Source organism: Podarcis liolepis, assembly GCF_965112155.1.
Source record: "Podarcis liolepis genome assembly, chromosome: 5".
NCBI classification, from domain to species: Eukaryota; Metazoa; Chordata; class Lepidosauria; order Squamata; family Lacertidae; genus Podarcis; species Podarcis liolepis.
Window position 1 is genome coordinate 21,879,928 of NC_139556.1, and position 144,179 is coordinate 22,024,106.

The 144,179-nt window shown below is 44.1% G+C and overlaps 4 long non-coding RNA genes across 6 annotated transcripts; 2 read left to right on the forward strand and 2 right to left on the reverse strand.

The window, feature by feature from the left end:
• The first annotated feature begins 18,268 nt into the window (after positions 1-18,268).
• On the forward strand, positions 18,269-64,421 carry LOC310706654. Its single transcript, XR_014526011.1, has 5 exons — positions 18,269-18,509; positions 18,546-18,944; positions 19,073-19,261; positions 36,583-36,707; positions 64,259-64,421. It is a non-coding gene; the product is annotated as an uncharacterized lncRNA (long non-coding RNA).
• Positions 38,036-50,563, reverse strand: LOC310706655. 2 transcript variants are annotated; one of them, XR_014526012.1, is made up of 4 exons: positions 50,383-50,563; positions 48,098-48,165; positions 46,964-47,036; positions 38,036-38,150 (listed from the first exon to the last, which is right to left on the reverse strand). It is a non-coding gene; the product is annotated as an uncharacterized lncRNA (long non-coding RNA). The 2 variants fall into 2 exon arrangements; XR_014526013.1 differs by lacking the exon at positions 38,036-38,150 and having other exon boundaries at positions 46,467-47,036.
• Positions 55,391-60,100, forward strand: LOC310706720. 2 transcript variants are annotated; one of them, XR_014526111.1, is made up of 2 exons: positions 55,391-55,844; positions 59,922-60,100. It is a non-coding gene; the product is annotated as an uncharacterized lncRNA (long non-coding RNA). The 2 variants fall into 2 exon arrangements; XR_014526112.1 differs by lacking the exon at positions 55,391-55,844 and adding an exon at positions 58,908-59,263.
• LOC310706675 lies at positions 61,898-87,078 on the reverse strand. The gene is made up of 4 exons (XR_014526047.1): positions 87,000-87,078; positions 84,618-84,675; positions 81,036-81,153; positions 61,898-63,995 (listed from the first exon to the last, which is right to left on the reverse strand). It is a non-coding gene; the product is annotated as an uncharacterized lncRNA (long non-coding RNA).
• Between the last annotated feature and the right edge of the window lie 57,101 nt (positions 87,079-144,179).

The following is a 144,179-nucleotide window of genomic DNA, read 5'->3' on the forward strand; positions in this document are numbered from 1 at the left end:
CTCCTCACAAGTCCAAAGCAAAGCCAACATGCTTGCTCCTTTAGAGGTAAACAGGGCTCAAGCCTGTGTGTCAGAAACAGTGCTAAAGAATGCAATCGGAGAGCAGCCTTTATGCAAAATATACCATATTTTTCCGTGTATAGGACTATATTTTCCCCTAAATTTTTGAAGTTTAAAATAAGAGGTTGTCTTATACATGGATAGTGCATAGTGCATTTTCTTAATTTTGGGTTCCCCAAAATAGGGGGTGTCTTATACACGGGGGTGTCTTATATACAAAAAAATGTGGTAATTTGAAAATACCACAGTGCATGCCTAAGACATTTTGCTGCCTGCAAAATGGCAGTGACCCACACCCATGCACACCCACAAGCTAGATCCAATCTTTTTGGAGTGCTGCATCTTTCAGACACAAATTCATACCTCCACCTCTTACTTCCATAGTTTCTCCTTACTGCATGACAGACCAGGCCCTGAAACACACACGGGCAAAGCTGTATGAAAACGGGTCAGGCCATTCCCTGCTTGCATCCTTCTTCTAAAAGAAAATGTTCCTTCTCACAATAGCATCTTGGGACTGGCCTCAGCTTGGCTTCTGTTAATTCGATACCTCAGCTCCTCCATTTCATTTGGCATGGTCCATCACCCAGCTGGACTATTCACTTGACTGGCACAGTCCCTGATCCTGTGGATAATCTTGTTGGTTTTGGCAGAATTCAGGTTTCTTGTTCCTGTTGTCACGATCTTTTCTCATGCCATAGAAAATGCCCCATTGTACATTTTTGGACAGACTTTTTTCCATTTAAAATCACCTGCAGTTTTTATCATCTTTTTCAGTTTTGTGCAGTTCCACTTCGGCCTTAGAAAGTGTTTCTCTGGCATGCCGCCCCCTTCGGGATTGGCTCGGAGATGCAAAATATCTTGTTTTGAATGAGGGGTGCAGTTTTGAGCAACCAACTTCGGCCCTATGCATTCCTGCTCAGAAGTAGGCTACCCTGAGTTCAGTGGAACTTATTCCCAAGAAAGTGTGGATCACATATAGCAATCCTAAGTGGGGTGTGGAGGTTGCGAAGTGGTGGATGTGCCATCACTTCCAAAGTCCTGGTAGTTCCTTCCAGTCAGGGTGAAAGCATGAGAGAGAGAGAGAGAGATGTACCATTTTTTGGTGCGCTGCTTCTTCTTTTAATCCTCCCATTGGCTCCATTGGGGGGAAGGAGAGAGAGTTATCCCAACTCCAGACTGGTGTAGAGGGAGGCTCTGATCCTCAGGCTTCTCCAGCAAATAAAAGGGCCTTGGATCCAGTAAACGCAAGGTCTTCTTCCTCCTGGCCCTGCTCCACCAGCTACCACTGCTGAAAGAACTGCCAGTGTTACCTCTATGCCTGTGGGGAGCCTTCCATGCGTATATCAGGGGCCTTCATGCTGGACACTCAAAAAAGCTCTTCTCCGCTGGCAAAGAGGCACCTCTGTTCCTTCATAACCCCCTCCAGCTAGTGAATCTGGGAGTTAAGGTGTCAGGCTTCAGGGAACTGGCTTCCTCCCCCGTGGCAGTAAACAAAGGATCAAACAAAAGGAACGTCTTACCAGTTAGAATCTTTAATCATCACAGCAAGAGGCAAAAGAACAGGTCTGCCTAGAATGGTGGTGCTCCCAATTAAGGGTCACACACCCCTCCATCCCTATTAATCTATGTCACACCTACATCTTGTAATCTGAGCTTGGAGCCTCTGTGTTTTCTGTTCTGACACATTCTGAGCTCTCCGTGACTTTGGAGAAGGGGAGATGAATACTATCCAGAGACTGTGAATCTGTTAAGTCTCTCACTTCTAGTGTTTTTTATGATAGGTATTCCCCATCCAGTATTTCCCAGCTTCTGCCTTCTGAACTATGCCCCTCTGCAAACCACTGTTCCAAATCTATACTGTCCTGCTGCTCCCAGGAAAATTCGGGATCATGGAGAGGGGGTGACTCCCACGATTCTTCCTCAGTGCAGCCCTCCTCAGCACGGTCCCTGACATAAGGCTACACTGCAATCTATTACATGAATCCATGTACACACTATAATGGGCTAAAAAGATTCTCCCAAACAATTTGAGAGAGCAGGTTATGATTAAAAACAATAACAATACCAGTCTTTATTATTATTATTTTTAAAAGAAAGAACTGCAGATGATGAGCATCAACTTCAAAGAGGCATTATCCTTTCTCCTGCACACATCAGGAATGCCTCTTCAATGCAAAATATGTGTGGCTCAGTTAAACAGAAATAATGTTAAGTTACTTGCTTCGGAAACATTGTCCTTGTTTGTATGCAAATATACACATATTTGATCAACAGTGCTACATCGAAACAAAGCATTAAATACGAGTTCTGATTCACCCACTCAGAAAGCAAAGCTTAACTTCCGGGTCCTTCCAAGGTGTGACGCTTTTGCAGTGCAACCTCAAAGTCACACGTTTTCTGCTCGAAAAAGCTTAGCGATGATCAGTGTGGCAAAGTGAACTGCTATTGCCATGCTGACAAGAACCTATGTCACAAGATTTGACATATCCGTGGATCACAGAGCAAGATGGGTGAGTGTGGAAATGAGAGGGGGGAGGATAGCCCACCCATGCAAAATCTAATTTGGCTGCGGAACTAGCAACGTTATCATATGTTGTGCGCTAGAGCCAAGGATCCATTGCCCTGAATAGAAAAGTTGGGCTATGCAGGTGCCATCATCCCTGACCACTGGCTAGAATAGTTGGGGATGATGGGAACTGTATATGGGGTCCAAAGTTTGAAGAACACTTAGGTTCTAGCCCACTGTTTTCAATAACACCCAGCCACATTCTTCAAGAACAGCACAAGCAGGCTGTGAAGGCCGCAACCTTCCCCTGTTGTTTTATACAGGTATACTAGTCTGAAGATGCATAGATTTCATAAATATTCTTGTATACCTGTGGTTAACTCTCATAATTACAGCTGAACGTCTTAATGAAGAGCCAGTCAGAGTTTGCAGTCCAAGTAAACAGTCAAGAACAGCTGTCAACAAAGAATATTAAGATGGGAAGCCTCTTGGGCAACTCACATAATCAGGTTGTAGGCAGGCGCAGATGTCTGGCATTACTTTTTTATTGGATATTTCCTTCCTATCTAGATCTACATTAGACTGAATCAGATTGTGTTTACTGCATCTGTGATAATCATCTTGCTCTTCTTATCACCCAGGATACTTGACTTGGATCCACAAATCACGGAAGATAAAATGCAATGCACAGACAACTCTCCCCTGTCTCTGTGGAAACAACAAATACTGTATTTAAAATTATTAGCAGAGAGCCTGTTTCCATGATAGCATCACTTGAGATGGTTTTCTTAAAACCGATAAAACCTATTTCTAAATGTGGTTGATTTGTGGGCAGAGGGCAGAAACTGGAGGCTCATGCAGATGGTCTTTGCCCATGGTAGAGACGTCCAACCATGGATGGAAAATAGAATCATAGAATCATAGAGTTGGAATAGACCACAAGGGCCATCGAGTCCAACCCCCTGCCAAGCAGGAAACACTATCAGAGCACTCCTGACATATGGTTGTCAAACCTCTGCTTAAAATAACGTGTTGACCTCCCCTACTACAGGTCCAAAATTATCATTTGTCATGCCAGCGTTTGTGGGAGTTTGGGCAAATCATTCAGATCAGATCCCAGCCTCACAAAAGTGTTGCAGGGCTAGCAGGGCAGTGTGAGGAGCCAAATGTGCAGCACCCCCTGGAAAAAATGTACCAAGGGCCATTGTCCCAGCAGCCCCCCCCCACTACACCCCTGAGGGAGCAACTTCATTATGTGCCCATTTGAGAAAAAAACATATCAAGTAGACAGGAACTAACTTATAATCAACAAATCACAGAATATAAGGCCTATCAATAGTTATTAGCCATGATCTCAGATGGGACCCTCCACATTCATTCTTTTACCAATTGCATGTGTTTTTGTATAAATGTATTTTGTATTAATATGCTTTTATGATAGTGCATCTTTACTTATACCTAGTGCTATTATTATTATTATTATTATTATTATTATTATTATTATTATTAATATACCACCCATCTGACTGGGTTTCCCCAGCCTCTCTGGGTGGCTCCAAACAGAATAATAATAATAATAATAATAATAATAATAATAATAAAGCGATAGAACATCAAACATTAAAAACTTCCCTCAACAGAGCTGCCTTCAGATGTCTTCTAAGTCAGATAGTTGTTTATTTCTTTCACATCTGATGGAAGCGTGTTCCACAGGGCGGGCACCACTACTGAGAAAGCCCTTTGCCTGGTTCCCTGTAACCTCACTTCTCGCAGTTAGGGAACCGCCAGAAGGCCCTCGGAGGTGGACTATTTTTGTGATGGGACTCACCCTCATCTCTTTTTCCCCTCCTTTTTAAAGTACCAATGGCAGCCATTTCGTGCTGGCACCCACTGCTGATGTCAAGACCACAGTCTTAAAAGTACAGCAGTGCAACAGTAATTTAGTAACTTTGGAAATCTTATCAAACCATATTGGAAAAGCTGGCTCTTGGCATTGGCAGGATTGGCAGGAGGAGCAGCTGGTATGTTCTATGGTTAGGATAATATTCTCTTCCTAATTGTGCTGTTTTAAGTGTGCATTTTATATTTGACTTCCTCTAGCAATGTTTTATTTTGAAATCTTTTAAGATAATATTTTAGTTTGCTGTTAATTGTTTTGCTTTAAATGTATTTGGGTTTCCTCTTTAATGTTTACTTTTGGAGTGTTTCATTTTATGTTTTAATGTAGGTTGCAAACTGCTTTGAGATTTTTTCCTTAAAAATATAAAGCAGTAAGAAATGAAATTAAGAACAACAACAACAACAACAACAACAACAACAACAACAACAACAACAGTGACCGATCCATGACTGCTTTCCCATGTTGGGATTCACAACTTTTGTGAATGCATTTATTTAAGGATATATTTTTCCCTGCCTTTCTGGGACATGAGACCTCAAGGCAGCTCAAAATCAATAAGAATGTGTGTTATTGTTTTTTCAAAGTCGCCATAAATTATTAAGCTCAAACTAAAGCAGAATAAGCAGTTGCAAACAACAGAAATATAAAGCCACCCAAAATGCAAATAGGAAACAGATTACCTCTGATTAAAAAATGTGTTAATATTGAAAGTATAGGCAAAGAAGATGAATTTAGCCTTTTTTTTAAGAAGACAGTGGTGGAGAAGCTTGGGTACATGTGGAGCAAGGGAATTTTGCAGGTGGGACGCCACCAAAGAAAAGACCCCCTCTCTGGTCCACAAATATGGCTCACCTAGAATGATAAAAGCTGCCCTTCTTTACAGCTGAGCACATGATTCTTCCTTTCTCTGAGCCACCAGAGATTATTAAAATTTACTGCTGGTGAGTGAAGTGAACCGATATTACAGGAAAGAGGCCAAATGCAAAGCTCTAGGTGTCTCTATCCGGCCCTCAAGACTCTCTCCAGCCACACCCCTCTCTAGCTGTCTAGTTGGAACGTGTCCTTGAGCTGCGGTAATGCCTCTCATTTGCCTGGATGTAGAGAGATTTGTGTGTACAGAAACTCTTATTTGTGTGTCTGTCTGTGTGTGTCTGTCTGTCTGTGTGTGTGTGTGTGTGATTTGACGGTGAGGTAAAGGGACCCCTGACCGTTAGGTCCAGTCATGACCGATTCTGGGGTTGCGGCGCTCATCTCACTTTATTGGCCGAGGGAGCCGGCGTACAGCTTCTGGGTCATGTGGCCAGCATGACTAAGCCGCTTCTGGCGAACCAGAGCAGCGCACGGAAACGCCATTTACCTTCCCGCCGGAGCAGTACCTATTTATCTACTTGCACTTTGACGTGCTTTCGAACTGCTAGGTTGGCAGGAGCAGGGACCGAACAACGGGAGCTCACCCTGTCGCGGGGATTCGAACCACCGACCTTCTGATCAGCAAGTCCTAGGCTCTGTGGTTTAACCCACAGCACCACCCGTGTTCCTTTTGATTTGACGGTAGACTACAGCAAAAAAGAAAAAAAGAAAAAAGGCAAGATTTGCATTTGTTGCTCCACTCATTTTTTTGGCCCTGGCCACATCCACCACTGGGGTACACCCTCTCCACCCCAGCAGAGGTTGTCCATGAGGGAATGTCGCCCTCAGAAAGATTCCCCTGAGTAGAAAGTCCAGAAAAGTTTGCCTAAAGTGGGGCTTGGAGAATGGATCCTTCTTTCCATTGGGAATCCAAGGCCCAATTCACACATCATGCTCAAGTCAGGGTTGAGGTGATCAGTCGATTTGCAGTCCGTGTCAGTATCCGTGTGTGCACTTCCTTCCTAAGTATTATTTTAAAACCCACACCTCAAAGCATCCCAAATGCTTCAAGGACCTATTTTCTCACAAAATATAATCTCTAAACACATTTCCTCTCAGGGTCTACATTTCTAAACCAGTGTGATCCCAGGAAGGGGGTTATTATGCATTTTTATTATATGCATTTTGGCTCCTGCTATGATGAAACATCTGAGGAATTCCACAGCAGACCCAGAGAGTTTCACAAAAGCCAGCATAAGATGGTGTTGAAGGCAGAAACTGAAGACACCCTTCCCAGCTTTAACTCCTGCTCTTGATCCAGTTGTTGTTGTTGCTTAAAAGCCAAGGAAGGTCTAAAATGTGAACTCATGGCCTGCAATCAGAAGCCTCGATGTCCACTCCTCCAGATTTAAGTCTCCAAATAAGAGCCATCAGGATGATTTCTCCTTCTCAGTTGTCGGTTTCACCCTGGCAGCCTGCCTTTAAGACCTACCACTCCAGATGTGCAGCACTGACCCCACCTGTCTGTGATTATGTGCTTTAAAATGACTGCTTATGTATAGTCTGTGTTTCACTGTTTCCAAGCTATATGGGAAGTGATGCTTTCTCCAGTAATGGACACCATTCACAGCAGGAGATTTCTTGTTTTTTATTAGAAGCCCTGGGTTACGTCTATAAAGTGCTGAAAGCAGTAGTTAACCATTGCCTCAGCAGCCAGTTCTTCCCAAATGCAGAAAAATGTGCAGGTCAGCATTCTTTGCTCTCTGGGTTTCATCTCTCATGCGCATGGCAAGTGTCTCATTTGGAGCATGTGTGTGTGTGTGTGTGTGTGTGTGTGTGTGTGTGCGCGGCGCGTGAATGTCTGCTAGGGGGAACTGGTAGGGTGATATACAAATAGGAGGCAGCACACAGAGAAGGACCTCGGATTATGATCTCAGGGTCCAGGTAGGTTCATATGGGGAGAGGCAGTTCTTGAGGGACGGCGGTCCTCAGGCTTTTCCCAGGCTTTTTAGGTATTGCTCCTGTTGAAAGTTTTCATGCCATTTCAAATAATGGGATTATTGTTTCTTTTATCCTTGCATTTGCATTTACATTCTGCTAACTGCTCTGACTATGCAAAAGCATTGACTATGCAAAAGCCTTTGACTGTGTCCACCACAGCAAACTATGGCAAGTTCTTAAAGAAATGGGAGTGCCTGATCACCTCATCTGTCTGTGGGACAAGAAGCTACAGTTAGAACTGGATATGGAACAACTGATTGGTTCAAAATTGGGAAAGGAGTACGACAAGGCTGTATATTGTCTCCCTGCTTATTTAACTTATATGCAGAATTCATCGTGCGAAAGGCTAGGCTGGATGAATCCCATGCCAGAATTAAATTTGCCGGAAGAAATATCAGCAACCTCAGATATGCAGATGACACAACCTTGATGGCAGAAAGTGAGGTGGAATTAAAGAACCTTTTATTGAGGGTGAAAGAGAAGAGCACAAAATATGGTCTGCAGCTCAACATCAAAAAAACAAAGATCATGGCCACTGGTCCCATCACCTCCTGGCAAATAGAAGGGGAAGAAATGGAGGCAGTGAGAGATTTTACTTTCTTGGGCTCCATGATCACTGCAGATGGTGACAGCAGCCATGAAATTAAAAGATGCTTGCTTCTTGGGAGAAAAGCAATGACAAACCTAGACAGCATCTTAAAAAGTAGAGACATCACCTTGCCAACAAAGGTCCGTAAAGTAAAAGCTATGGTTTTCCCAGTAGTGATGTATGGAAGTGAGAGCTGGGCCATAAAGAAGGCTGATCGCCGAAGAATTGATGCTTTTGAATTATGGTGCTGGAGGAGACTCTTGAGAGTCCCATGGACTGCAAGAAGAACAAACCTATCCATTCTTAAGGAAATCAGCCCTGAGTGCTCACTGGAAGGACAGATCGTGAAGCTGAGGCTCTAATACTTTGGCCACCTCAAGAGAAGAGAAGACTCCCTGGAAAAGACCCTGATGTTGGGAAAGATGGAGGGCAGAAGAAAAAGGGGACGACAGAGGACGAGATGGTTGGACAGTGTTTTTCAAGCTACGAGCATGAGTTTGACCAAACTGCAGGAGGCAGTGGAAGACAGGAGTGCCTGGCGTGCTCTGGTCCATGGGGTCACGAAGAGTCGGACACAACTGAACGACTAAACAACAACAACAAACTGCTCTGAGCGTCTCCTTGTGGAGGAAAAAGTAGGATGAACGTTTTTGAAATAAATACAGTGGTACCTCGGTTTTTGAAAGTAATCTGTTCTGGAAGAATGAATTGTTTGAAAACCGAAAATTCAGTATGGAAGCCTCAAAACGGAAAACTCAAAACGGAAAACTCAATACAGAAGCCATGTTTCCTGTTCAACTTCCGAGACGCGTTCGAAAACCAAAGCATTTACTTCCGGGTTTACGGCGTTTGAAAATCGAAATGTTCGTCAATAGAGACATTCAAAAACTGAGGGACCACTGTACATGCATTCGAGGTACCCCCTCCATACTGTTGGGAAACTGCCAGGGAGATAGTGTCCATCATGAGCCCCCAAGCTGGAGTTCTGGACGTCCATCGGCCTCCCGTACTCATGCAGATCCAACAGTTAGAGGCACAAAGCCTTTGGAAATTCTTAGCCACATTCCTAGGCTGGTGCACCCTCTTTATCAGCAGAAACGCAGCCAAAAGCTTGCATCACAGAAGAGCAGAAGAGCATAATTTACAGACTTTATTTAGCGTTTAACAGAACAAAAGAAAACACGTCCATTCTGTCAGCGTGTCTGAGCCGACTGCAAAAACGAAAGGAATCAGCAAACACAAACATCCTGTGATCAGGACATGCGCAGACTCTGTTGCTTACCAAAGCCTGCTCCCTTTTAAGGTGGAACGGAAATATCCTAACATCCTCCCCCTTTCCGTGTAACCTGTTGAACCTGTGGTTCACTCAATTGCAACCTTTGTACATAAACCTTTAGTTGTTCTTTGTTAACAACCTTAGACAACAGATCAGCAGGAATTTCATTTCCTGCCATGTAGGACACCTGAATCAGTCCTTTCTGAATACACTCTCTTGCACGATGTAGCTTAATCTGCAAGTACTTGGTTCTCTGCTTGCAACTCTCCGAGTTCAGCAAAGCCAAACAAGATCTATTGTCTTGATACACTTGTATAGGACATTTCACAGAAACACCGATGTCCTTAAACAGTTGCACCAACCATTCACAATCCATGAGTGAAAATGACAGAGCATTGAGTTCTGCTTCACAGGAACTTAGGCTCACTGTTGTCTGCTTCTTGCACAACCAGTCAAACAGGCAGTGGTTGTACATGTAGCACACTCCAGAAGTGCTTGTACCATCCGTGGTGTCACTTCCAAAACTTGCATCTGCAAAGATTTCAAGACCTCCAGTCTTCTGACTGGTGAACCTCAGCCTGTAGTGCATAGTCCCTTTCAAATAGCGGGCTATGCGCTTCAGAGCTTTCCAATCCTGAACCGTAGGATTGTTGGCATGTCTGCTAAGCAGATTACAGCTTACAGCTATGTCAGGTCTTGAACATCTGGCAATGAAATTCAGCTTGCCTAGAATGCATCTGTATAGCGTTGTGTCAGAAAACGCTTCAGCAGTACTGTCTACCTGGTAACCTGTCACCATCGGTGTGTCTGCTGGGTTTGCATCAACCAAATTCAACCTGGTTAACACATCAGCAATTTTCTGTGTTTGGTGTACCAGAAAATTACCTGCTTGGTCCCTCTCCACCTGCAGAGAAAGATAGTTGGATACCTCACCAAGATCCTTCATGTCAAAGTGCTCCTTCAGCTGAGCTAGGGTGCTTTGATAAAAAGCCTGATTCTTCCAAAACATCAGAAGATCATCAACAAAACATAAACAATACAGTTTGTTTTGCCCCTCCTCCTTGACAAACACACATGGATCAGCTTTGCCCTGGTGAAAACCTAGAGAAAGCAATGTCTCAGTGAGTTTTGTGTTCCAACACCTGGCACTCTGCTTGAGACCATATAAGGATTTCCGCAGTTTACAGACCATTCCCTTCTGTATCTCCATCCCATCAGGTGGAAGCATGAACAGCTGTTCATTCAAAATCCCGTACAAAAAAGCTGTATTAATGTCGTGGTGGGAAACATGCAGTTTCTTCTCCGCAGCGATCTTGAGCATCAGCCGAATGCTCTCATATTTGACTGTGGGTGAGTAGGTCTCGTGGTAATCCTGTCCTGGTACCTGTGAAAAACCTCTGGCAACTAATCTGGCTTTGTGTCTGACTACCTTGCCATTCTGGTCTGTCTTGGCCTTGAAGACCCATTTGCTGCCAACCAGTCTCATTCCTGGGACTACCGGTACCAATTCCCAAGTTTGGTTCCTGTTCAAGGAATCAACTTCAGCCTTCATGGCATTAAGCCAAGGCTCAGCATCTTTAGAGGTTAACTCCTGAACCTCTTTGAAGCTTGAAGGTTCCCATACCTTCTCTGAGCTACTAAGAACAGCAGTTGCTGTCTTAGCAAACTCATCAGCATACCTCTTTGGAGGTCTGCCTTTGGTCGCCCTTTCAGATCTGCGTACTAGACGCAAGTCTTCTGGACTCATCTCCTCTTTCTTAGGAGAAAAGTGACCAATGGTGAACAGTGGTTCTTCCAGTTCATTGTCAGACGCATCAGATGGTCTGACTGAGGCCTTTGCGCTCTGGTAGTCTGCTGTGTCATCACTTTCACTGACATCAGCAGCCGCGCCGCCCACTGAACTGGAATCCGAACTCTGATCATCATCATCATCATCATCATCATCATCATCCTCATCCTCATCATCAGCAGCTTTCTCATCTATAGCTGCTTGCTTGACATCACCTTCATCCTCCTCTGGGTAACTCTGGAAAATTCCCACATTTTCCCCCCACTTAGGATTGTACTCAACACTCCTTGTGAACTTAATGGACTTAGAGTCAGTCATCCATACCCTGTATGCACCTTTTTCGTACCCCATGAACAAACCATGTGCCCCACGCTTCCCAAGCTTGTTGGTTTGTTGTGTGCGTACCCACATGTCCGAACCAAAAATTCTCATGTGTTTGGTGTTGGGTTTCTTGGCAAACATCTTCTCATAGGGGGTACAGCCAATGGGTGATGACAATCTGCGATTAAAGGAATAAACAAAATTCCCCAAAGCCTCCCCCCAAAACTTATCAGGGAGATTGGCATCATGCAACAAGGTTTTGATTCCTTGCAGCAATGTTTGATTTGCTCTCTCCGCAAGCCCATTCATCCATGGCGATCTGGGCGTTGACATGTCATGCTGGATTCCCTTCTCAGTCAGGAAAGCTTCAAACTGCTGAGAAGTAAACTCCCCGCCCCGATCAGTAAAAAAACAAGAAATACGTTTACCGTGCACATTTTCCAACCAAGCACAGAATTCCTTAAACTTTGGAAACGCTTGCGATTTCTGTTCGAGCAAATACACATGAATGTACCTGGAAAAAGAATCAATCAGAATCATGAAGTACCTTGCTCCTCCTATAGAGGGCGCAAGTGGACCAACCAGGTCCGCATGCACTAGCTGGTAGGGTTTGGAAGCCTGCCTGCTAGACTCCTTGCCTTTTGGCGCAACCTTCACCTTGTTCTCTGCACAGGATACACATTTCATGTGAAATTTACAGGGTTTGATGTTCAAACCTTCAACCACCTCTGGCATCTTGGCCAATGCCTTCCAAGAGAGGTGACAAAACCTTCGATGCGCATCGTGAATGCAACCTGCATGAAGAACTTTGTTAGTTTGTGCAACACAACAAGAATCAGCATTATTCACAACAACAGTGTCATCATAAGTTATATGGAACAAACCATCCATAAACTTTGCATGCAAATAGTCCTCTTTGCCTTTACTGATGACACAGACGCTCCTCTTGAAGGAAATCTGAAAACCACGCCCAGTAAGCTGTGGGACACTCAACAAGTTGCTTGCAGCGCCTGGAACATATAGTACACCGCTGATGGTTGTGTGCAAACTTGCAAGTTTCACAGTCCCTTCTCCTGCAATTTGCAACGTCCTTCCATCAGCCAGGTGGATCTCACCTTCCTGTGGCTTGAAGGAGATAAAGAGATGCCTGTCCTTGGAAATATGTCGATTCGCACCTGAATCCACAATAAATCTGCCTTTGGCTGTTGGAGCAGTCCTTACAGCAAGCAAACCCTTGTTTTCCAGCGGTTTGGGCTTTTGCAGCTTGCCCCCCTGCTGCTCCTGGCCAGCAGACTTGCCTTTAGCCTTTGGTGAAGCTGTGCCAGCAAGCAAAACCTTGCTTTCCACTGACGTGGGCTTTTGCAGCTCGCCCCCCTGCTTCTGGCCATCTGCAGACGTGCCTTTAGCCTTTGGTGAAGCTGTGCCAGCAAACAATGCTTTGTTTTTCTCTTGCGCGGGCTCTTCACCCTCCCTCTGCTCCTGGCCATCTGTAGGCATCTGTTTACCTTTGCCTTTCCGGCCTCTGCAAAGGCGATGGCCTTGGTTCTCACGAGAACCAGAGCTCTCAGCTGCCGACTCCTTGGCTCCCCCTGGAGGCTGGAATGCTGCCTGGGATGACGTGACGGTCAGCTCCCCCTGCAGCTTGCAACCGGTGCCCTCAGCATCCCTGGATTCACTCGCATTCTGGGAAACAGCTAGGACCTCCGATGCAGTCAAACTCTGGGCTGGGATTATTGGTTTGTGAGCTTTCAACAAAGCAGTCCACATTGCACGTGCAGTGGTGTTGCCAGCCAGCGTCTTAATTTCCTCAAGAGATACGGATAGGACTATTATGTCCATCGCTTTCGAATCAGCTGATTTCCATCTCTCTGTCAGAGGAACTGGGGGGGCTCCAGAAACAACATGCCACACCCCAAACTGACGCAGTAAACTCTCACACCATTTTGCCCAGGGTTCATAATTCTGCCCATGTAACTTAAGGGACTGAGCATCTCCAGAAGCTTGGAAAAACTCCATTTCCAGCTTTTGGCAGTAGCCGTGAGTCTATTCTAACTTGAAAGACTCCTTATCTTGGCAGCTCATTAATCACGAAGCCTTTTTGGCGCAGCTCCCAGGCCAATTAATCTGCCGGAGATCAAAGAAAAGCTTCCCTTCTTTCTTTCGCTTTTCCCACAACATACCTCAAACGCAGTCTGTTGCAGCTTTACTCTCCTGTAGGTGCCGTGAATCTGGGCCCGAAACCTTGTTGTTGGGAAACTGCCAGGGAGATAGTGTCCATCATGAGCCCCCAAGCTGGAGTTCTGGACGTCCATCGGCCTCCCGTACTCATGCAGATCCAACAGTTAGAGGCACAAAGCCTTTGGAAATTCTTAGCCACATTCCTAGGCTGGTGCACCCTCTTTATCAGCAGAAACGCAGCCAAAAGCTTGCATCACAGAAGAGCAGAAGAGCATAATTTACAGACTTTATTTAGCGTTTAACAGAACAAAAGAAAACACGTCCATTCTGTCAGCGTGTCTGAGCCGACTGCAAAAACGAAAGGAATCAGCAAACACAAACATCCTGTGATCAGGACATGCGCAGACTCTGTTGCTTACCAAAGCCTGCTCCCTTTTAAGGTGGAACGGAAATATCCTAACACATACACCTATGTATTAAGGCACAAGCTACCATGAGCCATGTGAAGCTTTTCAACAGAGTTTGTTCCTCTGATGGAGTTGATGGACACAGGAACTCTCCAAGGTTGTTGCTGTTTTGCCCTGCTGCCTGATAGTCGTTTAACTGGAAGGTACCAAGGACTTGAGCCTCGGACCCTATACCAGCAAAACATCTGCTCTGGTTCTGCATTGCAGTCACTCCCCTAGGGGTGGGTGAGCAGCAGGTCCTGCAGTCGGGCAGCATTTCATTTCCCCCTGCAAAAGTGAATTGCAGCCACCATTGGGTTCAATCATTGTTATATCAGTTGGGAGAGACTGAAAGTGCTTCATGGCTCAGTTGATTCTTCCTATCCATGTACAGCTTCTTGACCACTCGAATGAAATGGAATGTTGGGAACTTAAGCTGCAATCCTTACCCCATTTACAAACTCTCCAACATTTCTCTGATGAAATAGGGTTGTCCTACTCCACTATTATTATTATTATTATTATTATTATTATTATTATTATTATTTCTTGCCCATCTGGCCATGCATCTGCTGGGCAGCTTCCAACATATATAAAAGCATAATAAAACATTAAACATTTTTTTAAAAACCCTCCCTATACAGGGTTGCCTTCAGCTGTCTTCTAATGGTTGTATAGTTACTTATCTCCTTGGCTCAGGGGTCGCATAACTCCATACCCCTCAACATTTCTCTGATGAAAATAAGGACATCCTAAGTAAAAGCGGGACATCCCGGGATCAAATCAGAAACTGGGATGGCTTCTGCAAATCTGGGACTGTCCCTAGAAAATTGGGACACTGGAGGGTCTGCATTTACCTAGGAGCAAGTCCCATTAATTCAGTAAGACTTACTTTTTAGGAGACACAGGGGGAAGCTTGCTTTTAAAACATTTAATATAAATACTGCAAGAAGGTTGGTTTCAGTGATGCATTAAACTGAGAGCTGGCCCCACCAAGGAGTAAGCAAAGAGTTTCCTTATTGCATCAACATTCAGTCCGTGCTTAGAAGTGAGTCTCTCTGGTGAAGATTGGCACTCCATTATGTCAGAGATAGAAAACTCTGTATTTTGATTGTGTGTTTTTCTTGCTCCCCAAAAAGCAGTCATATCTGTTTTCAAAATGTTTTCTTTTCCCTCTTTGACCTGTTCCTGGCAGTCTACAACTTAGCGGCTAAAATGTACAATGCAGCATTCATTAGGCTTTCTCTTTAAGGGCTTACCTTTAGGTTTTCTCTTAACGTTTGATGAAATGGCAACATGGAGACAAATAAGACTGAGAGCAGTTGAAAGCAAAGGAAAAATGAGGTTCATTTCAGAGGGGTCTTTTGTTGTTGTTTTCCCCATGAGGCATTGGTTGAATTGGACCATATATATCAGTGTGAATAAGTTGCAACGGCTCTTGTTGCAGGGGTCCTTGTTCTGGCATTGGCCTGGCCTGGCCTGCATGCAGGCCCACAGCCCAGGTGGGGCTCACTAGCTTAGGGAGTAGGTGTGTGGTTCCTCAGCTGGAGTAGGTTCAGGTGAGGGTCAGATGCCTAGTCAAGCCCAGAAGCTGTAACAGGAAAGCCATCCTGGCCAGGCCTGGCGGTCAGGGTGCCGAGGGCTCATTTTGTGGGGTGCCATGAAATGTGGGGTTTTCACCGCCAAACATTTCAGGGGGGTTAATTGGACGACATGGGGTTTTAGCCAAAATCTTGACCCCTGCAGGTTAGGGCATAGAGGGCTTGTTTTCTGGGGCACCGTTAAATGTGCCGGGTTTTCAGCGAAATCTTGACCCTGCGGGTTATGGCGCCAGAGGCTCAAACGTTGCGGGGGTCTTTATTCTGGCATTTGGCTCTTCTTTAGAGCGAATTGGACGATGTCAGATTTTCGGCGACATCTTAACCCTACAGGTTAGGGCATCAAGTGCTCATTTTCTGCGGCACCGTTGGGTGTGGGGTTTTCATCACAAAACATTGCAGACAGGCTTCTGCAGGCATTTGCCGCCGCTTTGGAGCGAATAGGATGCAACAAGGTTTTTGGTGAAATCTTGCCCCCGCTGGTTTCTGTGCCAAGGTCTCAGTTTGTAGGGCACTGTGAAATGTGAGGTTTTCACTGCCAAACAGTGCAGGGGGCCTAGTGCCCACGTTTGGGCCCCTTTGGATTGAATGGGATGGTGTCAGGTTTTCGGCGAAATCTTGACATCGCAGGTTAGGGCACTGAAGAGTCATTTTCTGGGGCTTCGTGAAAATTGGGGTTTTCTTCACCAAATGTTGTAAAGGTCCTGGTTCTGCCATTTGGCACTGCCTTTGAGTGACTAGTGGTTTTTTGAAGGACAGGTGTCCCCACTGTTCTTGGTCAGCCTTTGCAATCAGAGAAAGTTCTAGGGAAAGAGGAAAAGAAAATACAGATTTTGACTTAATTCATTGTAAACACACCTGGAATGCACCCAGCTCTGTGTCTGAACACAGTCAGGATGTGCATAATCACATTGTCAATTTCATTTCATGAAAAAATAAATGTACCTCAAATTACACCATGGATTATTTGTGTAGGCCTCATATGCCCCCATAGCTGTAGTCTGAAGGAAAGCAGCAACAGCTTTGCCTAATTCTTGAAATAAGCAAAGCCGTTCATTAATTAGGCTGAACTCTTTAATAATTGCCAGCACAGTTTACATGAATCAAGGAAAAGAGTTGATGCTGAGACGTATGTGGCAATGATAACACATTTTCAAAGCCAGGAAAACATGCTGATGATGTTCACATTAAATAGCTCCCTACATGCAACTTGTGCGATCATCTCTAAATAACTTTGGAGTTCAAGATGGATTCCCACAGTGCAAAAGCTCTTTGTTGACATTTAAGTTCTGGTGGTGGGGTGAAGGGTGGAGATGTAGAAATCCAGATGCTCCAACATTTCTCTGATGAAAATAAATACATCCTATTCCATAATAATAATAACAATTTTATTATTTATACCCCGCCTATCTGACTGGGTTGCCCCGCCATTCTGGGCAGCTTCCAACATATATAAAAACATATAAAAACATCAAACACAAAAAAACTTCCCTATACAGGGTTGCCTTTGGGTGTTTTCTAAAGGTTGTATAGCTACTTATCTCCTTGTCTTGGAGGGTTTCATGACTCCATATCCTCCAAGATTTCTCTGATGTAAATAGGAACATCCTAAGGAAAAGCAGGATGTTCCAGGATCAAATCAGAAACAGAGATGGTTTCTTTAAATCCACAACTGTCTCTGGAAAATAGGCACACTTTGAGGGCCTGGAAATATCCTCCCAGTACCTGCATCACTGCAGCCAACCTGGAAAGGGTTGGGGCAGGGAAGTGGCCAGGTGAGTTCAGGGCTGCACAGGTGCCCCAAGCAGAGTCAGTCCAATAGTCCATGCAGCCCCAACTTCACTTCCACCTTGTCCCACCCAAGCCCTGTCCAAGAAAACTGCAGCAAGGCTGGTATCAGAAGGGCGGTGCTGTGTCTTTTTACCACTCAACACAAGCCACTGCTGTTTTCATCCCTTGACTTTCCAAGTCAGAACACTTGTTCTCTTACAGAAACCTGAGACAACCTGGGGAGGCCTGTATTGTAGAAGAGAGAAAGAAAGTGTGGAACTCTGTAGAACCAAAAGGAGCTGCCTTTGGTCTCTGGCTAGCTAAACAAATTTAGAGGATGAACATTAATTACTTGGCCAGTTAACCGGTTAAATGCATGTCAAAATACAACCTTTACAAAATCAAATGGCATCCTGCAAAACGTCCAATTAATCATGTATAAAGCTGTATGGATATTCTGCAGCCCTTTAGTCATTGATGGATGAAATGGTCAACGAATAGGTTAAAGCAAAAGAGTTATGGAATAACTGGGTTCTACCTAATATTCTCCACTTGAGATTTTTAGACAAACATAGTTATTTCAAGGCAGGTGGCAATATAGCCTTAAAAACACTTCCAATTTCCAATCCTCTCCCAGTAACATATTAACATATAACATATGCGGGAGGCAGTGGAAGAAAGGAGTGCCTGGCGTGCTCTGATCCATGGGGTCATGAAGAGTCGGACACAACTAAACGACTAAACAACAAAAAATGAGTTTGTGGGTACCACACTCCCCTAAATTCCTGGACCCAGTAGGGGTTAGAATTTAATCCACGCAAATGTTAATATATAAACCAGGCCAGTTTCCTGACCAGAAAATCTCCTGGAGTGATGAGCCAGTAGGAAGACAAAAGGAAAGGAAAGAGCCAATAGGAAAACATTTTCACAATTGCCCTACCAGTGCTGTAGCCTTATGAGGCTTTGCCCTCGGGTGGGAAAAATATTGTGCCTAGGAAAGGGAAGTGGGAGTCAACAGACACTCAAGGAATAGTTTCGGAGAAAAACGTTTTATTTCTACCATCCATGAACTGGTAGAAGGAGCAAGTGTGATAAGTCACAAAAAGCATGCACGAAGTTCACAGTCATGTGCACAAGCATATATACCCCTTTCCAGTTCCCTCCCGCTTTCTCCTCCCTCTGGAGTCCTGCCCATGAGTTCCTCTGAGCATGAACAGAAAGCTGTCTTAGGTTTATTGGACTCTTGGCGCCCTTCCCAGGAAAGGGCGAATGAGAAGCCGGGGGGGGGGGGTCGAGGAGCCCTGGTGGTTCAGCATGTCCAAGATGTTGCAACTGAATGAGATAAGATTCATTTCTCAGGCCTGCTATGAACAGAGCCTATTCATTAGCCTTTAAAAGGAACATTTTGCCTTTTGCCACAGCATCTTGTGAGAAAAGCAGAGAAGAGCAGAGAAAAGCTGTTTTGGATTTTTAGAAGACAAAAGGAGTTTTGGACAGTTTTGAGGCCTGGTTGATTATTGAAGCCTGGGGTGATTTCAGACAGGATTTGGGTATCTTTCCCTTCAGTGCCAAGAGAGCTAAAGTTCATTCTTATTTTACCCATACCACAGGAGGTGGAACTATGGCTTAGAGATGAGAGCCCTGCAGAACAACCCCAGGTTTGCTGTTATACCTATTTTGCTGGGGGAAGAGGGGTAGTCCGAGTACTATTATACATTTCAATGCTGAAATATACTCCACTATAGTTATCTGGTGTATTGATGGAGTGTTGCTGTTGTTGTTTTAGGGAAATGCAGTCTGGTTGGAAGGAGGGGTTGCTGTGGAAATGATTGTAACAGCAGCGGGATTCATTAAGGGCTGCAGAAGATGAAAGGTGTTGGGGAAAGAACTGAAGATTTCAATGGTTGATTGCCATGTATCATCTGGATACCAGGTCTACTTGTAGATGGGCTGCACATCTATTCACTGAAATAAGGTAAAGTACCCCTGGACAGTTAAGTCCAGTCAAAGGGAACTATAGGATTGCAGTGCTCATCGCGCTTTCAGGCTAAGGGAGCTGACGTTTGTCCGCTCCCTGGGTCATGTGAGCAGCAGGACTAAACCGCTTCTGGCACAACAAAACACCATGACGGAAGCCAGAGCACACGGAAAAGCTGTTTACCTTCCCGCCGCAGTGGTACCTATTTATCTACTCGCATTGATATGCTTTCAAACTGCTAGGTTGGCAGGAGCTGTGACAGAACAATGGGAGCTCACTCCATCATGGGGATTCTAACTGCCAACCTTCTGATCAGCAAACAACAGAGGGGGAGATCTGGATTACAAGTTTCTCGGAGGCCAGGTCAACCTAAGCCTCACCATCACCCAGCCTACCTGAAATAGTAGACCTATTCTCAGATGCTAGATATAAAAATATAAAAATATGCTCGCACAGTTGTTCATTTGGAGTATATTGGCTAAATTTGTATACCACCCTATACCTACAGGTCTTACTTAGGGGGGGGGATCTCATTTGGAAAAAAATATTGTATATGTGCACAGATGAAAGAAGGATAATAGAATCGTAGAATTGTTGAGTTGGAAGGAATCCGGAGGATCATCTAGTCCACCCCTCTGCAAAGTGAGAATATGCAGCTGTCTCATACAGGGATGAAACCTGCAACCTTGGCATTATCAGCACCACACTCTAACTAACTGAGCTATCCAGCAAGTATAGTAATCTTTGAAGTACACAAACAAATTGAACACTTTGCTCCTCTCTCCCAGCAGCAATCAATGACGTGGAGCAGCAGTCAGAAGCCACCCAGTGTAATGACATCACTTTGTGCGTTGCCATTTTCACCAGCGCTCCTGTGTTTCAGCATCACTTCTTGTCCTGCTCTTAACCCTTAAGAAGGCGAGCAGGTGGGAGAGGAGCCCGGCTCGTTTATTTCCCCCCTGCTGCTGCAAGACTGACTGCAGGATGGTTATCACGAGAAACAAGTTTTGCAAGTCACAGCACAGGCACAATATGGGCACGCCAGATGCCTTGGGATGATGGATTATAGATACAGACGAGCCGGCGCAAAAGCTTTTGCGTTACTCTCTGTGATCCCAAGTGACAACTCCACTTTCTAAACACACGAAACAGTTCGAAGTGGGCTAGCTGCGGAGGCTGCTTTGATGTCCTGCCATCACACTGAGCCGTGGAAAGCCTTGTTGTCTTCCGTAGCGAGCAGTTGAGGATATCAAAGAGAAGATGGGATGTTAAATTTTTATTGATGAATGTTTAATAGTCTGGGTTGTAAGCTGTCAGGAGTAATGCTGTAAAAGGATTCTGTGCGAATCTTGCTGTTTGCCATAGAGTGTCTGAAAGTGATTAGTCTTTTAAAGAGCCCGTTTCCACCCCCCACCCCCCAACAGCAGATGAAAAATAAATTTATTGTCATTATTAGAGGAAATGCAAATGGGCAATCAGGAGTTTGGCACACCTGTCTTTTTCTAGCGACTGGTGTTGTTAACGCTGTTTCCCCCCCAAAAAAATTATTTATTCCTAGAGCAGCTTTAGCATTTTCTGTACATAATGATGACACCATCTAGAGAGAGTTCAAAGCAATTCACATGTAACAAGGGCACAGTGAGGTAGGACACATTACTGTCTGCACTTGTAGATGGGGAGAGTAAGGTTAAGAGAGAGGGGCTGGTCTGTCACTAACCCTGCAACCAGGACCCCTAGGAAACATCGGGTCTCCCTTTCTGACATCCATGGCCTTTGCGCTACTGACCCTGGACTTTGTGCAGCGGAGGGCAGACTGGAGGCATGCCATGGGCAGACTTGGGAAATACGCAGGTCTGAAAACGCCATTGCCTTCCCAGTTCCCCAACAACACCCCTACCAAAACAATCCAGAAGGAAAACAATTCCTGCACTTAATGCAGTCAATTCCTCTTCCATAGGGAACGGTGGTGCCACAGAAGCATTGCTGTTCTGTAATCACGCAGTTCAAAGATGGAGTTAGCAAAAACACAATCTCCTTATGAGCCAGGCCTCGTGAGCATAGGAACTCATTCCCTGAGGTCTTCCTCCATGAAAATCAGTTGCCCAAAGTCCCCTGCTCCCTGCAGCCACCTAAGTCCCCTCCTCTCCAGGGCTTGTACCCAGTGGAAAAGGTATAAAGCCTTAAAGTGCTGAGGAATGGGGCAGATTATAGCCGTGTCTGATGCCAAAATTTGGCGCTCGCCCCATCGCCTCTTGGTTTCTACTCTATATCATAAGTGGGGTCCCTGAGGCTCCACGCCCAGTGCAACTGAACCGGTCATGCTCTCCTAAATCCACATCTGACCTGTTCATGGGAACAGCCAAACTGTGCCTGATGCCTCAGTGTGGAAAAGAAAACAAAGCATGGCCTCTCTTGAGATTTTTAATAAATATCAATGTACTGCATTATCTTTGATCCCTTTGTTGTTTAGTCATTTAGTCATGTCTGACTCTTCGTGACCCCATGGACCAGAGCACGCCAGGCACTCCTGTCTTCCACTGCCTCCTGCAGTTTGGTCAAACTCATGCTGGTAGCTTCGAGAACACTGTCCAACCATCTCGTCCTCTGTCATCCCCTTTTTCTTGTGCCCTCCATCTTTCCCAACATCAGGGTTTTTTCCAGGGAGTCTTCTCTTCTCATGAAGGGGCCAAAGTATTGGAGCCTCAGCTTCACGATCTGTCCTTCCAGTGAGCACTCAGGGCTGATTTCCTTAAGAATGGATAGGTTTGGTCTTTTCGCAGTCCATGGGACTCTCAAGAGTCTCCTCCAGCACCATAATCCAAAAGCATCAATTCTTCGGTGATCAGCCTTCTTTATGGTCCATCTCTCACTTCCATACATCACTACTGGGAAAACCATAGCTTTTACTTTACGGACCTTTGTTGTCAAGGTGATCCCTAGTGAGCATCTATAATAGCCCTCCTCCGGTGTTCAAAGTGAATAGAGGGGGGAGGGTGGTGCACACAAGCCCCTGTTTCATATCTTGTGTCCTGGGAGAAGGTCTGAAAGGGAATCCTTAGCACATTCAGCTAAACACCTTTAGAAACCTCCCTGCCATCAGGAGTCCTGACAAGGCATCCCTCTCCAGATATTCCCTCCTAGAGCTGGCACGCAAGGGGTCATGGGGACGGGTGGACTTGTCTTTCCCCATTTTTAGCCCCCATACATTCAGAGCGTCACCTGGATCAGGATTTATTTCTCAGGCAATCCAATTTTGACCTAACCCACTCCTCTTCCTAGTTCTTTCAGGGGGTGGGGAATAGAATCCATCAAGAAGGCTGGTCCTGAGCATCATCACTCACCACCCCTGCCAATCACCCGATGCTACTGTAATGTTAGGTGGCTCATCTTCAAATGAAAGAACAGGGAGCACACACACACACACACACACACACACACACAACTACAGTGGTACCTCGGGTTAAGTGCTTAATTCGTTCTGGAGGTCCGTTCTTAACCTGAAATGGTTCTTAACCTGAAGCACCACTTTAGCTAATGGGGCCTCTTGCTGCCACTGCGCTGCCAGAGCACGATTTCTGTTCTCATCCTGAAGCAAAGTTCTTAACCTGAAGCACTATTTATGGGTTAGCGGAGTCTGTAACCTGAAGCGTATGTAACCTGAGGCGTATGTAACCTGAGGTACCACTATTCCTTTGGAGGCATTGCATGACTGCTTTTGCAGGGGATCGTGGTACTTAACGTATTATGGTGAGTATTAATCATGCACCAAAACTCATAGTCGCAAATAAACATGGAAGTATAAGTGCATGGCACCACTGATGTAAATCACCCTGACTAGATTCCCAGGAAGCCAGAGATGGCCAGTAGCTGATGTCCAAAGATGACTTTGGTTTGGAGCTCTGCTGAACTTCAGAATCACATCCACTTACAGTAATCAAGGGGGAAAGAGGGCTTGCTGATTGCATTTGGAAAGGAAGCGGCTCAGCTGATGCTGCAGATTTTCCAGAGCACGTTCTACTCATTGAAAACATTTGAACCTTGAAATAGAAATATAGACCTCTTAATTAATTTCTCTGTTATTGTATAATGTGTAAAGAAAACTAATGCACAGATTTTTCCATTTTAATTACAAAAGGGGGGAAATGTGTGTGCAAGAGTGTAACGGGGAGAAGGGTGTGGACTGGGGCAACACAACATTGAATTTCAAAAGTAATTATGTAGGAGGGGAAGGTTTATTAGGCTTCAATAAGCCAGCATAGATGCAGATGGAATATATAATGGAGCGCCAGCTCTGAGTGCTGCTCTCATTAAGGCCACAGCAGAAGAACGGACACTCCAAACCCAAATGTTTTCGTAGCTTTATGCTTGGCCTCGAAATCCAAGTCTGTTGTGGCTGGGCAGCCTTTCGGCACTGAGAGCCACATGGCACTTTGCACAGTACGTAATGTTGTAGCAGCTGGAGTTGTAGGAATAAGAATATAGTACAGCAAAGCACATCAAGGAGTAGATTCTGTACCATTATTCTGTTGCGGACAGCAATCTTGGCACACACACATTCTAAACAAAGATAAGATGGCTAGGAAAGGGAAAGGGGTACAAAAGGCAGGGGAAGGAGAAAGAGAAACCAGATATTTAAGGGAGGGGAGCTCAGGCACTTGACCTTTTGCATTCACTATTAGAAAGAAGGATAGCGGGACAAAACCTCCCTCTAAATACCAGGTGCTGGAGGGTGGAGATGGTTGCCTTCATAGAGACTTTCAGGAAGCACCTTTTAGGTCACTTTTGGACACAGGGTACTGGACTAGATCAGCTTTTGTCAACCTTTGGATGTCTTAGACGGTAATTCCCATTGGCCCAAGCCAGCATGCCAATGCAAAATATGAGTGTTCTCTTAGGAGTGGCTTTTTGCTGCTGGTATAAAGACTTAAATGGGCATATTCATGTCAAAGCTTCCAAGCAAAAGGGGATTTGTTTGGCCTGTGCCAGTAACATTGCTGTAATTATTATTCAATATTAATAAATGACCGCAGCAAGTGGACCACTTGCTTTCAACAATTTAAATCTCGACTTTATCCATGCACAAGCGTCTGAGCAGGGCTGATGTAAATCTGAAAATCTCTTTTGAGCCCTTCAGCGCCTGCTCTTGGTTTGGAAGGAAGTATTTCCACAGCTTGAGATCAATCGATGAAAAGACCTACAGCGACAAAACGGATTGACAACTTGTGGGAAGTGCGTCCTTTGCATGGTTCAGGGTTGGCACTGGGGAACAGCAAGGTGCCACCTGGCAAAAATTCAACAGGTTAAGCCATTTCTAGCATGTAAATCAATAATGAGAAAAGCTTCAGCTGCTCACATTGTATGTGTCTTATTACATGTGTGTGTGGCCACTGGTTTATTTTGGGGGCCTCTACTCCATCTGCAAAAGGGGACAGACATTTGCATATGACAGAGAGCATATGCAATTTTTATGCAAACCAGTCTCTTTTGCAAGTGGGGTAGAGGGCCCACTGTAAATATAATGCCCTGGGCCAAGAAAATCATGTTGGCATCTCTCTCTTTCTCTCTCTCCCTCTCTCTCTCTCTCTGTGTGTGTGTCCATGTCTTTAATATATGTCTTTGTGATTGAATTGCAGGGTGGTCTACCTTTGGGTGTGTCTTGTTTCTGGGTGCATGTTTATGCCTGTGTATGCGTACTTACATACACACTCTCACTAACCCATATATATATATATATATATATATATATATATATATATATATATGAGATTTACTATTCTGGAAAAAAAATCTGGTGGATAATGCAGATGATTGAAGATGATGCCTCCCAGAAATATATTGTTCAGGCCTCCCTCATTTAAATTCAGCCTCTCATTCGCACTTGGTAATACACTCTGCCATATGAATTATGGATTCCTGTTTTTATCTCTCACACAACACATGAATGTTTGATAAAGATGGGCTCCAATATTATATTTGGTCAAAATGCTCCTCTGAAATGCAGTTTTAAAAAGAAAGAGAGAGAGAAAGAGAAGCTTTCCTAGTAATTATGCATGAATTTAACATAGGGAGGGGATTTCATTCCCCCCACCCCACCCCGAATGTTTCTGCTGCACAAGTGTAGGAGACTGTGAGCCTTGGCAGCCAATATTCCTTATTTATGCTCATCCTGGAAACAGCATGGGAGAGACTGCAGTATGTTTTCCACGCTGCCCTACAAATGCCTCAGCCTTACCTTATTGTTTTCAGAGGGAAGAGGCTGCCTTGACGTTCAATTATTCATAATGCCTTTGTGAAGCCAGTTAATTTCCACAAGGAGTCTGGAGTTGTGCCAGAGGAGATCTCATTCATTCATTCATTTGCTCCCTCTGGGCATCAGGATGGCTTAGATGAGGGCCCATGGTTACGGCTGCTATTACTAGCAAAAAGCCCAGGTGTGCAGGAAGGTGTGTGTAGCAGTTGTAGTAGGTGTGACTCCCCTTTGGGCCTGCAACATTCATTTCTTTGTCCCCATGCTGCCAAACCTATCCAGCATGTCAATTGTCTTCATCCCTTTCCTCCTCATAAGGGGTGTTCATTGCTGGACATGCAAGGAGGTCTGAGATTAGGGAAGGGGTTCTTGTAGTGGCTGCTGATGTAAGGTAAAGGTAAAGGACCCCTGGACGGTTAAGTCCAGTCAAAGGCAACTATGGGGTTGCAGCGCTCATCTCGCTTTCAGGCCGAGGGAGCCGGCATTTGTCCACAGACAGCTTTCTGGGTCATGTGGGCAGCAGGACTAAACCGCTTCTGGTGCAACAAAACACCGTGACGGAAGCCAGAGCACATGGAAAAGCTGTTTACCTTCCCACTGCAGTGGTACCTATTTATCTACTCACACTGATATGCTTTCAAACTGCTAGGCTGTGACAGAACAATGGGAGCTCACTCCATCATGGGGATTCTAACCGCCAACCTTCTGATTGGCAAGCCCAAGAGCCTCAGTGGTTTAGACCGCAGCGCCACCCACATCCCCATCTGATGTATTGATGACTCCCTAAATCAAGGGATAGTGGAGATATCCTGGTATCCTGTTCCTAGTGGGAAGGGGCTACATCATATTTGTAGTGCATGGAAAGTCTGCAAGGGTAGACCGGGTCATGTGATCATGCCTCACATGAATGACAGCAGCCCCAATGGAGGAGGGAAGTGGACACGAGAAGGGTTTCTCACCTATTTTGGTCTAGGAATAGGTGGATTGGTTTCACTGCAGTCCAAGTCAGTTCTGCATGTGTTCATTGTTAAGTCCATTGCATCCTGTTAGAAGGAGACACCACAGACAGAATAATTGCCACACACAGGAAGAACAAGGATATAGTTTGAGTTCTTCACTTGTAGTTTTATAAATCATTTAATGTGTTGTCACGAATAGAAGTTATTAATATCGCAGTTGTTTATTATTATTATGACTAGAATGTAATGGAAATTAATAAGATTTTGTAAGATTTAAATAAAATAATCAAACCATCAAATCTAACATGCCACTTTATCTAAATTATATATTTCGTATTTGAACATTTGGTATTAATAATTGTATTATAAATTGGTATTGTAATGATTAGGCTACTATTGGATTGTAATTGAAAACTAATACAAAATATTATTTGAAAAATACATAGTTTTGGACACATTTCTTAGAAAATGTGCATTTCGAGATGTATTTTCCCTCACAGTATACATTTCAAAACAGGGACGCCAAGAGCAGGTTCAAGACATGACGAAAAAAGTTGTTCAGGATCCCTCAGCAAGGGCAGACTAGCTAAAAATATTTCCATGCATATAACACCGTGTTGTGTTGGCACAGCGTTCACTTACAAAAACATGCAAATGTGGCTACACATAATAAGAGGAGACTGTGCTGCCATACTGTCAGAGCACAGAAACGAATGTTTGTATAGCGCTGAAAATATTTGGAAAAGTTCTGGTTTGCAGCACAAGTTCGCAAGCCGCTATTCAGAATTGTGTGTGTGTGTTGAATATGGAATATATATATATTGTTACGAATGACATAAATGCAAGATAGTCAGGCCTCGGGCTCGCTTTCAGACCATCGGGCCCCAGTAGTTTCTTCCAGCTTCCCTGTTCCTAAATGTATATTATCTAAAACATGTATGTTATATGCATTGTGATAATTCAGAGAAGTGCAAAATTCAGAGAGATGCAAAATCCCATGGACCGCAGCACTGTGATCCATACATTAATTCAGGAGGGGTAGATCAGGTCAGTTTAGCTCAGACTCAGCAATGAACAAATTCCTCAAGCATTCCTACTTTGATCTCTAAATGTGAAGCAAATCACACACACACACACACACACACACACAAAAATCCTGGCTGAGTTCTGCCTTTAATAGATGGCCTCAACGTTGGCATTTGAGTGTTACAAATTCCCCCCCCCTTTTTTTTTTCTTTTTTAAGGCTAAGACCCAAATCTTGTAGCCAAGCTTTGTGCCCTGTCAGACTGGCAAATAAGAAAGGCTAAAACTTATTTTTAAATCCTGTGCTTTTTACTGAGAACCTAAGAATCTATTTACAGTTTGGATTTTGACTTCATGCAAAAGTGGAAGTTGAGAAAATCTGGGTGATAATTGGTTCCCAACACCATCTATGAAAAGCTGGTAACCTTCTCCTGGTACAGCTGCCTTTCCTTGGAATCAAGGTGAAACAATTACTTGACTGGCTGATTCCAGGAGGATCACCATCTTCAAACAACATTCACCAGTATTCAAAATTAATTTCCAGTTTTGTCATCCAAATAAGGCATTTTAGTCTGAAGCACGACAGCCCTCCCCTCAAATTTGAATAATTTTGACTTATTGCCTCTCTGAACTTTATGTAGATTTGCAGAAAGTCCAGTGTAAGATATCATAAGCTGTCAATATTCAGTGCCATTGCATGCAATATACAAACACTACCAGGTACTAATATTATTATTTTCCATTTAACAGTTATGCCTCACCTTTTAATAGATATCCAAGTGGTTTTGCAATTTTGAATATATATACAAATTTGAAACCAAAACAATTGAAATATTAATTTAGAAAAACCCAGTAGAATAGCATCTTAATAATTAAACGACTTAAGGCAACTTGAAAAAGTATAGTGTCCAGATCAAGGGAAGTAATAGTACCACTCTGTTCTGCCTTGGTCAAATACTGTGTCCAATTCTGGGCATCACAATTTAAGAAGGGTGTTGATGAGCTGGAACATGGGCAGAGGAGGGCAACCAAGATGATCAAGGGTCAGAAAACTAATTGGTCCACTAATGCAGAAATCCTAAGTTGTCGCACTGGTCAAAGGAGTTTTCAAAACTCCCTCTCCAAAGATGGAGATGGTGGTCCACCCTTGGGCAGGAAGAATTGACCTTGCAAGATCTTTTGCAGCTGCTATGAATGCCTCCATAGCTTTTACCTTACCAATGGCAGAGCTCTGATGCCAGTAGACAAGAAAGGTGGGTGTGCCAAAGTCAGATAGGAGGCATCCCAGGCAAAGTTTGGGGAAAAGTTTACATCCAAACTATGACTAATTCTCCCAACACAATCCTGAAATGACCGCTCTCCACATCAAACGGAGATGTGTGTGCCCGTGTGTGCCCTTTGTGTGCCCGTGCACAGCACCCCCAATCCTACGTGATTCCCGGCAGAGCGCTCCTGGACCACCTCCCCAAGTCGCGAACCTTGAGGTTCCTGCCAAACCTCAGTTCAAATAACCAATAATGACTGGGGAGGCAGAGCCAGGGGAGCGGACCAGGTAAGGGTAAGGTCCGCTCTTTAAGCATAAAAGGGGGTGGAGACAGGTTGATTAACCCTGATGTGCCCCAGTTCCCCAGGAGGGATAAATGCCGAATGCCTAAGCCAAGGTCTTCCTATATCTGAAAGTTTAATAAAGTTGTGGCCAATTTTAATCCCATAACACATTGTCACATGTCATTATTCCACCCAGGTGTCGCCTGGGGTTGGGGGGTCTCTGCCTGGGCACACAATAGGGAGCAGGGACATATTAAATTCCTGGAGCTGGCATATGTATTTTGCCTCCCACTGAAAACAGAAAATATAAAATTGTAACTGGAAGAAGACCCAGATTGGGGGTGGGCATGAGAAAATGCTGCTCCTTCTTCCTTCCTGCCCTGCCAACATGCGCCTTGCAGGGCTTGAGAACATTCAGATCCTTCATTTTCCTCTACTGAGCCAATGGTATGATTGTTCCACCAGTTAAACAGTATCGTAATTTCCTCTCAGCTATCAGATAAGGAACATTGCTTCGTGCCAGCAGTCAGTTGCAGACAAATAATAAATACCATAGCGTGTCAACCATCAAATATTATCAAATAACAAATCCTAAATAGACACCAAATCTTCGATTGACGTCTGATAACTGACTTCTGTATTTGACACTTGAGTGCTGCTGGTTAAAAGTGTGTCAAGTATCAAATTGCTATGAAACTTTGACAGCCAAATATTAAACGTGGAATTAGAGCCGTGTACTAATATTGAGATCAAGTGCCATTAGATATCAAAAGATGTATTAGATATTTAGAGACTAGAGGAAGGCTTTGTAATCCTTCTGTGGGCGGAACAAGGAGAGAAGCAATTCTTCGCTAATTCCTCTTCCCATTGGAAGCCCCGTCCCCCATGCATCCCAAACTCTGCTCCAGAGGGTTGGGGAATGCTTTGGAACATCACAAGATGTAGTGCAGGGTGGGGGGAGCTCTGTCATTGTCCTACTGACAGAAGGTCCCAATGAATTAAAGACCCCTCCATCAGTGCATCACACCTGGAGTACTGTGTCCAGTTCTGGGCACCACAGTTTGTGAAGGATGTGGACAAGCTGGATGGAACCTGTACAGAGGAGAGTGACCAAGATGACCAAGGTTCTGGAAACCAAGCCTTATGAGGAACGGTTGAGGGAGCCTGGAAAAGAGGAGACTGAGAGGAGACATGACAGCCACCTTCAAATATCTAAAGGGCTGTCACATGGAGGATGGAGCGAGCTTGTTTTTCTCCTGCTCCAGATGGCTCCAATGGCTTCAAGTTACAAGAAAGTCAATTCCAACTAAACATCAGGAAGACCTTTCTGATGGTAAGAGCTGTTTGACAGTGGGATGGACTCCCTCAGAAGGTGGTGGACTCTCCTTCCTTGGAGGTTTTAAAGCAGAGGTTGGGTGGCCATCTGCCATGGCTGATCTAGTTGAGATTCCTGCATTGCAGGGGGTTGGACCAGGAGACCCTCATGGTCCCTTCCAACTCTACAATTCTAAGAGTCACAATTTGATACCATCCAAATATGCAAAATGATCAGAATGAATCCCAAAAATATTGGTGCCTGCTCCTGTCTGTGCCCCTGTTAGTTGGTCATCAAGGGTACAAATGAACATGTGGCGGAGTAGGGATGAGATTGCACTCACTGGACCTATCTCCATCTACCAAGTATCCAAGGACTTGCTTGGACAGGAGCTTACTTGCATATTTGAAAGGTTCATATTCATATTATTTTTATTATTTATTCAATTTGTATACTGCCCTCTATCCATAGATTTCACGGCGGTTCACAAAATAAAAACACAAGATAAAAAACACAAAATGCATAATAAAAAGAAGAAGAAAAACAAACCAATAAACCCCCCCTCCCACAAACACATTTAAAAGTATATAGGGTGTTAGTCAGCCAAAGGCCTGGTTGAAGAGGAACGTATTCGTCTTGACCCTAAAGGTGTTTAATGGGGTTTATGCACTTTGGGGGTCATGTCACAACAGGGAAAATATGGAGGACAGGACTGCCAATGGGAAGAGGAATTCCCCCCCCCCCAAAAAAATACCTAGGGGAGGGAATATGATTTTTATTTTCCCACCCCAAAATGGTAAAGTCTGTCCTTGCAGAACTGCTGTGGCTAGACTTCTGACATTTGGCAGGCTCTATTGTCTTAAAGGAGTGGTGATGCCTGCAATTTGCATTCAATTCTAGCAAAAAAAAATAAAAGTTAAAGACTTTTTGTTTTTTTAAAAAAAAATTTGGAAAGGTTCCCTGCCCAAAAATCCCTTAATGGATCTGCCTGGAATTTAATAGGTTTAATCTACGCAGGAGGGCCTCCTTTGCCTGCAAATTTCATCCACTAACATGAAAAGAACAAACATTATAGCCATTAAGATCAGATTTGTACCCAAATAAGGAACTGAATCAGAACAATATAGAGTGGATCTGAAGCAGACTGAGACCCATGCAAACACTACATGTACCAAGTGAATACTGTGGTCTCTACAGACCCCTAATATGGATTAAGTGCCCCTTGTCTGTTCTTTAGTCAGACTACCTTAGTAAAACTATGGACTGGGTTTAATCTGTGCTTTAACTGGTTTGGGCTCCAAACCCAAACACACGTACTAGATAGCAAGGTAGTAATCCTATACAATGTTCCCTGTGAGTAAGTCCACTGCACTCAGCAGGGCTTGTTTCTCTAAGTATACAGTTATAGGATTGCACTATAAATCCCACAGAGCATAGAGGGATTTCTATTTGAGTAGACATCCTTAGGATGCAGTTAAATTACTGTTGTTGTTTTCTCAGAGCTTGTTTTAATTGTTTGAAAGTTGCCTCGAGAGCCCCTTAGGGGCTTTCAAGGTGGGAGAGAAGGGGGGAAAGAAAAAGAAAGAAAACCTATTAAATAAATAAATGCAAACACAGATCTGAAATAAGCCTCACAATCCAGACTGGTCTCCCTCTCTGTGTGTCTCTCGCTTTTTGCTCCAGTAGATCATTATTAGTCGCTGCTATCTGGCATTTTCTTACTGTGGTTAAAGATGAGTTACTGCATGGTTTTGGTTAATGGAGGCATATTCCCCTGAGACATAAGTCCACGCTAGCTTTAAAGATGGGGCCGGGTACTTTATTATGGCATACGACCGATTTCAGCGCTGCTTTATCATCTGCCAGCATGCGCACACAAACTAATCAGCTATTCACTGCCTCTTGCCCCCCGAGGGCACCTTTCAATGAGGAAGACCATTGATTTTTACCATCAGACACACAAACCGTGAGCCATTCCATGCATTATGCTATCCCCAGTGGTACATTCTGCAGGGAAACCAGTCATTTCGGTTCATCACGTGCCCACCACACAGACAAACGAGCATGTAATAAAGTATCCCAGAAATTCAGCTGTTTACCATCTCTCTCCCTTTCCTGGGAGACAACACTTTCCCTTAACTTGGAGGCTCTTGAAGGGTCTTTATTAAATATATTATTCAATTCGGGGTGTGTGGGGAAATACGGTTTAATGGAGAGTTAAGACTTATGACTAAGGCAGTATAAAATACCACAACCAAGCAATTAATGTATTTCTCTCCACTGCAAAATGAGGTATTTCCCTTGAGATCGCATGTTGCTGCGTTCACAATGGACAAATACAAACTTTTTCCAGACACACCCGTATCACTTTATTTATTTATTTATTTTCCCTTTAATTGACCTTAAATGTCAGAGGCTCCAGGGTCTCATCCAGAAATATCGCAGCCTGAGAATGAGAATTTGCCTGATGACCAAATTGGGAACTCAGACTTGAGGACTCTTTTCAGATTCAGGAGATCAGACAGGAATTGGCAGTCAATAGGAAGCCTCTGGCCTTGTCAACACTGTAGTGTAGGTCCGCTATAAATCCAGAATTTCCAGGATTGGTTTGCCAAAAGTGATGTCCGGGTGGAATTTTGGGGTTTAGTTTTGAGATTTTGCAAAAAAAGCTCTGGATTTTCACTTTTTGAAATATGGCTACCCTACTGTAGTGCCTTTTGCTTTCAGCACCTCAGCTCCTTCCTTGTCCAGCTAAAGAAGCTGAGGGTCAAACAAGGTATTTTAAGATGTACAGTGGTACCTCAGGATACAGATGCTTCAGGTTACAGATGCTTCAGGTTACAGACTCCACTAACCCAGAAATAGTACCTCGGGTTAAGAACTTTGCTTCAGGATGAGAGCAGAAATCGTGCGGCTGCGGCACGGTGGCAGCGGGAGGCCCAATTAGCTAAAGTGGTACCTCAGGTTAAGAACAGTTTCAGGTTAAGAATGGACCTCCGGAATGAATTAAGTTCTTAACCAGAGGTACCACTGTATTTATTTATTTGTTTGTTTGTTTCATTTTTATATCACCCTTCACCCGAAGAGCTCATGGAGGTTCACAGCATGAAAATACAAAATGAAGCACAAAATGCATAATAAAAACAAAAACAAAACAATACCCCCCCAAATTTTTTAAAGGACATAGAGGGTTAATCAGTCAAAGGCCTGGTTGAAGAGGAACAATTTCACCTGGTGCCTAAAGGAGCAAAATGAAGGTGCCAGGCAGGCCTCCCTGGGGAGCTGCTGTGGAACAGGCCCATTCTCATGTTGCCAACCTCCAGACCTCTCGTGGAGGAGGCACATGAAGAAGGGCTTCAGATCATGATCACTGGGTCTAGGTTGGTTCTTGAGGCAAACCATTTGAAGGTAGTTTGTCCACCTATGTGCTGTAGACGGAAGTGAAGGGCAGGTGGGGCTTGTCAACATGGGAAGGTAGCCCACCAAGAAGAAGGAAAACTGATCCAGAGGCGGAGCTAGCTGCTCTGGCACCTGGAGCGGCACACATGCTGTGCACTGGGAGGCAGGACTAGCCATCCATGGGGGTGCCCCACCACCGAGTGTCCCGGGGGGGTGCGGCAGTGGTGAGCATCCCAGAGGGGCGCCGCCCATGGCAATGTCATCCCCCCTCAGGGATGACATCCAGGGCGGACTGCCCCCACCACCCCCCTTTCTCCGCCAGTGCTCAGATCCTAACTGGTGCATTGTGGGATATCTTTGGGGGAAGAAAAGACTAAGGGGTTAATTCTAACCAGTTCTGGAGCAGAGTCCCTAAAATTGTTGGATGTTGCTTTGTACATCTCCTTCCAGCAACTGCTGCAGCCAACCTGGTGTCACATGTATTGCTCTGCTTTCCTTTGGCCCACATCAGTGAGGGTCTTGTCATCGAAGCAGCCCAGGGCCTCCATACACACTGACCAAACTTGCTAACACAGCAGTTTGATTTCACACTGAAATGTCTTGAATGTCTTGAGGGACATTCCATTGTCCCTCAAGACAGACAGAAACCATCTCTCTCTCTCTCAAATTTCAAGTAGAAATATGAGTAAAAATCACACCCATAGCTCATACAATTTGGACACCTGTTACACACTCACACATTACAGGTTAACAGATGTCAAACAGTTCCCAGTGATCACCATGAGAGAAATACACCTTTATAGTGAACCATAGTCTTATCGACATCATAAAAAACCCTCCAGCTACTTTTCACACAGAATTAATTACTATAAAACTGAGCAACCACATTTTAGAAGAGCCCTAAAGTGATTTCCAAAATTTAATTAGGACAAACATTTCCCCCCTTACATCAGTATCACTTTATAATAAATGCAATCATTATTAATTCCTTCAGCATTGGCAGTAATAATGTTAATCATGACAAACTCTTTGGATAGTAATGCGTTTGTAATATTTTGTTCTAGTGCCTGTTAATGCTGATGTTAAATTAATTTATAAAAATATTGTATATGTATGACATGACATGTTGCAGTCTCAATAATGATGCTTGATAACAATTATGTGAGCTTCAAAACACACACACACACGCTCACACACACACACACCATGAGCTACTGATTCATAACAATTCTAAGGAAATATGTAACGTATAATACATTTATCACACAATGCTTTCTCAAATGCTGCTGTCACACAGTGACTAGGGACGGGTTTTAGAAGCCTAAAATCATACCCACCCACCCCCCAAACTGGTAGTTAAATTTTTGCAAACCACATGATCCAGTTTTAGCCCACATCTGCAGTGTAAGTGGGTGTACAGAAGGATTAGGCAACTGTGGCTAAGAATGCTTTATATTGTAATAACTTCAGTGCAATATTTCAAAACTTGGGCTCTTGTCCTTGCTTTTCAAAGCTAGTTTTACACCTGAGATTTTGCCTTATGGTTGTTACAAAATCACATGCCTATGTAACTTACAAGCTACATGTACTGGAATAATTTCATTATGAGGGAGATAATTATTGGGGTGTCCTCCCACAGACATATGCAAGCTGATAGGGAACACTCATCTGTACAAAAATGCTGTCTGTTATAGAGGCACTATTCCAAGGCCCACAATGAATATTCAGGAGAGTTTTGCCTTAAAGGCAAGGATTCAACCATTTGATTATGTATTAATGTAGTGAATCCTCTCCACAAAAAGATTACAACCTGAGTATTGGAATAGGTTTTCTGAGAATCGCCAACAAATAGGATGGGTGTTGTGCATTAATTAACATCTAAATGGTTTCAGGTTTTATACTTGAATATCGGCATGCAAGTATTAGCATTTAAATTGTTAGGAAATAAACTTCTGCTTGGGATCAGAATTTTATTAATGCGTTTATTAACTGGTGGTTAAAAATGTACTAAGCGCTATCAAAACTGTTTGCTTTTTAAGGTCAAGTGGAACAGTTCACTATCTCCAGGGCTCTGTTATGAGGAAGTCTCAAGTTCTTTGGTATCTCACCAGAGGTAGCCTGAAAGTCCTTCCACTACTGGTTCATCTGTACGAGAATAGGGCTCCCCTGTCAACTCTCAGCACCCTTAGGTAAAGGTAAAGGGACCCCTGACTATTAGGTCCAGTCGTGACCAACTCTGGGGTTGCATTGCTCATCTCGCTTTATTGGCAGAGGGAGCCAGCGGCCAGCATGACTAAGCCGCTTCTGGTGAACCAGAGCAATGCACGGAAATGCCGTTTACCTTCCCACTGGAGCAGTACCTATTTATCTACTTGCACTTTGACGTGCTTTTGAACTGCTAGGTTGGCAGGAGCAGGGACTGAGCAACGGAAGCTCACCCCGTCACGGGGATTCGAACCGCCGACCTTCCGATCAGCAAGTCCTAGGCTCTGTGGTTTAACCCACAGCGCCACCCGCGTCCCTTTCCAAACTACAATTCCCAGGATGCTTTGGGGAAATCGTGGATGTTTAAAGTGTTCTGGCTTTAAATGTATAGTGCAGATAAGGCCCAGGGTTTTTGTTCTTTTTATTCTAGTTAACTTTTAACTGAGAAATAGTAATGAAGAATAGGCAGATTCGTAGTTCTGAAATTTCCTCTTCTCTCATAACTTTGCTTATTTGTTTGCTGCTATTGCTCTTTCTATTCTTTACCTTTCTTAATGTGAGAAGGGTCGCGTTGAGGCCTTACGTAGTGCCTTGTGATTTTTGTACCGTTTTTGTGCATAGGAGAGAAGGATGAGTTTTTCATCAGCGTCCGTTTTCCATCTAAACTTACCAGCAAGTCAACAGATTGCTGTCCAACATGAGTGTTAACTTCCAAGGCGAGTCCAGACGGCAAGAAGCAACACTCGGTAAGACGATGCCAACATTCCTTTTAACTTCAAAGCAAATTCCAAGTAACAAAAGGATGAAGCGCGGGATTGTTAGCTACTTAAATATTCATTTTCCTTCATAAGCAGCTTGCAGGGGCAGAGAGGGAGAGGGAGACAGACTTTGGATCCAAGTCTTAAGCAAGACCCCGATTCACCGCTGAAATTCTGCCTTCAGACTGATGCAGCTATTTGTAAATTCAAAGCCAGCTGTAGATAATCTTCTAGGACACAGATCCAAGGATGGAGAAAGCTTTTGGAATTGGGGTGTGGGGTGAGAACAGCAAGGAATTCACCCAGTTTGGAAATCCCCTAACCATTACAAGCCAGGCACAACCCCTCTTGACATTTCACCTTGGCTTGTAATGCTTGGCCCCAGCCCTCTCATCTGGCAGCTTCCCTCCTTTCCAGCTTTCTCATACTTTCCAAAACATACCAAGTTAAGGGGGGGAGGGGGGAAGCAGCTATGGGGAAAGCTGAACTACCAAAGGCTGCTTCTAAGCTGTCCCAGATTCTATTGTTACATGACACCCCAATGTCCACAGCAGTGCGAGGTTCCAGGGAGTTCCAGGTGCTTGCCCAGGGTCTGTGATTCCTTTTGGAAAAATGAGACACAGCAGGGACTGTGGTGTCTTTAGGATATACAGTGGTACCTTGGGTTACATACGCTTCAGGTTACAGACTCCGCTAACCCAGAAATAGTGCTTCAAGGTTAAGAACTTTGCTTCAGGATGAGAACAGAAATTGTGCTCCGGCGGTGCAGCGGCAGCAGGAGGCCCCATTAGCTAAAGTGGTGCTTCGGGTTAAGAACAGTTTCAGGTTAAGAACGGACCTCCGGAACGAATTAAGTACTTAACCTGAGGTACCACTGTATATCATTTATATACAGATATAGACAACGTGATCCTACAATGAAGGGGTACACAGCATCAACACCCCAGATTCGCTGAAGATTGGTGCAGATCAGTTTTTGCAAAGCTCTTTTGATTGCCCTCCATCACAACTTGTAAACTTGGAAAAGTATGGGAAAGGGAGGAGAGGAGAGAAACTGGCAGTCAGGCGAGCTTCCCCGGGCTGGGTTTTTCTAAGCCCAGCCAATTCAGAACGGATATGGGTAAGTTTCACTGCTCTCTATGGTTGCAGAAAGATAAATGCTGTATCAAATGCAAAGTTTGAAATTTTGTTCTATTTTTACTTTTATGAATTATTCAGTAGCATTGGTGTTGTTGTTGTTTTTTAAAAAAAATGCAAAGCACCAATTTATCCCTGGAAATGGATAGGACTCAACAAAGGAGTGTGTGTGAGATTAATACAGGAGGTTATTCATTTATTTACATGTTGGTCTCACTTTTCCATCACAGAAGTGGTCCTCGGAGCAGCTTACAATCGCAGTCAGGAAATTTACATAATAGAACCAAATGTAATCTGTCAATAAAAAAGTTCAAAAATCTACATAATGCAGAAATAACCAGAGACTATAAAACCAGATGGAGAATCATTAAACATGTTAAGCAAGATGTAAGAGGGTTATCCCAAAAACCTTAGGAGAGAATGTTCTCATTTTCAGTCACCCTTATGTGCCTTTAAGTGACATCATCATATGGCCACATGATTTGACTACTTAATGTGATGTCATCCCATTCAGTATTGTTGGAGCACTCTGATTTGACAGAATCATGCATGGGACTAATTCAGGAAGGAGTTAAAAGCAGAAACTGGGAAACTTAATATGCTGAACCTACAGTTGCCAGCAAAACAGGATTATTTGTATAGTCTAAGTGTTTCTAGGGAGAGAGATTTACCTCGTGAAAGCTCATTTTTTAATGCCACAAATAAAAAGAGAATATTTGACACAGCTGTATGTATGAACATTCCGTCTAATATTTAAACAAAACACTTTTCTCACACAATATTCAGAGATAAGGGTAGACACTGATGAGATCAGGAAGCACTACTGTGATCAATTTTGTGTTTACAAACTCTAAATGTTTAGGTATGGTCTGTGAATGGTGTGTTCAAGTAGTGTGAGTAGTTGTTTAAACAGAGGAGCATGAAGGAGGAATTACCTGCAAAAACATAGTTCCAGGATTGTAAAAATCATTATCGGACTCAACTAGCTTTGGTTTTCAGAGTGACAAGAAATAAGACATTATTATTTCTACAATTGCATTTCCCATTATGGTATGATCTTGTTGTCTGCACACTTAGCTTGTGCGATTTCAGCTATATGTGGTTTAAGGCCTGCTATTCAACCAACAGTGCCTCTGAAAATTTTTACACACCACTTGGGAAGATAGGCGAACTAATGCCAGTATACTGGAAGAAGCAAAGATCACTAGTGTCAAAGCAATGATTCTTCAACATCAACTTCATTGGACTGGTCATGTTGTTTGGATGCCTGATTATCGTCTTCCAAAGCAACTACTCTATTCTGAACTTAAAAATGGAAAGCGTAATGCTGGTGGTCAACAAAAGAGGTTTAAAAACTCTCTCAAGGCAAATCTTTAAAAATGTAGTATAAACACAGACAACTGGGAAACACTGGCCTGCGAGCGCTCCAGTTGGAGAACAGCCTTTATCAAAGGTGTCATGGGTTTTGAAGATGCTCAAACTCAGGATGAAAGGGAAAAACACGCTAAGAGGAAGGCACACTTGGCAAACCCTCACCATGATCAGCTCCTGCCCGGAAACCTATGTCCCCACTGTGGAAAGACGTGTGGATCCAGAATTGGCATCCACAGTCACTTACGGACTCACTGTTAAGACCGTGTTTATGGAAGACAATTTTACTCGGCTACAAGTTTTCACCAAAGAAGGAGAAAGTTGAATTCCCACAAGTTAAATGCAGAGCCGCAGCATGGAGAGGACCTTTCTTGGGAAGCAGGACTGAGAAATTAAAAGAAGAAGAAGAAGAGTTTGGATTTGATATCCCGCTTTATCACTACCTGAAGGAGTCTCAAAGCGGCTAACATTCTCCTTTCCCTTCCTCCCCCACAGCAAACACCCTGTGAGGTGAGTGGGGCTGAGAGACTTCAAAGAAGTGTGACTAGCCCAAGGTCACCCAGCAGCTGCATGTGGAGGAGCGGGGACGCGAACCCGGTTCCCCAGATTATGAGTCTACCGCTCTTAACCACTACAAGCTCTTTCTGTACCAGATTGTCCTGGCACAAAAAAGAGCTTCTAAGCTCTCTGCCTTGCTTCCCAAGCAAGGTCTGGGGGGCTTCCATGAGATCTCACAGGAATTTGAATGACCCTGTGAGATCTCACGAGAGCATCTGAGATTTTCAGAGCTGGCACACCAGTTCCCAAAGCCTAGATGCGCTCACATGGTGGTTCCTTTCCAAGTATTTGAGTATTTTTGCATATACACAGAACCCTTGGAACAGAACCCTTGCATAAGGCACGACTGTACTGTATTTTTAAAGCAGACTTATAACCATATGGCTTATAATAATTATTATTATTTAAGTAGAATTACCTTTATTTGGCTCATGGCAATTTGTTTGAGCAGGCAGTTCTGCCTTCGCAAATGATATGGGCATACTTTGTCCATCACTGGATTTTTCTATTTGTTGTGGACAGACTTCCAGTAATATGAACAAACTATACAAAACATACACGTGCAGATGGTTCAGTAAAAGAGGCTAATCAAGATGTTTGTACGACATTGGGCTAGCCAGATTGGATGACCTGCTTTTAAATTATTAGGCAACCGCAACAGTTTTGCAACTGCAAAAGAGTTTCTCTTTTGGGGAAGAGGGCAGAATAACACTTCTGTGGTTGGGATGTTACGGAACGTTCATATTTTGGGAGTTCTGCTCATAATGCACAGTAAATGTAAAGCTTGTCCATATTCTTTATTGCCGTGAATTATTTCTCATAAGGATAATATCCCAGTGGAACACAGTAAATGTCACATAAATATGAAACTGTTTCATGTTATGTATATAATTGTCAAATTGCACGCACGCATCCTGTACATTTCCAATACGTAAACATTTGATTAGAAAAAAGAAAATCCATAATGTTATGCAGTTTAGAGTGGCATTTTTTCTCCCACACTTGTAACGTTTTACTTTTTGGCTGCATATTTTTAAAAATAAGCTTAGCTCTGTCGTTTTTAGAGGACTTTCTAGCACCATGGTTTTTAGGAGCTTGTTTAGTGGCTGCCATGGCAACCGTTACCAACTGTTATGATTAGGAAAGATGATATCTTTGGAGATGATTTGGAGAAATTGTGAGGCATCAAAGAGTCAGATGCATGGAGTCTCCAAATTCATGATTAGATTATCTGCTAAATCCAGGGGTAAGCTTTCCAAGCCTGTCTCTGGAGACCAATATTATGGTTTTATTAAAATGCCTACATCTGAGCTGCCTTCACTGCCAGTTTGCAAACATTTCCGTATACATACAATACTATATTATATTAATCTACTACAACTAATAATAATAGTAGTAGTAATGTTACATATAAATTATTTTATGATGATGATGATGATTTATTGACTTTATATACCACTCTATACCTGGAAGTCTCAGGGTCGTTCACAGAACAAAATCAAAATATAAAACCACAAAATATATAATCAAATTAAAAATAAAAACCCACTAACCCCCCTCCCCCCCCAAAACCCACATTTTATAAGGCCATAGGATGTGAATCAAATCAACCAAAGGCCTGGTTAAAAAGGAATGCTTTTGCCTGGTGCCTAAAAGTGTATAATGAAGGTGCCAGGCGAACTTCCATGGGGAGACCATTCCACCGATGGGGAGGCACTCCAGAGAAGGCCCATTCTCTTGTTGCCATCCTCTGGACCTCTTGAGGAGGGGGCACATGAAGAAGGGCCTCAGAAGTTGATCTGAGGGTCCAGGTAGGTCCATATGGAAAGTGGCAGTCCTTGAGGTATTGCGGTCCTGAGCCATTTAAGGCTTTATAGGTTAAAACCAGCACTTTGAATTGGGCTCGGAAATCGGTAGCCAGTGCATTCAGACCAGGATCGGTGTAATATGCTCAAACCATCTTGCTCCAGTGAGCAACCTGGCCGCTGAATTCTGCACTAGCTGAAGTTTCCAAACCATCTTCAGAGGCAGTCCTACGTATAATGCATTGCAGTCATCTAACCTTGAGGTTACCAGAGCATAAAAGGTAAAGGGACCCCGGACCTTTAGGTCCAGTCGCGGATGACTCTGGGGTTGCGGCGCTCATCTTGCTTTACTGGCCGAGGGAGCCGGCGTACAGCTTCTGGGTCATGTGGCCAGCATGACTAAGCCGCTTCTGGTGAACCAGAGCAGTGCATGGAAACACTATTTACCTTCCTTCCGGAGCGGTACCTATTTATCTACTTGCACTTTGAGGTGCTTTCGAACTGCTAGGTTGGCAGGAACAGGGTCCGAGCAACGGGAGCTCACCCCGTCATGGGGATTCGAACCGCCGACTTTCTGATCAGCAAGCCCTAGGCTCTGTGGTTTAGACCACAGTGTCACCCGCATCCCAGAGCATAGACAACAGTAATTAGGCTATCCCTGTCCAAATAGGTGTGTAGCTGGGCCACCAGCTGAAGCTGATGGAAGGCACTCCGAGCCACTGAGGCCACCTGAGCTCAAGCAACAGCAAAGGATCCAGGAGTACCCCCAAGCTACAAACCTCCTCCTTCAGAGGAAGTGTAACCCCATCAAGAGCAGGCAATCTCTCACCCATATCATCTAGGGAACCACCCGCTAACATTGCCTCAGTCCTATCTGGATTGAGATTCAGTTTGTTGGCTCTCATCCAATCTATTACCGAGTCTATTACTGGTCCAGCACTTCCACTGACTCACCTGAAGATGTAAAGGAGAAATAGAGCTGAATATCATCAGCATACTGCTGACAACGTACTCTGAACCTCCGGATAACCCCACCCCTAGTGGTTTCATGTAGATGTTTAAAAATGTGGAGGATAGGATTGAGCCCTGTGGAACCCCACATTGAAGGTTCCACGGGGCTGAAAAACATTCCCCAAGCAATACCCTTTGGGAATGACCATCCAAGTGGGACTGGAACCACTGCAAAGCGGTGCCACCCACCCTTAGCTCAGACAGTCGCTCCAGAAGGATACCATAGCCGATGGTATCAAAAGCTGCTGAGAGGTCGAGAAGAATTAGCAGGGACATATTTCCCTCTCTTGACAGAGGTCATCGTACAGGGCAACCAAAACAGTTTATGTGCCAAAACCGGGCCTAAACCCCGATTGAAATGGATCCAGAAAATCAGTTTCTTACAAAAGTGCCTGGATCTGGTGTGCAGCCACTCGCTCCAGAACTTTGCTCAGAAAAGGGAGATTAGCAACTGGCCAGTAGTTAGTTAGGTTTTCTGAATCCAGGGAAGGATTTTTAAGGAGTGGTTTTTACCACTGCCTTCTTCAAACAGGCAGGGACCATAAAGAGGCACCGATCACCTTCCTGGCCCATCAAGGAGGCAATTTTCATAAGGTTCTAAAAATAACATCATTTTCAATTATCCCCACCCCCAGCCAGATACTCAAAGATCCACAAATGTTTGTGGGAGAGACAAATGGAGAGTGGGAAAATCAAATCCAGGAATGTATCTGTGCAAATATATTCTTTTTTAAGTCTCTCATTTTTTCATTATTATTTTTTAAATATTCACCAGAGGACAACCTGAGCTTAAGATGGGACATAAATTCATTTGATTGGCATTTTAATTTGAACCTGCCTAATCCTTCTTGATCCAAAACATTAATCAAAGTGCTGCTGATCTTCAAAATTCTCACTTCTCTGAATTTTGTGATGTAGTTCTCCATCCAAAAAAAGTACACAAAAATGTGTGTATTAATGGGAAGTGTGCCGAAATAAGCAGTTATGTAGAAAAATTCATCAAAAGGAAACTCAGAAGGGAGGGATTTGAGGAAGTCAACCAAGATGTTTAAAAGGTTGGATTTGTGAAGAATTAAGTTTGTTGTTATTGTTTATCTGTTTATTGTTCCCCTTTTTTTCTGTCTTCTTTTTTCTTTTTCTTTTCCTGTTTTTGTGTATCATTTTGCTTTGTGGTTTGTGTTATCACTGTGGAAAATTTAATAAAATTTGTTTAGAAAAAAGAAAAAAGAAAAATGCATCAAAGTAGGACACCACCCAAGGAGTTTAACTTGAGCAGGGTCAGACATGGTTTAGAATTACGAGCCTCAGAAACAAACAGTTTGAGCATGCACAAGGTGCAAAACCTTTTTTTAAAAAAATCACCTCAATCATCCTCATCCATTAAAAAAATGGTAGGAGTAAAAAAAGAAAAAGAAATAAATTGTTTTTCCAACCTGGACACAGATGGGTGGAAGCTTTTGGCCACAGAAATACTTTTGGGCTGAGATTGGCTGAGTGCTCCAGAGACCTTATTGGCCAGAGAATGGGTGATTGACATAAATGTCTCCCTGAGCCTCTCTAAATTCACTTGTTCAACAACGGCTGTAATGGTTGCCAATTTGTTTCCAGGCACAATTCATAGAATCATACATAGAGTTGTAGAGTTGGAAGGGCTCCCAAAGGCCATCTAGTCTAACCCTCTGGAATGAAGGGATCTTTTGCCCAAGGTGGGGCAAGAACCCGCAACCCTGAGATTAAGACTTTCACGCTCTACTGACTGAGCTAGCCAGCTATGCTTATTTGAAAAAAATCCTATTTTGCTTGGATCCAGGATATTTGAAGGACCAGAATGCCTGCTCCATATTATGGAAGCCTTCTTCTGCATCCTGTGTGTGTCAGTTTCACAATTTATTGAGAGAAGGAAAGGCCCTCTTTGTGGAGGAATCCGGATCACAGTAATATTGATACAGCCTAATGCCAATATTTCTACCCATGTTTACAAGACTGAAGCAAGCTCCAATGCTCGCCGTGGGATTTACTCCCTTCTGTATAGGTTTGCAATCAAATACTTTATTCAGGAGAAATTCCCATCCAAATTAAAGCGTTTCAACCCCCAATCAAAAGCGTGAAATATTCAGAGCACTATTCATTAATTCCCACCAGGCCATTCAGATATATTAGGCTGCAAGGATTCTTTTTTCCCCCTTTACTGTCAGAAAAGCAAAATCAGATGAGGAAAAATGTGGTTTAGTGTTACTTGCAAAAGATCCAGAATAATAGTTGAATCATGCCTGTTCTTGTCTTCTCTTGCACAATTGTTCCTCGCATATCAAGTGCATCTCTTCCTTCCTCCCCTTCCCCATACCATTTATTTCCAGGAACCTCTAATGAAGTACATCTTGAGTTTCCTTTTCATGGCTAATGAGGAGACAACAAGAATTTGACTAATACTAGTACAATTACTGAAGCAGTGAAGCGTGCATCCCTGATTAGATGTGATAATTTGCAAGGCTGGGCTCTTCACATTAAGTTTGCAAACAGTTTAAAAATCGCTTCCCCCTATTTATCCAGCTAATCTCTGTTAATGACTCCCAACCCCAAAAAGGAAAGAGAAAATGTCTTTAAAATCCTATATTTCATTCAGGAAACTTGCAAATGGAGCAGAAGTGGAACTTGTGGGAAATCTATTTCTGAGGATTTTCCAGTGAAGGGACACAGCTGGCTTTTCACCAGGCTTCAATATTCATAACCGCTTGAGAACAACAGACATGCTCCCAGACACAAGCACATGGGTGTGCACAAATGCTCTTACATTAATCTTCTTCTGGTTGTAAAAATTACTTTATTAAATGGATATTGAGATGCCCCCAATTACAACATCTTTGTGTAAAATCAGATGTACCTGACATTGACTCCAGTTCAATGTAAAAAATATATATGAAAAAATTATTGTCTGTAGAACAGGAGTTCAATTTTGTGAGGTGTCAGCTGGGATCTGTGAAGATCCTTGATAATAATTCTATGGGATCTCTCAATCTCCTAATCTTTAACTAACAGGGATGCAGTGGTGCTGTGGTCTAAACCACCAAGCCTCTTGGACTTGCCGATCATAAGGTCAGCAGTTTGAATCTGCGCAATGGGCTGAGCTCCCTTTACTCTGTCCCAGCTTCTGCCAACCTAGCAGTTCGAAAGCATACCAGCGCGAGTAGATAAATATTATTATTTATTGAATTTATATACCGCCCTATACTCGGGGGCGCCGCTGTCGCAGGATAGTAAACAATGTTTCTGTGCACTCTAGCTTTCATCACAGTGTGCTTTTACACCAGAAGCAGTTTAGTCATGCTGGCCACATGACCCAGAAAGCTGTCTGTGGACAAACACTGGCTCCCTTGGCCTGAAAGTGGAAATGAGTGCCACACCCCATAGTTGAATTTGACTGGACTTAACCGTCCAGGGGTCTTTTCCTTTTTATCTAGTCTTTAACTCACGTATATTTTTCCTTCCAGCTGGCTAGGAAAACGAATACTGAATGGTTAACACCTTATCATAACTTCTGCATAAAGATAAAGTGCTTATTGTGTCAATAAATGAGAATTTTTATCATATCAAAGACATTTAGACCCTCAGTACTGCAGGTATGCAGTGTTTCATTCCCTCCATTCATGTCTCACCCATCCTGCTACCCTTTTAGTAATACCTTCGTTTAAAAAGCGGGGGACATGGGACTTTCAAACACCATTGAACAACCTGCCTCTTTTTGTAGAAAAATACATGGTGTATGAAGTGGCATAGGTCAGGGAGAAAGTTCTGCATATTTTAATATTCATTTGATGTCAAAATACAGCAGGGGGTGGAATCTTCTTTATTGACATTGAAGCCAACATTTATTGACCACTTGCTTTGATCTCCTGCAAAACAAAACCCAAAAACATTTTTTAAAAAACTTAATATATAGCCTGCATAGAAAACAAGGTGCATATTTGACAGGCAAGTGTGATACTGTTCCTCCCCACCTCCCCCTCAGTCTGTCTGCATCTTCATGAGACAGGAGATTTTCTTTTCTTTTCCATGACAACTTTGCAAGACTGACAGATACCATTTTCAGATCTTACTTGCTTTTCTTCAGAGGCAACGTGTATGCTTTCAACAGTCACTCAGATCTGAAACAGGTAATTCACCCTCGTACCTGCCAGGGAGGCCTTTGAAGCCTCAGGCAATGATTTGTGTCAGATTTCAAACACTAAAGCAGGATCAGATCTTGATGGTTGTGACTTGGGACATGATCTTACCAACATGTCTGGGTACATGGGCATATCGGGGCTTCTCTTAACCGCTTGGCTACAATAGCCATTTTTGCTGCCTCCCTTTCTGTTAACTGACCTTGCTCCTCTGTCGTTAGCAGCAACGGGTCGGCATTTAGCTGAGCAAAGACTTCACTGGCATGGAAATAAAGCTGAAGAGAAAATATAATTCGTGTAATTTCTTCATTGCAGGATGCCATTGAGAGTACGGACATTGGAGCCAGAATATGCTGATTGCAGCAATCATAGCAACCGCTGGTGCTATTTTTCTAAAAAAAGGGGTGCCAGAACTCACCATGAACACCTCCCTTGTTGTCTTAGAATGGCAATGGTGCCCACCTGAGAGGTGCCAGAACTGAGTTCAACCACACAATCACTTGGTTCCCTTCAGGTACTGGTCCCAGAGCCAGTTTCTGAGGGAAACAGGGTAGGTCACGGTAGCAGGCCATGTGGTGGGGCAGCGGCCTTCACGTCATCTCTTGACAGTGGAGTTGTTGCTGCTTCTCCAGGGAGTTAGGGGACTGCACCTCAACACTACCCTTCTCAATTAGCAAAGAATTACATCTGTTCTCTAAAAGTCGATGGGTAGATCACTGGGGAAGCTGAGCTATAGGAGAGATCTCGAGGGAAAGAATCCTATCATTGCTGCCTGGACAGGAAGAACTAGGAAGACGAGACGCATGAGCCACATCAACGGAATGGAATCCTAGCACTGCTGCTTGGTGTGAGATGTGCAAGGAAGAGATGTCAACAGAAGAAAGGAAAAATTGGTATGGGGTGATCCTTGTTTCAAGCACGAGTTTGACATTCTTCCTCTCAGCTGTGCAGGGCAAGGAAGGCACTTCTGCAATCCTTCCTTTAGGAAAGGGATGGGGAATCTCTGGTCCTCCAAATATTGATGGACTACATCTCCATCATCCCTCGCCATTGGCAATATTGGCTGGGGCAAATCAAAGGAGGAGCCCAACAACATCTGTTTATTCTCCCTGACATGGTCTTCTTCGAGTTTCTAAGAAGAAGGGGGGAAAAGCAAGACTGCTTTCCACTCGGTTAATGTGTAGCCTTACTTAAAATAACACTGAAACAACCAAGCCACAAAGGGGAGAGGAGGCATAGTATTGCCCCACAAAATCACGACTCCCTGGCCCCAGCCCTCTTATGTACCCATTTATGTCTATGATCTACCCAGCCCACCTGGTAGAAAGAGACCTACTGGCCAGAGCTTTTAAGCACTTTGAAGTGCCAGCGTGAAGTGGCATCCTCAACCGGTTACTTTGCCCGCTGTAAGGAAGAGAGGAAAAACACTTGACAGTTACCTAGCAACTGCCAAACACCCTCCCAACCTGGAACAGCAAGGCAGCCGGTTGCCAGTGCCATGCAGATTGCAGGATGCTGTCTGGCTCATTGCCCTCCAGTGTGTAAGGAGTGCTGTTCTGCTCACATGGTGCTCCCTGCAGACCTTGCCCCCATGAACACAATGGCAAGGCCAGCTTCTTTCAAACGTTCTATGAGGGCTAAGTGTGCGCAAGTCAGGGAGTTTGCAAATTTGTGGTGGCAGGCTCTTCCTCAAATCCACACGCACTCATGGGAACATCTGTTTGCTCCACGCCGCCACTTTAATGCCCCACCCCAACCGCCCCACCACCAAGTGTATTCCGTTAACTCAAATACAGAGTCTGAAAAGGGATTTCCCCTCAGGCAGAAGATCTTGAGGTGCAGCAAAGCATTCTGGGACAAAGCAGCAACAGTTAGAAAATGCAGTTACCGTGGCAAGGCTCAAGAAGTAACATTACAGATGCCCTTTCCACAAAATCAGAAACTGTGAGGGGTGGGCGTATAGAGGGAGAGCAGGACCGCATGTACTGTAGAATCAGCACCTGCAGACTTTACACGTCCCAGGTCTCTGTGCATCCAATGGAAGCTTCCCTTCCAGGGCTAAAAGAACCTCCCCCTTTAATGAGGAGGCCATTTTTATTGGCACCAAGGAAGGAGAAGGGCTAAAAACTCACACAACACAGTCCTGATACAGGAGTAAACATTAATACGTTAAAAAGACCCAACCCAGAACACAACTTCAAGTGATGTAGTTAGCATTGTGTCTAGTGAGGGGCCCAATGAGAGGTGATCATGCCACATGGGTCCTCCCCACAGCGCCAGATTTAGGGCAATGCAGGCAGTTGCCCCGCACAGGGCACTGAGCCAAGGGGCTGGAAATTGAGAAGATCCATCGTTGAGAAGATCTGTTTGGGGGCACCAAATTTTGACCTCGCTGAGTGTACCATATGACCAAAGATTACCAAAGTCTTCCCTGCCCCCCATTATTATAGCACAGAACAGCATTTGCATTGAATATGGTGGTTTAATTTTTCAAGGCATACTTCAGCTATTCTCATGGTGGGCTATTGCATCTTAGCACACACTTTGGAAATCCTTGATCTAACTTCTGTGTTCCTGTGTGTATTTTCCTTAGAAGACGTTCTGCTCAACAGAAAAGGGACTGGCTGTCGTTTAAGCCTGTTTGGAATCCCTGCATCAGGCACCAGCTTTTGTTTATAAAATAGGCGCAAGATTCAGTAAGAACATTTGTGTCAACCATAGATAATTGTATTTGGCACATGGAAGAAGCCAGACAGTATACACTGGTGATGATATGCAATTATAGGGGATGGAATTCTTTGTGCATCTGGCTAGGAAGTTTTCTAATGTGCAGAAATTTTGACGGAGGTTGTTTGACTGAAGGCTGTTTGCAATCCAATGTGACATTCACATCAGTATGTATTCCTACTGGAGTACATAAAGATGCACTCCAACAAGAACACATACAGATGTGAGTAAAGGGACTGAACATTTGGAATGTTCCCTTGATTTTTCTAGGAATAGTGGCTGTTGTCTATCAGGCTTTGTTTACTTTGCCAATGGCTTGTCATGAGTTCTCACAACAAAGGTTTTACTTATAACCAGAACCAATAAATTGCACCAATGGTGTAATGATTTATATAAGAGCTGTGGGCTTATCCTGCTTTCTTCAATGCCTCACCCACTAGCTTCTCTTGTACCTCTCTGTACCCGTCAGAATGACCTTCATTTTTTCAAAATCTGGATCGAGTTATAAAACCTACTCAACTCCACAATCTGAAGTAGGTGTTAAGGAACAGATACAATCATCAGAAGGAAAGTCATCAGAAAGCTCCTAAGATTAGATAAATCATACATTGGCCATTGATTAGGGTTGCCATACATCCAAAATTTCCCAGACATGTTCGGTATTCAAATGGTGAAATTAACACCTGGGGGGGGGATTTCAAAAAATTGGCAAAATGTTTAGGCTTTTGCCAACAATTTTTGTGTTTAAGTATCACTCTTTGCCTCTTGTGGGTGAATTCTGAAAAGCTCAATAAATTTTGTGTCCGGATTTTTACTTCTTGAATTATGGCAACCCTACCATTGATAGCAAAGATCAAGATTCAGAAATGTAAAAGAGAATGACTTGCCAGTTACCTTTAAGGGTTCCAATGCAAAAACAATGTCAAAAAACCAGACAATGTGACTGGAGTCATTCAACCCATCCGTGTCTTGTCTTGTGAGAACCATCTTGCTTCTGGATCCTATACCTTCCTGGAACTTTGGACCAGGCCACTGAGAGCCACTGCTACAGGCAATATAGTTGCCATTTCCTGGCTCCAAGACCTGTGGGTGTGACTGTCGCGTATTCCATGCGGCGTTTTCAGCAAAGCACTAAGAGTTCCAGGTTTTTCAGTGCAGTCCTTTTTAATGTGAGTTATATACAGGCATTTACAAAAGAAAACAGTCCATACAGAGTACTTACAAACGAATACTCTCCACCACAGCACCACCACACTACAGCACAACCACCACACCCCCTGTTAAACAGGCTTTCCTTTTTAAAACAGGTGATAGCCAATTACACTAATCACACTCCTGCTGAGTCACTCTGACCCAGCAGAGTATTGCATCATCCTGTTGAAGCCTGCAGACTTATCCAGTATCCTGCGAATCCCAACACTCCTCCTTAAGTCAAAGGCTTGAGACCCAATAATTCTCTTAAGTCTCGAAATTTAGGAGCATCCAAACATTTTGTATACAAATCTGCCACATTACATTTTGTGTTACAGTGCTGTACCTTTAACACATTTCTTTCCAAAGCATTTTTCACATTTCCGTATCTTATCGCAATATGTTTACTTTTGCTTTTAAAGTTCTGTTGGTTAGCAAGCTGTTGTGCAGCCATGTTGTCACTTAGCACAGTGATTGGCATTTCAGAAGGTATTCCAAGCTCTTTTGTTAGGCAAGCAAACCACTCTATTTGTGATACACATTCGCTTATGGCTGAGTACTCTGCTTCACAAGTACTTGTGGCAACAAATGTTTGTTTCTGGGATTTCCACTGAACCAGGGCATTTCCAATATATATGGCATAGCCAGTAGTAGACTTTCCATTTTCTCTGTCCCCCCAGCTGGCATCAGCATATGCATACACTTGCTGATCATATCCTGTATCCAGCACCAGTTTGTAATCTTTTGTGCCTTTCAGATACCTTAGGATTCTTTTAAGTGCTACCCAATCTCTCTGAGCCGGGTCTGCACTTCTTTGGCTTAACATGTGCACTGCCAATGTTATGTCGGGTCTTGTCCAACAACTTAAATATAACAGAGAACCCAACAGAGAATGAAACGCTGTTGCATTCTCACATTTTTGCCCTTCTGGTTCATTTTTGTACTGGGTAGTTATGGGAGTGTCAACCTCATTTGCCCTCTCCATTCCATAGGTCTTCAGTAACTTTTCGATTTTTTCCTTCTGACTCAGAGAGTAAACGCCCTCTTCATTTCTCTGAACCTCTACTCCTAAGTAATTCTTAATCTCTCCCAAATACTTCAGTTTGTATTTGTTACCTAGGCTGTTTATAAACCAAGACACTTGCTTTTGTGCAGTTGTTATTAGACAGATATCATCAACATACAAAAGTAAATAACAAACACTTCCTTGCACCATTGCTGAATATAAACAGGAATCAGCCAGGCTTTGTTTGAATCCCATCTTTTTCAAAGTTGTGTCTATGCATTCATGCCATAGACGTGCACTTTGGTGTAAACCGTATAGTGCCCTTTGCAGTTTTAACACCATGCTGTCTTTTTCTAGCTCATAACCTGGTATTTGCTGTAAATATACCTCGGCGTCAATAGGAGCATTTAAATATGCTGAGGCAACATCAAAATGATTAACTTTTAACCCTCTCAGACTTGCCATTGCTAAAACTGATTTTACTGTTTCAGCCTTTGCTGTTGGGGCAAACACTTCATCATAATGTATCATTTTCCTCTGTGTAAAGCCCCGTGCAACCAACCTGGCTTTCCTCTGACAACTACCATCAGCCAGCTTTTTCACTTTAAAAACCCACTTACAGCTTATGGGCTTTTTACCTTTAGGCAATTCTGTAGGTACAAACACATTGTTGTTTAGCAGAGAGTTATACTCTGCCTGCATTGCCTTTAACCACGCCTCTTTCTCTAGAGTAGGTAACTCTTGCACTTCTTCAAAGTTTTCTGGTTCAGTTACACAAACCTGGTTTATGGTGGCTGGGAACCCATAACGGTCTGGAGGTTGACCTTTATTACTTCTTGCAGACCTCCTTGGTTCATTAATCTCACCCCCTGGGCTACCTTCAGGACTGCTTTTGGGGTGGATTGACTCTGGAGATCTACCTCCTCCTGTCCCTGTTGCACTTTCTTCTCTCCCCTGCTCCATGCTAGCAGCTGGAGAAAAATGCTCAACCTTTACTTCCTCCCTTTCAGTTTCTCTGGGAGAGCTGCCAATTCTTAACTTTGTTTCAGCTGCTTTATCAGGTATGCTCGGCAGTAAAACTTTTTCTGGCAGCAGGTTTGCATGTATCTTGGGCCAATTTCTTTGCTCATTAAAGCTGGCTGATCTACTATAACTTAAAAGGTTTTTATCATCTTCAAACCTGTAGGCTTTTGTACCACTTTCATACCCAAGAAATAGCAACTGCTGTGCCCTCTTCCCACCTTTTCTTCGGTTTTTCACAGGTATGTCAACCCATGCCTTTGTCCCAAAGATTCTTAAATGTTGCAAACTGGGACTTTTGTTATAGAGAATTTTATAGGGTATGTCATCTAGTACCCTTGACCACAAGCGATTCCCAATATAATTCGCAGTCTTAATACTTTCAGCCCAGTACTTAATTGGAAGATTTGCATCTGCTAACAATGCTTTCATTTGTGTCTGCAAGACACCTCCCCTACGCTCTGCTACTCCGTTCTCCTGAGGCGTGGCCACATTGGTAAGCCTATGTTTAATCCCTTGGGTACGCAACCAGTTTCGTAGGGAGCTTGCCATAAACTCCCCTCCCCTGTCTGATTGAATAGAGGACACCTTTTCACCAAGTTGCCTTTCTACCCTTCTTACCCAGAACTTCAAAGTTTGGGCAACGTCAGACTTTTGCTTTAATGGATAGACCCAGCCAAATCTAGAAAAATCATCCACTAGGATTAAACAATACTTGTTGTGGGAGACACTAGGTGGAAAAGGACCAGTTACATCAGCATGGATCAACTCCAGTGGTTTTTTGGTTTCTCTCTGGCTTGCTCTTGCTACTGGGCAAGCCCTGCTTTTAACCTCCTTGCAGATATTGCAGTCTAAGTAATTATCACAACTTTTTATGTTTTTCATCCCCCCACACAACTCCAATGTTTTGTTTAGCACCTTATAGCTAGCATGAGCCAGACGCCTATGCAGGAGATGAATACACATATCATGGGTCGGGACATTTTGCACATTTGCAACCTTAGATTCACACTGCAGTACATACATATTAGTTCTAAGGCTAGCATTTGCCAACACTGCCCCATTTTGCTTTATCTGGCACTGGTCTCCCACAAAATTTACTTCAAAGCCTGCTTTTGCCAAATCAGGAATGCTCAGGAGATTGTTTTGCAAACTAGGCACACACAACACATTCCTGAATGTGTGTCCCAGCTGTGGGAACACAACCTCCCCCTCACAAACCACATTAGCTTTCTGGCCCGTAGCAAGACTTACATGTTTTTTGTTTGAAGCCCTAGCATCAGTTAGCAATCCTTTTCTTTTACAAAAGGTTTGAGAAGCTCCACTGTCCAAAACCCACAGTTCTTCATTTTCTTGACCATCTGCAGACACCCAAGCAGTAGACTCTCTCTGCTGCCTCCTGTGCTTCTGCTGTTTTTGTTGCTTACTCGGGCAGTCCCGCAGCAGATGTCCACTGGACTTGCAGCAAAAACACCTTTTTACTTTGTTGACCACCGGCTGGTCTGCAGCAGCTCCTCCTGGCTGTTTCTCCGGCTCCCGACACCTCTGCTCTTCCCGGCTGTTGTTCCCTCTGGGATGCTCCAACAGCTGGGCTGAGGTCATCTTTCGCTCTGCACGCCTGTCCTCCTCTGCATACAACCGTCCGGTCACGTATTCCAGAGTCAGCTTATCAGTCTCTACAGACTCGAGGGAGTTGACCAGCATATCATAGCTGTCATCAAGGGAACTCAGGACTATAAAGACTTTGTCCTCTTCCCCCACAGGCCTCCCTCTTAAGGCTAGCTCCTGGAAACAGCCTGTTAGGAATTTTAGGTGGTTTACCAGGGAGTCCCCCGGTTTCTTCCGACACCGGTACAGTCTCCTGGTCAGTGTTATCAGTGAGCCAGCTGTCTCTCGCACATGGACAGCCTTGAGCGCATTCCACGCCTCACTTGCCGTCACCTTATCAGCTACGTAGACTAGCTGGCTGTCGTCCACTCCAAGGATGATCGTAGCCAACGCTTTCTCATCCTTTTCAAGCTGGGCCTCTGCTAGTGCCAGCTTTTCATCGTCGTCCTCATCCTCCTCAGGGGGCTGCGGTGGCTCTTCCACCACTTTCCACAGGCCCTCACGCTTGAGGAAGTGTTGCATGCGGACCGACCAGGTGCTGTAGTTCGTGGCCGTCAGCTTCTCCAGCAACACGCCAGTTCTGGACTGCTCCATCCCTGCAACTCACCTCCAGCACCCACGGCTAGACAACTGCCACCTGTACTCTTGCGCAGCGGGAGCGTGCTGGGCCCATAACCCTGTCGCGTATTCCATGCGGCGTTTTCAGCAAAGCACTAAGAGTTCCAGGTTTTTCAGTGCAGTCCTTTTTAATGTGAGTTATATACAGGCATTTACAAAAGAAAACAGTCCATACAGAGTACTTACAAACGAATACTCTCCACCACAGCACCACCACACTACAGCACAACCACCACACCCCCTGTTAAACAGGCTTTCCTTTTTAAAACAGGTGATAGCCAATTACACTAATCACACTCCTGCTGAGTCACTCTGACCCAGCAGAGTATTGCATCATCCTGTTGAAGCCTGCAGACTTATCCAGTATCCTGCGAATCCCAACAGTGACATCATTCTGATGCAAGAATGCAATTCCCCATGGAAACAAAGCATTCATGCCTACAATTGGTTCCATGGTCTGGGAGTAGGCAGACATCCACTGCCTGACATTGAAACCAGAACATTCAGAATTATTTAGGCAGCTTGGCACAATAATACTCAAAATAAGTTTCATCAATTTGTCCCAGCTCTTGAACCAATATAGATGCTGTCTGAAAGTTGAAAACAAATGGATAAAGAAAACCAGCTGCATATTGAACATGGTGATAAACTAGAGGTTCTTCTGTCAACTGGCTTACACCAATAAAATTTCGGCCTAGAGATTATTCATGTTCGCTTGGGGAAGATAATCCAGTCCAATGCCTTTGTTTATTATGGGTCTGCCTTGAGGTGGGAAATCCCCATTCACTGGTGACTGAAGAGAGAGTGTTATTCAAGCCATGGAAAAAGTCAGTGGGTGTGCCGCCCATCTGTAAAAAAGCCCAATTCCAGCTATGTTGCTTGTTTAATGGAGATCCTTAAAATTAATAGCAGGGTAAGCCCATTTGACAAGGCACTAACTAGTTGTTCTTAAAACATTTTAGTCTGTTGTGTTTTTGTGTTGATTAGCATGTGGGGAGCCGACGTAAATTGCTTGAACTCTAAAGTTAAGTCTCTTGCCTCAGAAAACCTTACAGCTTAGGAGTTTATTTTCATACTCAAACGTTTAAAACAATTAACTCATTCATGGGAGAGGACTTTAAACTGAGCTCATGTGAGTTAAAAAATATATATACAAGAGTGTTATTCATGAGTGAGCTTGTTTTCCCTCCAAATCGTGGGTTGCTTGAAACCAAAAGCTGAAGGAAAACATTGCTCTTAAACTTAATATGCTACTAGCCAGTGGAAGTGGGTGCAATGCCACCAGATTTATCTTCCCCTGTCATTTCAAATGCACGCCTCGCCCAGCCTATGCAACCCTTCCTGCCATTTCCATCCTGCTCTTTATTTATTTTTAAAATGTAAAGCCAGGTTTGTTTGTTTAGACAGGTAGCTTTCTGCCCTGCTCAAAATTATTATTATTATTCTGGTGTATTGGGATTTGACAGGGATGAAGAAAAACGTCAGCCATCTCTTCCCGTTGTCCTTACCTCATCTTCAGGAGAATGTTTGCAGCTGTCTCTAGCGCCATTCGAGGCAGTAATTCATCTCCAGTTGCAGGCTAAGGCCTAAAAACCTGCTGACACAGACACTTGCAGTTGCTGATACCTTGACTTCTAGACAGGCATGTTTAATTTGTACAATGGCCTCAACTTAAGACCGCTATTCCCTTCTATAAAACCCCCAAGGCAAATTCATTGCAGGGTAGACTTTACCATCGGGGGCAAAAACAAACAGTAACATTCCAAAGTCCCTGCCCTGGGTTTTTCTTTTCTCTTTTCTAGGTAGCCAATTAAAACAAAGAAATGATTCATGAATTAACAAAGAGTTGACCGGGTGGGTAGGACTTGAACCAATGGCTTCAAGTTACAAGAAAGGAGAGTGCAACTAAACCAGGCCTAGGCAAACTCGGCCCTCCAGATGTTTTGAGACTACTGTTCCCATCATACCTAACTACTGGTCCTGTTAGCTAGGGATGATGGGGGTCGTAGTCCCAAAACATCTGGAGGGCCGAATTTGCCTATGCCTGGACTAAACAAAAAGAAAACCTTTCTGACAATAAGAGCTCTCCCTCGGGAGGTTGTTGACTCTTCTTCCCTGGAGGTTTTTAAGTAGACATTGGATGGACATCTGTCATGGATGCTTTAGCTGAGATTCCTGTATTGCAGGGGGTAGGATTAGATGACCCCTGGGGTCCCTTCCAACTCTACAATTCTATTATTATATGACCTGAGACATTTTGCTGCCTTAAGCAGAGTCCAAATGACACCTCCATGCTGCTATGGTCAACACTTTCAAAAGTCTCGCTACCCCATTCCATTACCAATTCTTGCTTTCATCTATCCCTCACCACCATCCCCACTAGCGATGCTGCCGGAAGCAGGTTGAGTCACTTGGCTGTGTTCAGTGCCAGATTTATGTATAAGCTAAACAAGCTATAGCTTAGGGCCCCACTCTCTTGGGGGCCCCCAAATAATGTAAAGGAAAAAAACAACTGGATGTGCATTTCCAAAATATAAGATAAAAAACAAATGACTTTGATAAAATACATGTTTTGTTATGTGCAAATGGCTTTAGATACCTATTAGGTCCATAAATTACCATATAGCATATATTCAACACAAAAAAGCGACAATTTGTTGTTGACAAAGGACAGCTGGACATATAAAGGGCCCCATTACTTTCACTCGCTTAGGGCCTCATCAAACCTAAATCCGGCCCTGGCTGTGTTACAGGGCTGGCCCTAGGAGTTATATATTTAAACATACGTTTATGTGATGGTACATGGTGTTTCTATCCTACCTTTCATCACAGAAGATCTCAGGGCACCAAACAGCATTATAAAACACAATAAAAAGTAACCAAGAACACTCCATTAGAACAGTGGAAATAATAATTCAGTATATCACCCATTGAGACACAGGTGGCACTGTTGGTTAAACCACAGAGTCTAGGACTTGCTGATCAGAAGGTCAGCGGTTCGAATCCCTGTGATGGGGTGAGCTCCCGTTGCTCGGTCCTTGCTCCTGCCCACCTAGCAATTCGAAAGCACATCCAAGTGCAAGTAGATAAATAGGTACCACTTAGGCGGGAAGGTAAATGGCATTTCCATGTGCTGCTCTGGTTTACCAGAAGCGGCTTAGTCATGCTGGCCACATGACCCGGAAGCTGTAGGCCGGCTCCCTCGGCCAGTAAAGCGGGATGAGCGCCGCAACCCCAGAGTTGGCCACGACTGGACCTAATGGTCAGGGGTCCCTTTACTTTACCTTTTATATCACCCATCTGTCTCGGTGTGGGCTCATACCAGTAGGCTCATACCTGAAATGGCTGATGGGGAGAGAAAGGTATTCAGCTTGTGCCAAATATCAGGAAGGTGAGCAACATCTTGCAAGGGTTCCCCAAGTGTGCACCCAACCTCCTTACGGAGGAGGAAGATACGAGTTTGTGTTGGTGGCAAGGGGGGGGGGGAGTATAAAAGGAGAATTCCCGGATGCTGAGATCCAAGTTTGAAGCAGGTACTCTTTGGTGAGAGAACTCCAGCAAGTATTTGAAAACACAAAACATGCAGCATGGACACATAGGCTGTTAGACCTTTATAATATGTCTTCCCAAGCGAGTTCCAAAATAGTGCCCTCTTCCCCCACATAGGAAAAGACCACCAGTTTAGACAGTTTGAAATGGTTTACTTACAAAGCCTTAAAAAGTCAGATTCATGTGCTTTTACAGACATCAATCAGAAAAGCCACACAGGCAGTAAAACTTGGTTTAGTTCCAAAGTGGTGAAAATTTCCAAATTATTGTTATCGGAATTCAAGAGAGGCTTGTTAGAGCCATGTGGTCTGAGCAGCAGCAACCAGCTCAGACCTCATATGTGGAGCTTCTCAGATAGACGGAGGTACAACAAGAGGCTTGATTACCTCCCTCCCAAGGCGAGGGGGGAGTGACCTAGCTAAGCACGGCAGGACAGTTTGCTCTATGGCATTAACCCCTTCGTGGATTAATTAGACTTAAGCATGTTGGCTATATGAGGCTGGTTATCCCACAGTTTGTTCCCTCCAAAGCAGTGTGTGTGTCTTGACTAGACACACTTAGGCTATTAAGACATGACTTAGGCTTTGTAAGCCACCTTTTGCACATGACACATGCCTCTTAAAGAGACAGGCCACTTTATAGTACTCTGTGTAAAGCAGCTATAGGTAAGCAGGCTGACATCATATTGGTCATAATACAATCAGTGTTCCATCTGCCTACCTACTCAAATTCCTGCAGCAGCTTCTGCTTTTCTGAAGAGAATGGAGCAAAACACGAGCCTGTGTAAGGAAAGTGGAAACCCATCAGCAAAGGATGTTTCCAAGCACAAACATAAATGTGCTTGGAGAGACCCCGGTGTATCCTTTTAACGACTAGCTGTAACTCACTGCTTTTACTTTAGTAAAAAAGGGGGGGTACTAAACCAGGGCAAGTGGCAGGAACAGCTGAAAACATACTTGCCCACTATCCCTACGACCACCTAAGGGCTATGAACATCTGGAACAATCTGAAACAGAGGGAAAGTGGGTGCATGCTAATGTTTTTCAGTGATGTATTCCACTTTTTATTACCATGGAACTTTTGAGACCGGGATGTGTTCCTTCACAAACAGTGGTTGCTATATTGGAAATGGGTCACATTATTTGAGATCTGGAATGATTTGTGTAATGTTAATCCAAGGGGGTTTAAACTTACTAAGTGTTCTTGGCAATGTATAAGAACCTATGAGCCATCATCTGATCTGGGATTTCTCTTTTTTCTTTTTGGGAGCGTGTGGTGGTGGGGAGTTAGGAAGAGGCAGTTTTGCACCTATGGGATGCTTGGAGATCATTCCCCTGCACAGAACCGTGTTGTCAGCCACAGATCTCTTTCCAATTTCCACGCTTCAATCCTGTCTATGTTTGCCATCACATTGGCTGAGTATTTAATCTTTGCTCTCCAGAAAACAGCTCTTTGTCTCTATCTGTACTGTACAATAGAAGCAAGTAGCAGGATTGGAGATGACGAAAAGACCCTTAAGAAGAGCATGGGTAGAACATTACAGAAATATGTCCCTTCTTTTCCCCCAATGATATTTTATTCAGTTTCAACATTAATACCATATATAGTAAAAAAGCACAATTTCATCTTTTCTCTTATTTTTGTCGTCTTCCCACCCCTTTCCCCATGGAGTTGTTGTTTCTCTTTTTCTGATGCACCCAGTCTTCTACCTACCAAATCGTAACAATATTATAATCTGATCACCGTATTCTTCGCTCTATAGGACACACCCGTCCATAGGACGCACCTTGTTTCAGAGGGGGAGAACAAGGGGAAAAAATTCTCCCCTCTCTGCGCAGCGCTCCTTCAGTGAAGCGGCAGGAGAAACGGAGCCCCTTCCATTTCCCCTCCCGCTTAGCTGAAGGGGCGCTGCGCCTTAGCTGAAGGGGCACTACCCTTCTGCGAAAGGAACCCGAAGCCTCTGGAGTGCAGTGGGAGCTCCCGCCATGCTCCAGAGGCTTCAGGTGGCTATCCTTGAAGCCTGGTGTGCACTGACCCCGCTCGCTCTCCAGGCTTCAGTGAATAAATGCGAAGCCTCTGGAGCGCAGTGGGAACACTCCCACTGTGATTTGGAGGCTGCTCATTGCTTTTGCTGAAGCCAAGTAGCCTGCATTTGCTCCATAAGACGCACACACATTTCCCCTTAATTTTTGGTGGGGAAAATGTGTGTCTTATAGAGCGAAAAATACGGTACTTCTGTTGCTTATAGCTCAAATCCTGCCTGCGAGTTCATCATACTATTTCTTGAAATAGTTCAAAAAAAGGCATCCGTTCTTCCATAAAACACTCATTCTCTTAATTTTGCTGTTAATTAACACCCCCCCCCAAAGGTCCCTTCTGATACCTGGGTTCCAAGTCATCCAGGGCTTTATATACCAGAATCAAAACCTTGAATTGGGATTGGTAGCAAACAGGCAGCCAGAGAATATCATATGGTCTCCTACAGCCAAGACAGTCTATATAACCTGGCAGCAATATTTTGTTCTAGCTGCCATATCTCAGCTGTAGTCCAGGGTAGCCCTATGCAGAATGCATTGCAGCAGGATAATTGGGAGGTGAATAAATGATGGATTACTGTGGCCAGGATATCGCTGTCCAAGAATAGCCATAGCTGGTGATGCAGCTGGAGTTGGAAATAGTTGCTCTGTGCAATTGGTGGCACTTGGGCTTCTAGGGACAGAGTAGAAGCAAGAAGCCTGCCCAGCCTGCAAACCTCATTCTTCCGGGGGAATGCCATCTCATCCCATCCAGGACAGGCTGACTAACTAATTCATGGACCCAGAATGGCCATAGGATAACAGCCAGAGTGCCGTAACGAAACTGAGCTATGCACATGCAACAGTGAATGCATCCCTTTATTTAAAAACACACAGACCTCCCATTCATAAATAGTTTGACAGGGATAAGGCTGGCTAGGAGGCTTTCCCCTGATATACTGGGGTTTTTTAATATAGAATATTTTTCTCTATATAGGGAATATTCAAACACAAACTCCTATATTTGCAGCCTGTTATGCTATAACCCACGAAGAGGCAATTTAAAACTGCTCCAAGAGGGTACGCTTTCACTAACAAGAAATGTGGGAGAGAGACACGAATATAAAAGCCTTTTTTAATTTTAATAGAATATCTTTTAGCCAATAATGTGAGGTCAATCTGTAATGGGACACTATTGAATAAAGCAAGCAGGCATAAAGATTTGACTATCAGTCTTAATGATGGCACATTGTCAGCTTCAGAAGCCATAATGTACTCTGGCCTTTCTCTCCCTGCTTTAATGCAAACGTTCATTCATATCAGCTCGCCATGTCAAACTACACGGCAATTTAGTCCCTTGCTTCATGGGTACACTATTGAACAGAACTGACTTGCCAGACCAGAAAATATATGTTTTATTTATTTACGTTGTAGATTTATGCACTGCTCTTTAGTATAAATATTTCCAGAGTGGTCCTTCCAGTGCATTATTACGTTTCCAACAGTAGCCAGATGAAGGTCTTTCACAGCCTACAAAGAGAACATCATAATGATAATCATCACCTCTTGTTTATTATTTCTGCCCCATAATTCTGGCAGCTAGCACAACCAGACGCCGTCCTCTGCCCCAGCTGCAACAAAACATGTCTCTCCCGTATCGGTCTCTACAGCCACTGCAAGCGCTGTAACCTTCCAACGGTTTGACTTTACCCCCCAAAATGCACTCCTCCATTGTCTCCCGAGACAGACGCATGCCAACCAAACACATTACCTTAGTTCACAAAGGCTACATTTAGCTACGATGGCAAATAAGTGATAACACTACAGATAGGGAATCATAGAATAGAGAACTGAGATTCCTACATTGCAGAGGGTCATCTAGTCCAACCAAAAGCATCCATGACAGATGACCATCCAACCTCTGCTTTAAAAAATCCCCAAAAAGGAGAGTCCATCACTGTCAAATGGCTCTTACCATCAGAAAATTCTACTTTGTGTTTAGTGAGTTGTGGGACAGTCAAGTTGCCAGCTGCATTTCTTTGTTCCTGTGCCTTTAACAGCAGCCAGAAACAAATAAATTAAGAGGGTGAATATTTTCCTGGCAGAGAGATAAAGGATTGAGGAAAAGAAATACCACAATTTCTGAGAGTTTGCCAGTTTGGATAAGATGCCCCTAACTTCTCCACTTCCTTCTGGAGCCAATGCTCTTATCTCCTGCTACAGTTATAGGATAACTCATTGTGGTGTCTGAATTTTGTTCAGCCCTATCAGGAATTCCAGGAGTCCAACCTGCAGCGTGAAGGAATATTACAAATTATTTTGATTCCGAAATCTTATCTGTGTAGTCGTTTTTCTATTTTGATTTCTGGTTGTCTGTTCTCTTCAAAGAATTCCATGAGATAATAAACAATAACAAAATAAAGAAAAATGATAATTTGCTTCTATCTTTAGACATTCAAAATATCACCCAGTGTTTTGCAGCCAGTGCCATCTTTAATAATACATTTGTTCCATCAAAGGTTCAGAGATCTTTTTTCCAATGCTGTCGAGAGTGTGCATTAATAGTTATTAATGAATTTATGAACATGCTTGCTAAATGCCATTGTGTTCACATAGGAACTTAAAAGCACAGGTATGAAGTGGTGCTGAATTGCCCAAGAGCTTTCATTCAGTTCTCAATTCGTCACGTATTAATTTAGCAACCTGATATGCATCCTCAGAGCAGCTTCAAACACTATTGAAGGAGCACTGTCAGCCACATGGAAAGTGGTGCTTCTTGAAATGTTCAAATTGCAGAGACGGCTTCCCTGGTCTGATATGCAAGAGATGGCTTGATGCATATGAGGTTGCTAAATTAAATGCACTACCAATTAAGAATTGGCTGCAAGGATTTCGACAATCCAATGGCTCTTTATAGTGTTTTAAATCCCTCTGCAAACTGGATGATTCACATGTTCACTGGAGATGCAAGTTCCTCAGCACATAAGGAGGGCACCACTCAGTCATGCTTACAAATAGCTTGGCAGAGAACTCAAAGCATGGAAGAGCCCATAGCTCAATGGAGCACAAATGCATTATGTTATGTACTGAAGTTCTCACCCTGGGCCAGCAGGGGGATACTGTAGATACCGTAGTTTTCACTCAGGTCCACATATGCAAATAAGGGATCAAAAGTGACGTTCAGTGATTGGGTAGTTACAGAAAATGGTTACTGTTGCGTTGTAGTGGAGCTCTATATAAGCAGGCTGGCTGAACCCTTCAGTTCAGTTCTGTTCTGGCCTGTGAATAAATAAGAGCTGTTTGAAGAATCGCTGTGTCATCTGATATGTTCACCCACAACTTAACACGTTACATGCACAAAGCCCCAGATTCAGTCCCAGACAAAAGAAATGAAATGTCTGCCTCTTGCAACCTGATGCAAAAGGGAAACAGTCTGGACCAGGGATCACTCAACTATTTTGGATTCTGGGCTGGCAACAGTGCTTGAAGAACCAGTATAGCTGTAAAGCAGGACAACAAAGAATCTATTTGCAGTCATTGTTCTTTCTTAAAAATAATAAATCTGGCTGTTAGCAGAAATGGTAAAGCTCACTAATTATATAAGAATAAGCGATGGGATACAAGATGATACATTCATTGAAAACCAGATAATATTTATTCAGTATTGGACCAACACACATAATGAGTCAGTGCAACCATTATTTTGTTTTCTTTTCATTATGTGATCATTACTGTAATTACGTTTTGTTTTCTTCCCGCAAAGGAAATATCAATTCAAGCCAACTATTTAAATATTCTATATGAATGTATGTGAAAGAATCTGCATGAAAAGAATCATCTGAAGAAAAATTAAAAAGAAAGCCAGCAAGCCTTCCTCTTAGCCCCTTAAGTTATCATTACAAATTAACAATTCTGGTTTCCAGTATCTCCAGCTGATGTATGTAATATCACTGTAATATTACTATAAATAAAATAGCTGTATTTTTATTTGACTTACTTTCATTTCATGAGTTAATTTCAGGAAAGTTTATAAACTATGCTATATTAATAGAAAATCTCCTGGCTTTCCCTATACCGTTGCTGCTTTTATTTACCACGAGATTTTGTCCATACTTCGTCCCTCCACAAATTGTATGTTGGGATAGTTGCTCCTTTTCAGAACTTAGCAATTACAACCTTTGCTGCCAACAAATCTGTTCAAGTTTGTGGATTGTTGTTGTCTTTCTCCCAGTTGTGCTTAGCTTTGAGCACTCTGATATCAGAGCAGGAAAAGCAATTCATAAAATTGCATAAATCCATAAATTGATAGAGCAATGTGATTAAGCTCCCCAGCGTGTAAAGGAGCCGACACAACCCAGAACAAGATACTTTCTCGTCATGTGGCTTTCTGAGTGTCCCAGAAACAAACGAACATAAAAGCATCCCACAACTCCCTCGAGATGATGAAATTATTTGTTGCATATTACCGGGGTCAGAAATTTCAGGCATCGCCTTTCAGGCAGTCGTATTTGATATGTCCAGCCTTATATTCATATTGTGTGGGGCTCTGCCTTTTCTTAAAACATACAGACGGGAAACAAACCAAACCCTGCTTTGTACTGAAAATGCTGCTTTTGCCTGATGGCAAAAATGCATGTAGCCACAGCTGTCTAAAATTAATTCCAATGTCTCCCCACACACATACAAAGGCTTCTGGCTGCTTCCTCTCTGAGTAGCAAACAAGCTTCTATTTTGTCCTCCACTCTAATCACGATAGGGGGCTTCTTCAATGATTACATTGTTTTGGTGTGGTCAAAAGGTGAATACAAATGTTCGGTTTTTGGAAGGCGTATTGCTCATTGGGGATCGGAACTCATCATCCATATCAGAAACAGTAGTAAAACTGGAGGCCATCTGGCCGATTTACCTGTTAATGCAGAAGCAGCGGTCCCAGGGCCAGCTGGAGCAGACTTGCCAATGTTTCAGAAGTCCCCAATGCTCAGATTAATGGCCAGATGTTTCTAAAAACTCAGCCTCGTCAGTCTCCACTTTGTGGCTCCCACACCTTTTGTCAGGGTTATGCTTGCTTCTGAGTGTTCAGGATCATCTCATCACAGCCTCAACTCTCTCGCCGAGACCATGCTTGGTATTATTTTTCCCACTGAATGAAACTGGTGTTTTTGGTTGTTGTTTTTGCACTTGTAAGGGGATCCTGGACTGCATCAAGGAAATAGAAGTGGACCAAATAGTGTGTAAGTGGGACTATATAGGCCCAGGATCTTGCTATCAACCCACCAGCTTTTAGTCTGAAAATGGACTGAGACAAAATATAGGGAATAATGGAATTTGCTTGAAAAAGGGGCATCAAGATAAGCTCTCTTACAATCAAATGAAATCATAGTCAGGACGGGAATATAAGCAATGGAATGAGAATGATAAAGGAATGGAATGTAGGTGATATATATATTATAGAAATAAGTATTACATTTAAGGCAGTAGATAAAGGATTTGAACATCATGGAAATAAGGATGGGAAGTCAAAATAAGGGAATATTGAACTGAAACTGAATCAAATTTGTTGAATTGTTTGGATTTGTTAAATTGTAGGAAAATCAATAAAAATCGATGGAGGAAAAGATAAGAAATGAGGATAATTCTTTTATTTATTTATTTTGCGCTGGAAGGTTGGTCCTTTGTTGGTGGGCCAAAATAGAATGAATCAGGATAGGACTAAGGAGAATGGTGGGACCTAGAGGAATGTTGGAGGCAAAGGGTGAATAATGTTTAAATGTAGCAGGTAAGGAGCTAAGCCTGAGATATTTTGATAGGTGTGGGTGGAGGCAGAAAGGACATTGGTTGATTCTGAGTCAATCCCTGCAGATTCTGGCATTTACTGGCCTTTCAGGGGCCTCTGTCCCAAACCAGCTCCTTGAGAGGATTACTGGTTGCACCAGTAAAATGCTGACCAGTTGAAAATCCATGGGAACAAAGACTGAGCTGAAACAAAATGACAGCCTTTCACGAATGCTCTCGGCAGTGCCAAAAAGCATCTCCCCTTTTCAGCATTTCTTCAGCCTTCCTTGTAAAGAATGTTCACATAATAATCTACATGGTCCACAGTTGCCTGCGGTGACGGAACACACAGTCCAATATGAGCAGCAATGCAGCATTGTGATGTCATCATTTTCATTTAGTGATCGCTGATAGGATGCAATCCATCCATGTGGCCAATCCTTTGATGGACAAGAAGCAACAGCCAAAAGAAAAAAGGGTGCCAGGATCAGCAGTAGGCCAGACTGCTGATGGTGCAAAGTAGGACTGGAAAAGGGGGAATGATCACACAATTTAATTATGGTGGAGAATAATCAGTGCAGTTCGCTGGTATACAATTTTGCTCAAATGACTGGGATAAGCAACAGGAAAAGAGGAATATGAGTCAAACACACACACACTACTGTCCCCCCCCCCTTTGGACTATTTCTTTCCTAGGAAGCTGCAAGAGGCAGCACATTCAACAGGGATCATTCCCAAAGGCTCAAAAACATATTTAGAGCTCTAAAAAAAATGGTTGGTGGAGCAGGTGCAGCTGCGCCTCCAGGTTATGAAGCCCCAGTGACTATAATGGGACTTTTGCTAGCACAGAAATGTGTGTTTCACAACCCAAGGGATGCTGCTCTTATCCTACACTTGCTAACTTGGGTCCCATTTGAAATCCTTTTGATGGCAGTGGGAGCTTTGTCTGGCACCAAAGAAACAGAGATTGGCTCTTTGGCTGCCTCTATATTTATAGCAGCAGCTGCCACCAAATCTAAAAACAGAGCCATTGCCGAGAAAACAGTGGGAGCCGAGTATATGGGCCCAGAGAATGATCTAAAGTAGCTCTCCAGCAAAAGCCAAGCAGATCTGGTCCTGCAAGCCACCCAAGAACCACACACAAGCTACAGGTTGCTCATGGCATCTTAAAGCTGGTATAGCCCTCCAAATATTGCTGGACTACAGTCCCCATCATCCATGATCCCTGCCGTTGGTGGCTGAGAATGATGGGAACTGTAGTGCAACAACATCTGGGGTGGGGGCACAATGCTGGCTACCTCTGCCATAAAGACGAAGAGTTGGATCTAGACATAGACAGTTGAACGTAGGTCTCATTGAAATTAGTAGAATGGGTTATTCATGACTTAAATAGCATGGATTTCAGTGGGAATAAAGCTGAACTAACTTAGTCTGGATCCAACCCTAAACATTTAATTGTGGCATAAGCATTCAGAAACTTCTTGAGTTGCATGAAGTATTGCTTCAAATACTGAGGTTGTCCTGATTTGCCGTGGGCATTGGAATAATTTGCTTGAGACACCCATAATTTGCTTGACACACACGTAATTTAACCCAGGAAATGCCCTTATACAGTTCATCTAGCTCAGTATTGTTTGCTGGCATCAGGATTTCAGGCAAGCATCTTTCCCAACCCAAGATGGAGATGCCAAGGATTGAACCTATGTCCTTTGACATGCAGAGCTCTGAGAGCTGGCTCTCACCGAAAAACAATGATCGCTTGAAATGTCTGAAATGGGATTTTAGACTGCCGTTTCGAAAGATATGGCAATACATATACCCAGTGCTATTTTTCTAGAAAAAGAGGTGCCAGAACTCACCATGAATGCCTCCCTTGTTCTCTTATAATGGCAATGGCGCTGACCTGAGGAGGAGGAGGAGGAGGAGGAGGAGGAGGAGGAGGAGGAGGAGAAGAAGAAGAAGAAGAAGAAGAAGAAGAAGAAGAAGAAGAAGAGTTTGGATTTGATATCCCGCTTTATCACTACCCTAAGGAGTCTCAAAGCGGCTAACATTCTCCTTTCCCTTCCTCCCCCACAACAAACACTCTGTGAGGTGAGTGGGGCTGAGAGACATCAAAGAAGTGTGACTGGCCCAAGGTCACCCAGCAGCTGCATGTGGAGGAGCGGAGACGCGAACCCGGTTCACCAGATTACGAGTCCACTGCTCTTAACCACTACACCACACTGGCAAACTGAGTTCCAGCCAGTTCCAGCTGGAAAAAAAGTCCTGCACATACCCATAAATAGTTATGCCACTTAGTATAGGTTAAAAAGCTACATTTTGGTGCAGAATATGCCTCGATTATTAGAAAAGTCTAAAGGGGGGCATTTGTACCTCTGCCCCTCAAAACAAGTTCCGTCAAGTGTGCCCCATATTGACGTTTCAAGTTATGTAGCCGTCGTATCACACAAACACACACTGAGATGACAATACACACTCATTAGTCAACAAGTCTGAAAATGGGATATCCCTACATCTGACAGTAAAAACAGCAGGCATTAAGTCTACATAATAGAGCAGTCCAGCTCAGAGCAAGCAGAACAACTGATGCTTCTTTCATAGCTTCCTTGGAGAAAGGAGAAGTGAAAAAGTACAAGCAGCTCAGAGGAAGAACCACCAGTGTCAGGTTGCTTTCAGGACTGGCAATGCCAACAATTCTGTGTTGTGGGCCTCAGGAGGTGCCTGGCAATGCCAAACCCTGATGCCCCAGCACCCATCTGATGTGCATGCCACATCGGTCCTGTGGGTGCTGTTTTCTACAAACAGGGCCCTTTTAATGTTGATCTCTGTGTGCTAAACCTCCAGTGCTCTGTCAGCACTTCGGCACAGTTGGGGAAGGTTACCAGGTAACCAGCTGCACACAAAACAACTGCACCTGGCATCTCAGAACAGGAAACCCCTGTACTTGCAAATTGAAAGCCGGCCTATGAATACAAGCACTGCAGAGAAACACCCTGACCGGAGTGTTTCAGCGTGGATCCAATTAAAGTCAGCTGCTTTTATTCCTTTTTTTTAAAGAGTGCATTGTAAAGTGACTGTCAAATCACAATGAAAGCATCTGCAGGAAGCTCTGACCAAAAAAAATAAAAAATAAATAAAACCCGCCACATTTCCTTCAGCTGTGCAGGGAAAGCTAATTACAGGCAGGTTAGTACTCTGCATATCAAGTGCTTGCTACAGAGGTTGCTCCCAAACAGAGCTGCTAATCTCCTAAGGGGCGTTTGAGCACCATATTTGTTCGTTTAACTCATTCAAAGCATTTTGACCAAATCGTCTGCCTACACAGCACCCATTTTTAGGCATACCTGAGTGAATCTTTGTCCGTGGAGTTTTCTTGGCAGGGATACTGGAGTGGCTTGCCGGTTCCTGCTCCAGGAACCTATCCATTATGAAGGAAATCAGTCCTGAGTGCTCACTGGAAGGACAGATCATGAAGCTGAGGCTCCAATACTTTGGCCACCTCATGAGAAGAGAAGACTCCCTGGAAAAGACCCTGATGTTGGGAAAGATGTAGGGCACAAGGAGAAGGGGACGACAGAGAACGAGATGGTTGGATAGTGTTTTTGAAGCTACCAGTATGAGTTTGACCAATATGTTGGAGGCAGTGGAAGACAGGAGTGCCTGGCATGCTCTGGTCCATGGGGTCACGAAGAGTCAGACACGACTAAATGACTAAACAACAACAACGAGTGAATCTTTAAGTCATTCCCTGTCTGTCAGATTCCTCAGATTCAACCTATGGGACAAAGGGGTACTCCCCTCCCTCCTGCCCCATTTGCAATGCTCAGCACTGTTGGCTCCCAGCATTTCTGATCCTACAGGGCACTTCGACCTCTGCTTGGCCTTTCTGGTCTCTGGGATCAGGGAAATGGTAACACAAATCTCGGTTCCCACACCAAAAAGAGGTGTGCCCCAAGGAGAAATAAGAGCAGCTGTTCTCCCCATCCCACCCCCAGCCAAGGAAGACACATGATAGTTATTGACAAAGAAGCACTTACAGTAGCTCCCATAGTGCTCTGGATTTGCACACACACACATAACAAACACACGTCTAGCCTCTAGGCAGATGTCCCCAGATTTGTGCCCTGCAGGGCAGTTGCAGCAATGGGGGACCACATTCCCCCACCAGTTTAAGCTCCACCCACATGAAATCCATCACTGTTCTTCCCTGTTCAAGCCCCTCCTTGTTCTAGGAGGCAGCTGTGCAGAGGATGTTGAGGTGTCTACTGTTTCCTTCCCTTGCCTAAACAGTCTCTTCTTCCTCCACCACATCCTGCATGTCTCCCTCTGTCTTGGACTGCCCTGGTTCCTGCCTTGCTGGTGGCTCAAAAACCCATAGGTCGCTGGCCCTCCCCTCCTGGGTCACTCTCCTGGCCTCTGCCTCCACCCCACACTCTTCAGAGTCCTGCCAGTTCTTGACAATGCCTCACTTTCTCCAGAGATTGGAAGCAACCAATTGTGTGTGAAGCTGCTGACTTGGTTAAACTGAGACAAAGCTCACTGTGGCTTTAAACAGTAGGATCTGCAGAACTTTGGACAGCTCCACAAGTAGCACAGACATTGTTCCAATGGCGGGAAAATCTCATCCAAGCGGTTACTTCCCAATGCAGGTATTTGAATGCATCACATTTTGTTTTGAGTCTTACATTGGAGCATCAATGAAAGGCCTTGAGTTGACCTTCTGTGGTCTCAGTGGAGGGTCTACATGAGAGCAAACAGTCTTGAACAATTGTGGGTTGCGTAGATGTGAGTTCTTATTGAAAGCTAGGCCTCCTCTTTTCAGCATAGCCTTATCTCAAACTTTAGAACTAATTCTAGCCTAGCATTTGAACTTTGCAGGTGCAGATTGAAATGCATATTCCTTCTCCCTCATGTACGAGGTGGTTTATTAAAAGGCATGCTCATTAGTACCTGTAGAATTATATTTAGCAATTCTGCCTCGATATATCCACAATGGATCTTGAATCCCTTTACTCACTCATTTTTTCAAGCCTACATTGACAAAGCTGTCCTCATGCAACATAAAACTCATGACGGTGTTTAACTTTTTGCTAACAAAGGAATTAATATTTATGACAATGCTCACCAAACTTACATGCCCAAATGTATCTTCCTCATATGACCGCACTTCCCACAGGTCTACTTTTGTGATGTTTTATATTAGCAATTTAGAATAAGGGTTTCCAGTTTCTTTGATGGCCCCTTCAAGAGGAGACATAAATGACTGCTGATCTTTCTTTCCCCCCAAAGATGAACATAAGAACATCATTTGATTGTACAAAAAGGTTGTGAATCAACTTCAATCGGAGCATAAAGGCGTATGTGTCTTTTCAGTTCTCGCAAATTATGCATATTGTTTTCTTGTATTAAAACAAGCTGTAATTTGCCCCTTTGAGAAATTCTCCTTGATATGCCTTATCTAAGGAGATGTGTCTCATATCACAATTTGAAAGTGCAATAGTGCCAGAAATGATGGGCAGAAGAAGGATTACGTGCAGCTTCCAGATTTTTGAAATCACAGGTTGCCACAATCAGATAAAACTACAGATCTGGGTCACTTGAATTAGTTAAATGTCAAAGTTTTATGAACCTCACCTCAGTATTGGTTTGAACTCTGTGAAATATAGAACTGTCTGCAGTTGACACAAACCGGATTGTAAAAATCTATGCCTGCAATTCTGGAGACCGAGACCATATAACACCAGTCCTGAAAGACCTACATTGGCTCCCAGTATGTTTCTGATCACAATTCAAAGTGTTGGTGCTGACTTCTAAGGCCCTAAATGGACTCAGCCATGTATACCTGAAGGAGCTTCTCCACCCCCAGCGTTCAGCCTGGACACTGGGCTCCAGCTCTAAGGACTTTCATGGGCAGCTGTGAGTCCAAAATGCAAAAATACATTTCATAGGTTTCCAAGATACTCCCTTCCCATCTTCTGTAACTATCTACAAAGAAAGAGTTCAAATAATTTTATATGTAGGCATGTATGTATAACAGGAGGACAAAATTGCCTTTATTAGGGGAGAAATTATATAGATCCATTAATTACACCAGGAAGAATGTTTAAACTGGAATGTGTACAGTCTCGAAGGAGATGGGACTACAGAGCTAGCCCGATTCCCCCTCTCCCATTATTACATTTCTCTTTAAAGATAATTTGATTTTCCTGAGGTCAGCCATCAGAATGTAATTATTGTGCACCAAACGTGTTCTTCCCAACAGCTTGTTTACTACAGAACACATCCGCTTTCACCGGTACGTGAAAACCTGTATTTTGGTTAGGCAAAATTATGCACAATATTCATCACACGATTACTTACGTAGTTATAGAATGCCTGATAATAAAAGAGCCTTGGGGGAAACCTAGATACTTGCACAGCATACTTAATCTGCCTCAAAAATACCTTTATCTGTACAAAATGGGAAGGAAAAGGGAATGCTGGGAGGTAAATTCCAACACCAAATATTTTTTCCTGTCTTTTATGCCAGATAATATTAGTATAAATTTGCTTAACTCTTCCCCCAAAAAGGAGGGCTATTCTCAGATCTTTTACTTGAACTCCCTAAAACTATATGCCTTTTTTGAGACTTTCACATTACAGAGATTTACAGGGGTTAGAAGTGAGCTCCAGAGGGGTTGCAATTGTAAGTATTAGCCTTGAGGTTGAGCTGATTCACACATGCATGCTCATTGTTTGGTGACTTGCGTGTGTGAATGGATCCTCACAAATTTAACCCTGGAAGTAAAATCTGCATATCACTCACATTGCAGACTGTGCTCAGACTAGGACAGCATGAGATGGGATGTAATCAGACAGACTTATAACCATCTCACTTTTTAAAGGTGGACATTTAGCCATCTCATTTTCATTCCCCCCCCCCGCTGTATTATACCAATGGGGGCTCCAAGTGGGAGACTATATTTGAATGCACCTGTATGTTACCCTTCCCAGCCTCCTCCCCCAAAACAACTCACTACACTTAGAAAGCTCATATATTAGAACTTACTCCCTCATGTGCTAATTTTGAATCTTTGGAGATCTGAATAAGTTAAAAACTAAGGTCTTAGAGAAAAATTTAACACCGATTGAGAGAGAGAGGTTTCAGAATGAGACAGGTTTAACAGTGGTTAAGAAAGTGAAATACCTGGGGATTAATATGACAGCAAAAAATGGGAATTTATTTAAAGACAATTACGAAAAATGCTGGGCTGAAGTGAAAAAAGATTTAGAAATTTGGTCAAATTTGAAGCTTTCACTGCTAGGCCGTATATCGTGCTGCGATAAAAATGAATGTATTGCCTAGAATGTTGTTTCTGTTTCAAACATTGCAAATTTTGGACAAAATGGATTGCTTCAAGAAGTGGCAGAGAGATATCTCTAGATTTGTCTGGCAGGGCAAGAAGCCTAGAATAAAATTTAAAATACTAACAGATGCAAAGGAAAGAGGTGGATTTGCCCTGCCAGACCTTAAACTTTATTATGAATCAGCAGCTTTTTGCTGGTTGAAAGAATGGCTGCTTCTTGAAAACACAGACATTTTGGATTTAGAGGGTTTTAATAATGTATTTGGATGGCATGCATACTTGTGGTATGATAAGGTCAAAGCACATAAAGCATTTAAAAACCATATTGTCAGGAAAGCATTGTTTAATGTTTGGATAAGATATAAGGACCTACTGGAAAACAGGTGGAAAAATCAAAATTAGAAACAGAACTGCTAGAACCCAAAACTAAGATTTTGTCAAAGATGTATAACTTGCTGTTGAAATGGAATACACAGGATGAAACAGTGAAATCTGCTATGATTAAATGGGCACAAGATGTTGGACATAACATAATGATGGCTGACTGGGAACAATTATGGACCACAGGTATGAAATTCACGGCATGTAATGCCTTAAGAGAGAATAGTATGAAAATGATATACAGGTGGTACATGACACCAGTCAAGCTTGCAAAAATCTATCATTTGCCCGATAATAAATGTTGGAAATGTAAAGAAACTGAAGGTACATTCTTTCACCTTTGGTGGACGTGCCCAAGGATTAAGGCTTTCTGGGAGATGATTTATAATGAAATGAAAAGGGTATTTAAATATACCTTTCTGAAGAAACCAGAGGCCTTTCTCCTGGGCATGGTCGGCCAAATGGTGCCAAAGAAGGACAGAACTTTTTTTATGTATGCCACAACAGCAGCAAGAATACTTATTGCAAAGTATTGGAAGACACAAGATCTACCCACTCTGGAAGAATGGCAGATGAAGGTGATGGACTATATGGAACTGGTGGAAATGACTGGCAGAATCCGAGACCAGGGAGAAGAGTCGGTGGAAGAAGATTGGAAGAAATTTAAAGACTATTTACAGAAATATTGCAAAATTAATGAATGTTAGAATGATGTCAGAATGAAGTTAAGTGGTTTAAGCAGCAATGTTATAAAGGTGTATGTAAAAATGGATTGTTAACAGGTGAGAATCCAAAGTTATAATATATTATGTTAAAAGACTAAGATAAAAACAAAGAGGGAAAGAAATTGCTGAATTAACTAACTGAATTTGAATACAGTACAAAAAAGGGAGGTGAGAGGAGGTCAGGGAAACAAGGAAATGAATGTAAGGTATGGAAAGACTGATGTATTTTTTAAAGTGTTTTTTATCTTTTTTGTATTTTGTATTTTTTCTTTTCTTTTTTATTTTTTCTTTCTTTTTCTTCTTTTTTATTCATGTAATTCTTTTCTTTGAAACCTTAATAAATATCATTTTTTAAAAAAATGAATCTTTGGAGATGTGGGGGATACAATAAAACATTTAATTCACTCACTTGTAATATGCGTACAATTTGAGCAAATAAATCTCCCTGCTCACAGGATGAACAAGACAAGCTTACCTTCAGGTGTACATTCGCTAGAAAATATGAATCATAGAATCATAGAGTTGGAAGAGACCACAAGGGCCATCGAGTCCAACCCCCTGCCAAGCAGGAAACACCATCAGAGCACTCCTGACATATGGTTGTCAAGCCTCTGCTTAAAGACCTCCAAAGAAGGAGACTCCACCACACTCCTTGGCAGCAAATTCCACTGTCGAACAGCTCTTACTGTCAGGAAGTTCTTCCTAATGTTTAGGTCAACTACTCTCGTAATAATGTGTGATTTGGCGGGGGAGTGCAGCTAGCTCAGGTGTACATCAGTCATGCAAACGCTAATACTATAAAATAATATTGTTAATTTGCTAGGGTGATGGCTTTCAGACTGGCTTCTATTGAACTCTAGGGCAGTGTTTCCCAACCGGTGTGCCGCGGCACACTACTGTGCCGTGAGACACCGGCTGGTGTGCCGTGGGAGGGAGGCGGGCGAGTCGGGCGGCGAGAGGCGGCGGCGGCGGCGGCGAGGATCCGCGTCGAGCCGGGGGCGGCTCCGCGGTGGTGGTGCCAAGCGGCGGGGCAGCTCGCGCAAAAGGGAGGAGCGCGAGACAGCGGAGGAGGAGGAGGCCGGCATGTCCGGGCAGCAGCAGCAACTCCCGGCGACGGCTCCTCCTCCGCCCGCTATCGCCGCCGCCGCCTCAGCTGCCCTCGCTCTGCTGCCTCCTCCCACCCCGGCAAGGGGAAGGGAAAAAACGTTCACTTTTGTGCGTCCCCCCCCCCCCGCGTGACGCTGCGCGCTGACGTCACGGGGCGGGGCTTTAATGGTGGTGTGCCGCGAGATTTTTTTCCGGTAAGCAGGTGTGCCGTTGCCCAAAAACGTTTGGGAAACACTGCTCTAGGGGTCTGCAGAAGCTCATTATCAATAAGAAAAAAGGAGGACTCTGCTCCTAAGGGGTGGCTGGCCTCTAGCCAATGATGACAAAGCTGTTGATCATGCAGACGATCTTGCATTGATCACTGCAAGATCTATGGCTTATTTCAGATGCAGGTGGTTTGCTTTCATGTGATTACTGTCATGTGATGGGAAGAGTGGGAACATCCTTCCTGGCTCCTGCCCCTCCATCACATCCCCACCACCAAGTCCCATTGCCTTCTGCTCTTTGGAGAAGAAGGGCTGCAGGAGGGAGCCTGCTTCATTCGTGAAACCTCATCATACAGTTTAGAACCCTCCAAACAACTAAATGGATGGCTCTTTTATTCTGAAGGCATTTCAATAAATAATATTTTTTCGGGGGGAGGAGAAATATTGCCCTTTCTTCTCCAAATATTTATCATTTATTCCTTAGATGCGGCAAGAACCTTGAAAAATAAAAACCTTCATAGCTGCAGCAAATTCAATAGACTTGGTTGTGGTTTTTTTACAGTTATTTAGGGTCCTCGTTGTGAACAGAGAGAGCACCTTAGGGTGTTCACCAGAATCTTCTGTAAGACACACAAGTTCTGTTGTGGATGGTGCAAAGGAAGATTATAAACCACTGTGTTTCCAAATAAAAACGCCCAGACATTTTCTTGTAGATATGTACTTCACTTTAACCACATCTTCTGAAATGGCTGGTTCTTTTTAAAATCCACATTCCTTGGAAATTTGGCCCGGAATCGCTACATGGAGATTTATTTCTTAGGTGGGGATATGGACAGCTGAAATGTCTGAGAGCTTTTAGATGTTTTCATCTAAAATTGTGCCAATGCGGGAAGGAGACTAAATCTTCCAAAGGCTGGGATTTATTGCCATAGTATAAAGAGGCTTTCTGCTTCTTCTGCTTCTACTTCTTCTTTTAAAAAAAGATGACTGCAGTTGTGATGGTTCTAGGTAGGTATTTGTTTTTGCATAGGGTACATCCCTGTTAATCTACTGCAGTCAGAGAATCCTTTAGCTGGAGAACATTGTCTCCTAGAGCTGGGATAGGCAAACTGTGGCCTTCCAAATGTCGCTGAACTACAACTTTCATCATTCCTGACCACCAGCCATGCTAGCTGGGGATGATAGGAAATTGTATACAACATCTGATGGGCCGTAGGTTCCACAAACCTGCCCTATGGTGCTTGTTTTTTCCTAGAACTGTACGAATGACATTCGATGTCAGGACACTGCTGCATGGGAAACCACATTCACTTAAATATCTATATTTTGCCGAAGAATTGATGCTTTTGAATTATGGTGCTGGAGGAGACTCTTGAGAGTCCCATGGACTGCAATAAGATCAAACCTATCCATTCTGAAGGAAATCAGCCCTGAGTGCTCACTGGAAGGACAGATCCTGAAGCTGAGGCTCCAATCCTGAAGCTGAGGTCACCTCATGAGAAGAGAAGACTCCCTGGAAAAGACCCTGATGTTGAGAAAGATTGAGGGCACAAGGAGAAGGGGACGACAGAGGATGAGATGGTTGGATAGTGTTCTCGAAGCTACCAGCATGAGTTTCACCAAACTGCAGGAGGCAGTGGAAGATAGGAGTGCCTGGCGTGCTCTGGTCCATGGGGTCACGAAGAGTTGGACACGACTAAACGACTAAACAACAACAAAATATTAAAGAAGCCTATAGGGTATTTACACTCCAGTTCTGAAGAGGAAGATCACACATTTCAAAGGAAAATGAGGTGTGTGTACGTTTTGGTCTCTCTGTGTTAAAGACTGGGTTCGTGGTGTGGCACTGTCTCTAGGATAAGCTGATTAAAAATGATCCCTGCACACCTACAGTTTTATTAATTGTCCAAGAAGTGGAAAACCATCTGGGAGCTTTTCAAGAGATGCCACTGAATGCTGCTGCTCATGGAAAAGAGGAGCATCCCACCAGGATTTGATGGAGAATATCATAGTCCATCTGGGCAGAGTTCCAGTGGCATTGCCCTTGCCACATTCAGGACTGGTTCCTGGCCCACCCAAGCCAGCCCTCTCTGCCATATATTTTCCACAGGCTGTAGAAAACAAAGTCCATTGGGTAGCTTATTTGGAAGGCTGTGAGAGGTGAGGGATGGGGTGTTTCTATATTTTGAAAGGTTGTATGAGGTATGCAGCAGGGAGTGGAGGAGACAAAGTCAAGTGAGGTTGTGTGTTAGCATTTATAAGACTATGCAAGAGTGTGGGGATGTTCTGGAGGATTGTCTGCAAGAATATGGGTGTGAGTTTAATTTTCTTATTCATCTTTGTTCTTGTTTTTTACTCATTTCAAACATTTCTATCCTGCCTTGGTCAGGCTCAAAGGGGTTAAAATAAAAACAGAATAGTTATAACCCAACGATTCAACAAGAAAACCAACAAAACCAAAAACCATTGGATTATTTTTTTAAAAAATACCAATTGCAAAAACAAACAAAAATGGTTTGTTTTATGTTTGTATTAATTTGTTTTACAGAAAACGTTTTCAGCACGTCCTCCCTCAAATGATCTCAGGGTTGGGTGCAGCCCCCAAAACAAAACAGCATAGAAATGCATGAATGATCCCACAAAAGCAATAAAATAATGACAACACAACTTTTTACACCAAAATCTAAAATGATCTACATAAAGCTGACTAGAGTTACTAAACCAAACCGGCAAAAGCCACATGAACAAACAAATGGATTTTCAGTTGGCGCTGAAAAAGAACGGAGCGTTGGCGCCGTGTGGAGCTCTGAAGAGAGCGAGTTCCAGAGACGGGGGGCCACACAGATAAGGCCCTTCCCTGCATAGCTAGATAGTGTATCTCAGAATGCGGCAGCCCACTCAGAAGAGCCTCAACGCACACCATTCCTCACAGGTGATATTCTTCCCTTACAAAACAAACACACTTGAAGAAGACCCAATGCACAGAGCACACCTGATCAGGGGATTGGGCCTAACCTCCTTAATCACTTTTTAAAAATGATATGTGAATAAAGCATAATTTTAATTCTGCTGGCCTCTTTATCCCCCAAGCCCTCTAATTATTACATTGCTTACACCGTGAGCCCTTGTGGGACAGAAATGTGCACATCCAGAAAGTTCCTGTAATCAGCTCTGAGCCTATGAGACTTAGAGCTCTATGAGCCTAATACACAAATAAATGAGTACCCTTGGGACAGATTGGGTTCACATACAGGTAGCCCGTCTCTACTGTGGTTCGTAGGAAGTGAATAAAGGGTGGGATTTCTTTTAAGAAATTCTGAACCTTCACACCAAAGTTACTGATTTAGGAGTCATATTTGAGAGATACTGTACGGATAAATGAAGTGCAGGCTTTTCTGATTGCTGAGGTTAGAGATGGACACCCTGCTTTCATTCGCTGTTAATTTTGCATGCATTCAGTAGTGAGTCCATTCTGCCCTGTTTTCTGAAGATTGGGGTGTTTTTCTTTAAGATTCCATTTAAATTTTATGCATTTTTGTACACATCTTCCAAAAAATAGAGTTGCATACATTTCCCACTAAAAAGCACCCCCTCCAAAAAAAGAGAGATGCATTTCCCCCACAATATGTGCATTTTTAATGTGTTTACATGCAAAATTTGGAGAAGGGCACAACTTGTTAACTGTGCTCCAATCATCATAGGAGTCTGGGCACTGCAAATTAGGATGGGTTTCCTTTACTTGAGATGTGGACCAAATGAAATTCTCCTCCATCCTTGAATGGGAGCCTGGGGCCAAGCAATGCTTGAAAGGGGTGGATTAAAGTTTCCCGATAGGCAATATTGTTGTTTTTCTCACACCTAATTGAAAGAAGTTCTTTACTTCTCAGTAATGACATTACAGCATTCAGATTTCTAGCCAGAGCAGACCCAACACTTTAAAGTTGGAAGATGCTTCTTTGTTTCATCTGAACATGGAGAATGTTCATTTATTTACTGCTCTCAATTAATAAAAAATAGTATGTACATGCTTCAGAGCATCTTATCACCACTGCAAATGTGGGACTTCTAAGTTGTGAAATCACTTAAATGCGTAATTGCTTGGTTCAATGATGACCTTGTTCAATGTGTCATGTCTGGATGTATCACCAGTCGGGCATCATGTCACCAACAGTTTGTTTTCTGGCTCAGAATATACCGTAGAACAAGTTCCTGCGCATGCGTGATCAGTTAGTTTTCAATAGCCACTCCAAATTTCATTTACTTGTTAATCCAAGTTCTGGTCACTGATCGCAGTTTAGGCAGAGCTGTGGAAACCCTTCCAAAGGCTGATTTTTAAGACTTTGGAGAATGGTGCAGTTCTTGTATTGCTGGCACATGGCATAGCTCAGGAAAGCACCCAGGTCTTAAGCGAAGCTCCTCAACTAGGATAAAGTGAAGTTCAAGCAGAATTCCTTTATATTCTCTCTGTAAACCAATCCACGAGGCTGTAGTTAATGCTAGAGGCCCAGGTGGGGCAGAGCTCTTACCAGTCAAGCGGGCATATGATTCTCTGCGAGTTCTCTGAGCGGAGTTAAAATCCAATAATTATCTTGAATGGAGTGGTTAGATCTAGTTTCATGGCTTCTCTTCCTTGATTGCTGGTTTGCTTGTGGGGTATCCTGCCTTCTCTTCAAATTAGTAAGCTATGCACATGACCTCACAGGCACTGGAAGAACATTGCATCATGCTGGATGCAAACCCAGAGCAAGAAGGATCCTTAATTCGCACAGTCCTTTTCATGTGCCAACATGGACTTCAGTGGGTTTTGGCACTCAGCTCAACGGGAATTTGCCTATTAGCTGATGTCACGGCAAGGCACTCGCTGTACTACTTCAGCACAAGCAAAAAATTGCAGCATGGATCATCGACCCAGCTGAGATGTGCTAAAAGGCCTGTGAAGGCCAAAACATCCATGTGTTAATAAAAGGTTTAGCTGGAAATGGTTAGCTAAATATGCCACCTACCTTCATATCATGCCCCACTCTGGTGATCCCTCTGGATGATTGGGGGGAAATGCAGAATAAGCTGGGGGGGGGGTAATAAGAGGAGCCGCTCTGCATATATATTTCAATTCTCATACATCTGTAAACAGCAAAAACAATAAACAAGTAACTTTTCTGACAACAGTGTTATATTGATCCCAGTTAAATAATAGTTTACAGATTAGGTGTGTTTCACAGTTAGGTGTGTTTCTGATTTGATCCTGGGATGTCCCTCTTTTCCTTAGGACGTCCCTAATTTCAACAGAGAAATTTTGGAGGGTGTGGAGTTATGCAACCCCCAAGCCAAGGAGATAAGTAATTATATAACCTTGAGAAGACATCTGAAGGGAGCCCTGTATAGGGAAGTTTTTTAATGGTTAATGTTTGATTATGTTTTTATATATGTTGGAAGCCACCCAGAGTGGCTGGGGCAGCCCAGTCGAATGGGGAATGATGGTGATGGTGATGGAACAGGGCATCCCTATTTCCATCGGAGAAACGTTGGAGGCTATTTGAAATTGTATTGGGGGTAATAGCTTATAGCAGAGATGTACAATGGCATGTGGAAGGTATCTAGGAAATGCAATGACCCTCAGTGTTCTTTCCTGTTGGTTTTCACAGACCACTCAGATTTATACCCTTTTTCCTTTCCTGAAGATGTGTAAAAAAATGCCGACTGGTTAGTACCTTCTCAACAGATGGTACTTCTTCAAATTAGCTGTTGCCTTCTCTGTTCTTAAATATGTTTTTGCTATGCTGGAATCGTTCAGAGCCCCAATGCCATGGGCATGCAACAGTTCATGCCACCACCTTCAGTGAGGCCTAACTGACCTCAGAGAATCAAATTCTAAAATATGGACACATGCACAAAGGAGGTCTAGGTTTGAAACACCTCAGGAAATGATTCCTTTAAGGAATTGGGAAAGTTTACATTTTAAAATACTTTCAGCATCAATAATGGTAAAGGTTAAGTCCAGTCAAAGGCATGCAACGCTCATCTTGCTTTACAGGCCAAGGGAGCCGGCGTTTGTCCACAGACAGCTTTCCGGGTAATGTAGTCAGTATGACTAAACTGCTTCTGGTGCAACAGCACACTGTGACGGAAACCAGAGCGCACGGAAATGCTGTTTACCTTCCCGCCACAGTAGTACCTATTTACAGTGGTACCTCGGGATGCGAACAGGATCATTTTGACCGTCTGCGCATGCGCGAGCAGTGAAACCTGGAAGTAACGCACTCCGTTACTTCTGGGTCTCCGCGGAGTGCAACCCAAAAGCGCTCAACCTGAAGAATATTTATCCCGAGGTATGACTGTATCTACTTGCACTGGTGTGCTTTCAAATTGCTAGGTTGGGAGGAGCTGGGACAGAGCAACGGGAGCTCACCCTGTCTCGGAGATTCGAACCGCCAACCTTCTGACTGGCAAGCCCAAGAGGTTCAGTGGTTTAGACCACAGCGCCACCCACGTCCCACCCATCAATAATGACCTCCTGTGCGTAGGAGGGTTGAAGATCATTTCAAATGTGACCATATGTCCTCCCTCCTGGAGTCAGCAGCACCAGAAATAATGAAATGAGATGCCTTCAAAAAGCAGGGTTTTCTTTTTCTTTGATGACACTGCAGTTTTTGGCATGGGGGGACACTTCTGATGCTGTCGACACTGCTCCCCCCCCCCGCCCCACATTGTGCAGATGGATAGGGATGGATGTAAGGGACTGGCAATGGATGGCGGTGTTGGCAGACCCTGCCTCCAGAGAGTGAACTGATGTTCCCTAAAGGATGCCTGCCCACCGCCCAATTCAAAGTCACCACGTGGGCACCAGCTTACAAAGCCTGTAGCGCTGCAAAAACATGACTCAGGCTTTGATCACCCTATTTTATTTGAGGAGCAGATGCCTGGCACAGGAAGCATGGTTTTAAGATAATTAATTAGAGTGGTAGAACGAGATAAGTACAGCTTGATGATGTGCATTGTTTGTATTAGAGGAGACATGAATTGATTTGACATTCCCGGAATATGGTGGTTGGAAGATGGTGAAGTGTGATCCTGCTGTGATGAGCAGGTACTTTCATATGTTCCCTCCATGTTCCCTTGTTCTTTCAGAAGAATCTGTTTGCAATTATAGTTTGCAGTTCTGCTTGCTAGGTGGAAACATTTTTCTCAGTAGGTTTCATGATAATGTATCACAGAAAAACAGTATGCTCATTCCATTTTATATAATCCCCCTATCATTTAACAGACTTTTCTTGGATTCTTCATTTAGGAAGTAAAGTGGATGTACTATATGAATATTCAAAATCTTTCCCCTTGAATTTTCTTCCTCTTAAGAACATAACAACTTAGGCACTGCCTCTGCTAGAACAGACCAGCCAGGTACTCCTAGGAAGCTCACAAGCAAAGCATGAGATAGCCATGTTTACCTTCCCAGTAACTAGCAATCAGAGATAGAGTGCCTTTGAATGTGGAGGCTGAATTTTGCAATCAGAGCCAACACCCACTGACCTCCATGAAGTTGTCTAATCCACTTAGGACATCAAGCCACTCCTCAGTTTATCCCCTCCTCCAAGATTTGCGTCATAGCTGAATGTTTTTGAATTTAAACCCCAAGTCTACAAAGAATCCCTGGTGTAGCCTTTCTCCTGTGTTGTCCTCGCAGTGATGTCATAAAGCCACTTATGTTCTCCAAGTCTCCATATATGCAGGTAGATATGGAGCAAACAGGTCTGAGACACCTGACCTGAATGGACAGTGGTTATCTGATGTACATTGTATGCACATCCAGCTCCAAACCTGTGTTGAAATGACCCCTTGAGAAACATTTGTCGGTATTTAGCCTAAACTGGTATTGCTGAAACTTAAACCCATTCTTCTCATCTGAAAATTATATTAAGGGCTACTTGAAAACTGCTCTTATGCTTTCCTTTATCAAAACGTCTGTTTATGTAGGAGATTGGTTACTGACAGAGAATACAGTTCTGGTACAGTCCTCTCCCTGACTTTCTGGCTTTCTACATATCAAGATTTGTTTATGTTTTTGTCATGGAGGATTGTTGGAACCTGCAACTCTCATCTGCACTGTGAAATGGTGCACTCCAAGAATAGCTGTACCTGGTCCTTTTGATTGGTTTTCTTTTGTAAAAACAAACAAACATGAGGTTCCCTCATATATCATATATTGATAAAAATGCCATGGGTACCAGCACAAAATGGCTGCCATGGGCAGCAAAACAAGAAGCAACAGTAGTCCATACCAGTGAGTACTGTCACAGGGACTGTACCACCTCACCTGTTCCTTGTGTAGACCAGGCCTAGTTGCTTCTCCTCCATCACTCTAGAAATACCAATTTGGCTCCAAGGCTGCACTTCTGGGATTTGCAGGCCGCAGTGCATTGTGAAGGGCATGGCCAATGCTTACAACTCTATCCATACAACAAAGAACCCCAGAGCCAGACTGTTTAAAAGCATACTTTAGATGACTCAGACTTCACAAGGAACACAGCTCTTCATGGAATTTCTGCTGGTGTTTTCCCCATGATATGATCTTAAAGAGGGAGAATACTTACTTTGTTGAAGTATTTGTTATCCTCTGAGCCCTCAGAATGTGCAATCTTGTTTTCCTCCCTTAAACAGATTTAATGTGGAATAACAGACATCTGTTGTTATAAAATTTACTACTCACACAGGATGTTATAAAAACAACAAGTGGAACTGCCTGGAAAATGTAAGTTCTTCTCTTCCCTTCTTCCTTTAAAAAAGCATATCCATTTTCTATTTTTGCTCACAGAAAGGGAAACATTTGAAAAACCACTTCTTTCCTGATATTTTGTTGGAGGACAGCTATTCTTCCAGTGAGATAATGTTCCGAGTTTTATAGTATTAAACTGGAACACACAAGAAAGAGGCAACAGTGAAATAAATCTAAATGAATGAGGCAACAGAGTGGTTTCACGTCTAACCTCAGAAGCTTTATGTGTTTCTTGTGTAGGATGTGATTTTCTGAACGCCCATGAAATACATTTTCCTTCTCTTCTCCTGTACTCAAGTGTCTGTGCTTGCAGCTGGAGACGATCCATACTGCAGGGGCTTGGATTAAAGCTGTGTGTGCCTCAGGTCAAATCCAGACCAAGCGATGCTGCCATTCTAGTGCAGGGACCCTGCCGAAAACACGGATTTTTGTTCAAACTCTGCCTACTAAGCCAAGGGAACGGGCAAGAATGAAGTGTTGAGAGAGCAGGCAGGAGAGTAAGCCTTCCTCCGCTGTTCAGGAGTAGCACAAACTCCTGCTGCTCATTGCATTTCATAGATTACACTCAGAGGACATAGTCCAGTCTCCTCTGCTCCCTAATTTTCTTGGACATTGGAGGGCCAGGCCCCCTCCCAAAAAATATTGGTGGGGGGCAGAAAGGCTCGCCCCCCCCCCAGGAGTTGGCACTCCTGCTCACATGCTTGTTGGTAAGGTGGGCTCTAAATACATGCATGCATGCATTAATTAATTAATTAATTAATTAATTAATTAATTAATAACTCACTTTGACCTTGTCATGCCAACATGCAAGTGCTCATTTTACGCACCCAGTCTCTCATTTTCAACTATACTGGCACAAAATTCCCTATCTACACCAGGGTTTTTAAGTTTGAAGAAAGTTTTATTCATCAAAGTGATGTCCTTAGCAACTGCTGATAGGCACTTCTGAATAACACACATGGAAGTGTTCTGAGAGAATGGGGTTTACATCCCACTTCTGTGGAGAGGATCCAATGGCTGAATTCTAGGCCCTTGTAGTTCCTAAGACCAACTGCAAGTGGAATATGTGGCAGACCCATGCTTACGCTTTCACGTATGGATGGGAGGCTAAAGTAACCTTTGCTAACCTGGTGGCCTCCAAATGTTTTGGACTGCAATTCCCACCATCCCCAGCACAAGGACAATGTTCTTTTTTCAGGATTAAGTTCAAATACAAATAAAACATTAAGGAAGTTTCTATCATCCACTCTTCTGCTACAGCACAAGATGAAGTCTCACTGGGAATCACAAGGATTAATATGCGTGCTGTTGCTTTTAGTGAGTTTCAGAAAGTATGTTCCCCTTTCAAAAATTCTCAGTGCTTTCATTACAAGTGTACCCCTGTTGTTTCAATGCTGCTCCTTGTGGCATTTTATTTCTCCAGTTTCCCTCCTGTTCTTCGCCACATTTGACTTCCTTGTCATTTGATCCTGTGAGATGGGATCCTGCTTAATGAGGGTCCTGGTTGCGCGCGGGCCCCTAAGCCACCCCCACTGGGAGGGTTGTGGCCAGGCGTGGCCCAAGCCTCAACCGTTGGGCCCCGGGGTTGTGCCAGGCTGTCTGGGCCAATCGGGCCAGTTGGCGCGATTCGTGGGGCCTATAAAAGTGGCTGCGCAGTGTAACTGGGGGAACTTGCATCGCACTGCCGAACACCCGCCCTCCCTCCCTAATTTTAGGTGCTGCTGCTTTGGCCTTGCTTTGGATTGGGTCGCCTGCTTTGGAGCAGGGGCTGGGTAGGAATTTTTCTATTTGGCAGATTGGATGTAGCCACTTGGATTTTGCCTACCCCTTTGCCTACCGAACTTTGTAAGGTTTGGCGGTTAGGGATTGGCTTATTGAAGTGTGTGGGAGGGGAGGTGCGGCCATCACCTGCCCCTCCAGGAATTGGGTATTCTGGTAAAGGAATCTGGGGGTCCTGGATCTCGCCCAAAGTCCACTTGAGGGGCTAAGGCCATGCCAGGACCACAGGAACCCCGGGGTGAGCTTCGTTGGTCTTCATCGATGTTGCTCCCTCGTTTGGTGTTTACCCTTACAGACTCCCAGACAGAGAGGCAGGAGTCAGTTATAGTCTGTTGCCAATGCCTAAGCCAACACCACTCACTTTGCTGTAATCAATAAAGTTGTGGCCTAAATTTTGCCCAATAACTTAAACTAAAATTACATGTCAGTGTGAAGTTATTTTCAGGGGAAGGGCTTGAGGCCCTCAGGGCGCAACTAGGTGACGCGTATGATGTTTCTCAATGACTTCACAGTGGCATACTTGTGACGGCACCAAGGACAGTCTGATTGGCTGTGGTGACCCATGTGACGATGTTTATGAGTGTCCATGGCGCCATCACAGGTATACTACTACTGTGATGTCATTGAGACCAAAGGGGCTGTAAGGTCAAAGACAAAGAAGGCAGCAGCCTGTGGGGCGGGAGAGAGAGAAGAGCAATGAACAGCAATGAAACACTGAATATTCAGCAAAGTGATTCATTTTTCAGTAATGCATTTGGCTGAGTTGTGCCCCTTGCATGGTTCAACAGACAAGCTGAAGCTGAACTGAAAAGCGGCTGTCATGGAAGCAGCCACAGGAAGGACTCCAGAGGCACCTTCAGCCGTGTGCCAGGTTTGTATTCTTGTAGCTTTCTGGGATTGTAGTGCTTTGTCAGTGGGAGCCAGACATAGACAATTCTCTCTGTTGCCATCAGTCATGTGAGCTAGCAGTCAGAGAATCCAGATCTTGAGGATATCCACCAGTCTGGCCTTCAGCTGTAGCCGAACTCACGGTTGCTTCGCTTCACTTCCATTTACCCAGACATTTTAGTGTTATTGTTATTATTACATCGCTAGAAGGTCAGTGGAGTCGAATTTTGGCAGGATATCAAAATGTGCTTTTTATAAGTGTCTCTAGACCAGCTAGCAGGTGTTCTGTGTGCCAAATGTCTTTGTGCGTTGCCAGCATCATAAAATATACTGAACTGACTCTGACCCTTAATTTCTGTTTCTGTTTCATCGTGAACTGAACATTAAGGTGAGAACCTTGAAGATGAGGTTGGTGGGACCCAAGCCAAACATGTGAATGATCCAGTCTAGTGGTTGCCTTGGGCAGTTTTACCTGAACGACTTCTGCCTGAATCCTGAGAATCTCAGCTCTTTAAGCTTCTTGCTTTCTGCATTATTGGAGCTTCGGTCCAGGAGAGAAACCCAGTTGACTTCTTGACTTGTTGGTGTTGCAGAATTCTAGCCATGTGCTCCTCTCCCAAGTATAGTTGTATTGTCCAGGGTGTGGATATGGGAACTGAACCAGCAAAAAGCCCCAGCAAAGAGTAGACAGGTTGGAGCTGCTGATGAAGATGTCAGGTCCAGTTCAAAGAGGACAACTGATGGGAAGAAGTAGAAAGAAGGAAAATAAAGCTACCTGGGGCACAAAAGTTAGGAAAATACAGGCAGAGAAGATGGGCAAGGCTGGGGGAATGTGTTTTTTTCCCCTGGGGGTACGCAGGGGTATGCATATCCCTAAACATTTTGTGAAGCTTTGTACTTTTGTCCACTTACTGTATTCATTTCCCCTGAATGAATGAGGAAAATAGGAAAGAGCAGCTGATTCATATATTACATTCAGAGACGGAAAAGTCCCTGTGAAGTAGCCTTGCAAATAAATCCACAAAATTACTAGCCGTTGGTTTTACTTACCCATGTGTGCATACTTGGCAATGTAAGTCATTGGTGTCACCAACAACCTGAAAAGACCCCAGGTGCCAGAAAATGGATTTAGCAAGTTAAAATCAAGCCAGGCTTGCTTCCCATGCTCTGGGGATCACCTGGGATGAGCCATTAAGGAAAACAAAAGGAAAGTGATGGGCCGTTAGGAATCCCACCAGAGAGAGGGACACTTCCTTCAGGTCTGAGTTAGAGTTTGGAGCTTTTAGCCTTTCAGTTAGCTGTGGCTTGTTCTAGGGGGGGAAAGGTTCATCTGTCTGTTAAATGCAGCAAGCTAAGCAAAGGGACAGAGAGCCGTGTTTGGTTTCTTTTTGGAGCAACGGCTGTAGCAATGGGAGAAACAGGGCCCTCTTGGAGTGTAGGCTCAGGTTATATATGTGTGTGTGAATAAACCATATACCATAAAGGCACTACAGTTTCCACTGTGCCTCATTTCCAAAGGAAACATGAACCCTGGTAAGCGCCTGGAACTCCTGAGATCTTGCAACACTTGGAGTTTGAGGAGGCGTGTAACAGTATATTGATTGATAATAAGAAAGAGAAGCACACTATGAATGTAATTTCTACAACTACCCACAGGTGTTAAGCAATGGGGGGCAGAGGTGGGAGTTAGCTACTTCTTGGGGGACTGTTTCACCTGACTCAATTCTACTGTCCTGAGAAATAAGAGCACCCCCAAAGTGAACAATTGGTGCACCAACTTGTTCTCCAATTAATTTGATTCAGAAACAAAGTACTTATAGGGTAATTTGCAACCCAAAAACTGTTGTGTATATAGAACACTATTCCTTTTAAGTCATTAGGCATAATTTGCTTTGCTTACAAGCACAGAGAGTGTGCTTGTAAGCAAAGCAAATTATGTTTTGCATTTTGCCTTAGCATTTGGAAGCTTGGAGAACAGAAATCTTATTTTGCATTTTTTTAAAAAAAGATGGCTCCTGTAGGTTTTCACTCTGTGATACTTTTTTTTTAAAACCTTTTTACTTCATCAGTTCTAGCACTGTGAAAATACTAGTATAGGTTGATTAATGCAAGTGAGAATTTCCTTCTTTAAAAAGGGCAACTCCTGGAGCACAAAACAGTTAAATACAATCACTACCAGCTTCATAATACTGTTTAATCAAGGCTGCAATGATGGTATTTTTCTTCATGCAAGATAAAGCGTTAGTTAAGGGGTAATCTCATTGTTTTACATGCTTTCTGGTTTTAATAAGCATTAAGTCTCTAAGATGGCTGCTTTTCAGCATGTCTTAAGCATCTCAAGTGGAAATTTCTAAGGGTACTTTCAGCCATTTGGATATATATATATATATATATATATATATATATATATATATATATCCATGGCAGCTCCCTAGACTTGTCATTCTGTTTTTTTCCTCCTGGCTGCAGCTGAGCTGGGTTGTTTCCACTATTTCCAGAAACAACTTAATTTGTTTAAAAGTGACCCCCGATGTGTCAGTCTGAAGCCTGGGTTCAGCAGGGTAAACTGCTAGAGTTTGTTTTGAATGACTGAAAGGGCTGTTTCATGCTCCTAGGCTATAGAGGCAGCCTTTTCACAAGCATAGTGGCAATTAATGCTGTTTTTATAATGTCTGTTTATTTGCAGGTATATGCAAGTCTTCAAAGCAGCAGAAATTTTCCCCAACCCGAAGAAGTGAAGAGGGACTCCACCTTACCCAGGGCGCCTTCTTGCAAGCTAGCAGCAAAACTCCGGCTTGATCCTCCTTTGCTGGCTGATCGGTCTACATCCACGGAGTAGAGCTGTGTTGCATAGTCAGTAGCTACCAGACAAAAAGGCTGTCCAAAGGTCTAGAGTGGGTGCGTGGGGTCTAGAGGACCTCTCTGCTTTGTCTGAACCTCTTTGGTGCAAGAGCAGGATCCACAGTAGAGCAATGGGTAGAAGCAATGGGCACCATGGAAAGGAGAGCCACAGGAGAAGAAGCAGCCCTGTTGCGGAAGTGGCAAGCTGCTTCCCCTGGTGGCCAGTTCCCTTGGCCCTGAGTGAGACAACCAAATTAGTGATAGCCTGGTCACAAGTCAAGGTATCTAAGCCTCTAGTATCTAAGCATAAGGAAGGCAAAGGAATGTAAGGCTTCGGGGAATTGGATCCCTCCCCTGGTGCCAGTAAATAAGCAGATCAAATGAAAGGAGTGTTCTTACCAGTTAGTTTCTTTAAGAATCACGGCGAGAGACAAAGGAATGCATATCTCTCTAGAAATGGCGTTGCTCCCAGTAAAGGTTCACTCCATCCGTTCCCATTAATCTATGTCACCCCTACATAGAGATGGGAAGGATGGGGGGGGGAACAGTTTTTTTTCCATTTTTCCCAGAAAAAAATGGGCAGAGGGGAGTGTGTGGAATATTCAAACTATATCAAACTGTGTTTTTTTTCAATTTTTCCAGGATAAAACAGCTTTGGGGGAAAATGGGGAAAGTGGGGGGGAACCTGGTTTTCCCATCTCTACCCCTACGTTGGGTGATCTGAGCTTGTTGCTGCTGTGCTCTCTGTTCTATCACATCTAGTTTTAGGCAAAGGGTGTGTGTGTGTGTCAGGAATGCAGTCCTGAATCTGCTAGCTGTCTCTCTCTCTGGGTGTTTCCTCTTCTAGCTGTTCCTCACCCAGTATTTCCCAGCTTTTGCCCTCTGGGCCATGCCCCTCTACAAACCACTGTTCTAAATCAACACTGTCTTCCTGCCCTTGGGAATGCTCAGCCGAAAGGGGGTGGGTGGCCCCACCATTCCTCCTCAGCCCCTGACAGGGAAGCAGGAGACAGGTGAAGCTGGAGAGCGAGATAAGAAAGGCAGAGGACAAAGGGGTTTTTGGCTATGCTGTGTGGAGCTGATGGGAGTTGGAGTTCCATAACTTATGGGGGACCATAGGTTCCCTACTCCTGCAGCAGATCCTTGCACCATTCCTCCCCTGCCTCCACCCCAGCAAAGGAAAACAAACATACAAACAAACCTGCATTTGTAAATTGGGAGCATCCAGTGTTAGGATGAGACCCCCACCGCATTGCCACAGACAAGGGGTATCTAAATTGTCAAGCACCTTTCCAGCAATTGATCCTGACCTGCATGAGTCTCGGCAGACTTGAAACGGGTTGCGACTTTTCAGACAGCTCCCCTCCCCAGCCCTGCAATTCATATGCTTGCCCCCTCCCTCGCCCTTAAAGAGGCTCGTCGTCTCCAACGCAGAAAGAAATATTGTGAAACCGAATAAAGGCTTCTTTGCCTTCTGTGCTCTTCTGGGAAATAATACGTCTCTGAGGTCTGCTTGTGGAAAGAAAAGGCTTAAGAAGAAACAACAGAATTGGCAGCGGTTGTGAATCCTGGAAAGTTTGTCTCAGTTCCCAGACAGAAGGAACTGATTTACATCTAGGTGACCAGAAGCAAAGCTGCAGTCCCTTGAACATTTGCATTTTGGATGGTGCAGCTTGTCTTGTAGGGGGAGAGAAAAGCTATACCTACTTGAAATCTGGGGCAGATGGGGCTCATCAACCTGGAAAGGTGGCCCATCTAGGAGAAGGAAAACTCTGGTCCTAAACCTCTGCTACCCTTCAGCTATACTTATTCATGAGAAAGGCTTTGGGAGTACAGTGGTACCTCGGGTTACATATGCTTCAGGTTACAGACGCTTCAGGTTACAGACTCCGCTAACCTCGGGTTAAGAACTTTGCTTCAGGATGAGAACAGAAATTGTGCTCCAGTGGCGCAGCAGTAGCAGGAGGCCCCATTAGCTAAAGTGGTGCTTCAGGTTAAGAACAATTTCAGGTTAAGAACAGACCTCCGGAACGAATTAAGTACATAACCAGAGGAACCACTGTAAACTGCAAAAACCTGTACCTGCTGCCTTGCAAGGCATCTTCAGGAGAAGAAAGGGCAAAGGAGCAAGCCCTGCACAAATCTAGAGTAGAGTCCCTAAGAAGGTTGGATGGCGTCTTGTACACCTCCTTCTGGCAACTCCTGCATCCAAGCTGGTACCAAACATATTGCTCTGCTTTCCTTTGGACCACATCAGTGAGGCCGAAAGGGGGTTCTTGTTGTCTGGGCAGGACCTCCATACACACTATGCAGGTTCATGTGCCAGGGAAGTCACTTTGGTGCTGCTAACCAAATACCAGGGAGGGACAGATCACTCTTGCCAGAGGTCTGACTTAGTCACTTGTACAGGGTTCCCTCCTGCTTTCTTCCAGCACACCTTCCACTTCAGGTTCCATGTCCTGCTTTCACCCTCCTTCCTCCTCCGCCTCCTCCTCCTCCTCTTCTGGGCCCACCTCTATAAATTCGGCTGAGGGCTACATGTAGCACCCAAAGCTATATGTTGCCCAGTCCTGCCATAACTGATCACCATAGCATGATGATAAGAGACACCACATTTAACACAGACCATGCAAACCCACCCTTTTAAGGGTTGAATGACACCCTAGTTTTATTGCAATGGCATTTTGGTCTCAAAATTACCTCATGGATGAGAGAAAGATCTCACACACCCGTTTGCACTTTATTGGGGCACACAACATGGGGAAAGCAGTTTCTATAAATCACAAACTTGGGAAGCCGGTCCTAGAATGTATGAACGCACTTAATGTACGTCCAAGTTCCTAAAACTATGCCAACAGTAGGAGAAGCACACACAAAAAAAGCCCACCAGGGGAGGCAATGAATAACCTGATCTTTGCCTATTTTATCTTGCAATGTTAGGTTAGTCATTATTTCACTTGGTGCTCTTCCAGACAGAACTGACGCCATAGATTTGGCTTCGCTGTTGACATCTGTGGAATCAGTTGTACTATCAAATGCAGGGGTTGTTGTGGCACTGAAGGAGGCAATTCTCGCAAACTGGAAGGTCCCAGCATCACATCATATGGGCTTCCGGTCTTAAACAGATGCATAGTGTTAACTGCGCCTTGCCCAACAGTTACCACATCCAGTTCAGGGACAGCCTCATTCTCCTGGAATGGGGAACCACCTCTATCAGTATGCAGGAGCCTTGCTTTCTATGTGAGAGGGACATTATACCTGTAGTTTTCAAATGTTTTCCTAATGGATTCCCTCGGTAGCATTTCCGTGTTTGATTGGAACCCACCCCTCAATTTCTATGGAAATTTACACAACCCTTAGGGATCTATTCAATTCTGCTAGCAAGAGCCTTAATTGTGAGATGTGATCTGAATGAGCAACTCTTTCCAGGGTCTTCACTGGAAGCCGAAAGTGTTCCAAAGTGGAAGTGTTCCCTACAGGGGAAGAAACACGTCTCTGTCTTGAAGCTCTGCTAAAACAGACAAGAGGATAAAAGAGATTTTATTCACAGCTAGCTAGGAAGTATTTTCCAAAGTGCATTGTGAGATATATTTTCCAGAGAGTGTGTTACTGATCTTCAATTGATAGGTTAAGACATCTAGGGTGGGTAGCACCCCTGACGTCACCGGGACTTTTTGTTTTGTGTTGTCTAACAGAGGAGAAAAGAGAGAGAAAAGCAAAGGCGAGAGAGGAGAAGAAACAAATTTGGGCAGGGGGAGAAAGTCATAACAATATCTTTCTTTCTATATAGTAAAAATGCAAGAGTGTCATCATGCAGCCCCCATTGGAAGATGTAGTGCCACATCACAATCACTGCATGAAGTCAGGGCAGTGTAGGTGAGCAAAAGGGAAGGCAGTGGCTGTGGCAATGGAGTGAGAAGGGAGAGAGAGCAATAAAGGTGAGTCCCCAATCTGAAAAAGTTAAAGATTACCGATATAATCTACCAGATCAGAGCCTTGGGCGGCCACACCCATATCTACATTTGGAGGGCTGGAGCAAGAAGCTGGCGGTGCAGAAAGCAGAATGGAATCTCCTGTATGGAATGATAAACATGAGCATTCCAGAGGCCTCGTGCAGCCTGCCAATCACGTAGACCGGTGTTGCACACCTCCTCTCAGACCTTGAGGATCCTCAGAAAATGGCGTTTCTGCTGGTTCAGACTCAGGTGTCCTTGAAAATGGAGCATAGGAAGCTCCAAGTGAGTGCATGGTTCATCATCTGGGCTGACTGAATGAACCTGGGACCTCCCAGATGCAAAGCATGTACTCTACCACCAAGCTCTGGCCTTCACTCATGCCGCACTCCCAATGCCACACACAAAGCCATGCTTAGCTGTTAGTCAGGCATTAACAATGATCCACCCAAATTCTTCACTTGATTGGCCTCTGTTATTGCTCTTAGTCCAGGGGGGGAAACCACCACATTCTGTTCCCTTCCTAAATTGCATTCTAGTTCTCTTTCTTTCTCTAGCTTCTGAACCAACAGGGAGACATTGTGTGTGCTGCCATGCAAAGCCTTGCCTCTGAGGAATTGATGTTGACCTCGTGTTTCTCCCTCAGCTTGCACAGGGCCACCACGGAGAAGCGATAAAGCTCGCAGTGAGAGCTTAAAAGCTGGGGAGTTTTCATTGTCTGTCTGCAGTACGGCTATCTCGCAAAAGGCCAGAAAGAAAGGCAGCCTCAAAAGTGCACCTCATTAAGGGAGAGAATGTGAAGAAGCATATTTCTTGCCTGCTGCGAGAGCCAGTGGGGTCAGGGAAGCAGGGCTAGGAGACAATTCCATCCATAAAATGGGAAACAAAACCAAATATGTTGCAAGGATTTGTTTCATCACTGGATAGCTGGAAAACATTTTCTAATGACCAATTAGACTTGCCTCTGCTGTTGCCAGATCTCTCTGATAGTGCCACTATCTATTATAATAGTATTCATTCATCACAGGGATGACATTATACATTTTTCCTCGCTGCGTGGTGCTTATGCACAGATACTTTGGAAGTCAGCAACCTCTACTCTCAGCATATTGGCCATCCGGTGGCATCACTGTTGTGAAGCTTGACAAAGTGAAGCCCATAAGAGAGGTTGTCCAGAGTTCTGGAGTCAGGTGCCATCAGTACATGGATGGCCGCAATTTCCATCTTTCTTTCTTCGTCAGATCCTGGTGCATATCAAATCCAAACTCCTCTTCTTCAACATTTGGCTCAAAATTCGCATGAGCCACGATCTAAAAGGTGGGTGAAACCCAACGTAATTATGGTAGCAGTGGCAGACCCTCCAAGTGTCCCTGTTTTCCAGGGACAGTCCCGGATTTGCAGATTTCTGAGTTGATCCCGGAATGTTCCGCTTTTACATAGGACATCCCTATTTTCATATGAGAAATGCTGAAGGGTATAGTTGGACGTCCCTATTTTTATTGAAGAGTTTGGATTTGATATCCCACTTTATCACTACCCGAAGGAGTCTCAAAGCAGCTAACATTCTCCTTTCCCTTCCTCCCCCACAACAAACACTCTGTGAGGTGAGTGGGGCTGAGAGACATCAAAGAAGTGTGACTAGCCCAAGGTTACCCAACAGCTGCATGTGGAGGAGTGGAGACATGAACCCAGTTCTCCAGATTACGAGTCTACTGCTCTTAACCACTACACCACACTGGCTCTCTGTTGGAGAAATGTTGAAGGGTATGGAGTTATGCAACTCTCGAGCCAAGGAGATAAGTAACCATACAACCTTTAAAAGACATCTGAAGGCAACCCTGTATAGGGAAGATTTTCATGCTTAAAGTTTTATTATGTTTCTATATATATGTTGGAAGCCATGTGGAGTGGCTGGGGCACCCCAGTCCGATGAGTGGGGTATTATTATTATTATTATTATTATTATTATTATTATTATTATTATTATTAAGGCCATCCCTATTTTCAGCAGAGAAATGTCGGAGGGTATACATTGGCAGTTTAGGTGCATAATTCAAAGAGGGCTTACTGGTAACTAATGGCAGAAGCAATGTTCTCTCTTTTTCTCTCTCTCTCTAATTTCTTTTTGTCTCACTTGTTGTTGTTGGAGGAGTGACTCACAATATCTACTGCAGGAGGTTTTCCCCCAAACATAGGGCACCAACGAGGCTTGCACTTTCTTCCACAATTCAGGCTCCCTCCCCAAGTTTAGCCCAGCACAAACTTAAACTCTTCTGGACCCCTTCGAAATTTCTCAGGTATTTGCCTAGGGAGGAACCCGTCCAATTTGCTTTGAACTTCAGTTAGAAGACATTTCAGTGGCAACACTTAACACATTTTTTTTCATTTTGATCCAAGCAAAAAAGAAATTACAACAGTGATCCTAATAAGGGGCATGAAAAGATTTAATCAAATGTATCAAATCCAGTCAGTTTTGAATGAAACTGTTCCTCCTCAAGGGATATTAGAATTTAGGAACTTGAGGTTTGGGGAGCAGACAAAATCTAATTTATTAAATGAGGAGACAGTAAGATTTGTTTCTAATATCATGTGTGGTAAAGGATTCCCACCTGCCGCCAAATGCATCAGGATTTTATGACTTCAATTAAGCCTTGGCTATAACTACCTGAATCACTTTTGTCATTTTTAGTAAGATCATGTTTTCTGGCTGCTCTGAATTATTCAATATTAGCTTTCAAGAACCAGTGTATTTTAAGTTTGCATTTTTGATATCTTCCTCATAATAATTATGGCAATTTTATCAACACAGGTCAAATACTCATCCTTTTCCACGGAGAAAGGTTTTCTGCCTTTGACAGGTATTGTGAGTACACAGGCTCATTTCTATGGTCTCTCAGCATATAGACCCAATGTATCCACTAAGCAATATCAGTGGTCCTGGCAAATATCCATCTGTGGTCTGCAAGAGAAATGGAAACGGAAGAGAACTGTTGTGGTTCAAGGACCTGCCACCTGCTTGGGGATAAGAAAGACACATGGACACAGTATATTAGGTTAATGGGCTAAAAAAGGCCACAACTTTATTGATTACAGCATGTGAGAGGTATTGGCTTAGGCATTGGATAAAACAACAGAGCGTGACTCCACCCCCTCAGGGAGGGGTGAGTCTATCAAGGGTTAACCACCAGTGGGAGGAGCCTGTTGATGCAAATACAACTGAAAGCTCCCCCTGATGTCACCGGGGGTCGTGCCATGGCCCTAGCCACCAGCAAGGGCGTCAGACAGGATCCACGACCGCCGGATTCCTTTACTGGAATACCCATAAAGTGGAGGGGTAGGCGATGGCCACACCCTGCCCTGCAATACACAAACACATTCCAATGCCTAATCGCCACCCGAGCCCAAGAGGCTCGCTGCCAATACCCTCACAGCTGCAACAAATCCCTAAGGCTTCTGATGATGTCGGCCAGCCAAATATCATTGCTGAGATCCGAAAAGTGAACACCGTCATCACGAAACAAAGACAACTCGCTGAACCGGATGTCAGCATGCGGAATCACATGGCCATACATATAGCGCAATTTGCGCGCCACCACATGGTTTAAGAGTTTCCTGGCCATAGGGCTATGGGAGCCTCACCAAACCCTTCTCTTCAGAAGGCTGGACCAAAATGACGTTGTCCAGCAGCCAGTGGCGTAGCGTGGGGGGTACAGGGGGTGCCGGCCGCACCGGGCGCAACATCTGGGGGTTAGGGTTAGGGGGCGCAAATCCATGGGTTAGGGGGAGCAAATCCACGGGTTAGGGGGCGCAAATTACTTGCCTTGCCCCGGGTGCTGACAACCCACGCTACGCCACTGCCAGCAGCGGAATGAAAGGGAAGTGCTGCTGCGGCCACATGTGAGCGGCAAAACCCCGCCCCCAAGCCTCCACCTGATTGGTTGGCTACCTGGGGGCGTGGTGCAGCAGCCAGGCCAGCTGGGCAGGGGCTGGAACACCCCCTGCCAACGCAGGAATGGCTCCTGCTCACATCTCCTCCCCTCTGTAAAGAGGAGAGGTTTTCCCATACCTGCCCTCCCTAAATAGCACCATTCCCTGTTTGTTAGAATTTCACTGCCTGAAAAAGATTTGTCCAACCTGAGACTTTCCCTTTGGTTACCTTTTCCCCCCAATGGAGACGGTGGTGGCTTGATGGAGGGATGCTGGCTGTATGCTGGCTCCTTTTTTCTGACTGAGTATATCTACCCTGCAAGTTAACAGTTCAGGGAAAACCTTTGGGTGTCTGCAAATAACATATGGTTTTCATAGAGCTGCTGTATCAAAAGTCTCCTGGCTGCTCAAATCGCCATCACATATATGTCAGATGACAGCCTGCCCTTTCCAGGAAGACACTTAAGAAAAGAAAGAGGGAAAGCATTCTCAGAAACCTACTCACAGATTAGGTACCACCTGATTTACACGCAGACATGGGTCTTGCAGCCAAATGCATGTGTGTGCCCCAGTCCACTCTGACGTTCATTCACATTTTCCTCTCCATTCCACTGCAACTTTTTTATTTTGTATGAGTCTCTCTTCCATTTTGTAGCCCACTGATGCAAATATATATATGTCTTTTTGTGTGTGTGTTTTAAGATATTGCAGACATGCATCTTAAGTCATAAAGCCACTTCCGACTATCAGGAGGAGGTGGGGTTGCGGGCTTCATGCCCCCAACCCAAGCGTGGGGGCTGGCCCCATGCGATCAGGGGAATCCTCGGGCCATGTCATCCCCCGAGCCAGCCAGTTGGCTGGCTCGGGGTGTGTGGCTTGTGCCATTTAAGGCAAACGTGGCCCCGGGATCTCCCTCTTTGATTGGAGCAGCTGTTCGTTTTGCTCAAGTGGCGGTTAGGCATTGGTAGGGGTATTGTGGGGGGGTGGGGAGAGAGATAGTCTCTGTTCATAGTACTTGACCTAAAAGATGGGCAGAAATATATTAAATAAATGTGTAAACAGAGGCTGGTGACCTAGGAGATTTTGGGGGGTGCTGAATGTGAAGGATGCTGAACTTTGAGGGCAGCTGTTTACTCACATATCCACTTAGCAGCTGAAGCAAACAGTACAAACAGTTCGTCCTCACTTGTAAAGCCGATAGGACCGAGCTGCGTGACTAGCATTGTTTCAACATTCATAGACTATTTGTGGGAGCGTATTCAACCCCAATGCATCAGTGGCCATTCACCAAATGGTGTGTGAGAGAGCGATTGCGATCAGCTCGTTGTGTGCACATTGATGGCCTCATTTTCATCATGCAAGCAAATTGTGCATCGCCATTGCAAAATGGCTGCAGATGCAAATACAAGGGATTTAGAAGGGAGTGTCTGAAGGCGGTTGGAGGATGGATGGCGGCTAACAGATTGAGGTTGAATCCTGACAAGACAGAAGTACAGTTTTAGGGGGACAGGAGGCGGGCAGGTGTGGGGGACTCCCTGGTCCTGAATGGGGTAAGTGTGCCCCTGAAGGACCAGGTGCGCAGCCTGAGAGTCATTTTGGACTCACAGCTGTCGAGGGAGGCACAGGTCAATTCTGTGTCCAGGGCATCTGTTTACCAGCTACATCTGGTACGCAGGATGAGACCCTACCTGCCCACGGGCTCTCCCACCAGAGTAGTGCATGCTGTAGTAATCTCTCGCTTGGATTACTGCAATGCACTCTACGTGGGGCTACCTTTGAAGGTGACCTGGAAACTGCAACTAATCCAGAATGCGGCAGCTAGACTGGTGACTGGGAGCGACTGCCAAGACTGCATAACACCGGTCTTGAAAGATCTACATTGGCTCCCAGTACATTCCCGAGCACAATTCAAAGTGTTGGTGCTGACCTTTAAAGCCCTAAACGGCCTCGGTCCAGTATACCTGAAAGAGTGTCTCCACCCCCATCCTTCTGCCCGGACACTGAGGTCCAGTGCCGAGGGCCTTCTGGCGGTTCCCTCACTTCCAGAAGTCAAGATGCAGGGAACCAGGCAGAGGGCCTTCTCAGTAGTGGCACCCGCGCTGTGGAATGCCCTCCCACCAGATGTCAAAGAGAAAAACAACTACCAGACTGTTAGAAGACATCTGAAGGCAGCCCTGTTTACGGAAGCTTTTAATGTTTAACAGACCACTGTATTTTAATACGTTGTTGGAAGCTGCCCAGGGTGGCTGGGGAGACCCAGCCAGATGGATAGGTTATAAATAGTAAATTATTATTATTATTATTATTATTATTATTATTATTAAAAATTAAATAAATAGAACTGCTCATTTCTGCTTTCAGCCTGGCCTCCCTAAGAGCCCGGCGTGCCCCACACCCCTAGCGCCTATGGGAAAGACGGCCCTATGCTCAGTTCAGCTGTGCCCCTAATCAATAGCCCTGGAAACTTTCATAGTACACAAGCTCTCCCTCCACACTGTCAAGGAGTGGGCAGAGGAGGAATGGTGGAGACCGCCTCCCCATCCTGACCCTTCCAGGGAGGAGGAGGGGGAGGAAGACAATATAGATTTACAACAGGGGTTTGAGGGAGGTCACAGCTCAGAGGCAGGTGAAGGGGAAAGTTGGGAGAGCCAGAGCAGCTGGCTGACACGTTGCCATTAGGAAGCATCCCAGACCCACCATCTCCCAGAACCTGGTGGGCCTTAAAAGTAGGAGAGCAAAGAGCTCGAAGACAGAAGGCACATAGCAGCACCCATAGAGGAGGTGATGATGATGATGAATGAGGAAGTGGGAGAGACAGGGGGTGGAGATTCACTCAGGACAACACCATTATCCAAGAGGTTGGGTTCTATAGTTTCTCTCTGTAAAGTTTAGAATACAAAAAGAAACTTTTCCTTGTCTTTATACGTTCCTAGGCAACCAGCCAAGAGTACAGTATACACACACACACACACACACACACACACACACACACACACACACATCAAGCTCTTTAGAACAACTAGCATTTTGCTGGTGTGTTAAATAGTAATCAACTCCTCTTCTTTGTATTTCTTCCATACAGAAATATCCAACAGGTGATCTCTGGGGAGAAGGTGTGGTGTTGTTCAGGGGTACTGAGAATGACAAACAGCCAGAACATTCTCCAGGCAGAGAGGCCTTCCGTGTGTTGAGAAATCACTACAGCCTGCATTCCCGCAAGGGATTAATCCCAACCAGGGGATGCATTTTAGCTGTAAAGACTGAAGTGACAATGTTCTCAGCTCCTGTAAGCAAGCTTCAAAGATTATATATGAAGACAGATTCAGTATAAACCACACCAGACAGTCCACAGATGAACAGGTTTGCCTTCCTTCTCCACCCCATCTCAATATGCGTCAACTTTTGCTGTCACTATATACGTCAGCAATCCGGTGGAGCTTAGTTGTGTTCAGAGAAAGCCTCGCTTTAAAACTCTGCTCATAATAGAAATTATTATTTATCCAGTCTGCTATCAGACAGATGGCTGCCATTTTATATCTGCCCAGCTCAGTGGACACTGGAGTTCAATTTAGAAAGCAGAAGATCAGGAAGTGGGGTTCATAACTAGATTTGGGGGAAAGAGGACAATTGGGGTAGGATTTTAACCAGAGATTCTGTGTCTCTCACACAAATATTCCTGTACTCCACGTTGTGCAACAAAACACAAAACTCAATGCTTGTGGGGAGGGCTCTGTGTCATAATAATAAAATTAAAAATGTTGTGCTAAATTCCTGAACAAGAAATGCTGGCTTTATTTGATAGATACACAAACCAAGGGTGAATTTTGTTTAGTATTTCTGAATCTGCATTATTTGCTCTCCGGTTTTTACTATTTTACATAATTTATTCTGGTTTTGCCACTCTTGGGGAAGGGCAAGGAACTATACACCTAAATGAAGCCCTACTGTTAGCTATCTTATTTAGACCTTGCTCTGACCTCTGAGTGTTTTCCAGAAGCCACTTTCAGTCCTTCTTGTGTATCTTAGAATCACAGAATTGTAGAGCTGGAAAGGTTCTCGAGGGTCATCTAGTCATTGCTCCCCTTGCGATGCAGCAATCTCAACTAAAGCATCCAGGACAGATGGCCACCCAACCACTGCTTTAAAACATCTAAGGAAAGAGAGTCCACAACCTTCTGAGGGAGTCTGTTCCACTGTCATACAGCTCTTACTTTCAGAAAGTTCTTCCTGATGTTTAATCTGAATTTCCTCTCTTCTAACTTGAATCTGTTGGTTTGGGTTCTAGCCTCCACAGCAGGAGAAATCAAGGTTGCTCCATCTTCCATGTGATGGTCCTTTAGATCTTTGAAGATTGCTATCATATCTCCTCTCAGTCTGCTCTTTACCAGGTTAAACACACCCAACTCTCTCTACCATTCCTCATAAGGCTTGGTTTCCTGACCCTTGATCATCTCAGTCACCCTCCTCTGCTGTGATGGCCTGGGACTCGGGCTCGGACTCAGAACCAGAGGAGACTCAGTCTGCACCGGATCCTTTGTCTCAGGCATCATCTGAACCAAGTCTGGGGCCTGATCCTGAAGAGTCCCAGTCTGCACAGGTTCCCCTGCAACAAACACCAGCTGGGCCAAGCCAAGGGCCTGAGCCTGCCCTGGCTCAAGATGCGGGGATTACCTCATTGCCTTCAGCTAGGCCATCACTTACAGCTCTGCACTACCGGTTTGGTCAGGGGAGGCTGAGGCGGCCCCTGGGTCTAGTAACCCGCCGATGTCTCCTGAGCTGCAGAGACGAAGGTCTGAGAGGAGAGACCCGAGTACTCGTAGGAGGAGTGCTTGCCTTTGGGCAAAACAGGGAGGTGAGTCGCCAGGGGATCAGGACTGGCCGCTACCCCGACAAAGTTAAAAGGCTGTCGGACCCCGCCCCAGGTTGTGGGAGCAACATTGCTGTATGCTAGATCCTGCCTGAGATCCTGTACCTGTCCTTACCTGGTCTCCTGCCTTGGCCCTGTTGGACTGATTCCCAGTGGAACCTTTGGATTCTGGACAAGTCCTGGACTGCGTTTCACAGGTTACCCCTGGGCCCAGCACATCTGCACACGTTCCAGCTTGTCAATATCCTTCTTAAATTGTGGCGCCTAGAAGTGGACACAGTATTCCAGGTGAGGTCTGACCAAGGCAGAATGGAGTGGTACTATTACTTCCCTTGAGCTGGACACTATACTTCTGCTGATGCAGCCTAGAATAGCATTAGCTTTTTTTTGCTGCTGCATCACACTGTTGACTCATGTTAAGCTTGTGGTCTCCTAAGACTCCTAGATCCTTTTTTTCATGTACTACTGGCAAGCCATCTTATATTTGTGCAGCTGGTTATTCCTGCCTAAGTGTAAAATCTTATATTTCCCAACCATGGGGGCTATAAACTTTTTTATCACACTTTTTAAAAAAGATACCTTCCAGCTTATGGCAGTAAGAAGCAATTATAACAGTAAAGCGAGGAATATTAGGTTGTATTCTGTAAGTCCTACCCAGGGCAAACCCAATGCAGGACTAATTCAGGGCCATTAACTTCAATTGGTCTACTCTGAGTAAATCTTAGTTGACTACAACTCAAGTGAGATCTGGGGGATTTTGGAAATTATTCCATCATCTAAGGGCCAAGTTAAATATGTCATAATTTGGATTCTTCTTATTTCTTTTGTAAGCAGTTACCCCGAGAGAGGAAAAGAAGCATGTTAAAGAGATAGCTGTACACAGCTGTACTGAAAATTATTTATATAATGATTTTATACAGTAACAGAAAAATGCTTTTAGTTCATTGAGTAGTATTGTAGGCTTGATATATCAGAGTATGTTCATCCTTTTTTGTCATAGAATGTGGAATGGGTCTTAAGCTAATGGATTTCTATGTACATGTATTGATGTATATGAAAAGGATCCTTTCATGGATGCAAGAATGAGATGTTACTGCATTTCTTAACATACTCCAATGCCTTTGTTTAAAACACACACACACACACCTTTAATAAGTATTACATTAAGCCAATCGAAAAGCCCTTGAATACAAGGTTCTCTTTATTTAAGCTAGAGCTGCATTCTTTCTGCATAGATGAAATTCCCTAGAGTTTATTCCTGGGAACCTGAACCATTTCTTACCCTCACAACCAATTTTCACAAGTTGTTTCCAGAGAGCTAAATCTGAGGGTGGGAGCAGTCAGGGCTATCCTGTGACAGCTGATAGATATAAATTGTCCCAGTTCTGTTTACACAAGCGAGGCGATGCCGATTTCCAACTCACCAGTATCTGATTCATTCTTTTAAGTACACAAACAACAGTGAGCTCACCACTGGTGAGTGTTCAGGGTTCCCCATCCGCCCACTCCTCTGAATACAAACGACTCACTGTAATGTTCACAAAAACAAGCCAAGATGGAAAGAGAAAATCTTGCCATATGCCTTTTCCCCTCCCTTTCAGATTTGTTTTCTTCCTTTCGAGGGGAAGAGGAGCAATTTTCCAACAACTATGGAGCCAGGCTTCCAGAATAAATACAGCGTTGGACACAAATACAATATTGGGTAATGTTATTTACGGGCCCTGTTTCAGAATAACCTGATATCAATCATGAGTGCGGTAAAATGATGCGAGTTACTTAATGCTCCCATTTGTCACACTTTCCTTGCGAAATAAATGACAGCTGGTTAATGCAGGATTCTGAACATTTAATAAACAAATGAGGACGCTGCCAGCGCCTGTGATGTTGATCCCCTTTTTTGCTCGAGGGGGAGAGGAGACGTAGTGCAGCCCAATTAGTGGAGTAATGAATGTAAAATCTAGCCTGAATTCATGGGCTTTCTCTGGGTAGAACTATACATTACACAGTGCAGGGCTACCACCCAAACCACCTCAGGTTCTCTCCATATTTCTCCCTTAAAGCATAATCACACCTACCCATACTGCGGCTTCACCCCTTTGGGCCCCAGCTACTGGTGAGGAATGGGTGCTAGAAATTCCCTGATGTCATGAGGTGGACCTTTGCATTACAGAAAGAAAGGGGATGGAGATAAGGTTTAAACCAAACTTAGGTTCCTCAGGTGTCCTTGGAATACAATTCCAGTCACCTGTGACCATTAGCCAGGCTTGCTGGAGATCATTCATTCATTCATTCATTCATTCATTCATTCTATATACCACCTGTCAGGGAAATGCCATCGGCTCAGGAGCGAGAGGGGAAAAACCGGATGGATTACAGAGAGCCCCCAAAGATCGTGGGAAGCAGCACCTCCTCAGTGGAGGAGAGTAACCACGCCTCCAGTGGAGAGGAGCTTCAGGGCTTGGAGGAGGCAAGGTGGTGCCAGGACACCTTGCCTGAGCAAAGTGGGGAGGAGAGAGGTCCTCCGTTACCCACGCCCTCCCTGTGCAGTAGGCTTCCACGCTGAGAGGGGAGGCGCAGATTGGGCGTCAAGAAACTACACTGCTGGGGAAGGTTTAAGGACCGCCCACTCACAGATTCTGCCAGTGAATGAGCGAGCCACGGAATAGTGGCGCTCTGCATGGTGAAGGGTTTTTGTCACCAATAACGAGGATTTACAGCCGGCCAGAGAGGCATTTGCCTGATTGCTCTTGAGTAACCCCCTGATATCCTTACACCACCGTTATCTTCCAAGGATCTCAAGATGGTGGACATGGTTCTCCTCTTTCCCATTTCATCCTCACAACCTTTTGAGATAGGTTAAGTTGAGAGACAGTGACTGGCCCAATGCCATCCAGAGAGCTTCATGGCTGAGTGGGGACTCGAACTTTGGTCTCCCAGATCATAGTCCAGCACTCTAACCGTTATGCCACACTGCAAGCCCTCCGTGATAGGGCTTGTAGTCCAACAATATCTGGGAACCCAAGGCTCAGCGGGGGGTGGGATATGTTTAGATTGGCCTTCAACAACCTGGTGCCCTTTATATGGGAACTGAAGGGCAGTGATGGACTTTGGCATCTCAAATTTCAGTGGCACCAAAATCCTGTGTCCTTCCATTTGACGCCATATTTATGCGCATCTTGCAGCACCCCAGAAGCTCTGTGTCCACACTCCCATAGATCTGCCTTTGTGAAGGGAGTCATAGTCCCAACACAACTGGTTGGCATTATTTTCACATTATTTTCTGCGACCTAAGAGTGGAGTCCTATACACACTTACCTACAGGGGGGGCCAACTTGAATAAAATATTGGGAGGGCAGGTAAACCCCACCCCACATAATCACAAGATGTGGCCCACATATACCATTTTAATGGCAATACAATACCCATCAATTTGGGGGACTGCCCCCTCAAATATTTTATTGGGGGGGCGAAGGGACCTCAGCCCCTCGGAGTTGGCTCCTATGCTTACCTGGGAGTAAATCCCATTGACTTTGCTTCTGAGTAGACATGCATAGGATTGTGCTGTTTCAGCCATAAAGTTGAACCATGTGGGCATGTCCAACATTTGGGTTCTTTCTCCTTGGTTACTCAACATTTGAGGACACAGAGGGCTCCTTCACACTTCATGCGAAACAAACCTGTGTCTGATCCTGACTCCTTGAGAAGGATAAACTCTGTTCACTGATGATGGCATATTTATGTTAAATATCTGCACATGTATTTTTCACAAGCACACATTATATTTAACATGGTCACATAAATCATCTTAGATGTACATTTAAAGCGTAGCATTGGAGGCAGCCCTCAGCTGGAAGTATACTTAAAAACAACAACAAAAAACCACCCTGCAAGATCTATATATAAATATAAGAGGAACACCGAGCCCTATATATTTTTGAGGACCCTGTCATATTGCCATACTGGAAAACGTACACTGGTTAATCAAAAGAAAATAATACAAGAATCATCCCAGAGTCCATGGAGGCCAATCAGAGCAACACTTTTATTTGCATAATCAATAAAACCAAAGCATGTTGCATAAAAACTGTCTGTCTCTGCTTGTCTTTTGGGCGCCTGTATTTGTTTAGTCAGTTTTTCCAATAAGGCTATAGATTTGTTGATGCCATCGTTCAATAGATGGTTCAGTCTTGGTTTTTACGGTTTCTTGCTGTGATGAGGTGTGCTGCCCCCGCCACTAAAAATGTTAATAGTTCTTTGCATTGTAAATTTTTATTGTTTCCCTCAAAAACAGAAGGCGGAACTAAATTCAATGGCCAGGTCTGCAAGATTGGTGTGACTGAGCAGCCGAGCTGTACCATTTTTGCACATGCCCAGTTATTTGTTGTGTCCAGTTCGAAATGTGCATGTGCATTGAATGGTCTTATTTTAACCCTTTGGTCTCTACCTGGCCAGCAATACGCCCAGTACTACAACAAAATGGGTGTTTTAGTTGCCAATATTCTGCTTCGGCAGCCGCTGTAGCTCTTCCTCCATGTTGTTCTTTGTTTGTATAGCAGAGAACATGTGATAACAGCCAATCAGAGAAAGATGCATCATGACACACAATGTTAAGATACATGGACCACCATGTTGTTTACAAAGCTATTGTAGTACCAACCTTACTGTATGCTTGTGAAACATGGACCACTTATAAACACCATCTCCAACTCCTCAAAAGATTCCATCAGTGGTGTCTCCGAAATATTTTTACACATCACTTGGGAAGACAGGCGAACTAATGCCAGTGTACTGGAAGAAGCAAAGATCACCAGTGTTGAAGCAATGACTCTTCAACATCAACTTTGTTGGACCGGTCATGTTGTTCAGATGCCTGATTATTGTCTTCCAAAGCTATTCCAAACTTAAAAATGGAAAGCGTAATGCTGGTGGTCAACAAAAGAGGTTTAAAAACTCTCTCAAGGCAAATCTTTAAAAATGTAGTATAAACGCCGACAATTGGGAAACACTGGCCTGTGAGTGCTCCAATTGGAGAACAGCCTTTAGCAAAAATGTCATGGGCTTTGAAATATATATAAAAATTTTAAAAAAATGTCCAGTAGCACCTTAGAGACCAACTAAGTTTGTTCTTGATATAAGCTTTTGTGTGCATGCACACTTCTTCAGATACACTGAAACAGAAGTCATCAGACCCTTTTATATAGTGGGAGGGTGGGGGTTTTCTCAGGAGGGTAGTAGGAGATGGGTGATTGACTCAATGGGTATGGTAAACCTGTTGATGACTGTTAACAACTGCAATTAGTCCTACAGGAAAAAGCAAGGGGTAGTATGCAGATGATTAGCATATGTAATGAGACAGGGCTTTGAAGACTCAGGATGAAAGGGAGAAACATGCTAAGAGGAAGGAACGCTTGGCAAACCCTCACCATGATCAACTCCCACCTGGAAACCAATGTCCTCACTGTGAAAGGACGTGTGGATCCAGAGTTGGCCTCCACAATCACTTACAGACTCACTGTTAAAACTGTGTTTATGGAAGGCAATCTTACGCAGCTTCACCGAAGAAGAAGTTGTGCATAATATGGAGGACACAAATGCACACAAATTGTACTTCCAAAAACCTTGTAGCAACAGAGAACTTCCATCCATGTTTATATAACATTGGATTCCTGACTCTATGAGCACATTACGGATTGTGACGGGGTTGGTTTGCTCATCGCTAGCTCAATGCTCTGCTCCCTGTTCACACAGAGTGACAGTGAAGCACAAGAGGCCTGGTCAGAGATTCTGGGAACTGAATGTGCTCCTTCAAGACTTTCCCTGTGCAAACGCGCAGGGATTTCCTTGACAGAGAAGGCAAAGCCAAAACGTGCGAAAACTATTGCTTAAACCTGCGTGGAGAAGCCTGGGCTTGTAAGGCAAACTCGTTCCCTCCCTTCGCTTTTGATAAAGACAGTGGGAGAGGTACGGATTAAGCTGTAAGTGTAAGTGAAGTAAGATTTTTATAGGCGGAACTGCCTCCCCGCCTCTCCAGATAGCAAGAAGCCACAGATAAAGGCGGAACAACCTGGTGTCCTGAGGGGGGCAGTGCCTCAACCAGGGAGGTCAGCCAGAAATCTTGCCATGTGCACGTATGGGTGTATACTCTCCAATTGTACCTGCTCAATAGTTGCAGCCCTTTTCTCTCACACACACTGTGTACCGGATGCTGGCATTCATGCAATGTGTGCCTAATCCTGCTGCTTACTTGCCAAGCGTACTTCTTGTCTGGCTGGCATAGCATCGCCCGTAGAGACAAGAGAAATGTTCCTGTTTCATGTGAGCATGCTTCCCTTGGCCGATAAGGCTATGTGTATTATTTTGAAGTTCATCATTCAAAAATTCTTTGGCAGGGGCTCATGGGAGCGGCCCACACATTTGGCTTACTCACACTCTCATACTGCGTAAGCCTTGTTCACTTGATATAAAATAAGCATTTCCCTCTGACGAATGTTGAAGAAAGGGATATAAGGCAGGGAGTGGCATTAAGACTCCCACCAACAATATCCCTCAGTTCACTCATTTGCTTTTAACCATATAAAAAGATTATGATACTAAGATTCAGATTAGGATAAACCTTTGAGGTTCACTCTCAGATCCGATCCATTCCACCACAGGGCATCCATCAGAGATCATTACTATATCCAGCATTGTTTAATTCATTATTTTATTTTATTTTATTTTATTTTATTTTATTTTATTTTATTTTATTTTATTTTATTTTATTTTATATACTGCTCTTCATCACAAGATCTCAGGGCATTTCACAGGATAAAAAAACAAGGTAAAGGTACAAGTAAATAGTTAAAACAAAAACAGCAAAACATTTATGTCAATCCTTTAATGACTGATTTAAGTAACAATAATAGAAGAAGAGGAGTTTGGATTTGATATCCCACTTTATCACTACCCAAAGGAGTCTCAAAGCGGCTAACATTCTCCTTTCCCTTCCTCCCCCACAACAAACACTCTGTGAGGTGAGTGGAGCTGAGAGACTTCAGAGAAGTGTGACTGGCCCAAGGTCACCCAGCAGCTGCATGTGGAGGAGCGGAGACGCGAACCCGGTTCACCAGATTACGAGTCCACCGCTCTTAACCACTACAGCACAAAAAATGGGAATCTAGGAGACTTGCAGTACTTATGTATGTTAATGACACTATTTTATTTTCTCAAACCCAACAAGAGTTAAGAAGACTTTTGAAATCTCTTCATCAATTGGTAGAGCAAGAAAAACTAAACATTAATTAGGAAAAGACAAAAGTTTTCATTTTTGCTAATAGATTTTTTAAAAACACAAGCGGCAAATTGATGGGCACCCCATTGAGCAGGTGAAATCCTTTAAATATCTGGGTTTATGCTTTTCTTCAGCTGGGAATTGTAAGAAGCACTTTGTGAATACAATTAAATTGGCTACTAACGCTGTGAACTCTTTACTGAGGTTCTGCTGGAGTAAATGTGGTAGGCAGATTCCTCCAGCCCTCAAAATGTATGAAGCCAGAGTCATCCCACCAATCTGTTATGGCACACAAATATGGGGACCTAAAAGCAGGCAGAAGCCAGAGAGAGAGAGAGATCCTTGATTTCTGATTGAATCCAAAACCCTCTTGGGGTGTTAATGCTGTGAGCCCCTCCATTGTAGGCTAAGGTTATATGTGTGTGTGTAAATAAACCATACCTGGTGAAGACATCACAGTATCTGCTGTCCCCCATTCTGAGGAAACTGAACCCTGTGTAAGTGCCTGGAACCACTGGAATTTCACACTGCTTGGAGATTGGCGTGGCATGCAACAATATTTTGGGTGGGGAAGGGAGATGAAAGGCAGGCAAAGGGCAGGATGGATTGCACTGGATTAGCTGCACAAATTCCACCCAGCCACCCTCTCCAAGAGGCAATCAAATAAACACCGAATTGCACTTGAAAGATTTCTGAGTATTTATCAGCTGACTAGCTGCCTTGCTTCCAAAAAAACATTTGCAACGAATGTTTTTGGTTTCAGGGCACACATTTTCCCCTTGTGTCATTTTTTTTTAATACAACGCTTCCCCATTTGAACAGCCTGTTAACTCATTTTCTTGAACTTCTCTGGTTCTTGGTTTCTGTACACAAAGAGTTCAGTCCAAGCCTGAAGTGAACTAAATCTTCCATATGTTCTCTTCATTACTTCTTTTCTCAAATATCGCCTATTCCTTCAGTTCTATTATCTCTCATTTGGCTTGAAAGCCTCCTGGAGACGAAAAGTGTTGCTTCTCTCCTCAGCCCAGCTCTTGCTACAGTCAATAACCATAGTACAGTCAATAAATCTTCAGTACTCCTTAGAGAGGTAGTAATAGCTCAAAGTGCATAAAAGAGTCCCCGGATAATGAAGGACTCTTTCCCTTGCCTCCGTTTCCTTTGTCTCTGTCTCATGCTGCCCTGTTTGGGTGACATTTTTCTCCTCTCCAAAAGAACCTTCTCACAGGAGGGTATACAGTATGTCATTTGTCAACATTAGGCAACATGCTAACAGCAGCTCGCCCTGTGCAGTTAGAATATTTATGAACGTTCCATCACTTCTCTGGAGTTCCGTTTGAAACCGGAGGGACACACAGACAAATCAAGTGTGCATCACTCTCTAAATACAGTAGAGATCTCAAAGATCCTCTATGAAAAGTGTAATGGAAGGGGGCAAAGAATGTTTTGATCTTGTCTACAACAGGCAGCATCCAGCTTACCTGTCCTTGGAGACCCAAGCAGCTTGTTTTTCTATGCCAGACCCCTGCACAGGCACACAAGCAGCATGAAACCAAAATGGTCTAGCCACATGAGAAGAAAAGTCCCTGAGAGTCTGGAAGAAATGCACATAAGACCCCCCCCAACACCAATTTTATGACAGGAGCAAAAAGGTAAAAGTAGAATGGTACTTTAAAATGTGGGGGGGGGGAATCAGGTCCAATTGCAACGGCTTACAAAAAGGTTCCTCACATATACTGAACTTTATGGTCTGTTGAGAAAGGTTGAAGGACAGTGGCTATGTGGCAGAAGTTCACTTTTAAGATTCTTGGCTGAGGTGGGTCTTGATTGACAGGTGACATTGCCCAGTCACTCACAAGGCAGTCAGTAGCCAGGAGGGTTAAATATGCTCTCTGTTCCTGTTTTTGAAAATGCAAATAATTTTTTTTAAAAGATGAAGGCCACTATGGTAGACATTTGGCTGGCTGTCCTGTATTGACCTGGCAAATTGTATTTTGGGTATGCCTTGGGGGAAATGTTTTGTTACTAGGTCTTCTGTGCCATGGTGGTCTTGTAGAGTAGAGCTGTGGTTATCAGAGTTCCTATCTTACTGCTCCACTGTCCACACTGAAGGGTTTACTATGGAGCCCCAGCCCATTACAAAGGTTCGAGGATGTGTTCTGAGCTATTGTGAAGTCTTATTCGAGGTGGTGGGAGTGGATTGACAGGCCATAAACTAGATGAAATGTCATATGGGCCACAGACTAGGACACATATTAAAGCACACGCTCAATTTCTGGAAGGCACTGGCCAAGACTCTCAACAACCTGTGAGAAATGAGACTGTTCCTTTGAGCACCTCCCCTACATTGCCCAAGAACAACCCCCTGCAGTCCTTCATTGCAAAGGAAGATCAACAGTCATGGGCAATCTGTCTTTCGTGGACTGTGTTCATCACTGCTCTCCTTCTCACGGAGAAATCTCTGAGAAACTTCCAAGGAACCCTGGGGTCCCCCAAAAGCACGGTATGAAAGCAACTGCGTCTGTCTAGAGGAGGGAGGATGGGATTTTGTGCTTCTTCTAAGCTCCTTCAGCTGTCATTCAATGAGCTAATCACCACCGGTCTGCCTGAATGTAAATATGCTTTCAAACATTAGACAGATGAGCATGCTCTATTGTCTCTTACTTAATTACCTGTTTAAAGTGCCACATAGCTCAGAGGGAAATAAACAATTAAATGATGGCTGGCCATTTCTCTGTGCCTGCAAGGAAAAGAGAGGTTGCTGAGGAAAAAATTAGATAGACGCAGTTGAAAGCAAATCTTTTAAAAGCAGTCACATATAAGGAAGCAGAATAGCTTTGAAGCAGAGTCAAGAGGAAGATCTAAGATGTGTGTGTGCTCATTCATGTGCAGACTACGTCTTCATCTTTCATCTTTGCGGAGCACTTAGCAGAAGTGCAATTTTCTTGGGCTGAAATAATTATGTAAAGATTGAAAATGTGGATCACCCCTAATCTGAGAACTTCCTTAGAATTAACTGAAGCATTATAGACAAAATTTCGAAGTCGGTGGCATCTTCACCCTGAAAATGATGCTGCAGTTCTAGAATTCACACCATAATATAACAAAATGCAATATGAGAAATAAAAGCAAGAAAATACAGAAACATATATGAATATTTAATACAATGGATATGCCATCTCTCATCTTCAACCACAAGTCCATATGCAAATGCAGACCACCATGAGGCTGGTGGATCACAGTTTGGGGACCACTGCAATAGACTATTGCAATAGACTGTCTACCAGCTCCACCTGGTACGCAGGCTAAGACCCTACCTGCCCACAAACTGTCTCACCAGAGTGGTGCATGCTCTAGTTATCTCCCGCTTGGACTACTGCAATGCGCTCTACGTGGGGCTACCTTTGAAGGTGACCCGGAAACTGCAATTAATCCAGAATGCGGCAGCTAGACTGGTGACTGGGAGTGGCCGCCGGGACCACATAACACCGGTTCTGAGAGATCTGCATTGGCTCCCAGTACGTTTCCGAGCACGATTCAAAGTGTTGGTGCTGACCTTTAAAGCCCTAAACGGCCTCGGTCCTGTATACCTGAAGGAGCGTCTCCACCCCCATCGTTCAGCCTGGACACTGAGATCCAGCGCCGAGGGCCTTCTGGCGGTTCCCTCATTGCGAGAAGTGAGGCTACAGGGAACCAGACAGAGGGCCTTCTCAGTAGTGGCGCCCGCCCTGTGGAACGCCCTCCCATCAGATGTCAAAGAGATAAATAATTACCTGACATTCAGAAGACATCTTAAGGCAGCCCTGTTCAGGGAAGTTTTTAATATGTAATGCTGTACTGTTTTTAACACTGATTGGGAGCCGCCCAGAGTGGCTGGGGAAACTCAGCCAGATGGGCGGGGTATAAATAATAAATTATTATATTATTATTACTATTCAAAAGTTCTAATCTGTGCTTTAAATTTAAAAAAAGGTTGTGCATCTACTGCACATTTTGACTAAGGGTATGGTCTTGACTAATTAAAAAAAATTATCTTAATCATCCAATCATCCAAGACGCCACTCTTCCTCTCCTTTTTTCCAGGAAACCTTCCATTCATTTCTGTACACAGAGCATCTCAGTCCACAAAAGAGTTTTGTTTCATTCCGAGAAAGTGAAAATATATAAAGAAACTGCAGCAGTACTTTTAGACAGCACAATTTACGTATCCCTTTTCTAGGACACACATCTGAACACTAAAGAGAAGGAGAACAGTCTTCAGTCAGTTATACTTACAAGGTAAATCATCATAATTTTTAGCATGTACACAGTGCCCAAAGCACTTGGCAACTATTACGTTGCTAATCTTCTAGTTCTTATAAGATGCTTTTCCCATATTAAAGAAAGGGGTCACAGACACTGAGCAACGGGAACTCCCCTAAGGTAAACTTGTTGTGAACAAAGTGAGATTTCAGCTAGAGGTGGCGCAGTTCCTTAGGGCTACACTAGCCAAAATATTGTTTATTTAAAGAACTTATAAACTGCTTAAAGGAAAATATCTAACTGGTGAACAAGGAAATTGAAAAATACAAGAGATTTTAAAAAGTTTTTAAAAAACCCACAAAATTATATGTATAATAAAAATTATTCATTATAGATTGCATGGGCTGCAGACTAAAAACTAAAACGTACCGGTAGATACAAAGATAAGGAAAAAAAGAGGGTTTTCAGAAGAGCCATACTACGAATATTCACTTTGATTTAGTGGAAATAGAATTTGCCAAATGGTTTAGAGGAAGTATTGATTTATCATATACAAAAGACTAGTTTGTCTTGGGGTTCATTCATAATTGTTACTTGCTTCTATGGAGTGGATTGTCACCAGACCATGTGATCATATAGCTACATTCACTCAGGGATCATATAGTTACATTCTATAGCAAATAGTAATTCTATAGTAATTTAATTTTAAGACCCATAGTTGTCATTTGGCATTCCTCAAGCACAGGGATCTTCTGCCTTTTAGGCCACCTTTAACCCCAAACTTGTATATGGGATTCCTGTTTCATGTTTTCTTCCTCTTCGCCCCCATCCATATCTTTATTCCTCTCTCTTTTATGAACTCTACTTCACCTTAGCCCTTTCTGCCCCCCAAAAGATCCCGATGCTGATAGGACAAGCCACCTGAACTAAGGTTGCAGGCCACCAGTTGCAGGTCGATGTTCGCTAGTTAATTATCTATAGACATCACTTAGAAGTAGGCTTGTGGTTGTGAAGAGGTAATCAGAAGAGCACAGGAATAATATGCCCCAAGTGTATAAGCCCTCTGTCTTAGTTGACGTTATCCACACAGTTTAGTACAAATGGCACTACAATGGTACCTCCGTATAAGTCCGCCCCATCCAGCGTCCATTTCGGTGGATGTCCATGGCAAACCTGGAAGTACCAGAACGGGTTACTTCCAGGTTTGCTGCTCGCGCGTGCGCAGAAGCGCAAACCACTCCACGCACATGCACAGAGCGGCGCTTTGTCGAGCGTCCTTTTTGTTGAATGTCCAGGGCTCCGGAACGGATCCCAGACTCAAAACAAGGTACCACTGTAAATCCTTAACTGCTCAAGGACATATTGTAGCATGAAAAATGCTCCGTTGGTTAGAGCATGGTTGCAGGTTTGATCCCTGTATGGGATAGGTGCATATTCCTGCATTGCAGGGGGTTGGACAAGATGGTGCTCAGGGTTCGATCCAACTCTTACAATTCTATGATTCAGAAGCAAGATCTATTGTGACCATATAGAAGCTGGACTGGCAGCTGAATTTTATTTCATTGCTGGCAATGGCACAATCTCCTCCACTGCATCTGAGGTCTGCAAACTAGCTCATAGGGTACAGGGCAGGCTGTGTGGCACACATGGCTGTGCTCCAACACCTCACTGCAACTTGCTCACTACTCTGCAAGGCTACAGTGCAGCATCTGTGGCACCAGTGTGTGTCATGTGAGTGGAGCAACGCATGTACAAGCATCACTGCCACTTGGGCACCGGTTCCGGAGGACAGGAACATGTGCAGGACTCAGAGGAAACAGCTTGGGGGACTTCTATCACACAGAGACACTTCCAAACTTCCGCTCCCTGAGGCAGCTATCTCAATCCACCTAATGTTAGGGTTGACCTTGACAATATGTCAACAAAGCCAGCTGAAACAGCAGCCTCATCTGAGCGGTCATCCAGTTTCTGTGGACACTGTGAAAGAGATGTGCTCACTGCACATTTGTATAAATGCTCCAAGGTCATTGTACTTGCAAAATTGGAATATCACATTGCCATGCAAGGCAGTGAAGGAGCATGGTAGTCGTTCCTTGGAATTGGCTATAACATTTATATCTCATAGATGGTGTGTTTAAATTTAAATGCCCAAATATTCCTTGCCGATCCAAAGGGGTATGTGTATGTAGATAGATAAACAGAGCCTGAAGCTCTTTTCATTGGACTGAACCCTGCTCCAGATATCCAACCAATGAAGAAAATTAAATTGCAATGTGAAGAGAATGGAGAAATTCCTAGCAAAAGAAAGCAAACACTGTTGTTAGGTTGTGAGTCCCTTCTAATGTCGGGCACTCCTGATAAGAGAGAGCATATATCATGTACAGACAGAGGACAGGAGAGATTGTTCTTGTTCCTGAATTCAATTAGTCTGAATGTTTGTTTTTAAGCAAGTGTGAAATTCTTCTTGTTGATTTTGCAAACAACCTATAAGGGGCAGGTTGATATCAATTTCACTGTGGCCGCAACAGGGCTGAGTGGAGGGGGGAATACTTTGGGGAAATGCTGGGCGAAGCAAGATTTTGAATGTTAGAGGAACAGCTGTGTCATTTCTATTTCTTTAGGAACATTTCCATTGGCCAAAGAAAATATCTTCCTGGTTTAGTTCTTCTTCCACCCCACTGTTTTTCCCTCCTCTTCCCCACAGATTCCAGCACTCCTGGAATTTAATTTAATTTTTATCCAGAACCTAAAGGTCTTCATTTCTGCAGTTCTTGACCTTTCTAACTAACTGGTGTGGTGACCTTTACAATGTTTGGCTCCTGGGAGATCTGCCCATGCCACATTTGCCACAGAGACTTGGCACTGTGCTGACCTCAGACCACTAATTCTTGGGGACTGAATCCTTCCATGAAAGTAGCTCTGAGGAGATGGATCAATTCCATGGTCTGTCCCACGAGGAGCCATGAGCACCAGAGCCTGAATCTCTTCTCCTGAACCCCACGGATACACCTCCGCTGCTGAACTCTGATGAATGGTCCACAGATTCCTCAGAGAACCAAGTAAGCCCTTGAGGATGTATCCCCACTGCTTGAAACCCCAGGGTCTAGAAGAAGCCAACAGCTGCAGAGGACGTCACTGACCAAATTGAGTATTTAGGAGGTGGGGCCTCTGATCTATGAATTCCTACCCCAGGCTATAAAGATCTGCCAGTTGCTCCAGGATGCTGCTGAGATAACTGGTATGTTCTGCCTCATGGGGCAGGATAACTAACTCTGGTCCTGTGACCAACAGCCTGGTCCCTGTCCAGGGTGCTGATCCTCACCTTGCCTCCCTGGATCTACTGACCTCCCTCTTGCTTGGGCCATCACCCTTCCTGTGTGATCAGGGTCTTCACCAGGACAGGCACGTTGCTGAGAATTCTGGAGCACAGCTGTAATTTACCTGCAGAACTAGCCACGTGCATCAAGCATTCATTGTTATTGCCCTTAAATTGTGTGCAACCCAGCATTCTCTGGCAGCTGCACATTATGGGGGACAGGACTGATAGTGGTAAGCAAGCTTGCCTTTCAGAGAAGCTTGTTTCCCATTATTGATCTGCTCATGGAGAAATCCCTAATAAGCTTTCAAAGAACCCTAACATTCTCCTGAGCAGTTTGAGAACCTCTAAAATAGGGGAGTGACTACTGAAGAACAATAATATTCCCCCCACCAGCAACAGACATCCGAGTTCCATGGATTGTCCACCGAGCACCCTTGACAATTGTCCCAGCCCACACTATTGGTTTAGTGCCCAGGATCATATTTGGGAATCAGTAAGGGGGAACCAAGGTGGTCATCTTGTGTGAGAGCTGTCCTCCTTTTTTTTTCTTCTTTTTTTTTTTTCAGGGACTGACACTACTGAGTGCTCCGTTACTCAACAAAAACAAAGCACATATGTGAAGGACAAGGCTCTTGGCCTAGCCTTCATTCTGACATGCTGGTATTCTATGTGTAGGAATTTATTTATTTTTCTTGTAGTGGCCAGGAGGGAGGTAACAGTTCCACCCCATGACCTACAATTCAAAGTGGAGCAGCCCAGACACAAGTTTACCACTTCAGTAAGATCTAGGCCTTAGACTAAAGGACTTCTCAATGAGATTTTTCAGACTCTGGGGGAGCACAGGCTGGAAAAAGATTCTCTCCTGCAAGGAATCCTGCCAACAAAGGCACCTTGTAAGCACCAGGTGCAAAAAGGCCAAGGTAATTGTCTCTAATTGTGAGCTTCTTGTTAACGCTATAGTTAGCTCAGCCAGAGTTGCTCACAGCATCCTTTCATGTCAATGGGAGTTACATGCATGAATTGCGTGGAGAATGGGGCCATTTACGCTACACTCCCTTGATGCACACCGTATTGAGCTCATATGCTGGGAGGTGGCTGTTTTTAAACAATATCCAACATTTGCATGTGTTAAAATGTGGCATTAAGAGTTTTCTTTCTGCAAGTTGTTAGAAGTCCAATTAGATTTCTACAGAGCTGCACCTCCTTGGAGATAATTTCCTATTATCAGAGGAAGATGCATACGATGAAATATTGGTTTTCATATGCAAATTATCTCACCTACTTCCCACCCACCACCCTTTTTACTGCTTTGGGACTAAATGCTTTTGCAAACCTAGATGTTCCCACTAGAAAAGTTTGGTGTGATGGACTTTATTTAATTCCTGTGCAGCCTTTCAGTCCAAATGGATCTCTGAGGTAATATGCATAAAATAGCATTAAATCGGATTGGGATGTGGGTGGCACTGTGGCTTAACCACTGAGCCTCTTGGACTTGCCGATTGGAAGGTTGGCGGTTCGAATCCCCGTGACGGGGTGAGCTCCCGTTGCTCGGTCCCTGCTCCTGCCAACCTAGCTGTTCAAAAGCATGTCAAAGTGCAAGTAGATAAATCGGTACCACTCCGGCGGGAAGGTAAACAGCATTTCCATGCGCTGCTCTGGTTTTGCCAGAAGCGGCTTAGTCATGCTGGCCACATGACCCAGAAAACCAGTCTGCGGACAAACGCCGGCTCCCTCAGCCAGTAAAGCGAGATGAGCACCGCAACCCCAGAGTCACCCGAGACTGGAGTTAATGGTCAGGGGTCCCTTTACCCTTACCTAGCATTAAATCATACATTGGTACCTCAGGTTACAGACGCTTCAGGTTACAGATGCTTCAGGTTACAGACTTCGCTAACCCAGAAATAGTACCTCGGATTAAGAACTTTGTTTCAGGATGAGAACAGAAATCGTGTGGCAGCCACATGAAAGCAGCAGGAGGCCCCATTAGCTAAAGTGGTACCTCAGGTTAAGAACAGTTTCAGGATAAGAACGGACCACCAGGATGATTTAAGTTCTTAACCCGAGGTACCACTGTATTTAAAATAAGCAATAAAAATAAAACCCCAATAATAGTTTTTTTAAAAATAAAATATGCCCATAATAGAGAGTGCACAAATGTCAGGGTTAAAATAGCAGCATTTAATCCTGAAAGCTTTACAAAACAAATGTGTTCAACCAGCCTCCTAAAAGCTAGGAGAGAGGTAACTTGGCAGTCTTCTTTGAGCAAGGCATTTCATCTTGAAAGAGCCACAACTGAAAAGGTCCTTGTTGCTTTTAAAGCCCCAAAGGCGCTTACAAGGGAAGACCAGTGGACTTTAGTGACAGGCAGACCAAACCTGTGGGTCCTGGTATAGCTGAAAAGAGTAGTACAATGAGGCACACAACAGATGAGAATGAGAGTTGGATCCCTGAGATGAAGATAGAGGACTAGGACCCAGATCACTCACTTTGAAAGGTGATACCAAACCATGAGAACAACCAAAAGAGAGTCTCATGAGTGGGGCTTTTGAAGCCCATGTCAGTTCAAGGTAAAAATTCCAGCCAGGCAAAAAAAAAAACCACTTGAGGAGGGTGCAGAGCAGGACTAGTAAGGGATGAAACCTAGGAGCCTAGGAGGAGTCCTGAAAGGCAGATAGAGGTGTCTGGAACCCTATCTGAGGCTCCACATATCTGCAATGATCCATTGTGGAGGCTACCAAAGCATGAAGTACAGCAGTCAAGTCACCTGGGACTAGGATGGACCATAGTTGCCAGAGCAGCTGTGGCTGGAAATAGACCATCAAGGTTACATGTGATCCATGAGTACCCCAAATTACACAACTGTTCCTTCCTCACCCTTTCCCAGAATCAGGATCTCAGAACACCTAACACCTCTGTCTTGTTCTGATCCAGTTTCCCATTTGGGGACCCACCTCCAGCCTGTTACTGCCTCCAGACAATATCCTGTCTTCAAGAACAGCTACCGAAATCCAGAGTTCACACTGATGAGACAGTTACTGCTCAAAGCTATTGGCCAAAGCATAGGCAACTGCTGCCGCCCAGTGCCACCTATATCTGGTTGTTGTTGTTGTTGTTGTTGTTGTTGTTTTTGACTCCTTTCCCACCAACAGCACAGTGGTACCTCAGGTTACATACGCTTCAGGTTACAGACTCCGCTAACCCAGAAATAGTGCTTCAGCTTAAGAACTTTGCTTCAGGATGAGAACATAAATCGTGCTCTGGCGGTGCAGCAGCAGCGGGAGGCCCCATTAGCTAAAGTGGTGCTTCAGGTTAAGAACAGTTTCAGGTTAAGTACGGACCTCCAGAACGAATTAAGTACTTAACCTGAGGTACCACTGTATTCCATTGCTGAATGTGCTTTCCTGTGTTAGGCTGCTGCAGACACAGGGCCAATGAGAAACAGCAAGTGTGCCCCTGTGTCAGGGACCATGCTGAGGAGGACTGCACTGAGGAGGAAAGATGGGAGCCTCCCCCTCCCCCTGAATCTTCCCAGGAGCAGGACAGTATATATTTGGAACAGTGGTTTGCAGAGGGACATAGTTCAGAAGGCAGAAGCTGGGAAATACTGGATGGAGAACAGCTGGGGGGGGGGAGAATGGGAAGAGAGAGGGTTAACAGATTCACAGTCTCTGGACAGCATCCCGCCCCCTTCTCCAAAGTCACAGAGAGCTCAGAAAGTGGCAGAACAGAAAGCACAGAGGGTACAAGCTCAGACTATAAAACATAGAAGTGATGTAGATTAATAGGGATAGAAGGGGGTGGTGTCCTTAATTGGGAGCACTGCCATTCTGGGAGATGTGTTCGCTGTGACTATTAAAGTTTCTAACTGGTAAGAAGACTCCTTTTCCTTTGTTCTGCTTATCTACTAACATGGGGGAGGAAGCTGATACCCTGAAACCTGGCACCCTGTGTACCAGGCCTGCTGCCCTCAGTCAGACTCTGAGTAAGCTGCTACCAGCTTTTCACTATTCCATTTTAAAAACTCACCTGACTGTTCCATACTGAAATGCATGCCACATTTAGCATTGTTTTAATATCTGGGGACATGCTGCAAGATCTTACATGCCCACTTTTGATGCCTCTGCCCAGATTGCGACCAAGGAAGATGCCCCTGTAACCTTACCCTATTCTTGTTATCACTTCTAGGGCTGAATTCTGGTTGTTAACCTCATTTCACTACTAATAAAAACAGAGGGAGGGGGGAAGGAGGAGGAGAGAGAGGGGAGGAAGGAGTAAAAAGTTGTGTTTAATTCATCTACCACTGCCCCACTGAAGGCAATATCACAGATATTAGCCAAGAGCTTCGGCATAGCAGGGTGAGCTCAGGACAAACCAAGAGACTCGATTTGCAAGTTCCTGGATTTTGTCAGAGTGAGTTACAATATTTAGGGAAGACTCAGACACACACTCACATAAGTGTAAAGCGGAAGGAAGGAAGAGAACAGGCAGGCAGAAGAAGTGCCACTGGTCATATCACCTCAGGCTGCGATCTTGTCAGCTCTCATAAGTTAAGAAGGGTCAGCCCAGGTCAGTTCATGGATGAGAGGGTGCCCGTGATTCTCATTTGTTCAACCCAGACTCAGAGCAAAGAGTACTGTAGCCTTCCTGCACGGGGCAGGATGCAGCTTGCAGTGAAAGCAGAGCCAGCTGCATTTGGGGGAGAGTCTAGACAAAACCCTCCATAAGCCCCTTTCACTTGGAAAAGGGGTTTGCGTACAAACTAATCATTCTCCCACCAGTTTTCTTGGGCCCTCATGCAAAGACTATTCCATAAGTATCCATAGGACTGCAGCCTTACAATTCTTATGTCTGCTTTTCAAAGGCATCCCCACACACTCCAACATTTCTCCAACAAAAATTATTATTATTATTATTATTAATTATTATTACTTGAGTTTATACACCGCCCTATATCCGGAGGTCTCAGGGTGATTCACAGAAAAGATCACAACATATATAATCAGAATAAAAACAGCAACCTAATAACACCCCCCCCCCGAAAAGAGCCACATTTTAAGAGGGTATAGAATGTCAAACAGATCAGCCAAAGGCCTTCTTAAAAAAGAATGCTTTCACCTGACACGTAAAGGTGTGTAATGAAGGCACCAGGTTAACTTCCCTGTGGAGAGCATCCCACAGACAGGGAGCCACTGCAGAGAAGGCCCGTTCTCATGTTGCCACCCTCCAGACCTCTCGAGGAGGGGGCACATGAAGAAGGGCCTCAGAAGATGATCTCATGGTCCAGGTAGGTTCATATGGAAAGAGGCACTCCTTGTGGTATTGCGATATAGGGATATCCTATTCAATAATATTATTTATACCCCACCCATCTGACTGGCTTGCACCAAACACTCTGGGCGGCTTCTAACATATATAAAAACATAATAAAGCGTGAAACTTTTTTTTTAAAAAAAAAAAAACTTCCCTACACAGGGCTGCCTTCATGTCTTCTATAGGTTATATAGTTATTAATCTCCTTGGCTTGGGGGTCACAGAACTGTTGGCATGCAGAGGGTCGAAAGGCTAGCTGATTAGCCCCCAGCTGAGCTGCCTCCTTCCAGCCATCGCACTGCGAAGACCCATCAGCCTCTGCTCTGATGTAAATCAGCGACCCAGGCTTCAAAGCTAGGGCACACTATGTCAGCAGAGCAAACTGCGCACACAGAATAGGCGTGAGGCTTGTAGCATACTACAACTATGGATTTATTAATCATAAATCAGGACACACAAAAATGTTGTTTCTCTCTTTGTCTTCTCCAAGAGACAGCGGAAAGCAAAAGCTATATACACAACGGAAGCTCCCAGCAAGCTGTGCTGATATGTAAACAGACATGTGACATGCAACAGTTCCATCTCTACAACTAAAGGTGGAATGGAATTTTCCAACATCCTCCCCCTTTCCATGTAACCTATGGCGCAGTATTTCAACCCAGCTGCAACCGCTTGACATATATACCTGAAGTTGTTCTCTGTTAACAACCTTAGACAACAGATCTGCAGGAATTTCGTTTCCTGGCATGTAGGACACCTGAATGAGCCCTTTCCGAACACACTCTCTTGCATGATGTAATCTGATCTGCAGGTACTTGGTTCTTTGCTTGAAACTCTCTGAAGCTAGCAAAGCCAAACAGGACCTGTTGTCTTGATAAACCTGCATAGGACATTTCACATTAACCTACATTTTTCTGACAAAAATAGGGATGTTCTACTGGATTGACCTTGGCACTATTGGCCTTGCAGTAGCAGAAAGCCTTCCACTCATGCAAGGCAGGGCACCTACAAGAGTGTTCCATATCATATCTTACACTGTTCTGGAGGGCTGCCACCCCCATCTTGGATCCTTTGAAGAAACCTTTTGGGGAATGGGCAATCCACATTGGGACCTACAAAACTGGATGCCCCACTGCGTAGGCGTAAGTGGTGTCTGCTATCATAATGCTGTGGTTGGCTACAACCCCTTGTAACAAAAAATAGTATAGTGTTGCCAAAAATGACTGCAGCAGTTAGAGATGGTTGGCAAAGCTATATGGAGCCTTGGCTAGTCTCCTATGGTGAACAGGAGTTGCCTCAAGACGACCAGGCAGGAAAGCTTCTGTAAAATTCGTTCCTTTCAGACAATCAAGGTGACTTTTTTTAAAAAAAAAACTTAACAAAGTGATATGTGGGTGAGTAAAAACATGGCTTATAATTTTTGTGCTCATTAATATGGCTGAGTTAGTGGGAAGGTTTGGCTTGAAACACAGGGAAATAGAGACAGCTCATCAGATAAAGCGGGGGAAAGCGGATTTTAGTAAGATTATGGATGAACAGAGGAGGCAATGTTGAGAGGGGGCGGATATATTATCAAGTCATTAGTAAAACAGCATATTATAGTGCGCTTTATCTTGTGTGGTTTTAAGAGATCATTAACATCAAGGGCTTGTCTGTGTTTCTACACGACACAAAACCTACCATTCTAACACAATGAAAGCATGAAAAAATATTACGGAGACTGCACACAACCATCCTGCTTAATGACTACATAATATATGTTTAGTGCCAATAAACATCATGAAGAGTATTAGTTGCTGAGTCTGGCCTTGCCACTGTTTTTCTAACATTAATAACTCAGCTGTTTTTGTTTTTGGTTTTTTTTAATGCTAAAAGCAGCATGTCTGCATTATTGACTATGGAATACAGGATTTCATTAAGCAAACAACACAGCCCATTTCAAGTGAGGGATTGATTTCCAGAGGAGAGAGAGCATCTGGAAGTGGCCTGCCGACAGTTCCTATTCCTCCCTCTGTAATAGAAATTGCCAACTGATTTAAATTAGGTTTCTCCACATTCACTCCTGGGCTGTGAACTTGGAGCACGAGTTAATAAGTCCAGAGCAGACAAAAGGATGCACATCACCTCCTCAAAGTCAAGGAGGGGAACGCAGCAGGAAAATCTGACACAATTTTGGACAGTGTTGGTCAAGGGTGGCTTCAAACATTCTGCTCTCAAACTGAGGTGAGGTTGCCAATTCTTCTTTACCAGCTTCTGTTTCAGGTCTTAGCAGGCCTTAGCAGGTGAAAGTGCCTATCGTCATGCCCTGACATGCTCCCTTCAGCTGCTGATTTCTGGACCTCAGTGTGATCTGAAAAGCACAGGAGCAGGCCAGCTATTTCCCCCTCATCAATTGGCAACCCTACATGGAAAGCAGCAATGATCAATTCCATATACTAGTGTGCCATCAGGGGGCTACACTTTGTATGTCACAATTCTGAGGGAATTAAAAAAGAGGCACAGAATCTGGGACTTGTCTGATACTGAAGCAGCCAAACAGAGGTTTCCAGGCTAGCCCCCATGCCATGGAAGGAGCCATGAGGAGGAGAGAAAGTTGGGGACAGGGAATAAGAGGAAGACTTGGGAGATGTGTTCAACGGGTCCCATGGGTGGTATAGAATTCCACATATCACCCATGGGTGATCTAGAAGCCCAGAATGCCAAACTATAATAATGTCTAAGGAAAGCAGGGGTGTAGCAACACCACCAGTGCCTGGGGCAGAGCTTTTTTTAAGAGACCAAGGTTGTTGAGCTTTTTTGGGCAGTTTCCAACATAATAAAACATTAGGCATTAAAAACTTCCCTCCACATGTCTTCTAAAGGTTATATAGTTACATATCTCCTTGGCTCAGGAGTCGCAGAACTCCATAGCCACCCCTCCCATTTCTCCGATGAAAATAGGGACAGCTTTTCAATACCCTCCAACATTTCTCTGATGAAAATAAGGGGAAATCCTAAGGAAAAGCAGAACGTCCCAGGATCAAATCAGAAATTGGGACAGCTTCTGTGAATCCGGGGCTGTCCCTGGAAAATACGGACCCTCAGTGGGCCTGGTTTCCTATGTTCCTATGTGCTGGTTGGATGACCCATAGCTTCCCCCATCTAAAGAGGTCTCTCCTGTGATGTATTGTATAACTAACAAGCACGGCTAGCTTAATTTTTCTGTTTCCCAAAGCACCACAACAAAAACGGCTTTCCTGCCATGGCACACAGCTCCTTTTGTGCAGGTGAGTGCAGGTCGGGAGTTCTAATTATGCAGGGTGTTTGTCCCGCATAGGTTTTTCATTCATGTTGAAAATATTCTCTTAAGCATGAGTAATAAGAAAAAGACAGCCCAACATCTCTGGGGTTTCCCCCCACCTTGTTGCTATAATCTTAACCTTTCCCGTTGCAGCAAAATGTTTGCTAACATGTTTGATCAAGCGCCTGTTAAAGAGAAATATTGTGCTGTTGGTGCCAACCAGACCACCTCGACTTGGGTGTCACTGTAATTATTGTCAAGCATTATTGTTGCAAGGGTGTACAGAGCACATAGATCTTTCTTTTAATATGGAGCTGGCCAATTTAATGGAACATTAGTAATGCAGCCAGCACAGAGTCTGCTAACAAAACTTTACGTTACTGCTGGATGAATTACACTATACCTCTTGAATGTCTAGCAGCTGGCAAGAGGCCAGAATCTTTTACATCTGAAAATGGAGCTTGTTTCTTCCTCTCTCTTCCCCCCGCCCTCCCTCCCTAAAGAAAACAGAAAACAGAAGAACTGGCCTTGGTGAGCTTCATATATAGCAAAGTTTTCCAATAGGCAAGAAATGTAAAACATCAACCCTAAAATAACATTGTGTGTTATTTCATTGAGAGGTGCACTAATTCTTCCTTAGTTTTGATTTTAATGTAAAAACTAAAGCCAGCCATGTTGAAGGGATAGAAAGTTTCAACCAAAAAGCACCTAGATTGCATCTCTGCTGCTCCAGAGAAGCGGACACGGAGCAATGGATCCAAACTACAAGAAAGAAGATCCCACCTAAACATTAGGAAGAACTTCCTGACAGTAAGAGCTGTTCGACAGTGGAATTTGCTGCCAAGGAGTGTGGTGGAGTCTCCTTCTTTGGAGGTCTTTAAGCAGAGGCTTGACAATCATATGTCAGGAGTGGTCTGATGGTGTTTCCTGCTTGGCAGGGGGTTGGACTCGATGGCCCTTGTGGTCTCTTCCAACTCTATGATTCTATGATTCTATGATCTATATTCAACTTTCCTCAATCCTCTTTAAAGCCATGATTGTCTTTGGATTTGTACCATTTTTCTCAGTTGGTGCTTTGCCACCATTTCTAGGTTAATCATAAGTATGATTCCCCCCCACCCACAAAATTCAACATTAGGTACCATACTTTGAAATGAAAATGTAAGTTTGCCTACAGAAAGCTGTCGTGGAGGGCAAGTGAGGGCACTGGTGAGTGGAGACAAGTGAAGGAAATATAATGAAATAAATGAATATTTTTTGTAAAGGGAAGGCACTTTTCAAACACTGCAGAAAATGCCCCCCCCCCCAATGCAGTAGGTTTAGCTCTGTCTCTAATTTACTTTTACTAGCCTATAAGGATTTTACATATGAACTGGTTTCGAAAGGAATATTTTTAAACCTCAGCGACCTGAGCTTGGTTTGGAACCCAATCCAAATTCCATCATCACCTTTCACATTTGCCTAACACCCTGGCTCAGTGCGCCCAGGAAAATGCAATTTCTTTTTCTTGCAGAAGTCATTATGACCCATGAGAACAAACAAAGAAAGCTGCAAAACTGAAAATGAGCAATAAAGCCAGCTAGACCACGAAATCTGCCATCTAGCAATTTCCCTCTAAAGCAGAAAAATCAGGTAAACGTGGCCTTGCTTTCCCTTCACCTTATTATTAGCTCAGTAACATTTATCACATAGGTAGTAAATCTACAAAGGTTATAGGGCATTTGCCATATAAGGCTTCAGGGAGGTTGCTTGTTGTGCTATAAATTGCAATCAACTAATCCATTCCAAATGAAAAACAACAACAACCCAATTTAATTTTTAATTTTTGCGCTCAAGGAAATTGTGGCATCTGTTGGGGGAGTGCAAAAAAAAAAAAAGACAACATGAAATCCTACTCATGATCCTTCTTCGCAACTCTCAAGTGGATGACTGAAAACCAATGACTTTGGGAAACCAGTGCTGTTTGGGAGCTACCAAAATCTCACTTATTCGCCAGTCTCTGCTAGGAGTTGCTGGAGTAGAAACATCACCATCTATTAAAGTGATTTTTAAACCTCATGTTACGTTATTGGAATTCCAAATTTGCTGCGGTAATAAAGTTGCATTTTAGAGCATTCAAAGCACTTGACATACATTCTCTCACAGACCAGCCAATGAGGGGCCACCATTTCCTCCCACAATGCCCCTGGAATTATGCTCTATCAGTGTCACGATACAGCATCATTTCAGGGTCAGTCTTGAGGTGGGAGGTGGCAGCCACTGGGCCTAGATAGGAGCGCCACTGTTAGCGCCAGTTATTAAAATTTCTTATGCCCCCAACAACAAAAAAAGCCCACAATGCAGCCTTCCACCCTTTTGTAAGGTATTCTACTTGTATAGAAAATGCATATTGTACTTCTAGAGAAATTCCTATCCCACCCTTCTAGGGCTGATGTACCACCAAGGACAACTTCCATCAATTTAACCTTTTTTCAGTAGAAAAACTGACTGCATTACTGTGACACGCTCCATGTGGGGCTGTCCTTAAGGCTGCCCTGGGAACTGCAGCTGGTGCAACTTGGATGCTGTTAGGGGCAACTTACCATCAATATGTAATATAGCTGCTAAGGCAGGCTTCCTCAACCTTGGCCCTCCAGATGTTTTTGTCCTACAACTCCCATGATCCCTAGCTAGCAGGACCAGTGGTCAGGGATGATGGGAATTGTAGTATCAAAAACATCTAGAGGGCCGAGGTTGAAGCCTGTGCTAAGGGATCTGCAGTAACTACCAATTAGCTACCGGGCCAAGTTTAATGTTTTGCTGTTTATTTATTAAATTTCTATTCCTTCCTTCCTTCTTTCCTTCCTTCCTTCCTTGCTTGGGAGCTGTTGGTATACAAAGCTGTAAACAACTTAGGATCTGTTTGCCTGGAAGGCTGCCTTTTTATCCTGCTCAACCCTTTTCTTTTCTTTTCTTTTCTTTTCTTTTCTTTTCTTTTCTTTTCTTTTCTTAGAATAATTTCATTTATAAGAAGATAGTGTGAAAGAGAGAGAGAAGTTAGTGAGAAAGAGAGAGAGATAGAGACAGGAGGAAATACATCATAATACAATCCTACTTGAACCTTTAGATCATCAAGCGAAGCCCTAATGTGGGTACCACATGCCCCAAGAGTCTGTTTAAGGAGTTCGCAAGGCAGAGCTTTTAGTATGGTGATATCCGTAGTATGGAACAGACTCTCCCTGGAAATTAGAATGATACCAACAACTTATTCTTTTAAGCAGCTCCTTACTCCCCCCGTTCCACCCAGTCTTTTCCAGGTAGCATTGCTTAATGCATTTTACTGCTTTGACCTGCATTTTGTATTTTGCTTTTCCCCCCTTCTTTACAGTATTTTTCAATATTGGTTGGTTGGTACTTTGGTTGGTATTTTTTTAAAAAAATAACAACTAAATAATCACTCCAATCGGATCTTGGAGTCAAAGGCAGCCCAAGGAAACCATACAATCAAAACATATACTGGTAGCTATTAAGGACAACACAATTGGTTGGTAAAAGAAAAATACACAAGCAAATGCAAACCACGTCTTCCAGTTTTCCAGTCAAGTTGCACAGAAATCACTGGGGTTAACCAATCTCACAGACTTTGCAACCACAACAGGCACTATCAGAGCATCCTACGCAAAGTCACCAAATTTCAGAAATGTATGGCGCCTATGGTCCGTATGGTCTGTGCTTCATCAGACTGTGGGATTCCTGGTGGAAATAGCTGGCTGGCCACTGTGGGAAGAAGAATGCTGGACTAGAAGGACTTCTGATGCGCTCCAGAATGAAACCATAGAACTGTAGAGTTGGAAGGGGCCCAACCCCCTAGTCCAACCCCCTGCAATGCAGGAATCTTCTGCCCAATGTGGGACTCAAATCCACCACCCTGAGATGAAGAGTCTCTTGCTCTTCCAACTTGTTTTGTTCTTATGTGGGGTGCTCCATGTTGATCATCTCCACATCAAGAAGCTAGGCATTTCAGGAAGAAAGGTTCTAGGGCAGCCTTCTCCCTGTCGTGCTGGTTTTCTGTGTTTGGGGATTAATTTATTTTTATTTCTACAGGAGCATTCGTGTATGTGGGCTGGCCTTCTTCAGTCTCAGACTAGCCTAGCCAGCCCCCTTCCTCTTCCTATCAGCCACACAAATTACTCTTGGATATTGCCGTCCTCTGTTTTAAGTCTGTCTCTTGACCCAAATTGTCTGGCATGTCACCCTAATTGTCACTTGGCCCTATTCCTGATCTCCTGTCGCAAACCCTGTGGTTTTTCAAGAACATAACATGGAGCCCTTTCCATCTCTCAGCTGGGCCGCTGTGGCAGCAGACATATACAAGAAGCCCGTTCCAATGTTCTAGCATTCTCCAATGTCACACTGCAGTGTGACCAACAGAACACAGGATGGGGCTAGGTAGGTAAAAAGGGAGAACTATGCATCTAAGCATAAAGTTCGTTCCAAACGGCTAACATGACCAGGGCAGATGAAGCCCAATGGTTCAATTTCCAATCAGGGTAATGACAGCAATGAGGATAAAATCTGCATTGCACCACAAACACTGGAGCCTAATTCATAGACATTGCATGCAGTGGTCTTCTGTGCACAAACTACACAAACCAGGGAACCTCCAAATGCACAAACTCTCCCTAGACACACACACACACACACACACACACACACAAAAACCCCATCATAATGGGCTTCATTTTGCTAGCCCTGAATAAATGGGCCTAGGAAAAGGATTCTTGCACATTAAGTGTTTTAATCTTATGCTAATTTGCAGCTTGATTTTCTTTAATAGTCCCACTACCACTTGCTTGGAAATGGGGTGGGGTGGGAGACAGGAGAGGAGGGGAGCAGGTCTAATGGAATGAAACTGTTAGGCATTTTCCTCTAGATTTTCCATGTCAGAGTATGACATCAGCATAACCCTTGTCCTTCCTTTTCAGTCTAGACACTGAATGTCACTTGTTGTGTTGAATTAAGGCTCCAGCCTACACAGATGGGCCCTTCACATTCATTCAGAGTAGCAGTGTGATGTCAGATGGAACTTCATACAGGCATATATCTCTCTGAATCTGAGCAGCAGAGGCTTTTGCCAAACATACCATGGCTCTGTTAATGCCTTTATTGATCAGGCTGGAAAGTTATCATCACACCATATAACAAATAAAAACCCATTTTTCCTTGGCAGTTCCTAGTGCTTTTCAGAAAGAGGGAAGGATCTCTCTTTCCCCACTCTTACTTCATTCAGAATCAGGCTCAGTGCATGACAAATGCTATATTCTTCAGCGTAGGCATTCCTAAATAGGAAGGCAGTCTGGAACCATGCACCCATTGCTTCCATCGTTGCTTGCTTGATTCCTTATCTCTATGGTTTCCCGAGCACCAGCCAGCAAATATATTTGGGATGGATCAAGAGAAAAGGATGTTAAGAGCTTTTCATGACCCACAATTCGCCCAAGGCAAGGAGCAAGAAGGTCTGATTTGATAATGGGGGTTTCTTCTCCCTCTTTCATATAAGATGAATGTTGGAATAGTCAGGACAGAAGAAACAAAGTACTTTGTCACATAGACAAACTATGGAATTTGCTACCACAAGATACATTGATGGCCATCAACCTGAATATCATTAAAAGGGGTTTAATAACAACAACAATAATAATAATAAATAATTAGGAAAGGAGGTGGACAAGGCAGCAGACAAAAACAGAAATTGGGCAAAGCCGACTGGGAAGGGATTAATAACTGTAACAAATATGGTGCAGTTATACAACTAAGTCACACTAGGATTCTGCTTTTCTTCCAAAACTAGGTTTTTCAATTAGCACTTCCATCTTCCCTGCCTATTGGCCATGCTGCCTGGGAGTCAGAAACATCTGGAGGACACCATATTGGCTGCCCCAATCCAAGGAATGGTGTTTCAAGTGTTTGTTTCATCCTTATCCTCACTTATTGTGTGGGTAATAATTGGATTACAGCATGGGGAAAGAGCTGATTCAACAAAGGCTGTGATCACTCAGGGTGTCCACCAACTTTTGTATCAATGAATATAAATAATATGGCTGTTGTGGTTTCGGCATCACCTTAAGTCAGCAAAAGTAACTCTGCACCTGAATCATAAAAGTATATCAGCAAACAAGGTGGGATTTCCAGTGTTTTTATATGCGGGGAGGAGAAGTATAAGCATGAAATCTGTCTTCTTCTAGCCAGACTTAATATCACATTTCTCATCCCAGAAGAGCTTCTAACTTTATAGATACAAATTCCAGATGAGTAGTCGTGGTAAGGTAAAGGGACCCCTGACCATTAGGTCCAGTCGTGACCGACTCTGGGGTTGCGGCACTCATCTCGCTTTATTGGCCGAGGGAGCCGGCGTACAGCTTCCGGGTCATGTGGCCAGCATGACTAAGCCGCTTCTGGCGCTCATCTCGTTTTCAGGCCGAAGGAGCCGGTGTTTGTCCACAGACAGCTTTCTGGATCATGTGGTCAGCAGGACTAAACCGCTTCTGGCGCACGGAATACCATGACTTAATCCAAAGAGCACAGAAACACCGTTTACCTTCCCACTGGAGTGGTACCTATTTATCTACTTGCACTTTGACGTGCTTTTGAACTGCTAGGTTGGCCGGAGCAGGGACCGAGCAACGGGAGCTCACCCTGTCACGGGGATTCGAACTGCCGACCTTCTGATCAGCAAGCCCTAGGCTCTGTGGTTTAACCCACAGAGTCGTGGTAGTCCTGGCCAAAAGTACTTTCCCCTGTGCTGCCAACGGAGAGGCATGCCCACTTGCTCTACACTAGGGGTGTGGCTCTGCAGATGTTGCTGGACTACAACTCCCATCACCATTGGGCCCTTTGGCCGTGCTGTGTAGGGGTTGATGGGAGTTGGAGTCCAACAGCAGCAGAGGGACCACAGGTTCTGCATCCCCATCATGGAGATGCCCAATCACATGTTTCCCCAATTTGTACTACCCTTCCCCTTCGTATAAAGGAGAAGAAAAGGATGAACTGGGAAACCATGTGCAGTGCCCTGCCCTGTTAAAGATACCAACTCTAACAAGCCCTCCTAATCACACACAGTATTATCTGGATGGTAGAAGGAGGGATCAGACCCAGTCATCTACCACCAAAGACCCTTATTGCCCAGGTAAAGTCAAGGACTGGTTGGATGCAGAGGAATGGTGGAAGGAACCAGCATGTGACCAGTCTATTTATAGGGTGAAGGTAAAGGTAAAGGGACCCCTGACCATTGGGTCCAGTCGTGGATGACTCTGGAGTTGCGGTGCTCATCTCGCTTTACTGGCTGAGGGAGCCGGCGTACAGCTTCCAGGTCATGTGGCCAGCATGACTAAGCTGCTTCTGGCGAACCAGAGCAGCGCACAGAAACGCCATTTACCTTACCGCCAGAGTGGTACCTACTTATCTACTTACACTTTGATGTGCTTTCGAACTGCTAGGTGGGCAGGAGCTGGGACAGAACAACAGGAGCTCACCCCATCGCGAGGATTCGAACCACTAGGCTCAGTGGTTTAGACCACAGCATCACCCACGTCCTTTTATAGGATAGATGCGCCCAATTAATAATAATAATAATAATAATAATAATAATAATAATAATAATAATTTATTTATACCCCGGCCATCTGGCTGGGCCTCCCCAGCCACTCTGGGCGGCTTCCATAAAAACCAAAAATACAGTAAAATATCACACGTTAAAAACTTCCCTGAACAGGGCTGCCTTAAGATGTCTTCTGAATGTCAGGTAGTTTATTGCTTTGACATCTGCTGGAAGGGCGTTCCACAGGGCGGGCGCCACTACCGAGAAGGCCCTCTGCCTGGTTCCCTGTAGCTTTGCTTCTCGCAATGAGGGAACCGCCAGAAGGCCCTTTATAGGATAGATGTGCCCAATTTATAAAACAAGAAGCTAGACAAACCCATTATGGACCTAATAAAGAATTTAAGCTGTATAACCTTTTCTTTTAAAAAGCAAGCAAACAAACAAGATGACTGTTGCTTACCTAATTATTAGTGGCCTAATTTTTATTATTCCACTTTCTTCCATCTCCCTTCTTGGGATTTAAAAAAATTGTGTGGTGGGATATAAACCTGCCTTTTTCCAGTAAGTGTTCTTGCAAGGTCATGAAAATTATCCCAGATGCAGAATATCTATGAGGCACCGTGCCAGAATGCTTGCATTCAGCAAAATTGCAGATGTAATGTCTGTAAATAAGGCTGACTCCAAACGTCTAAACAACACATGTGATAGATGCCTTATAAATACTTAAGCAAAATTGAAATAACACTGGTTAGAATCTAGATCATTTCCTATAATATGTGGATTTGAGAAGTGTTTCCCCAGTGCTCAGTGTAGCTCTTGCCTGAATTCGTAAAATCACCTACAAGGAAGACCATTCGGAGTAGAAATCAGGGGTGGGGGTGGGGAGTCTGACTGATATTTTTGTATGAGGAGAGTTGCCTTGCTGAGTTTAGCCCTGAAAAGCAGGATACAAATATACTTATTTATAGAAATATCTATATACCACTATATTATAAAAACATCATAGTTTGCAATAATATTCCTATACCTTGCACCTTTTGAAATATCACAGCCAGGGAAGTAAGTGGCCTTGGTTGCAATTATGGAGGGATGCTAATTCTCAGGATCAGAAGAGAATTAACAATTTCCTCCCTGCTGTTGTCTTGAAGAAAAATGTTCCTTTGAAGCTGCCATTTGCCTTGGGAGGAAATCCCCCATTCATGTCTCCCATGGCGCTCCAGACGCTTTGCACCTCACAAAATAGGCTGGTGGATCTCAGAGATCTAGTAAAACAACAACCTAAAGTAGATCCTGCAAACTGGAAGTCAGCCCATCTGGTCTCTGTACTCCTCTCTGCTTGCTTTCCAGTTTGATGAAGCTGACTCGGAGGAGAACTCTTGCAGTCTCTCTGCTTGAGCAGGTCTCCCTGGACACAGCACCTCAATCACCCATCCGCTTGAACCAGGACCTTGGCAGGCTGAGTAGAGAGCTTGTTTGAGTAGCAACCATCATCATCATCATCATCATTTTTAATTTGTATACCGCCTTTCTATCTTACAATACTCAAGGCGGTTTACAAGCTGAAGAAACAAAAATGTACATCTTATAACAATCGAATGCAATACAAAAATGTGATAATAAAACATAACTTTAAAACAGGCAACCCCCATCAAAAAAGTAGCATTCAACCAATCATTAGAATAGTATAAAATAATAATCAACATATAAAAGTTAAACAGAAATCCACTCAATAGTTACAATAATATCTAAACTATAATCAATAAAACAATGGCAAGCCACAGTACATAAAAACAATACAATACACATTGAGAAGCAGAGGGTAGAGCAAGGCAGGTGGAAGGAGGCCTTGCCTGATGGAATCTCTCCCCTCACAGTTCTTCCTCCAGGAACAGCTTCTTACGAGGACTCCTAGGGCCGGAGGGTGGGGCAAGGCAGGTGGAAAGAGGCCTTGCCTGATGGAGTCTCTCCCCCTCACAGTTCTTCCTCCAGGAACAGCTTCCTTATGAGGACTCCTAGGGCTGGAGGGTGGGGCAAGGCAGGTGGAGGGAGACCTTGCCTGATGGAGTCTCTCCCCTCAAGTTCTTCCTCCAGGCACAGCTTCCTTATGAGGACTCCTAGGGCCGGAGGGTGGGGCAAGGCAGGTGGAAGGAGTCCTTGCCTGATGGAGTCTCTCCCCTCACCCTGCATTCAGAGCAAGCTCCTACAGACCCTCTGCTGGAATGAGATGCTTTCTTGATGAAGCAGAGATGCAACCACGGTGGCTGTTCCCAAATACAGAGCCAGGAAGTAGTGGTGAGAGGGAAGAGGGAGAGAAAAGGGTGGAAGCTCTTTGCCATGTTCCTTGCTACTCTCCATTTTTTTCTGCTGCTCCACATCAAATTTCTAACCATGATGCTAAAATAACCACCATACTAACCTTGCTTGGAACGAACGTGGCTCGAAGTTGCAAAAAACAGAAGAGCAGAAACTCCAGAGTCCAAATACAGTCAGATGGTTGATTTCACAAATACCTTCAGGGTTCCTGAACACATATGGGAGAAGGGATTGCTAAACACACACAACTCTTGACCACTGTCACCGCCATCAAAAGGCTCATGGGATTCATCAAGGTACGCTGCAGATGGTCTGGAGGGGGAAATGGATTTTTCAACATTACGCCTGAAGAGTGTGTTTTCAAAGCTTTGGAAACTAAAGAAACGCTCCGACATTCTGTCCTTTGTTTCCCCCGTTGGGCCTGTACGATGGGGCATCTCTGAACAGCGGGTGATCATCAAACCATATGTGCCACAATGCTTAGGTAAAACGAAGGACAGTGTCAGACTGCAAGCAAGGAAATAAATTAAACTGACAATACCATCTGGAAAAGTCTTCACAGAAACATTGCCTTCTGCTTATTCCCTTTTCTTGGCCTTTTTCATTTCACAGTCTAATCTTTCGTCGATCCCTTTAGAATAGGGCTGAGGAACCTGTAGCCCTGCAGATGTTTCTGGGCCCTATCAGCCCCAGCCAGCAGGGTTCATTGTTGTTGTTGCTATTGTTGCTATTATTATTATTTTATTTTTTATTAGTTAAATTTATTACCTTGTTACCTAAATGATTTACTTTTAAAAACATATACATATACATTATACTATTGGCAAGGGAGAGAGAGAAAATCATATAAAACATTAATATTTCATAAAATATATAAAAAATTGCAAACAAGGCCTTTCTATAAATAATAGAAAGCTTGGGCGGCACACCGACAATAAAACAGGCTCACTTGAGTTGAAAAGTTTTGGTGAAAATGTTTACCTGGTCTTCTTTCTTTGGTAGCTGAGTAAGATTGTCTTCCATGAACACAGATTTAAGAGTGAGTCCGTAAGTGACTGTGGAGGCCAATTCTGGATCCACACATCCTTCCACAGTGGGGACATTGGTTTCCAGGTGGGAGGTGATCATGGTGAGGGTTTGCCAAGTGTTTCTTCCTCTTAGCACATTTCTCCCTTTCATCTCTGGTACCTGGTACCGAAACTATGTCAGCCAGGGTACCATATGGATTTCACTGAGGAGGGTATTCCACAAGGGTTATATCAGAAGTGGAGAACCTTGGGCTGTGGCGGGGCTGGGGTGCAAATGTGATCCTCCAGCTCACTCTCACTCTCTCTGGCCTTGCTAGGCAACCTCCTAGTCCCCCTCCCAGAGCTACAGTTGCCAGTGTGATGTAACAATCAATCCCTCTTCACAGAGGCTTCTGGAAACCATAGCTATGGACAAAGAATAGAGGTCACCTAACAGCTCTCAGCACCCTTCACCAACTAAAGCTCCCAGAATCCTTTGGGGGAAGTCATCACTGCTTAAAAAGGCATCCTAGTGCTTTAGAGTAATGTCATAGTGTGAAAGTGGCATTTGCCAAGGCTCTTCTTTTCACTCCGGATCACACGTCTTTTGGAGAGAAGTAGATGAAGCTTATCAAAGGTGTTTCTTGTATTCAGACTTGTTAAGGCGGCAGCTGCCTGGCAGCAGCAGAACAGACCCTCCGAATGTCCCTATTTTCCAGGGACAGCCCCGGCTTTACAGAAGCCTTCCCAGTTTCTGATTTGATCCTTAGGACGTCCCTATTTTCATCAGAGAATTTTCCTTAGGACGTCCCTATTTTCACCAGAGAATTATTGGAGAGTATGCTGGAAGGTATGGAGTTATGGGACCCCTCTGAGCCAATGAGATAAGTAACTATACAAACTTTAGAACACCTGAAGGCAGCCCTGTATAGGGGAGCAAACCAGGCAGATGGGCAGAGTATTATTATTATTATTATTAGTAGTAGTAGTAGTAGTAGTAGTAGTAGTATTAAATAGGACATCCCTGTTTTCATCGGAGAAATGTTGGAGGGTATGGATGGGGTGGCACACCTGGGACAAGTTTGCTTAGGGGGCACAGGGGACAGTTCTGTCCTCTTGCCACCTTGCCACCACACCCTGTCCCAAAGCAGTCCCCCGCTAAGCTGTCTCACTATATCTAATGTTAGAGGTGGCCTGCAACAGAGAAAATGAAGGCGGGCAAACAGAAAAAGAACACAAGCTATTTCAGTTGCTTAAGCTTAGTTAGAGTCGGGCGTGCCTTTTGTCAGAGAATGCAAACAGCTGCCCAAACAATTAAATGGGCGAAGGGATCTAATATGCCACAAGAGGAGTCCTTGGTGTTCACAGCGCGCAAACAGCACCTATTTGGATAAACGGTGGCACTGCTGCCAGCTTCCAGTGGCGCCTGCGCTGTGCAAATTGATATGCCACCTTAAATGCTCCAACATTGATTGAGCACTTCTCTGCTTTTATTTTCACTGCCGCCTCCTCTCGGGAGACTCTTGCCCCTGGCCTGACCCCTTTTGCTTCGCACGTCAAGCAAAGGAAAATCACCTCTTGCTACCCTTCTGGGGACAGATATTGATCTGAGTCCCACTGATACAATTCCACTGAAGTTGGCAGAATTACTTTAGGCTTGCGCTCTAGGGAGCTGGGAACAAAAGCCGCCCCGTGATTTCCTGAACCAAACGCCAAGAAAGACCACTCTTGACACATTAGCTGTATGACGCGTGCAGGGCCAGAAATGAGGGGAATGTATGATTAGTTACTATTGACACTCATATTGCAGAACATTGATGGATTTTGCCCTCTCAATATATTTTCTTAATGGCCCCATCTATGCCAAATATCCCAACGATTCTTCAACATATTAAGAACATAAATATCAACATTTAATTTTCATAAAAGCTTTTTAAAGGCATCATATTGAGACTCCTCGTAACTTAACTACCACCCTCCCCATAAAGAAAAAGCTTTATTGCACCTCCTGTTTAGAATCTGCTTCTACATTTCACAAACAAAAATTAGCAAAGTGAGTTTATGCGCTTGGCGCTACGGGAGGGGGAGAAATCTGATTCCGTTTGCACTTAAAGGCAAACTCACCTATTCTGCACAGTGTGGATCACATACACAATGCACAACACACAAACTGAAACACAATCATCCTTTGAAATTCACACTTCTCCAGGTTTTGAATTGCAGTTCTCTAGCTAATCACATGCACAAAATGCAAGCACTACAGCAATGTGTGCATTAAAATGCATATATTTGTGAAAATAACTTACAAAAATGCTTTCCATCGGGGAAAAATGCTTTGCAAAATTGTGCATATTAGGCAGAAATGTGTACATTAAAGAAATTCACACTAAAATGCTGGTGAATTTACATGACATTTTTTTAAAAAAATCCCAGTTTATGGAAATGTGGGAAACATTTGTGCATTCTGTCTCCTCAGGAAATGCTAATAACCTAAGTTCTTTGAGGAGAGGGCTCTGACATGGCCAAACTAGACCTGACATTAAATGCATGAATGCAACTAAAGTACATGTTTTTAAGAGGGTGAGCAACTTCGGAGAGCAATAGGTTTGGAGGGAGAGTTTAACCCTTTCCCTCCTCTACTTATGAACCCTCTCCCCTAGCTGCTGCTTGCCTTGGGAGAGAATTTCATGCGACCGGTGCAGCCCTGCTTCCTTTTGGCTCTCTCCAACCACTGAAAATTCAAGCTGAACAACTGTGGCTCTGCATTTGCTCTCTAGATCTGCTATTGCCCTATCAAGTTTGACCCCCAGGCTGCTGCTAAAGGTGCAAGGGTGGGGGAGGACAGTAAAGTAAGGTTACCAGATTTTTTTCAAAGAATCCGGGGACATTTTTAAAAAAAAAAAAGAAGAGGGGGAAAATGATTTTTTTTAAAGCTATTTAAAAAAAAGAAAAGAAATACCGGTAATATCTTCTCTTCTGTAGTCTCCTCTGTCGCGTGGCCTTCCTCTGGGCCCCGGGCTGCTCTCCTAGAACACTAGTCGCCTTGGAGTAGGCTCGGGTCAGGCCTGGGCTCAGCCACATGTCCTTGCCCTCTCGGTGCTCTCCTACCTCTCCTTCTCAGCGGCGGCGGCAGCATCAGCGCAACAAGGCCGGGGCTCCCCTCTTTTTTCTCCTTCCTCTTTCTCTCTCTTCCTTCTCCTTCTCCTCACGTCAGGCCCAGGGTTTTCCTGGCCCCGGAGCACCACTGGGCAGTCGGCCAGGTGGCCAGGTGCTCTCGATTCCACCTCGATTTGGGTCGCAGGATGTGTGTGTCAGCGGTTCCCCCAGTTGATGCGCCGGGCATCCCCGGTTCCCCCTCAGCAGCCTGGAGCCAGCCTGGTAGCGCAGTTAGCTCTGGCTGGTTTCAGGAGCTGCTCAGCTATCATGGCGTCCGCCATTTTGCCTCGCCGGAAGTCCCCATATGATGCGTCTTGTGCCATTGAATCAATCACTCAACATTCATTCCCTACTAATAAATCTACAACACTTAAAATATAAATCCGGGGACATTAAATGAAATCCGGGGACATTCTAGGGATGGATTTTGTTTGGGGACAGATTTGTCAATCCAGGGACTGTCCCCAGGAAACAGGGATGTCTGGCAACCATACAGTAAAGGAGTTTGCAAATCTCAAGTAAGATATGCTACTTAGCTCAGTGGTACAGCAGTGGAGTTTTGTATACATAAGGTTCCAGGTTCAATACCTGACACCTTCAGGGCAGGAAGCTATCCCTGTCTGAAACCCTGGAGACCTCCTTCCAGTTAGATGGATCTGTGTTCTGATTCAGAACAGGGCTGCTTCCTATTCCTTGTTATTTGCTCTAATTTTAAAAAAGAGAACTTGCTCGGGGGACAGTTAAAACCACATGAGATGGCTGGAAGACAACAGAAACACACACAAAAAACCACTTGAGTTGCCTCCACTGTTCTTGTGAGCCCCAAACCCAAAGAAGCCAAGCAGCTACAGCTGGTTGAGGTCATTCCCGGGAAAGGAGAAGTAGCCAAAAGCTATAAAAGACTGTTTGGCGGAAGCAAGTGTGGTTTTTAGTGGGGTGGATGCATCTGGTCTGCAGTAATGGTGGTTTCTGTCGGCTCATATGCTAAGCCCCACAAAATATGCGTAGCTGCCTTTTCATTTCAGATGTTTTTGCACCCAGATAATGATGCCTTGATAGGACTCAGGAGGCAAAACACCTTTAAGCTTCGCTGCAAAGACTCATTTGCGATGATCAAACTGAAAAGGAGGTTGGTGGGGGAGGGTTCTGAAAGGAGCACACTCCCTTGACATGAGGAGCAGGCAGATGAGGTTGCTGGTTGTCATCCAGGCAACGTTGACATCGTTGGGGCTGACTTATTTATCGGTTGCATTTGCCGCCCACTCATTCCCCAAAAAGCTCACAGCGGTTCTTGTGAGGTTATCCCATTCTATCTTCACCACGACCGTGAAGGGCTGAGAGAGTGAAGTAGTGTTCAAATGTTCATCTAAAGGTGCATTCAAGGAGGAACTAGGGCTGTGGCCGCTGGCCCTACCCCACCTTGTACACAAATTCAGCAAAAGCCATGTACAAGCTATGTACACAAGCTATGCGGATGGCGCTGTGGTCTAAACCACTGAGCCTTTTGGGTTTGCCGATCAGAAGGTTGGCGGTTCGAATCCCCGCGACAGGGTGAGCTCCCGTTTCTCTGTCCCAGCTCCTTGCCAACCTAGCAGTTCGAAAGCATGCCAGTGCAAGTAGATAAACAGGTGCCGCTGCAGAGGGAAGGTAAAGTGTTTCCGTGCACTCTGGTTTCCGTCATGCCAGAAGCGGTTTAGTCATGCTGGCCACATGACCCAGGAAGCTGTCTGAAGACAAACGCCAGCTCCCTTGGCCTGAAAAGCGAAATGAGTGCCGCACCCCATAGTCACCTTTGATTGGACTTAACTGTCCAGGGGTCCTTTTACATAAGCCTCTATGCCAACCTAAATAAATGGTTTGACCTTGAAATGGATATGTAGCAGATTTATCTAAATAAATACAAATACTTGATCTGGTTCTACTGGAATTACTTTCCGTGAGGAACATGAGTTTCAATGAGGAACACTTCTGAGTCAGGAGACTGTGAGTGGTACAGACCTTTAGATCTAGAACTGGAACTAGGTCAGGATGAGACGCATACTTATTTCGTCTTTGAATTATCAGATGTTGGCAAACATGACCTGGGCCTGCAACGGAGTAGGGACCAACTATGATGAAATTAGATGGGCTTCTCCCCCTATGTCTGCTCATCCAACTCCCTTAAAGATGCAGCATTAAAATTGCTATATTTTAAAAGTAGGCTTTTCAGCTGCGGCCTGGAGCTTACCAATCCACCAATATGCATAAGGAAAACAATGAGATGAAATGCCAAAAGTTTGAGCACAAGCTGAAGAGACAAACCCCTTGTTCGTTTCACATTTGAACGGGAAAAGCAGCTTCCTTCTTCAGCTGTGCAAGAAGCTGTGATGGAAATCTCATGCACTCTGCCTGGTTCTTTGTTTTTTGTGCATCTCGCTTCATTAGATTGCAGTCACAAAGGGCAAAATGTACCAGCTTTCATTTGGAAGCCTTTCAAATACTCTCTTAGACGAAGGCTCTGAATGTGGTGGTTTGCAAAGAATGAGCAAACAGAGGGACAGTGGCCTTCAATACAACGAAGTATAAGAATGCCCGTAAATAGCTGCTGTTACCTCATCAAACTAACAGAGGTATATTAGCTGTGGTCTCAGCTGACATGTATTTTTAGAACATGAGTAGACAATTTAGCGTGCGAATGAAGGGATGTGTGCTCAGTACAAAAGAAGGTTTCAGGCCAGTTGGTCTCTGTGTGTGGCTCTTGGATTCAGGGAAAAGTATTCGAGATGATGCTGGTAATGTGAGCTAGGTGGCCAGGGTGCCTTATGTGTGTCAGAAAGCACTTTGGGTGGTAGCTTGGCCTAGACAGACAGGCAGAGAGTTAATCAATTTATAGGCCACCCTATAAGTGCAAGGCTTATGGGATGGCATGCCATTTAAAAGATCAACAAATACCATCAAAGCTCCGAATAAAGCAGAACTGCAGCACAAGCCATAAAGTAAAATAAAAATCCAGGGTTGTTATCAAGACAATATTAAACCCAGTTATAAAACACTCTGAAAGGCCAGGGCGACTCGTATATTTTAAAAAGTGTTTGCCTTGTTCTAAAACGATATCAAAGTTGGTCCTAAACAAGCTTCCCTTCAAATATGAGATGTCATGTCTTTAAAAATGTGGTCACTGCTCACCAAACGACAGACAATGAGAGAAGCAAGGGTTTGGCCAGGCACATGCAGAAAAGGGCATCTTGGTCAGACTGCGAGACACTTAAGGCCTTACAGAAGCACTTGGAAACATGCTTAGAAACACAACAGCCAGTGCACCTGTATAAGCGGGAGTTGGTAGCCCCCAACCCATGGACCACATTAGGCCCAGGAGGGATCCTAATTTGGCCAGTGAGGCTATAGCCCAAAAACAATTCCCACCTCCCTGACCCCTGATGCCATATATGACCTCAGTTGGGACGTCTTACCATGCCAAAGTGCCACCTTCTGAATTAGGGCGTTCAAAAAGTCTGGTACCTCTTTACAGTGTTTTTTTTTCGGGGGGGGTGCAGGGGTATGCATACCCCTAAACATTTTGTGAATCTTTGTACTTTTGTCCGTTTATTTATTTTTCCTGGTGTGAACTATAAGGTGGTGATTTTCTTGAGTCAAAATGAGAGTACCCCTATACATT